The 144,179-nt window shown below is 43.6% G+C and overlaps 2 protein-coding genes across 8 annotated transcripts; both read left to right on the top strand.

The window, feature by feature from the left end:
- The first annotated feature begins 58,375 nt into the window (after window positions 1-58,375).
- On the top strand, window positions 58,376-135,341 carry Usp3 (ubiquitin specific peptidase 3). Of its 7 annotated transcripts, XM_038324430.2 has the most exons (20): window positions 58,376-58,556; window positions 58,949-59,222; window positions 61,949-62,009; window positions 62,144-62,260; window positions 62,374-62,447; window positions 62,757-63,345; window positions 84,287-84,347; window positions 88,901-89,032; window positions 105,041-105,124; window positions 106,616-106,697; window positions 108,344-108,426; window positions 109,821-109,934; window positions 112,342-112,455; window positions 119,309-119,455; window positions 122,118-122,224; window positions 122,366-122,446; window positions 132,254-132,372; window positions 132,691-132,804; window positions 132,903-132,970; window positions 134,648-135,341. In XM_038324430.2, the coding sequence occupies exons 6-20, from the start codon at window positions 63,255-63,257 to the stop codon at window positions 134,811-134,813; spliced, it is 1,563 nt and encodes a 520-aa protein (XP_038180358.1). In that variant the 5' UTR covers window positions 58,376-58,556; window positions 58,949-59,222; window positions 61,949-62,009; window positions 62,144-62,260; window positions 62,374-62,447; window positions 62,757-63,254; the 3' UTR covers window positions 134,814-135,341. The 7 variants fall into 7 exon arrangements, with proteins under 7 accessions (XP_038180358.1, XP_041910749.1, XP_038180359.1 ...); XM_042054815.1 differs by having other exon boundaries at window positions 62,374-63,345; XM_038324429.2 differs by lacking the exons at window positions 58,376-58,556; window positions 61,949-62,009 and having other exon boundaries at window positions 59,206-59,222; window positions 62,374-63,345.
- A 2,977-nt stretch (window positions 135,342-138,318) lies between these two features.
- On the top strand, window positions 138,319-141,217 carry Fbxl22 (F-box and leucine rich repeat protein 22). Its single transcript, XM_038322228.1, has 2 exons — window positions 138,319-138,671; window positions 140,824-141,217. The coding sequence occupies exons 1-2, from the start codon at window positions 138,319-138,321 to the stop codon at window positions 141,215-141,217; spliced, it is 747 nt and encodes a 248-aa protein (XP_038178156.1).
- The last annotated feature ends 2,962 nt before the right edge of the window (window positions 141,218-144,179 follow it).

The following is a 144,179-nucleotide window of genomic DNA, read 5'->3' as shown; positions in this document are numbered from 1 at the left end:
TATTCACATTAAAGAGATATATAGATATATACATAGATATATATGCCACTCCAAAAACGAGCTATCCAGTACATAACCTAGACATAACCTAGACATTGCCATGCCCAGATTATTCAAATGAGGCCCTGAGAAGAGTCCAGCGTGGACCTGGCTGCCAGAGAGTGTCCACGTGGGCTCCTGGAAACCTCTCCCTGACAGCACAGCATGTCCCAGGATGACAAGTCTCTGTCTAACCCCAGGTTAAACGCATAATGTGCTTATTATACATTTAAGTATATTGTTGACGTTTTGAGCAGGCAGCTTCAACAACATTTCAGCTCATCACTATGATTAAGGAGAGTTTTTAAAAACTACGATCCTTTGTGCTTGTGAAGAGGGTGGGGAGGGAGAGAGGACTGACATGATGCTATAATTTGACCATTTTAGCTTTCACATGATATCACGTGACAATTTGGACAGCTTGGGAGGAATCTGACATCTGTCTTGAAGCACCTTCTCGGTCCCTTGTTCCCAGATACAGGAGCTAATGGGACCTCTGGTTACCTTTGGAGAGATCGTGATGGCAAAGGGAGAGAAGGAAGGGAGAGCAGAAGTTAGGCTTGTTAGCTGATTGGACTCACCTGGGAGCTTTAAAAACTACTAAACCCCACCTCAGCAATTGTTCTCCTCCATCCATTCTTAGTTGGCCTGGGGGGAAGAGGATCCTGGAGTTGGGGACATGTTTCTTAAGTCCTCACATAATTCTATGGTATTTCCAGTGTTGAAATGGCTGCTGCCAGGTCCTCTCACCCCAGTGCTCAACCCTTACTTCTTCCTTCACCTCTCTAGCCCTGGTTCATTCCACAAGCCTTAACTCTGCATCTTCAAATAACACCCACGGGCTCAGGCAGGGGCTCGGTTGGTATAGGGTTTCTTAGCAAGCATGAGGCCCTGGGTGCAACACCCAGTACCACATAAGCCAGGAGAGATGGCATATGCCTGTTAACATGGCACAGCCTGGAACACACAGCCGTGAAGAGCTAATCAAAGTTACAGTCCACAGTAAGGGTGTCACATGCCTATGATGTAATGCATGAAGGACACCGATTCCTGCAGGATTTCTACTAAAAATTCATAGGCTAGGTATGATAGCAGTCAGATCCAAATTAAGAAACAGGCAATAAAACCATGCATGGTTTCGCAAACTTCTAAATGGTCAGCATTGGTAAAGACAAGGAAAGGATAAGGAAAGTCCCAAATCAGTTAAAGAGTCGTGAAAAGCATGGGGTGGGCGCAGTTTAGTGACAGCGCACATGCTGGGCGTTTATAAACCCTGGATTAAGTCTGGGAAGCTGCAAAGACAAACGTGAAAAGTAAAGGAAGCATGCCGTTTAGGATCAGACCCAAGATTACAAAACAAAACAACAAAGCAAAGTATTTAAAGAATGTTGTTGGAGTCCGTGGTGGCTTGATTTTTGCCGTTTTATTACATTACTATCACACTTGCTGGGTTGGATCACCAAATTGTGGTCATGCGGAAGAATATCCCTGGCCTAGCAATTCACATGCTGAAGTATTTAGAGCCGAAAAGTCCACTCAAGTGATTGAACAGAAAAAAAACTCTATGTCTGTATATCTACGTATGTACATACATAGGAACAGGCACACAGAATGTCAGGAAATGGTAACACTAGCGGAGCACACGAAGAAGTTATCTGAGCATCAGTTATATTCCCTTGCAGCGTCCCTGTACATTTTTAATTAGAAATGCTTTATTACATTTATTTTGTGGGAGGTATAGAATATTACTACTACGCATATGCGGACGTAAAGGACAACTTGCAGGAGTCACTTCACTCCGTTCACCTCGTGGGTTCTGGAGATCAAACTCAGCGTGCCAGGTTTGGCAGCGAGCACCCTCCCCACGGAGCTACCTTGCCAGTCATGCTGGGTAGTTTTATGTCAACCAATTGAGAGAGTGCCTCCATAAGACTGGGCTGTGGGCAAGCCTGTAGGGCACTTTCTTAACTACTGATTGATGAGAAGGGCCCAGCCCATTGTGGACAGTGCTACCCCTAAGCTGATGGACCTAGGTTCTATAAAAAAAAGTGCCCTGAGCAAGCCAGTAAGCAACACCCTTCTATGGCCTCTGCATCAGCTCCTGCCTCCTGTTCCTTCCCTGTTTGAGCTCCTGTTCTGAATGCTCTCAATGATGAACAGTAATGTGGAACTATAAGCCAAACAAACCCTTTTCCCCCTGAGTTACTTTTTGGTCATGGTGTTTCATCACAACAATAGTAACCCTGACTAAGACACCAGTCCTAAAATTTTTAATTAGATGTAAAACTTAAAAAAGTAAAGAAGTACAAGTAGCTTTTAGAAATACCCAAATCAAATTTAAGGTAAGCCTTGAAGCCCCTTCCTCCACCAAAATCCACCTTTATTCTGAAACATGGCTATTGTTCCTAAAAGCACAAAACCAGAAGGGACACTGTTATATGCTATGCCCAGCGATGCAGGTACGTGGCAGAAGTCATGTAAGGGAGCTGTCTGGTGGAAAGGTATTGAAAATGAAAACACAGATCAATACTTGGTGTTCCTGAATGCTGGAAGCAAGCACTGCAACATGCAAAGAAATAGGAACTTGGGTTGACATAGTATATTATCCTATAGACTTAGCAATCTGCTTAGACTTTGTAATTTGGCAGGATACATAATTTAATAAAAATAAAAATACATAGTCTACATTACTATATTATACATCCCTGTGGGGATTTCTACTACAGGATGTTGCTGTACACCCTATCATTTCATGCATGAGTGTTAGAAGTAGAAACCTTAGAAATATGCAGTTCCTTGGAAACTATCATAAGAAAAGGATTTCAAAAAATTAGAATATGACACATCTTATTACACTCCTCTTCTGGGGCTCTCAAAGGCTCAGTAAGTCAATGGAAGCCACTCTTTTTTCTTACATGGGCACTCACAGGCCCCACAACTGGCTGCAACCCAAATTCAAATTTCTCCTCCTTCCTGCGATGTGCTTTTGGTTGGTTGGATTTTGTTTTAGGCAGTGCTTGAGCTTAAACTCAGGACCTTGCCCATGCCTTACCCACTTAGCTATTGCTCCAACTCAAGCCAGCTCATTCTGACCTCCTAAGGTGGGAGGGGAGAGAGGGGCCATCCATGTCAGCCATAATACTTCCTGATGTGGGATTCCCCTCTGTATACTATGAATGTGTTTTGTTACCATTGGTTAATAAAGAAGCTGCTTCAGCCTATAGCAGGGCAGAATATAGCCAAGCTGGAAGAGAGAAAGAGTAGGCAGAGTCAGAGAGATGCCATGTAGCTGCTGAAGTAGAAAGACATTAAAAAAGAACCTTATATCAGATAAATCACAGCCTAGTGGCGATACATAGATTAATAAAAATGGGTCAATGTTTTAGTTTTTAATTTTTTTAAAAAAATTTTATTGTTTTTATTGAGCTATTATTTTTCTCCCCTTCCCTACCTTCCTCTCGCCTCCCCTTCTACCCTCTCCCATGGTCCCCATTATCCCAATTTACTCAGGATATCATGTATTTTTGTACTTCCCATGTAGAATAGATCTATGTATGTCTCTCTTAGGGTCCTCTTTATTGTCTAGATTCTTTGGGATTATGAAATTTAGGCTGTTTTTTCTTTGCTTTATGTCTAAAAGCCACTTGTGAGTGAGTACATATGTCTTTCTCGGTCTGGGTTACCTCACTCGATATGATGTTTCCTAGATCTATCCATTTATCTGAAAATTTTAAGGTATCATTATTTTTTCTGCTGTGTAGTACTCCACTGTATAAATGTACTACATTTTCCTTATTTATTCTTCAGTCAAGGGGCATTTAGATTGTTTCCAGGTTCTTGTTATGACAAGCAATGCTTCTATGAACATAGTTGAGCACATGTCCTTGTGGTATGATTGAGCATCCTTTGGGCATATACCCAAAAGTGGTATTGCTGGGTCTTGAGATAGGTTGTTTCCTAATTTTCTGAGAAATCTCCATACTGATATCCAAAGGGGCTGTACTAGTTTGCACTCCCACCAGCAATGGAGAAATATTCCCTCTTCCCCAAATTCTCTCCAGCATAAGCTGTCACAAGTGTCTTTGATCTTGGCAATTCTTACATGTGTAAGATAGAATCTCAAAGTTGTTTTGATTTGCATTTCTCTGATGGCTAAGTATGTTGAGCATTTTCTTAAGTGTCTTTCAACCATTTTAAATTCTTTGTTGAGAGTTCTCTGTTTAGGTCTGTACCCCATTTTTTTATTGCATTATTTGTTCTTTTGATGACCAAGTTCATGAGTTCTTTGCATATTTTGGAGATCAACCCTCTGTCCGATGTGGGGTTGGTAAAGATTTTTTTCCCATTATATAGGCTGCCGTTTTGTCTTGTTGACCGTGTCCTTTGCTTTATAGAAGCTTTTCAGTTTCAGGAGGTCCCATTTATTAATTGTTTCTTGTTGACTGCATTTTCTGTCCTGCCCAGTTTGTGATTCCTGATCATTTTCTCATAATCTCCATTTCTAAAATTCTCTCAATTTGTGTTTTCTTTATTGTCTTTATTTTGGTTTTCAAATCTTGGATAGTTTCTTTCATCTGTTTGCTTTTTTTTTGTTTTCTTTAAGGGATTTGTTGATTTCTTCCAATTTTTTGTTTATCTTTTCCTCCGTGGTTTTTTTGTTTTGTTTTGTTTTGGTTTTTTTTTGTTTTTTTTTTGGTTTTTCGAGACAGGGTTTCTCTGTGGCTTTTTTTAAAGCCTGTCCTGGAACCAGCTTTTGTAGACCAGGCTGGTCTCGAACTCACAGAGATCCGCCTGCCTCTGCCTCCTGATTTTCCTCCATTTCTTTGAGGGAATTTTTCATTTCCTCTTTAAGGGCCTCAAACATTCTCCTAAAGTTATTTTTTAGGTAATTTTCTTCTGCTTCATCTATGTTTGGGTGTTCAAGTCTTGTGTTGTAGGGCCACTAGTTCTTGTTGGTGTCATGTTGCTCTTTGTGGTGTCTACCCATCTTTTCCTCTGATTGGTATAGTTGGGGCTGTGTCTCTGGAGATCAATCTTCCAGGTGCCAGTGGGTCCAAGGCTCCAGATGGTTGTGCCTCATGGTGCAGTCAGGGCCACAGCTCCAGTCATCCAGGAGGACACTTAGTGTGCCTAGAGATTACTCAGAACTCCCAGGGGTTGCTCTGCAATCCTGGGTTCATTCGGGCCTGCTTCCATGGAGATTGCTTGCTTGGGGCTGCTCCCACTGAGAATGTTGTCTTGGACCTGCTCCGGCAGAGGTCGCTGGCTCAGGCCTGCTCCCTCGGAGGTTGCTGATTCACATCCAGTCCCACAGAGGTCTCCCTGCTCCCTCAGGGGTGGCTCCTTTGTACCTGATCCTGTAGAGGTCATTGCCTAGGGCCTGCTCTTGTGGAAGTCATGGCTCAAACCTGCTCCTGTGGAGACTTCTGCCTTGGGCCTGCTCCAGCAGAAGTTGCTGGTTCAGGCCTGCTCTGGCAGAGGTCACTGGCTCAGGCTTGTTCCCACAGATTTCCCTGGCTTGTGCCTGCTCCGACAGAAGTTCCTGGCTTGGGCCCACTCCCTCAGAGATCCCTAACTTGCACCCATTCCCTCAGAGGTCTCTGGGTTGACCCTGCTCCCTCAGTGGCTCCCTTTTACCTGCTCCAGTGGAAGTCACTCAGAAATGGGTTAAATTAAGATGTGAGTGTTAGTTAATAAGAAGCCTGAGCTAATAGGCCAAACAATGTCGTAATTAATATAGTTTTTGTGTGATTATTCGGGTCTGGGCAGCCAGAAAATGAAAGAGCAGCCTCCACCTACAGTTTCCAGCTACTAGGAACAGAAAACCCAACTCTAAACAGTCTAACAAATAATGAGTCTTACCACAATATGGAAGAGGGAAGAAAGATCAGCAGTGGCTGTTTGGTTCGGTGCTATAAAGATCTAATCTCCTTCAAGTCTCTGCTTAGGATAACTCTCTCTCCTACAGATACTGTACTGAGACACAGTCTTAGGGTTTCTATTGCTGCAATGAGACACCATGACCACAGCAACTCTTACAAAGGAAAACATTTGATGGGGTGGCTCACGGTTTCAGTTACAGTACATTTTCATGATGGGACATGGATGTGTGCAGGCAGACATGGTGCTGGAGAGGTAGCTGAGAGTTCTGCATCTTGCTCAGGCAACAGGAAGTAGCCTGACACTGGATGTAGCTGAAGCAAAGGAGACCTCAAAGTCCACCCTCACAGTGACACTTCCTCCAAGAAGGCCACACCTACTCCAACAAGGCCACACTCTCTAAGAGTGTCACTCTCTTTGGGGGCCATTTTCTTTCCAACCTCCACACAGTCCAACAGCGAAAGAGCATAACTATTTCAATAATCAGCAAGGAAAACAGTTCAACAATCCAACTGTTAGAATAACTCCAGAGACCTAAACTGGTGCCCAGTAAGAGGACTGAACTGCACAAAAGGCTCAGACCAAACACAACTCATTCCCAGGGCAGAGTTGGAAAGAGTACTCAATGGTTAAGAGCCCTTGTTGCTGCTCCAGAGGACTAGGCTCAATTTCCTGCAACCACATGGAGGCTCACAGCCCTCTGTAACTCGGGTTCCAGGAGATCGGTCACCCTCTGCAGTCCTCTTCTGGCCTCCTTAGGCACCAGGTTTGCCTGTGATGCACACACATATGCCGGAAAAACACCCATAAACATAAAATAAAATAGAACTTTTGTGTTTCATTTTTGTCTTTTTCAACACAGGGTTTCTCTGTGTAGTCCTGGCTGCCCTGGAACTCATTCTGTAGACCAGGCTGGCCCTGAACTTAGAGATCCACCTGCCTCTGCATCCCAAGTACTGGGATTAAAGACAAGCACCACCATGCCCGGCAAGAATTTTTTAACAGCAAATTAGGGCCTAATGTTTACAAGGAAAATTAGGTGAATGGGAGCTGGTGATGCGGGCCAGCAAGGAAAGGTGCTTTTCACAAAGTTGAAGCCAAGCTTCATCTCTGGAGCCCACACAGTGGAAGGAGACCAACTCCCACGAATTGTCCTCTTTCGACACACTCAAATAAATACATGTAAAAATGTAGTTTTAAAGAGATGGATGTGGAACAGCAGGAGTGTGTGAAACTGACCTACTTCTATGTTTTGATACAAAACTTAAACAAAATAATGTACTGCAAACTATTTGCAAACATTGAACTTTGGATATGTGCTAAATATTGAAAACACAAGGTATTGATTGAGCAAGCACAAAGGAAGGAATCGTTTTTGCACTGAGTCCACTCCTCTTGAGCTACTACTGGATTACAGAACGAGGTTGCCAAATAAAATGTGTTTTTCTTAAATTTGAATTTTCGTTTTAAAATACTTCAGTTTTAAATTTAAACATAAGTGAGATATATTTATATAAAATAATTTTATGTTCCATGCTTGCCTAAAATTCAAATTTAAGTGGATATCCTGTGAGTAGGGCATGAAGAATTGAGCTGAATGATGCTGTGCTTTCATCTGTCAGGGACTGGCCAGGTCTGAGTGGGCTTGGGAGTGGAGCGGATGCTTGGAATCACACTGATGACTTGTTAAATACTTCACTATCTTGGGAAATGTGTGGAAATGGGTAGAATCTAATGCGGTTGGCTGCGGTGCAATTCATTGGGGTGGGCAGAGTTAAGAGATGGATTCGAGCTCAGTGGTTAATCAACATTTATTTAAACCTTGATCTACCCCGGGCATTGTGCTAAGCCCCAGATCTGCATTACTCTCTTATACCCTCCAGAAGACTAGGGACCTTCTGAAGCAAAAGAGATGCTTGGAATGAGAAACTGAAGGAGACACTCGTGTTCAGTGTCACGTGTCACGTAAATGTGTCATCTTCAACAAGCCACTTAGTTATGTGTCCAGCATCACTCAGCTAACTGCATTTCTTTTTATATATTTTTAATTAAAAATTACATCATTTCCCCCCTGCATCTCTTTCATTCCTCCAATCCCATGAACCCCATGCATCATTCTCTATCTCAAAAGCATGGTCTCTTCACACACGCACACACACACACACACACATATGCTTAAGTACAGAAATACAACCTGTTCAGTCCATTTAATGTTACTTGTGTGGATATTATTTGGGGGCTGGCCACTTGGTATTGGACAACCAATTAGGGGGCTCATCCTGGGAGAGACTAATTCTCCCATTCTCAGCATCCATTGCCTGTAGTTCTTTGTCTGGGGGTGCGAACCCATGAGCTAGTTCCCCTCTGCATTAGCATGTCTGCTGGTGTCATCCTTGTTCAGGTCTTCTCTGGGCAACCCTACGAGGTAGCATGGGTGTAGCTTCTCTGTCATTTCTAAGACATGGTATCATAGCAGATGTCCTGGCCCTATGGCTGGTATCGTCTTTCTACTGTGCTTTTCCGGGGTGGTCTCTGAGCCTTAGATGCAGGAGCTGTGTTGTAGATGTATCCGTTGGGGCTGAGGATCCTACAATCACTTGTTCTCTGCTTTTTGATCAGATATGGTTTTCTGTAAAAATCTCTGTCTGTGACAAAAAGAAATTTCTTCTTTGGTTTGGTTTGGTTTTGTTTTTTCGAGACAGGGTTTCTCTGTGTAACAGCCCTTGCTGTCCTGGAACTCACTCTGTACACCAGGCTGGCCTCAAACTCACAGAGTTCCACCTGCCTCTGCCTCCCAAGTGCCGGGATTAAAGGTGTGCGCCACCACCGCCTGGCAAAAGAAGTTTCTTTGGTGATGGGGTAAGAACTACACTTATCTCTGGGTATGTGGGATAAATATTAAGAATGCAGTTAGGAATGATACTGGCCCAGTAAAGTGGTGGTAGCATTTCTCCTCTAAGATCCAAGACCTCACCAGCCCCAGGGAGTTAGCTAGGTTTACAGTACCAAGCATGCTTTCCCTCTTATTGAGTGGGCCTTGAGTCCAGGGAGAGAACTGCTGGGTATCACTAAGATATTAATTACTTTGTAATATTAATATTACTAAGATAATAGTGCTGCTATTATACTCTTAGTATTATCACACCTTGCTGGTTGTCATGGTTCATAAGGCATTCAGGTAGGTAGGACTGTGGGATGCTTTCCTAGGCTGGAAGCTTCCATAGCACTTTCCGGTACTTTAGAAGTTCGTTGTCAGGAGAAGTTTTCAAGTCACATTCTTCATGGGCCGGTCCTCCGGGTTTTCTGTCTGAAATACATGATATCTTCAGCAATAGAAACTCACCTTCTGTGTCTGGAAGACAGCCTAGGGCAACAGCAGTAGCCTATCCTGTTGTGGGTGGATTCTCTTCAACTTCCCCAAGAACAACTCAAAAGGGTTTTCTCATGCCTGCTATTGGGGTTTTGCCAGATAAGCTATGGTTCTTGCAGAGAGTATTGTCAGTCCAAGTGATATACGTCCCTTAAACTATATATGTATAGACATAAACTTACATGTATTCTATGTAACATTTATATGTATTCTGTGTAATTCTAGGTATTCCTTAGGATTTTTTTCAGGTAGCCCTGGTGTCCTTTTGGTCCTTCCTCACCTTCTGCGGTGACTCCCCTCTCCCTCCCCGTAAAAAGCACCGCCAGGTTTTACACATCGCCCCATCTAGATCACTCGTACCTGCCTGCCCGCCCCCAAGTGTCCCACCCTCTCTTCACTTTCCTGATTTCTACAGCACTTAGGTTATGGACTCGCTGAGATCTTGAGCCTGGAACAGCAGATGAGAGAGAGCATTCATTCAGGGTTTGTCTTTCTGGGTCTGCGTCACCTCACTCAGTGCAATTCTTTCTCATCTGTCCATTTACCTGCAGATTTTATGGTTTCCTTTTCCTTTACAACTGAATAGCATCTCATAGCATACGTACATATTTTCATCATCCATTCATCAACTATTGGGTTGTTTCCATTTCCTGACCACCGTACATAGAGCAATAGCGAGCATCGCTGAGCTTCTCTGTGGAGGAGAGCTTCAACTCCTTTGGGCAGACTTATTTTTAGCTTTTTGGCTTTTTTGAGAATTCTCCACACTGAATTTCAGAGTGATTGGACCAACTTGCAATCCCACCAACATCAAATGAGGGTTCCCTTTCCCCCAAAATTCTCTCGAGCATTGACATCTGGTTGTTTTGTTGATCTTAGCCATTCTGGCTGGGATAAGATGAAATTTCAGTTGTTTTAATTTGCATTTACCTCATTGTTAAGGACAAGGACTATTTCTTGAGTGATTTCTTAGCCTTCTGTTTCTTCTTTTGAGAATTCTCTTCAGATTTATAGCCCATTTTTAAATAAATTATTTGGTGCTTGTTTTGTTTGAGTCCTTGTTTTTGGAGTTCTTTTTTTGTTTGGCTGGTTTTGGTTTTGTCTTGTCTTGGTTTTTGAGACAAGGTTTCTCTGTATAGCCCTGACTGTCCTGGAACTGGCTCTGTAGACCTCTGCCTTCCAATTGCTGGGATTAAGAGCGAGTGTCACCACTGCCTACCTCTATTTGACTGTTTCTTTAGCTGAGTCAAAGCTTTTTAGTTTTATGAGGCCCACTTGTCAATTGTTGGCCTTAACTCCTGGGCAAGAGTCCTATCCAGAAAGTCCTCTCCTGCACCTGTATCCTATAGGTGCTGCCTATTTCATGGAGCAGTTTTCGATTTCACATTGGAGGGCCTCGGTCCATTTGGAGTTTGGTTTTGTGGAAGACCACAGACTCAGATCTCATGTCTTTCATCTTGCAGCTGCCTTTCTAATAGGAAGTGGCGGAACAAAGGGGCAAACCCATTTTCCAACCATGTCTTGCATATTTAGCTTGGTTCTGAAGAGCTAGACCTCATATGCTGTTTAGTTCAGAGTGAGGATCATCTCCATCAATGGGGCAGAGTGGATAGAAGAGCCCAGCGTGGGAACAGGGTGGAAGGTGGACTCTCTAAGTCCTCAGCCCAGCAGCCTGTAATCCAGGCTACCCATTGGAAAGCCTGGAAGCTCTGGAAAACTCCCAGCCATGCCGCACCCCGGTATTTGTGAACCTCCTTAGACTGAGCCCTCCAATGCTGAAAACCACATTAGACTCATGCCTAACAGACTCTGAAGAGGATTTCTCCTCTCTCCACCAGAGGCCTAGAGCTGTCAAGGGCCTCATTCCCATAGGACACAACATGTTGTGTGGAAGGAAGGCTAGCCAGGCACTAAAGGCCAGTGACCTTCACCCTTTCTGTTTCCTTATAAATAACAAGAGCAAGAAGATAGCAAATGGCTGTTTGGAGCCCAAACATACTTGCGTAGAGGTAGGCAGGACTGACATTTGTCAATTCGGGGGTGGGGGAAGAGAGTCAGGGTAGAAATACCGATGGCTTTGTGTCTCGTACATCTGAGGGTGCCCATTCCTGGAATTCTCCCCTCCGTATCCTAAAAGCTGCTTTCTTTACCTACCGAGGACCAGAATGAAGAGGTGAAGCGCCACCAAAAGGAAATTAACGCAGGCAGGGCTTCCAAGGGACAAGCAGAGACGATGTTTGGCTGCTCTGCCTGCTCCCTAGACTTAGTCTAAGGAAAGCAGAGAACTGTTAGAAACAATAACCATGCCTCTAATTGAATTTCATTTTAATGGCTTGAAACCAGATCTCTTACACACAGCCCTCATAGATGACCATAGATAATTCTGTGAATATAAAAGGGCTTTAAAATAACATTTGGGCAGAGAAAATGGCTCAATAGATTGAGGTGCTTGACACCAAGCCTGAAGATCTGAGTTCAGTCCCTGAGACCCGCATGTTAGGTGGAGAGGACAGACTCTCAAAGGTTGTCCCCTTCACATGTAGGTTGTGATATGCATACACACATTCCATGTATGTGTGAGTGTGTATGTGTGTGTGTGTAATAAAAATTCAAAATAACATGCATTGGTTTTATTTCAAGCCCTATCATCACAAGATATTTTAGTTATGAAACACATATTTATTTTAGCACTACACTAGAATTATCAAAAGACAGCTGCATTTCCAGCAGCTTAGCTATGCTTGCTGTTCGGGGATCTCCAGGGTCAGAAACAGCAGCCTCTCCTCTCTGTAGAAATGCAGGCTCTCTGACTCCATCTAAGACCTATGGATCAGAATTGCATTTCACCTTGGGGTGATTTGATGCACAGTCTAGTTTAATAGGCCTTGGCTGGGAACTGGGGAGATGGCTCAGTCTGTAAAAGAGCTTGCTACATAAACATGAGGGCCTTAGTTCAGATCCCCAGAACCCACATAACAAGCCAAGCAAGAGTGAGGTCACTTCCAGGTGAGTGACCAAGCTCAATACAGATGTGCACCTGTAACCCCAGCGCTGGGAGGCAGAGCTAGGAGAATCCTGGGAACTCACTGGCTATTCAGCCTAGCCAATTGGTGAGCTCCAGGCTCAGTGAGACACGTTGTGCTTGTCTATACATCAAATGTGCAGAGAACCAGGAAAGAAATAATCCCATACATGCTGTTGTTTGAGGAACACTCAGTCAGGAAAGGTTCCCAGCCCATATGGGGAAACATAAACACCCTAATATTGAAGGGATGGCCCCTGAGATTAGGGAAGAAATGAGACGTGAATGTCAAAGGTCTATGACTACATGCTTCCCAGTCTTCATGCCTCCATCTGTAAGAGCAACTCTATTGTACCATTTTATGGATGAGGAAACTGAGATTACCAGTAGTAAGTTTGACTGACTGGGTCATGTTCCTGGCTAGTTGAAGCTCTGAGACTCTAGTTTGTGCCTGAGTAGCTACTTTATAAGGCAGGCGCCTTTCCACCATTCTGCTTCTTGAGTAGGAGACCTGCTGAGACAGGCTCCTCTCAGGCCCAGGAACCCGGCAGCCTTCACCTTGCAACCCTCTCGTCATTGCAGCCTTCCTCCAGCTTCATCCCCCACCTTGGGTTCTAACCAGAGACCACCTTTCTAGAAGATATAATTTACACACCTTAAAACTCGCCTTTTCAAAGTGTACAATTTAATGCATTTTCGTATATTTGCAGTTATGCAATGATTACCACGATCTAATCCCAGAACATTTTCATCAGCCAAGGAAGAAACCCCCCGTCCATTACCTCCCGTCCCCCCAGCCTCTGGAAACCACTAATCTACTCCTGCCTGTGAACCTGCCTACTCTGGACATTTCAGATCAGCAGAGTCATGTGATGTGTGGTCTTTGTGGTGCGCATCTGGCGGCTGATAGGATGTTTTGGAGATTCGTCCATATTTCAAGCACCAGGACTTCATTCTTCTTGACTGCCAGGTAATTGTTCCGATGTATGCTTCCTGCGTGTTCATTCATGAACTGATGGGTATTTGGACCGTTCCCACCTTTTCCCTCTCACGAGGACGGTGAGCAAGCCTTTACGTGGACATCTGATTTTGTTTGGTCACTCCTAACTTGCTGGGGGAGATGCCAAGTTGTTTTTCAGAGAATATTCTCATCAATGTTCTGGTCTTTTCCTGGATTTGAACAAGAATACAGTGTAAGCAGAGAGCTATAGGAAGCCATGAAGCAGAAGAGGCAAGACACAGCTGATGTCACTGAGCATCAGCCTGTAACCACAGTGACTGTGAGGCCTGAGGCAGTCTCACAAGAGTGGCCAAAAGAGGAATTTGACAAGAATGCAGAGAAAGCAGGTGTCTGGGGGCTTGTGGCTGGAGACGGCACAGAGCACAGGACTCTGGAGCCCTGAGTTCAAATCCTTTCTTGTACTCACTGTGTGGCCTTGGAAAGGGTCTTTCTCCTTCTGGGTCTCCGGTTTCCCATCAGTGGGACCAGAAGCATCTTCATTCGGCTGTGACCCCCCTTACTATCCCCAAGGCTCTGACTTGAGCTATTCAGGTGTCAGAATGTGCTATGTGACTTGCCAGAGCTGCCTCAGGGAACTACAGGTATGCCTAAAGATGAGTGGGGGGGGGCTCCCAGCTATCTGCTCAGGGACTAACAAGCTTCCCAGGGATGGGGTGCTCAGCACTGCGGACCGTCAGGTGGGGACCCCAGTCTCAGACATCACACAAATGAGGAACACTTAACAGCAGCAACAGCCCCTGGGCCACATGCTACACGTTCAGACTTTTCTTCCAAAGAGTAACGTTTGCTTTACTAGGAGAGATGAGGCCATTTTACTCTGCTGTTTCCTCTTAATGGAGAAACCAGAAAACCACCTCTTCAGCTCTGTTAAATGGGACTGTTTGAGTTCTAACCAAGAAAACAGGCAGCAGTGGTGGGGCCTTTAAAAGACTGTGTGAGGCAGCTCTCTCTGCCTGTCTTTTACTGTGACAAGGATGGGATTACATGGAGGCCTGGGAAGGTGAAGGCACCTGGGTTCTGTCTCTACCGCCAACTGCTTGAATTATAGGTACCCACCCATGACGAGATCTGGCTTGGCTTTTTCTCCCCAAGTTATGCAACCAAAGTGCAGTTTACAACAGGGGTGTGAGTGGGCTGGAAAGCCTAAATGTCTGGCTCTTTACAGAGAGATCTCACTGACCCCTGGACTACCCTACACAGACTCCCTCAGCTTCCCACAGCACACAGCACAGGGCAAGACCTAATAACACCCTAACCTTCATAAATACGGCATTTCCTTAGAGTGTGAGGTCATTAACTCCATGCGTGCTCCAGTCCCCTCGTACTAAGGTGTGCCGGGAAGAACAGGACATCAAGAGCCAGGCACAGAAGAGCCTGGATGCCCCGCCAGAGAGCTCAACGTGTGGTGTAAAGGCGCCCCCTACGGGCCTGCTGGCGCTGCAGAGCCCAGGATACCACCCTCCCCCCAAGAACTCACGGAGGCACACGCAGGTCCAATGGAATGAAAACAATCTAGGATTTCTAAAACCCAAGAAAGACTTCAGGAACCCATAGGACAGGACAGTCCTAAGAAAGACATTTGATATTGTGAAGCTTAGGGAAGAAAATTCCGAGTTATCTCTAGAACCTCAGGCTTAGAAGAAAAACTCTAGCTGGGCCGTGGTGGCACACGCCTTTAGTCCCAGCACTCAGGAGGCAGAGGCAGGTGGATCTCTGTGAGTTCAAAGCCAGCCTGGTATACAGAGTGAGTTCCAGGACAGCCAGGACTGTTACACAGAGAAACCCTGTCTTGAAAAACCAAAAAAGAAAGAGAGGGGGGGGGAGGGAGAGGGAGAGGGAGAGGGAGAGAGAGATTTTGCTAAAATCAAGAACTTGTATCAACCAAAGCATTACACTGCAGATGAGGGGACAAGCCGGAGGCTGGGAGATAACTGTGACACAACAGCAAAGAATTGATGTGCAGACTCTACAAAGAGCAGCTACAAATCACAGCACAAAGACAGACACACTTAACTTGTCCAGTGGAGAGAAGAGGCTTGGTGAGTAGAGTGCCTGCCACTCGTGGCTAACGACCTGAGTTTTGATACACAGAACCTCTGTAAAACTGGACACCGAAGCTTCCACATCTGTAATTCCCAAACTTCTAGGATAAGATGGCAGACCAGAGACAAGAGAGCCCCCAGACGCTCTTGAGCCAGTTAGGCTGCCTCACACGGTGGCCAGGAGAACTTAGCTCAAGGGGGAAAGTGAGGACTGTCTCAACATTGGACTCTGTATTCCACAATACACCTGAGAACACAAGCTTGCACACCCACACACGCTCAAAAAGGAAAGCCAGGCTTGGTAGTACACACCTATAGTGTCAGCATTGATCAGGCTGAAACAGAAGATCTTGAGATAAAGGGCAAGCTGGGATATTGTCGCTTTAAAAATGCCAATAATAAAAACGAGGGCCTGTAGAGATGGCTGAGCAGTTCGGATTGCTTACTGCTCTTCCAGAGGACCTGCTTCCAGCTCCCAGTACCCACTGGTAACTGATGACCCTCTATAACTCCAGTTCCAGAGAATCTAACACCCTCTTCTTACCTCCTCCAGCACCAGGAACATACATGGTACACATACATGTATCAGGCAAGACTCATGCACATGAAATAAAAATAAATCATTTTTAAAATTAGGGAAAGGTCAAAACTAGAATTTCAAACATGCAAAAATATAAAAGAAACACAAGCATGAGAAGATGTTCAACCTCCTTAGTAACAAGGACAACACGAAGGGAAGCCAACAGGAGTTGCAGACCCACAACCACTGGGCAGAAGACTGCCCAGGCAAGGGCAGCAACTCAGAACAAGGAAAGTTCTTGTGTGCTGTTGGACAGTGTTAAGTGCTAATCCACTAGCAACAGCTTGGCCTTATCTGATAAAATTAAAGACAGGTGTGTCATATAACTGAGCAGCTTCACATCTAGATCAATACTAACACTTACATGCAGCCAGAGACATGAACAACCGTTGTTTAGAACAGCCCCAAACCATAAATAACTGAAACCTCCCTTCTCTGAAGGAGCAGAAGTCACAGCATATAACCACGCCAGAGCACTGTGCAACGCGTGAGCTACAGCTATACCCAGCAACAGGAGAATGAGGCAGGCAGGCAAGCTGTGGGAGAACATCTACACCTCGGTCCTCTTGGTGAAAGCCAGGGAGTGGAAAACTGAAATCATACAGTGCCTAGCGATACTGCACGTGATGGAGCTCCTTTGAAGAGCAAGGGGAGCTGTAGAGATGGCTCGGTGGGTGCGACTGCTGGCTCTGAAAGCCTGAGGACCTGAGGGCCTGAGTGTGAACCCACAGCACCAAAGTTAAAAGGCTTGTGTGCCTGTAACCCCAGCAACGGAGAGCCTAGATGTCTATTTCATGCCGTATATATTCTTTTACAAGTGAACTTCTCACCACAGCCCTTTTTCTAAGAGCAAGAACCAAAGTATTGTAACAAATCTCTATAATCATGGCACTCAACAGACTAAGGCAAGAGGATCACAAGTCCAAAGCCAGTCTGGGCTACATAGGTGACCGTGTCTCAAAGGAAAAAAAAAAGAAAGAAGACGAGAACTGGGATTTCCAAAAGGTAGGCAATCAAATGGTGACGTGCACATGCATGCATGTGTGTGTGCGTGCATGTGTGCGTGCGTGTGTTTGTGTAACTGAAACACACACGAGTTTATCTGAGGGTAGAGAACTATTAGAAAGTTAGTTAGGGATGTGGCACTAACAGGGAGGGCCTTCTCTGTGCCAGGTTCTAATTTTCAGAGTCTCAATGGGTAGTAAATGCTGCCTTGTCAATCAGACACAGCCAAGAATAAGCCAAGTGGCTGCAATTCTGGATGGCAGTGAATTAGGACTTACTGCTGTATCTAATAACCCCTCTGTGACATTTGTCTGACATTTCAGTTTGTAAGAGTACTCCCATGTGCCAGCTCCCACACTTCCCACAATCCTGCAGAGAGGTAGCCAAAGAAGGTTATTAGTATGCCAATTTCATCTTATTTTAAAACCAGGGTCTCATGTACCCCAGATTGGCCTCAAATTTAACTAGGTAGCCGAGGATGACCATGAACTGTTGATCCTCTTCCAGGACTAGAGTGCTGGTCTTATAAGCATGTAATATACCACCACACCCAGTCTATTCTGTGCTAAGGCTCTAACCCAGGACTTTGTGTACGCTAAGCAAGCACTCTACTAACTGAGCTACATTTCAATCCCTTATGCGATTATTTACTTCTTAAGATGATTCTTTTTATCTGATAAACTATTAAATTATAAATAATATCTGATGTTTTATTATTATTATTTAGTATCATGTGTGTAGATGTGCACCCGAGTGTGTGCCAATGGAGGCCCAGATAGGACATAAGTTTTGATATCCTGGGAGACCAGAAGGCAGTGTCAGATTCCCTGGTGCTGGAGTTACAGGCAGTTATGGACGTTGGGAACTGAAACATTGGTCCTCTGCAAAGAGCAGACAGCACTCTTGACCACTGAGCCATCCCTCCAGCCCCACCTGTATGGCTTTTTATTTTTTAAAGAAAAAGAAATCAAACCACAGAAAGCCAATAATAATCTTCTATTAGTCCCCCCCACACACACCTGGCCCCAACCTTGCAGCACCTCCTTCCCCTTCCTGGAAACAGGGCAGCCTGCCCTGGGCCATTCTCCTTGTACACCCCTACTCATAAACACCCTGTTTCTCTCACCTTGATTTATGCTTTTTGTGGTTTTGATATGTAGAGACCTTCTGTTTCTTCTTTAAGGAATTTTCCTTAGCTTTCTCAATGTCTGTATATATGGACTCCATTTTCCTTTTCTTGGTCTTCTTGTTTGGTTTTGATGAAGGTCTTATTGTGCTTCCCAGGCTGTCTTTAGATTCCTGGGCTCAAACAATCCTCCTGCCCCAGTATGCTAAACAAGGACCATGGGCTCCTGCCACCTTACCCAGCTCTAAGTGGAGTTCCAGTTCCTATCATGTGTTATCAGTGTTTTGACACTTGTCTCGACTAGTCTGCAAAACTCTCCAGAGCCAATGGCATAACGACATCGTAACTGGGAGAGGCCACTGAGTACTTATTCTGTCATGTCATGTGGTCTGGAGAACTTTAAATGAGATAGTGCCTACTATACCGTCTGTGTTAACTGAATGACTATCCCTCTTCATCCAGTGATTCCAGAGAGTAACAGTGAGGTATTAAACCAAAAGGCCATCACTGACGGTGAGCTCCTCCACCCTCCCGCAGGCTCGGTTTCAACACTTCCAGTCCATTTCAGGAGAAAGACTTCCAGGCTGCGAGTGTAGCTTGCCTAGCACACACAAAGCCCTGGGTTGTCAATTCCAAGTGCCACAGCTACAAGAAGTGGTGGTGGACACCTGTAATTCTAGCCCTTGGGCAGTGGAGACAGGAAGATAGAAAAGTTCAAGGTCATCCTTGGCCTGTAGCAAGTTTGAGGCTAGCCAGGGAAAAATGAGATCCTGATCCTGTCACACACACATTCTCATTCTCTCTCTGTCTCTCTCTCTCTCTCTCTCTCTCTCTCTCTGTGACTCTGTCTCTCTCTCTCTCCCTCTCCCTCTCCCCCTCCCCCTCCCCTTCCCCCTCCCCCCCCCTCTCCCTCTCCCTCTCCCTCTTCCTTTCCTTCTCTCTCTCCCTCTGTCTCCCTTTCTGTCTCTCCCCCCTCTCTCTTGTGTGTGTATGTGTGTGTGTGTGCATGCAGAGACGTTATGTACTGGCAAAATATCATAGCAACCAAAAAGACACTATGTGCTACAGTACTTTGGGCTCTCCAAGCAGAAAGATTCAGAAGTTTTGTTGGGGAGGGAGGGGAGGGACACAGGCAAAGGAAATTGACACCCGCCCCCAGTACTGAGCTTGCTCTGTATCATCCAGGCTTGGGGGACCCTGCAGATGGGCTCAGGGTAGGAGGGATAGGGAGAGAAGGCAGTCAGGAGATAACCCTGATTGTTGGCACTGAGATTGAGGGAGGCTGTAGCGCTAACCCTTATCTAAGCAGCTGTGCGAGCTTCGCTCTTCTCCTGGGAGGGCCCTTCCAGCTGAGCCTCTCAAGGACACACTCCCTCTTCTTCAGAGCTACCTGGAAAGGAATGAACTCTTCAATCACATGATCTTCATTTGCATGTTTATTACCTGGGCTGGTGTCCAACTCCTGTTTGCACGCCCTGGGAAGCCATGTCCTGTCCACTGGTGGGTTGATCAGGCCAAGGGTGTTTGGAAGTCACTTGTGGTTCTGGGCAGCAGACTAGACTTGTACTCTAGAGCCTGGAATGAGAAAGCTTCCTTGAGAGGATTCCAGAAGAAGGTGTCAATTGAATGAGTGATAAATGACCTTCTGACTCTCAGGGTGTCAGGAACACAGTTTTCAGATGCTCTTTTATCTATGAAGGAAAGACATCTGACAGGAACCCATTGACTTCTTTAACCACAGTGTAAGCAGACATTTTATTCCTGAGCAAATTGTAAATAGTGCATGAATAATTTTTTTTAAAAAAAGACCCTGCCTAGTGCTAGCCAAAGAAAGACAGACTGAAGAAAAATTGGGAGCCCAAGTTCAGATATTAACTCTCAGCAATGCTTCAAAGCAACAATCTTACATACCCCGCCCTGCAAGAGACAAATTCACTGGGGTAATGTCGGTGGCACTGTCAATTCTCGATGCTTCTGTTGGGAAGCAATATAACAGCGCATAGGCAGGACTGTATTATAATCCCTGAGAAAGAGGGCAATATAAAGTCAGCACTAAAACATTAGCATCAGCAATAGCTATTATAGTAAATGAAAACCCCCACAGTTCTAGGCTTAAGAGAATTGCTACATAGATTCTGATGACAGCCTCACATTCGTCCCTCCCGGAGCGATCTGGGTAATTAGGGAGATTAGCATCACTGAGAGATGTTTATAATGAGAGAACTATCCCAAGCTCCCGGATAACATATGTACTCCAATTGTAGCTCCGTAAAAATGTCCATTCCAGAGTCCTAGGCCAGAAGGTATTAAAATAAAACCGGCTGTAGTGCTTGGGAGGCAAGATGTTATGTTCCACATCATTTTTAATTTCTTCTTAGATGCCACTTTATCTTCAACTAACTAGAGAAAAGAAAGCACAACCGTTTAAAAAGGAATTCATCTTTCTGCCAAATTCCCCGCTAGACAGTAAGAAAGGCAGGAATCCTGCCTAGCTTGCTCAATAATATTTGCCAAAGTGTGTGGCTGGCACAGGCACGATGTTCTGTGAATGTCCGTGGACTAAGGACTGGGGACTGCCAGCCTCTCTGAAGGATCCAGTGAACAACCCATGAAGGTCCCCTGCTTTCGCGGAGATGTATCTTGCCAGTATCTCCACAGTCTCCAAAACCTAACACACTTCCTTCTACAAACAGCCTTTAGAGAGCCGCCGTCTCCCATCTTCCACAGTTTGATGGGCAAAAGGAAAACATGATCTTAAGACTTCCGTTTCTGGACCCTTCCTCTCTGGCTTCGCCTTGGGCCCGAAGAAAGCTCCCCAATCACCGGGACGCTAACGCTTCACACCAGCAGGTGGCAGTCTATGTCCCTCCTTCCCGTACAGAACCAGCACTTTCCATAAGGTCTGCCCAGCACTTTGATAGTCAACTGTTCAAATCCCGGTACCCAATCAACCTCCTACAGATCTTAGGTTTGCCTGATGTTGTAAGAAGCGATCCCTCCCCTCACTCTTCAGCTGGGGAAACCATTTCCACAGAGGCCAGGAGAGTGTCCATGACCAGCTCCTCAAAGAGCAGCCCTGGACAGAAGGGCAGCTGCCAGGAGCCAGCTCACCTTGCGTAATGCCCTCCAGGCTGTTGAGTTTATAGCAGTCTGGAAAAAATAAAAGCAAGCGAGATGTGTCTAAATCCAGAACAAAAACGCCTTCTACATTACCTCGTCAAATTACAAAATTGATCAGGCCTTGTGACCTCTGGATTTCCTTTAAAGAAGAAAATGCATTTTTAAAAAAACAGGATTTGTCTGTAAGTATTTTATAAAACTAGGGCTGAAGCTCAGTGGGCAGAGTGTTTTCCTGGCATGCATGAAGCTCTGTATAAACTGCATGTAGTGCACATATGGCACATGCCCGTAATCCCACACTCAGGAGGTGGAGGCAGGAAGATCAGAGGTTCAAGATCATCCTCAGCTGCCTAGCTAGGTTGAAGCCAGCCTGGGATACCTGAGACCCTGAGACCCTGTCTAAAATAAACACAACCTCTGTCTGTGTGTGTGTGTGTGTGTGTATTGTATGCGTGTAAAACAAAGATATATACAGAGATGCATATGACTGTGCTTACTGTAGCAGTTAAAGCCTAAGGTAGTTCAAATGACCTACTATGGGGCAGAAGCTGAGGAAATTGCGCTGTGGTCACAATGACACTGCCTGTGGTCTGCATAGAGAGCAGGGCTGGAGTCCAGCCCGCAGAAGGAATAATACTATGCTGGATGCTAAATCAATATTTCCTGACTTTGGGGTCAGGTTCTCTAGAAAGACAGCAGCTGCACAGGGACCTTGGAGTGAAAAGATCCCTTACTACCCAGATGACACCAAAGTTCAGGCCTACAATACTTATTTTTCTCCCATTACACAGAGACTCCACAGGGCAAGGAAGTGTAATTACATAAGCCATAAGTCACGAGAGAGGATCTAACCTCTCGGGAACTGGAGACACTCACAGAATTCCACCTGGGAGACATCCAGGCTCTTGCATTCATCTGCAGATCCTGAGAATGACTCCCAGAAATACCCCATCCATCTGTGATCTCCTGGGATGAGTCCTTTGGCTAAAGAGAGTATAACTAAGCACTTTTTGGTATTTGTTACTAAAAAGAAAAAATGGAGCCAGCATGAAGCTGAATGAGTCCATGCAGTAGTGACAGCTCTGAGAACAAGACCAAGGCTAGAGACACCAGTGATGAGCCATGTGCACAGAAGAAAACCATAGTCCCGCCCTGAAATAGAACTGCCCCACACAGGAAGACCTTCTGACCCTGCTATCAAAACTGAGACAAGAGAAACTGAGTAACCACAAGCACCTCAGAAAGCAAACAGGGCCTTCGACCTTGGAAATAATAACTACAAATTGAATAGCTCAGGCATCTTTACATTTCTGCAAAAGATCAAGGTCTACAAGGAAGCAGGCTGGTGCCCAAGACTATAACCCCTGCTATTGAAGTAGAAGGATATCAAAGTCGTCAGAGCCTGCCTGGGCTACAGTCCAAGTTCAAGGCCAACTGGGCAATTCAGTAAGACCTTCTTTCAAAGTAAAAAATTAAGAGAGTTGAGCTCAGGGGTAGAACACTTGCTTGGCAGCACAAAGCCAAATGTGCATTCTTCAGTGAGGCACATGAGCGTGCACACCCACGTGTGTGCGTGCACACAACATGTTTATACATGCATACATAGGCATGTGCACACATCTGTGAAGGACTTCTTGAACATTACCATGCTTTCTTCTTCCACAAACCAGCCACCAGAAGCAAAAAGTAGTTAAGAATTCCCTTCACTCTTTGCTACCACACACGTGTCTCCTCTCCTTAAAACAAACAAGAAAAAGGAACCCTTTCGGTTGACATACAGGCAGGCCTGGTCCTCTCCCAGCCTCCCTGACCTTCTCTTGCAACCCTCCAGGGCATTTCCTGATCCAGCAAAGACGTGGTAAGCGCCCGACCTAGAAGCCTCTACAAACCCATTTGGCCAGTACACACATTGGAACCAGTTATTAGATATTTTTTTAACATCTCCTGAGAAAGATTCTGTAAACACATGAAAAGAAGACCTTATGTCAGAAGGAAACAAAAGACAGAAGGATAGAAAAAGATTCTATGGTGTCACAGAAAAATGAGGCAGAACTTGACATACTAACTATAAGGAAGAGCAAAGGGAAAAGCTTATGTTTACATAAACCAAAAGTTTCTAAGAATTTAGAGTCTAATAGCTGAGTGGTGGTGCGCATGTTTTCAATCCCAGAACTCAGGAGGCAGAGGCAGGTGGATCTCTATGAGTTTGAGGCCAACCTGGTGTATAGAGTTAGTTCTAGGACAGGCTCCAAAGCCTGTCTTGAGAAGCCCTGGTTTGAAAAACAAACAAACAAACAACAAAGATTTCAGAGTCTAAGTATTTGGTAAATTTGTAGATAGGAAATTTGACCAAGATTGCCAGTTGACTGCTCTGCAGCCATTTCTCCTCTCTCTTAAAGGGAAGTAGCAATTCCATTCACACTCTTGCCCTCCCAATAACTGAATGCTTTGAGGAAGGTTAAGTCCAGGTTTGGCTGGGTGACGAGGGTGTGAATCTAGATTTCCTAAGCTGGGTGTGAAAGTCCCTTCTTCTTGCCACATAGTATGGCATTATCAGTGAGGCAGAAGGGGAGGTCAACAGGGAGAATTTAACAACCTTCTGTTTCTTCATAGAAAGGGACAGTGGTGGGGCTGGAGGGACGACTCAAGAATCAGAAGCAGTTCCTCTTCCAGGAGACCATGGTTCCATTCCCAGCACCCGTGTGGTGGCTCACAACCATCTGTAACTTCAATTCCAGGGAATCCAACACCCTCTGGCTTTCATGGGCACTGCATGATACGGTGCCCAGACATACATGAAGACAACACACCCAAACACATAAAAAAATAAAAGTTCAAAGAAGGAGGAGGAGGAGAAAGGGACAATGGCAGAAATAAATGTCTCTGTTTTCTTTGAGGAAATCTAGTCCCAAACTACAACAGACCAGAAGTGGTGGTGGCTCACATTTTAATCCCAGCACTCGGGAGGCAGATGTAGACAGATCCCTGAGTTTGAAGCCAGTCTGGCCTACACAGTGGATTTCAGGCCAGCAAGGGCTATATAGTGAGACCTCATCTCAATAAACAAAAACAAATCAAATAACAACAACAATAACAACAAACTAAAGCCAACATTTTCAGCCCCAAACGGAAAGCTAAGAGAATCTCAAAGAACTCAAACCTTAGTCGTGCTCTCTTCAGCCAGCCGGCCTTGGGTAGACGCAGCTGTCAGCCACCTCCTCCTTGCTTAACCCCTTTATTTAATAAGATCTTCTGGTATCTACAGCCACACTAACACCAACTGTGTGTTCCCGGTTTCAGTCACATCGTCTGATCACTGCAAGGTGCTATGTAAGCATTTGCAAGATGGGATGGCTGAATGGGAGACGTCCTTGTTCATATACCAGGGCACTAAGGTTCTTGGTGGTCTGTCTTGATGTTAGGTTTTTTCTGTTGTTTGTTTATTTATTTATTTATTTTTGGTTTATCAAGACAGGGTTTCTGTATGGTCTTGGCTGCCTTGGAACTAGCTCTGTAGGCCAGGCTGGCCTCAAACTCACTAAGATACGCCAGCATCTGCCTCCCCAGTACTGGGATTAAAGTCTTGTGCTGTTCCTGCCCCAACCACCACCAGGCTTTTGTGGGGTGAGAGGGGGTGGACTGTTGATTGTTTTAAACAACCATTCAAAGCAATAAGTGCTGTTTTAGGTGGTATGGCTCCAGGACATTAGTGTCATGAGAATTAGCTGTCAGGCTTGGGTTTCACTCTGGCTGTTATTGGCCAGTCAAGGGCCCTTAAGGCAAATTACTCACCTTCACTGAACATACCTGTAAAATGAGCCTAGCAACCACTAAATTATAGGGTTGCCATAAAACTTAAATGAGAAACCACAGAACCTGGCACAGGAAGGGTCCAGTCAGTGTTTGTTGGTTCCTCACCTCCTCAAATCCCTCCCACACGAGGATGCCAGAATGAATTAAGATGAGTTTCTGTGGGCCCGGGGAGGGGGGAGAGGGAGGGACACAGACTCAGATATGTCAACAAATCAACCCAGCATCCAGCATTAACATCACCAGAGATGAAACATATGGGCATCAAATGCCTCCCAGTACTATGATGTACCAGACGAACATAGCATCATCCTGGGACACTCCTGCCAAATTGCTACAACATGAACTTGTAAGGAAACATCAAACAAACCCCAGATGAGGCTTCCTATAAAACAACTAGCCCAGACCGTTTTAGAAATGTTGGTTGTCAGGAAAAACAAGAAAATAAAGGCCAAGGCACTGTTCCACATTAAAGGACATAAAACACACATGGCTGCTAACTGGGATGCACGGCCTACAGCTTTCTTTTGCTATGAAGGACTTTATTAGGACAGTTTATGAAGTCTAGTAAGATCTGTATCTAGGTGACATCAAAGTTAATTTTCTAGCTTTGACAGTTAACTGTAATTATATATGAACATGCTCTTGGAGGGGAATGAGGCTATGAACACAGCTATGAACACACCATCTGTAATTCCAGTTCCAGGGGATCCAACCCTGTCTTCTGACCTCCTCAAGCACCAGACGCACACATGAGGAACACACATAGCACCAGGCACACACAGGTAGTACACATACAATATAAGCACCAGGCACACACATGTGGTACACATACAATACAAGCACCCAAACTTATACACATTTTTTAAAAAGTATATAAATCTGAAAAAAAATTAAGTGAATATCTCCTGAGAAACCACACTTGGAGTTGACTTTTGGTTTCCACACATATGTATGCACAAGTACATCTACACATGCATGCACGTACACACATACACATAAAGAAAGGAAAGGAAACGTCTTTGATTTTAGAAAAAAATACACTGAGTGAAGAGGGAGGACAGTCTGGAAATCTCATAAACAGCTCAGGAAAAACTGAAGTTATATTTCTAGAGATGCAGATAGACAGACACAATGTTAAGTCAAACATGGAAAACCATCAGCGTTGGCCAGGTATAGTGGTGTTTGTAATAGAAATACTTGGGAGGCAGGGGCAGGAAGATGAGGAGAGGGAGGCCGAGCAAGACTACATGGCAATTTATAGGCCAGTCAGAGCTATGTGGTAAAAGCATATCTCAAAAATAGAATAATATAGTAGCAATAATAACAATTCTTAGGGAATCTAGGTGACAGGTATCTTGGGGTTCTTTGTGCTATTTTGCAATTTAAAATCTGAGATTATTTTAAAAGAGAAAATTCAAAGAAGAAAGTGAAGCCAAGTCCTAAAGGAGAGTAGGAATCTGGGGTAGGAGAAGGAGGACAGGAAATTCATCCCAGAGTGAGAAAAGTCTTCAGGAGGCCACCCGGTGCTGGCAGGCCCACTTTCTTCGCAGTGCACCACAGCTGAGCAGGTTCCAGGCCGAGGAGACACCATCCACTAGGCAGACTACAGAGAAGGACCCTTGGGGTAGTTGCTGTGAATTGTGAATGAGGGGGGCCAATGAGAGAGGAAGCTGCAGCAGGCTCGGGAAGTAAAACCGGACACATCGGTGGGGCCCAGTGTCCAAAGATTGTGAGTGCCTGCCAAGGCTGTGGGACTTTATCCTATAGGGTGGCAGGGGAGGGGCGATTCTAATTTGCTCTATTTGCATGGCAGAGGTCAAGGGTCAGCTAGCCAATCTGAAAGGGCAAACTATGATTTTAGAAGGTAGAGAAGTGAGCATGTGTAGCTGGACATAGTGACATACATGTTTAACCCCAGTCCTGGGGAGGCGGAGGTAGGAAGATCTCAAGTTTGAGGCCAGCTTAAACTATGTGACAAGAACCTGTCCCTGTAAACCCAAGAAGCCTACCTGCTAACTATCCCACCAACTTACTCTGATCTAACCACCCCCATGCCTGATTTCCAGAAATTTGGATGTGTCAGTCACGTGGGGACTATGGCCAAGCCTGCCATGACCTCTTCCACTAGCTGAAGGTGGGGGTGCTTGAGGCCTGTTCATCAGGCAGTTTGTACTACGCAACAGTGGGGCATTATAAAGCAAATAGAGCCAATCCATTCATGAGACACCCGGCAAATATTTGGCTGATGCAACTGTGTGCTTAAGAGTTGGAGTGAACGGAAAAGAGAAAGGGGGAGGGGTGGGAAACATGGAGCTTGTATCTCCACGAGAGCAGCTTTTCTCACTGGGGGGGTCTCACACTGTGCATCCCAATGGCAGACGGATGTGTTTCTCTTCCTATCTGAAACAGAAATGTTATCTTCACGTCTTCCTAGCCTACTGGGGATATACCCATGGCACGGAGTAGTGTTCAGAGCAACCTGTGAAATGCCCATAAAGCAAAGTGATCCCCACTTGTAGGGATGACTGTCCCCAACAGACCCTTGGTTCTTTCTCAGCTCCTTCACAGGCACGGAAGTAACGATGAAGACACAATGCACCTGTATGTGTAGTCACCCAGCAAAAGGCTTTCCTCGCTCGACACCTAACCACAACCCTGCAAGGTAGATTTCTTATGCTAAGGACAAGATTGCCGGCTAGTCCTTAGCCCCACAGCCACTGAGGGGCACAGTCAGAATCAGAATCCAGATCTTTCTAAGAAAGCTGTAGCCAGTTGGGCTTGGTGGAGCACGCCTTTAATCCCAGCACCTGGGAGGCAAAGGCAGGTGATCCCTGTGAGTCTGAGGTCAGCCTGGACTACAGTGCTAGTTCCAGGACAGCCAGGGCTGTTACACGGGGAAACCCTGTTTTGAGGAAGAAGAAGAAGGAGAAGGAAGAAGAAGAAGGAGGAGGAGGAGGAGGAGGAGAAAGAAGGAAGAAGAAAAAGGTGGAAGAGGAAGAAGGAAAAGGAGGAGGGAGGAGGAGGAGAAGGAGGAAAGAAAGAAAGCTGTAGCCAGGCCTGTACCACACCATCTCCCATTCAGATCAGGAAGGAAGACCCAGTTAAATAAGCAAAAGCATCTGTCCTGCCAGGAGTCTCAACATGAAGGGTGAACAGGAATCACCAGGGACCTCATTGGACCCACCAGCACCAGGCCCCAGGCCCAGTTTCTCATTCATGAGGCCTTAGATGGGGCTCACTCATCCACATTCCTAGTGAACCTGGGATTTGGTGCTGATGCTGTTGGTCTTGGATCCTCATTTCCTAGAAGGTGCTTTCTCTGCTCATTCTGTTCAGTTTGCCTCTCTAAATTCCAGTCCCTTCACCTCCCTGAAGAAGGAGCCTGCACAGGGACTGCCTTCCCTAGGTTGCATGGAGTCTGCGGAGAGCTTCAGGACATGATTGTAGACTCCATCCTAACAGAGCCCCGGGGTTGCCTGGCCATCTCTTCCTGACTCTTTGCAGAGGTGCCTCTCTTAGGTGCTGCTGTCCCTCTGGGGCTATGAGTCATCTCAAAGCCTTGAGGGTCACTCACTAGGACCTCTGAGACTGGTTTTCACACTCAAGCGTGGTCTGTGAACTCTGGTAGCCTTTGGACTTTGGACCGGAAATGAGAATCCTCTGTTCCAGGGAAATGTGACAGCAGAGTCTGTCCCTGTACCCTAGGACCCTGCTTCTTCTTGGGAAGATAAGCTTTCTAGCAGCCTGTTGACTTTGCCCAGTTACAGTTTGACTTGCGAGCATGCACTTTAAAGATGCGTGGGCGCTACTACTTAGATGAGGTCTGTGCAGAAGAAAGAAACTAGCAATGAGATAATGTATGTCTCCCACGTGTGAGGCACATACACAGAGACTGCATGCGTGCCATTATTTATTCTCCTCCATAATTCACAACTGTTGCCTTAGCAGGTGAAAAGTTGAGATTCAAGGCTCAGTGACATAGACATGAGCATATAGCTACGTAGAAGCTGAGCCGGGATTTGAACTATGTCTGCCCATGTTCATTTCTTTTTCCATCACAGCATATTAGCTCACAGAGTTGACGTTCTCTACATAAATCTGGCATCCAGTGGTTGAGTTTTGGACCAAATATCAGGCCTATCCCATGGCTTACTAATACAACCTGTGGGTCATCAAATGGTAGTCTGTGATGGGGAAGTCGTGGCAGGTCCAGTTGGGGAGTTTGGTAATGGGAATCAAGAAGGGAAGAAAGGAATCACCATCAAGTACCAGGTGAGCAGGTGAGAGGTGCTGAGTCCCCTGAATCAGTAGCCAGTGTGACTAAGAGCAGACCACAGAATCACGGAATCACACGAGTCTTGAAGAAAAGACAGGGTGAGACCAAGAGGCCTTACCTCAGGCAAAGTCAGACAGGAAATATTCTCAAGAGCCAGCTACCACCTTCCTGTTCAGGCTCAGCCTATGTGAAGGTCCCCTGCCTTTCATGTCTGTCAGGTGTCTGCTTTGCACCCAGCATTGTGCCAACTGTTAGCAATTTTTTTAAAAAAATAAAGCATCCTTCAGAGAGCTCACAGCTCAGGTGCTAAGCAACTAACTAAACCCAACCAGAAAAGCATCTTTTTTAAAATGGTGCTTTGTCAGTTAGAGCACCAATTCACGTGTGGATGCAACATCCAGTGACCCACTTAGGTGGCCACAGGGAAGAGAGAAGGACACAGGACTAAGTGAACGTTCTGCCCATCTACTCCTGACATCTCACAGGCCCTTGTTGTAACACTAGACAGGCCAGAGTGGGGATGGGGAACTCCCTAGAGGCCCAGAGAGGTCTTTCCACCAAAAGTGCCTTGCAGGCATGGTGGACACCCCATTCCACACCATGACTTCAGTGTTTTCTATCTCTTAGCTGTTGCTGGGAGAAGGCCAGAGTAGTTGAGACCAGCCTTTGTACCTTTCCTGCTGCTGTCTGCCAAGGACTACCTCTTCTATCCATTGCCTATAACAGATCCCTCCAGAAGAATCAGACTGCCCAAAGTGCGGGCATCTTAGGGCCTGATGGGTGATAAGGGCTAGATTAGTGGAAGGGGGGAATCCTCCTGTGACCTCCATTTTCTAGAAAGATTTTTTTTTCATGTGTCTGTATGTTTGTGGGGTGTATGTGTGTACCTTATGTATGAGGGTGCCATATTGATTTCAGAAAAAAATATCGATTCCCTTGGAGTTGGAGTTACAAGTGGTTGTGAGCTGCCTAATGTGGGTGCTGGGAACTGAACTCAGGACCTCTAGAAGAGCAGCAACTGCTGTTAATGGCCAGCTCCCCAGTCCCTCTCTATTCTTTTTACTAAACGACTGTTCTCCTAGAACATCAATCATGTAACAACCACAAGAGACAATGGACAAGGGAAGTGGGGGTCATAAACCACAAGTCTCTGTCCACTGAATAAAGGTGGGGGGGGGGGCACGAGAGTCAATGAAAAGTTAGCCAGGAGCCAGGAGGAGAGATTTCAATATGGCTCCTAACCACTGGCAAGTGCAAAAAGCACACTTTAAATTAGAACTCAGAACGGCTTTACCCTTTGAAGCCTAGGAACAGGGAAGACATGAGGAAGGATCCAAAAAGAAAGCTTAAATATTAGCTGGGTGATAGGGTGTGGGGTGAGAAACTTGGGGCTGCCTGGTTCCCACACATGCACATAACTCTCAACACCAACATATCTGGGTCCCTCAAAGCAGGTCCAGGACGATCTCTGCCTGAGGAAACCTGTACAGCACCCACAAGGACTCAGCCCTCTCTCCAGCATTAGAGGGATGAGGCCCTGGCCAGGAGCCAGGCGGTGATAACCCAGGCAGTAGAAGCCCCAGGGAAGTTACTGTGAACAAGTAATGCACCCTTCTCTGCCATCAGCATCATTTACCTCCCAGAAATCAAACACCCTGAACTCCTACACCCAAGCAGCCCAGCACAGGCTTACTGTCTGCTGAGGAGCCCGGACCAAGAAGAGGAAGGACAATGACATTAGCAGCTGCACAACACTTGGGATTTTCACAACCAACAGAACTGCAAGCCTCAAAAAACCTTAAAAGGAATCATGTTGTTTGCTGAGCACAGGCCCAGACCAAGAAGAGTTAATGCCACAGGGGGAATGAAACTAATTTCACATTGGCCCACATCAGAGTGATGGTTCAGACAAACCCACTAGACTGGATTAATGCACAAGACAACTCTTGGGGTGGTTTGGTTTTCCAAATGTGGTGAAATTCACGTAATGTAAGGTCGGGCATTTTGAAATATAGGATTGGGTGGCATTTCGAATATTCACAGTGACCTTTAACCACCATCTCTCCCGAGTTCTAGAACAAACAGTTTCACCCTCTGCTGCTGTGGGCTGAATTTGTAACTGAGGGACTATGAGGCTTTAGGAAAGAGAAATGACTGACTCCGGTGCGTTGAGATAAAACAGAACCTGAACCCAGACCCTCTAACTGCCGTGAGAGAAGAGGGAACGTTTGTCTTCAGACTTGAGGCTGCCCAGTTCTAAAGCTGATTTCTTGCCTCCCCCGCCCCATTCCTCCCTGGGCCCGAGTACCTGGCACACAAATGGGTAGGGCAAGACTCTGCCAGATTCCTTCGCTTCCTCAGGCTCCAAAGAGTCCTTATTAGCATCCAAGTGACAACCAAGGTCCTGTTATATAACGTATATCAATGGTGCAATCACCAAGCAACCTGTTCTGACTGTATAGACCACGGGAAGTGCTCTTCCACCCCTGGCTCTTGCAACCCTCAGTAAACTTGCAACCCAGCTCAAACTCTCCTTTATCTTCACCACCTTACATGTCTGCATGTCTGCAACACTTGAGGACCCAAGTCTGATCTCCAGACCCCGTGTAGAAAAAACAAAAAACCTAGGTGCGGTGTTTGGTGGGCAATTCACTTATAACACCAGAGCTACGGAGGCAGAGATAGGAAGAGAGGCAGATCCTTGCGGCTCACACTGCCCAGCCAGTCAGCCTAGCCTATTTGGTTAATTCCAGGCCAAGAAGTAAAAGAGAGAAGGCGGAACCTGAGGAACAGCACTCCAGGTTGTCCTCCAGTCTCTGCTGCAGATGCACACACAAGGACACACGCATGCACACACACGCACACACACAAACAAGTCTGAGAAGATGTATTATAAACAGGGGTGTGCTGCGGATGGTGATTTACAGCTATGATAAGGAATGTCGTTAATTTTTTTTCTTTTGCTCATTCGCATATCTGCTAAGCTTCTTTGTACACAAATATGTCCTATGTTTTACAAAAACAAAACATAAAAAAAGAATGGTGTAGAGGAAAAGAATTCTTGCAGGGATTTATTTCCTTTGCTTGGCCTCAGTGGAACTGATGAGTATCTGTGTCTGCTCTCCCTTGTGGACCTGGGTCACCTGTTCGTTGTGCCCTCCCCTAATGTCTCCATAATGTACTCAGGAATTAATTACCCAGCTCATGAGTGGCCTCCACCTCTGCTCTCTCTAACCCCCTCCTGAGTACAAGCCCCTGATGCCTCCCCCCTCCAGTCTTCAAGAAGCTAAGCTGGAACTTCCCGGCCTGAGGTCCCCGGCTTTCCTGCCAAGCAGTGGTATCAGAGTAACGGGCTTGGCTGCAGGCTTTCCCGGCTATCTAATCTGTTCCCTCCACTCACGAGGCCAGTGTCTGGGCACAGGCCTAGGAACCTTCTGTGAGTCTCATCCCGATATGATTTCATTACCGCCAAGCAGATGTTTGATTGCCAGGGCAACCAGGAGGGGGCTATTACTTAGTGCACCCTCCACTTGGAACTCAACTCTGTTTTGCTAAACTCCCCCCAGGCTCTGAGCTCACATCACATTTGTGGTTGTAGGAATGTAAACATTCCTCAGTTCTTCTGGGCTTTCCCTCCTCATCTTATTTTGTCTCTCTGGAAGGTCTGACTGACATGTCTCTCCTGTAATTTTCCAGCGTGACTTATTTTATTTTTTCCAGCTCACCTGGATATCTTTTTCTCTTCCTTACTGTCTTTGGATGAAACTGCTCACTGAAAATAGATGATTATTTTTTTTTCAGTGTATTAAAAACCAACCAGGATGTCAAAATTAAAAATTTCCAGTAGAGAAAGTGTTTAAGAGGGCAATTTTAACTACTGTTTATTTTCTCTCCTTGATTTGCCCCCCCACCCTTGATTTCCTGTTCCAGTTCCATGGCTGCGTGCACGCACACACAAACACACACACAGGTACATACCAGCACTCACACAGAAACACAGGCACACACACACATACATGCAGATGCACAGGCACACACATGCACAGGCACACGCACACACCAGCATGCACACAGGAGCACAGGCACACACACACATACACACAGATGCACAAGCACACACACCGACACACAAGCACACACATAGCCACACACCAGCACTCACACAGGAGCACAGGCACACACACACGTACACGCAGAGGCAAAGGCACACACAAGCACACACACTGACTCACAGACACACACACACACTTAGGTCGCCCACCTTCCCTGGGAGCAGCTGCCTGTGTCCTGGCCTGTCTGGTATGACTTCTCCCTCTCCTCTGATGCTTAGAGGTCTCAGCATGAGCGGCGGGGAGCTGGAACACTCAGTACTAACCAGACTCCCACAGTCCAAAGTGCTCTCTCGTTTCAGCTGCTGCCCCAGTTTATTTTTTTTAATCTTTTAATCTTTTGTTCCCACCAGCACCAAGAATGGAAGGTAGGGTTTGCACATGCTAAGCAGGCAATCTACCAGTGAACTATGTCCACAGCCCCTTAAAAACACTGTAAAGCATTCACTTATTTATCTTGTATGTACGTATGTATTTGGGCACACTCCTGTCATGGTGTACTTGTGGAATTCAGAGACGGTGTGGGGATCACTGCTCTCCTTCTGCTTTGTGAGTCTCAGGGATTGAATTCAGGGCTTAGCAACAAGGACCTTGATCCACTGAGCTGTCTCGCTGGCCCTCCCTTCCCAACCCCTTTGAAACTCTGTGAATGGACATGAATTCATTCTGGTGCACGGATGTATTATGCCTATGACCTAAAGCCAGCATTGGCTGTCTTCCTCAATTGCTCTCTGACTTACGTTTTGAGACAGGGTCTCTCACTGAACCTGGGACTCACAAATCCAGCTGTACTAACTGGTCAGTAAGTCCACGGATCTTCCTGTCTCCACCTACCCAGTGCTAGAATTACCGAAGTGTGACTCAGCCCCAGCTTTGGTACATGGATGCTGAGCATTGAAGTCAAACCTTCATGTTAACACGGCAGGCACCTTAATGATTAAGCCATCTCCCCATTTCCTATAGAGCCCTTTGAGTTTTGATTGTGAAACAGGATCTCAATAAGTTACCCAAGCTGGTATTGAAGTCATTCCGTAGGCCAAGATGGCCTTGAACTTGAAGTCCTGCCATCACAGCCTCCTGAGTAACTTGGATTGCAGGCCTGTGCAATTGTACAGGCCCAGTTTCTTGCCCCAATCTAAATACTGGTTAATTAGGTTCTATTTTTGGAGTTACGTTACTAAGAAACCTGTTTTCTGGGGAGTTGGCCATCAGCAGCCTTACCCAGCACCTGACCTCAGTTGTTAAATAAATCAAGTCTAATTGAACAGCACCAAGTCCTATCAAACAAGCAGAGGACTGAGCAGCTCTTCACCTAAGGGCCAAGGCTCCTCAGTGGCAGCCCAGAGAGTTCTCCCAGGTCTGAGAGGAGGAGCTCACAGTGCAGGGCCCCTTCTGGGGAACTGGGGTTTCCCTTCTTAACCTTTTTGTTTTGTTTTGAGACAGGGTTTCTCTGTCTAACCCTAGCTCTCCTGGAATTCACTCTGTAGACCAGACTGGCCTCAAACTCACAGAAATCCACCTGCCTCTACCTCCCGAGTGCTGGGATTAAAGACGTGCGCACCACCGCCCGGCTACTCTTGTAGCTCTTGTTCTGTGGGCCCATGTTGGTTTCTCACAGCCACAGTCTTGTCTGTGTGTGTGTGTGTGTGTGTGTGTGTGTATGCGTGTGTGCGTGTGTGTGTGTGTTAAACACCAGTCAATTGTTCTGTTTACAAAAGAAAGAAAAAAAATCAGAGTTTCTGCCCTTAAAATGTTCCCCATCTGCTGAAAGCCAATGGTCCCAACAGTCCTCTTGCCTCTGAGGTGGAACCAATGGAGAAACCGAAGAGAAGGAACCCAATAAGCTCCACGTATCAGTCCATTATTCATTCCGAAAGCTGGGTAGGAGGGTGTGGAGTCCAGAAGGTTCTCTTCTCCTTTCCTACCTAACACAGCTGATCTACGCAAAGCAGGGAATCCCCTGAGGAATTGCCCTGAAGTAACAAGGCTGAACTAGTGGAAGAGAGACAAGAGAAATTGCTGAAGGGTACAAGGAAAACTGGGACATCCTTCGTGGGGAGTGAAGAAAAAGTTCCCTGAATGAGGCCCATCCAGCCTGGCCTCCTGGGACTCTAAACAGGAGTCCCAGAACAGGACAGCAGCACACAGTACATTTGTACTAATGTGTGATGGCAGACCTGCCTGGGGAAACACGGCGAGCAGGAGGCGACGCTGAGTCGGGGCTTCTCTGAGACATCCTGGGGAGGCTTCAGCAGGTAGCAGGAGGGAGGCAGTGAAGGTGAAGCTTATGTAAGGGGTTAGGAATGGCCAGGACCACAGAGGTCACCTTTTTATGTGGTAAGGGTTTGGGGGTCTGTGGTATCCCCAAAAGCAGGAGGATTTCAGGCTGCGGATTCCTGGACAGGGTGACCCAAGGAGGCCTGGGATGAGAGAAGGAGACTGAGCTGGACGACCTGCCTGGGTTAGAGCCAGGGAGAGGAAGTCACATAGTCACATCCAGCCTGCAGCTGTTCCTGTGTGCCAGAAGCTTGTTCTGTACGTGGTTTGATTTGTAGTTAATCTTCACAGACCTGCAAAGTGGGCGTTGCGATGTCCAATTCACAGGTGAGGCGTTAGAGGGTCAGGAGGATAAGCAGTTACCCTAAATTATGCCAACATTAGAGGCTGCTGCCGGTAATAGATCTGCACCTGAGGCTGCAGCTCAGTTGGCAGAGTACTTGCCTAACACACAGGAAGACCTGATCACTTCCTGGAACTGCATACATGCAGTATGTAGTGTATACACCTGTAATCCTAGCACCCAGGAAGTAGAACCAGGAGACCCGGAAGTTCAAAGGTCATCTGCTAGCCTAGGGTATATGAGACTCCTATTTCAAAAATAAATAAATCAGATTTCTTCCAAAGGTCATAGTATTATACTGCCTTCTGGGCCTCAGTTTACCCTTCTGTGTAATTGGTATAACATCTGTGACACAGATTTTAATAACTAATCACAGCGGTTGATTTTTCTTGCTCCTTCCCTTTTTGCACCCCGAGGATGTCAAGATGCACCTCTCTGGGTTAGGCCACTCTCAGGTATTTTTCAGGACACAACTGTGACTTATGTGTCCCACATCAGACAGTCCATTTCAGATCATTGTCTGTCTCCTGCTTCCGACAGTTACATGTCTTTATCCTGTGAAAACCTGCTGGGGCTCATCATCTCTCTCTCAGAGGTGCACACTCTCCCTCCAAAGCCAGCTCTTTACACAGGCAGCAGAGCCGGCAGGGGCACTCACCCAGCCTACGAGGTGGCACTGGCACTGTGCCTTCTTCCCTTCAGACACACAGAATTGTTGGTTCCACTAGAGTTCAGCTGGGCTGAGGTGTGGTTGATGGCCCTGTATCAAGACGGCTGCCTCAGAGCACACCTGTCCAACTGGGGCTGAGTAATCAAATATAATTCCTTTTAGTGTTGAAATATCCATTGCCTAATTTGGTTGTTCTGGGTTAGAGAGCTGCACATCAATGGCGTCTTTCACATCCGTGAACTTTATCAGTGACTTGACTAATGCCATTGTTTTTGTTCGGTTGCTTAGTGTTTTCCAGATAGAAGGTTGGGCTAGGCGGACTGTGCAGCCCGGGCTGTCCTTGAACTCACAGAGCTGTTTGTCTCTGCCTTCTTAGTGCTGGGACTAAAAGCCTGTGCCAACCCCCTCAAGGCTGAGATAAAAATCACAAGTTCAAGGACAGCCTGAGCTGCACACTAAAACCACACCTGGAAAAAAAAAAAAAAAAAAGAGGCCCAAAGATCTTTTGCTCTGTTTGTTAAAAATGCAATCACACAGTTGCAGCAAGTTTGCAGATCTGATCTGACTTTTATTTGTGAGTCTACATTGGGGCAGCACTGCATTCCAACAAACACAACAAATCTTTCCTTAAGAGAGCCGAGGAGGAGCCGGGCGGTGGTGGCGCACGCCTTTAATCCCAGCACTCGGGAGGCAGAGGCAGGTGGATCTCTGTGAGTTCGAGGCCAGCCTGGTCTACAAGAGCTAGTTCCAGGACAGGCTCCAAAAAAGCTGCAGAGAAACCCTGTCTCGAAAAACCAAAAAAAAAAAAAAAAAAAAAGAGAGCCGAGGAGGCTGGCTTCCAGACAGGAAATGGCCCTGGGACAGAAAAGGGAACTGAAAGGACACTGGTCCTTTGAAAGTCACTTTCCCTGTGCAGGTTAAAGCCAGGGGACTTAAACGTAGACACTGACACTGCTCTTTGGGTAGAAACAGCCCTCTGCCCTATCTGAGGATACTCTTTTGCCTTGATAATATAACTTTGGCAGAAGTGACTCTGGTTTGTTAGGCATAGGTGAGAGCAACTCAAACAGACGAGCTTTGAAAACTTTAACTTATTGATAACATCTTAGGAATTAAAAATGGAGGGCTTCTGAGATGGCTCAGTCAGTGAAGTGTTCAGTCTTCAAAACCCACATTTTAAAAAGCCAAGTATGGCAGAATAAAGTAAAGTCTGTACTCCTAGTGCTAAGGAGGCAGAAGCTAGCGGACTCCTGGAGCTTGCTGACCAGGCAGCTTAGGTTATGCTGCAAGCTCCAGGCCAGGGAGAGACCCTGTCTCAAAAAGACTGCGGTGGGGAGTAGGGGGCAGCGAGGCAGCTTAGCAGGTAAAAGTGCTTGCCACACAAGTCTGATGACTTGAATTCAGTCTCTGGAATCCATCAAGGAAAGAGAGAGCTGATTTCCGAAAGTTGTTCTCAGACCTCCACATGTGTATTATGACACACATGCCTGCCTGCACTTCCTACACACATCATACACACACAGAAACATAACTAGAGAGCCTGCAAGATGGCTCACGGGTAGGGGTGCTTGCCACTGGAACTGATGACTTAGTTTGTTTCCCAGGTGGTGAGAGAGAACCAACTCCTCAGTTTGTCCTCTGACCTCCATACACCTGTGACGACCTGTGAATGCACACACACAGAGACACATACGGTAAATCAAAATAAAGAAATAAATGCATGCATTGGTTCTCCCAGGCCTTTTGGCTCAGCTCAAGGGCACTGTATGTTCCTTTCAGTCTAATAAACAAATGTACTTCAGATTTTTTTAAAGCGATAGTGCCCGAGGAATAACAGCTGAAGATGCACACTTGCACACACATGAGCAAAAGCATATACACACAAAGAGAACTGGAAAAAATAGCAGATATAAAAACATATTCACAACATATTTTATGAAAAAGAATTCTACTCTCTAAGTTGAGGGAAAGGAATGATATTGTCTTATATTTCATCAATCTCTATTGTCTGGCGTTAGAGAGAGATAGCTCAGCGGTTAAGAGTACATACTGCTTTTACAGAGGACCTGGGTTTTGTTCCCAGCAGTTTAAAACTGCCAGTAACTCCAGCTCCAGGAGATTTGATGGCTCTGGTCTCCTCAGGCACATGCAATCACATGCATGCACACACACACACGCACATACATAACTAAAAATAAAATAAATATCTTAAAATAACCTCAGTGATCTAGCTTACTAGAAGGCAGCTGGAATCTGTGCACCACGGTTTCCATATGTGGTTTGGCTGGGGTACACGGGGAAGAGGCAGCTTCCCACAGATCTGTAATTGAAGAGGAGGAATATCTTAATAGCCTCTTCAGGTAAGTGTGCATGTGTCATGCAGTCTCCTGAAAACTCCACAGCACACCGACAGGGTGAGAGGGAAGGCTATTATGAGAACAGTCTTAACCCCGGAGACTCCTTGAAAGGGCCTCAGAGACCCTGCAGTCCCCTGGATCACACTTTCAGAGCTACCGTCTTAGCAAAATTAACTGTGTCTAACGGGAAGAACTGCAAACTGCCCGACTACTGGCTGTTGTGGGTGGTGACTGAGGCCACACACAAACAGGTGCTTACCAGATGGGCAACTGGGAGCGGCGAAGCCGAGTCACCTAGCTTCCTGTTGTGACTTGTGTCACTTTAAGCCTTCCTCCAGCTGGAGCCTTCTCATTTTCTGAAACACTTGATTTCAGACCAAAGATTAAAAGCCTACTTCCTGTTCTGCCGTGATGTTTATACTGTTGCAAAATACCCTGCAAGCGCAGGATGTGACAAGCACAGAGGCTCCTCAGAGGATCCAGCAAAGGAGGTCTTCCCTTGAGAGATTTGCAAGCGCAAATCTAAAGTGTGTTTTATGTTCAAAGTTGAGCCTTTTTTACTGGAATTAGAAACCCTTCAGGGCAAGCCAAAATAACTAACAAAATAAAAAGTAAAATAAAAAAAAATCACTATCCTGATCTCTATCTACAAAGCTGGATGAAGAACTTTCCAGAAGTCAGATAGATCACTGAAATTATCCTCACCAGCACATAGTGCTGTGGGTTGTCGGGAAGTAGACCACGAGCCCTGTAAGGGGAACTGTTTCCCAGTGGGCTCCACCCACCGCCACCACCAGCCACCCACATATGGCACACTTACATGGCTTCTCTATTGTGTACGCTCTCAGCAGATGGGAACATGTGGCCAAAGAGGTCCGAGCTGGGGTCTGGAGAGATGGCTCAGCAGTTAAGAGCAGACTACTCTTTCAGAGAACCCCGATTCAATTCCCAACACCCACATGGTGGCTCACAACTGTCTGTAACTCGTGTTAATCCAGAAAGGATTAACACCCTCTCTGGCCCCCATGAGCACTGCACACACATGGTGCACATGCATACATGCAGGCAAACCACTTGTACACATAAAATAAAAATAAATATGAAGGCCGGGCGGTGGTGGCGCACGCCTTTAATCCCAGCACTCGGGAGGCAGAGGTAGGCGGATCTCTGTGAGTTCGAGACCAGCCTGGTCTACAAGAGCTAGTTCCAGGACAGGCTCTAAAGCCACAGAGAAACCCTGTCTCGAAAAACCAAAAAAAAAAAAAAATAATAAAATAAAATAAATAAATAAATATGAAGCAAAAAGTGTGAGCCAAGAAGAGAGTATCAAAGGTCCCTGCGTTACAATCCATACCCACAGTAGGAGAGTAATCAGTGTAGTGAGGCCTCACGTATCCTGGCTCTTACCTGGCACACTGACTAGTTTCTCACCTAGGCTGTCTGTCCACATGCTAGCATCAAGAAACATTTTCAAGGTGTCAAATATCAAGAATTTCCCTCCATGCCCTTGAACCCAGCACTCAAGGGATGTCTGTGAGTTCAAGACCAGCCTGGTCTACGGGGCGAGTTCCAGGACAGCCAGGACTATACTGGGAAACCCTGTCTTGAAAAACAAAGCAAAACAAAAAAGTTTCCTATGTTCCTATTGTGTGATGTCACCCAATGGCTTCCCTAGTTTAGTCCCTAAAGTCCAGGTAAGCAGATATAAACCTCCAAGGCCAGGAACTGATAATTTCTGCACAGAAGAAACTCACCCAAGGGAAAGAACTAGAGAGAGCAGGCTTAAGTAGCCACCTAGTAGGCAGCTAAGGGACTTTTTTCTCATTGTTTGAAGCTTTTAAATAAATAACCGTACATTCATTTGCTCTCCCTCTCCCTCTCTGTGTGTGATTTTTCCAGACGTTTTTTGGATATGTCACAACAAGTCTGGGGGTGTAGTTCAGTAGAACACTTGGCCCTCACAAGTTCAATCTCTAGCACCAAAAAATATATATATCTACTGTGTGTGTGTGTGTAAATGTGCGTGTGTGTAGACACCACTCTTGACTTAAGTGTGTACTTTAGCTTGATAATAAAACTTCTTCCTGATTCTTTTTAAAGAAACTGACGATTGTTCTGAGTAAACTATAAGGAGGAAAGAAAAGAGAATTGTGGATTATTGAGGAGGAGCTGAGGAACAAAAAGAATGCCTAAACCTAAACACAAGTATGCACACACTCATAGGTACAGTAATCTTGGAAAGGCAGGGAACAAACATAACATTTATTTTTGCCTCCAGGGAGGGAGTCTGGAAAAAGGAGAATGTACCCTTTATGTCTTTCTTTTGTTATAGTAAAAATACACACGACATAAAATGTATCCTGCTGTAACTATTTCCAAGGACCTAGCGCAGTGACTTTTGGTACATTCACAGCTGTGTGTGACCATAACTTCTGTCTAACACCAGGACATTGCCTCACTCCAAAGGAGACCCCTATATTCATGAAAAACCATTTCCTGTCCCATGCTACTCCTAGCCCCTGGCTACCACTAGCCTTGCTTTACATCTCTATGAACTCGCCTCTTCTCCATATTTCATAGAAAAATAACAATATAGCATACAGCCTTCACTTGGCATGTCCTCAAGGCCCATTTATATTTTAGACTGTATTCGTTCTTCGTTCTTTTCTAGGGCTACGTAATGCTCCATTGTGTGGAGAAAATCTGTTTGAGGAAGGAGGTGGGTAGTGGTGTCACTGTGTGCGTGTAGAGGTCAGGAGAGGATAACCCTCAGGGGTCAGGATGGAGCCTGGGTGCTCAGACTTGGCAGCAAGGTCCTTTCCTCACTGAGCCATCTCACTGATTGGTATAGCCACTCATCAGTGATGGCATCTGGGCTATTTCCAACTTTTGGGGATTGTGATTGGCACTATGAACACTGTGTACAGCCAAAACCCTTAGTGACTTTTCAGTGCTCGATCGCGTTGTAGATATTACCTAACAACACAGAAAATTGTTTTAATAAAATAACTAGAGGCTGGGCGGTGGTGGTGCACGGCTTTAATCCCAGCATTCTGGAGACAGAAGCAGGCGGATCTCTGAATTCTACAGAGCGAGTTTCAGGACAGTATCCAAAACTACAAAGAGAAACCCTGCCTCAAAAAACTAAAAAAAAAATAAAATAAAATAACTACAGACATATGGTATACTTTATAACCTCCACTTGTCAGCTCTTCAAGATGATTACTGGATCAACAAATGGGTCTCCTAGGACCTAAAAGAAACTGAGTGGTAGGGAGTATAAAATAGAATCCAATTTTAAAATAATTCAGTGGCTCTTCAAGCTGCAACTGCACCGTTTGTTAAGTGTTTCAGAAGCCATGCCCTGCGAGCGTGGGAAGGGCTGTGAGAACATGTTCTTGATCCATGATTTTCACAAAGGGAAAGTGGTAATTAAAGTTGGCTTTACCATGTGACTATGTTGACTTGGTCTGAGGCATCAATTCTCCCCGAAGAGCCTGGCCCCTGCAGCGCCACAGACGTCCTCTAGGGGGCGAGCCCAGGGGACGCCGAGTGCCCTGAGGAGCTCTGAGAGGTAGACAGAAAGAACTGGGCCAGTAGAGCCTCTGCACCGGGAAAACACCATGACGAAGCATCCAGTACATGGAGGACACTTGGGAGACGTTTCTCAAGCACTTTATTTTTATAAACAGGGAGATGGAAACCAGAATAGCTACTGCTGTCACAGACACTGGAGGCAGGAAGCCTGGAATTGTCAGCTATGATGCTACAAGGCAGTGCAGGGACAAAGGCTTCCCATAGCCCAGGGAACGAGTTTGAATGTCTCCTCCTTAGCTCGCTACCTTCCTCCTCCTGTTCCCACCACTTACTTACATGTGTGACCCGGGCCTGTAACCAAGTCTTTGTAGGTCATGTCCTTATCTGCTTTCTGGGTCGACTGTCTACAGCTGGCAGAGGAGAGACTGGAATTGTGTGTATTCAGACCTCTATGCTCTGTACACAGGAGGTTTTCACTATGTTTGGTTGGTGAACTGCGTTAGTCCTCTCAAAGGCCATGGTTCTGTTGAAGAAATGAATCTTTTTCCTTTCTCTTTTTCGCTTTCTTGTCTTTTGAGACAGGGTCTCACTACATAGCTCAGGCTGGGCCATATGTTCATGAACCTCTTGCCTTAGCCTTCTGGATTCTGGGGTTTGCAGCAACCTAGCTGCCCCCAGAAAGATCTTGAATTTTTATTTTCTGCATCATCATCGTCAGGGGCAGGAGGGTCACGTGCCATGAACCTGTAGCTATCAGATGACCGCTTAAGTCGGTCTCTCCTTCCATCATGTGTATTCCAGGAGCGCAGGTCATCCAACTTGTATAGCAAGCCCTTACCTGCTGCGACATCTCCCAGGCTCCCAAATACATGTCGATTGGTGACATCTTCTCATATGTAGAAGGTTTACCTGGGCTGTCGTAGCCTGTGTCCGGGCAACAATATCTGCCGCTGGGTCCCTCCTGGCTTGTTCATTCTTGCTTGGAGAGAGGCATGTGGATTGAGAAACTGCAGGTAGAAATAACAGAAATACGAAAGAAATAAATACATCTGGGGGCACAGTCGGTGGTTACTGCAGCCTCCGGTTTATTTTTCATAGCCCTTTTATACCCCAAGCCAAAGGGAGGGGCAAAAAGACTTTTTTAAATCCTGATACAAGGAGCAAACAAGAGCTCAAAACATTGGGGAGCAAAACATCCAGTAGCTACACCTTAGGTCACACGTCCTGTTGTCTCGGCAAGACACTTCACCTTAGCTGTGTTGTTGGACCTGGAAGGAGCAAAACAAGCTTGAACTCTCTAACCCTAAGTCAAGACAGAGTGGAGCCACTTCTATGGGCTCCCACAGCTCCTCTCTTTTTATTTGTTTTAATAAAGCCTGTGCTTCTGCTACAGGACAGATGATTATGTCTGTCTTAGGTTGTTCTTTTAAATATTTTAGCCTTATCCATCATTACACAAATTCCACCCAATGTCCTCTCTTAGATAAAACTGTAGGTAAAAAGACCGTACTGTCTTTGACTACCAGCCTCTGTTATAAAGGGCTAAGGGAGAGGGCATAGCTAAATGCTGTGCACCTCTGAACCAACTTTCCAATGAAAGTTCATAAGCTTGTATAGCAAGCTTTCACCTGCTGCGATATCTCCCAGGCTCTTGACTGGTAACATCCTCTCATATGTAGAAGGTTTACCGGACAGGGGAAGAGAACAGAGTATTGAGTATAACACCACAGTTGAGGCCAAAAGCTCCTCTGTGAAGCCTGCCCAGCCCTGCATAGGCTCTGCCGTCTGACAACTAGGAGTCCTTAGAGCCTCTCCAAGGCCAAGATGACCATATCCTCCCTGCCTCCCTGTCCTGCCTTTGGACACAGCTGAGTTTGCCTGTTTCAAATATCACAGACCCTCCTTACCCATGAGTATGACATGCACAGATTCGACCTATCCTGTCTGGGACCTGTGGATTTGTTTGTTTTAATTATATCTAGAATATCTTGGAGAATGTACAACTCAAGGGTCAGAGCACACATCTGTGGTGCTAGGGTAGGAAGAGAGGAAATTTTGATTGGTTGGTTTTTTTGAGACGGAATCTCACTATGTAGCCCTGGCTGTCCCAGAACTCACCATGTAGATCATGCTGACCTCGAACTCATAGAAACCTGTCAATTAAAGGCATGCACCACCACACCTGGTTGGGGAGAGGATTCTTAAGAGTAAAGAATGTTAGCAGGAGTGCAGGGGGGGGAGTTACAGGGGAAGGAAATTGCAGGGGGAGGGGAGTGACGGGAAGGGCGTGGCAAGGGATTGGTGCTTGCCTTTAAATCTTAGTACTCAAGAGGCAGAGGCAGAAGCAGGTAGACCTCTGTGAGTTTACAAAAAAACCAACCTGATGGAGGAGGGTCATCTGTCTATGTGTTACTTTCATTGGTTCATAAAGAAACTGCCTTGGCCCTTTAATAGGACAGAAAATTAGGTAGGCGGAGTAGACAGAACAGAATGCTGGGAGGAAGAAGGCAGTGAGGCAGACGCCTCAGTCAGTGGCCATGACTCTCCTCTCTGAGACGGATGTAGGTTAAGATCCTTCCCGGTAAGACACCACCTCATGGTGCTACACAGATTACTAAATATGGGTTAAAGCAAGATGTGAGAGTTAGCCAGTAAGAGGCTAGAGCTAATGGGCCAAGCAGTGTTTAAAAGAATACAGTCTCCGTGTAGTTATTTCGGGTAAAGCTAGCCGTGTGGCGGGAAGCAGCCCGCCGCTCCCATCACTACACCAACCAACAAAAAAGAGGACCATGTTCTGTCATTACTGTGGAAGCTACTCAACTGTATACATGAGTCCAAATGCGTGAACATGTGCAAGAAGGGAGTTTATTGTTGATGGGAGAATATGGATTACTGAATCCTACTGTCCAGCACAGAGGTAGCAAGTAGTCAATAAACTGAAGGTTTTTAAATTGGTCTTAAACTATATGTTCTCTCTTTATATAGCTTTTACCCTCTAATTCTTAAAAAAGGGGGGGTCACAAAAAAGATCTTATTTTGGGGCCTAGCAAGATGGCTCAGTGGTTAAGATCACTCACTGCTCTTGCAGATGACCTGGGTTTGGTTCCTAGCACCCATATGGAGAGGCTCAAAACTTCCTATAACTCTAATTCCAGGCCATTCCTTATCTTCTTCTAGACATGGAAGGCACTTGTACACACATGGTAAACACACATATATATGATCATGCCTACATACATACACATAACTTTTATTTAAGATTTTTATATTTTTATGTGTATATGTGAGAAACTGGATATCTTTGGAACTGGAGTTTTAGGAGGTTGTGAGCCACCTGTCATGGGTGCTGTGAATGAAACTGGGTCCTAAGCAAGGGTAGTATCTGCTCTCAACTGCTGAGCCATCTCTCTAGCCGCAAGTGTAGGATTTTTTGGTTTGGCTTGGGGGCTTGTTTTGAGAACCAGAGATTGAACCTAAGTCTTCATGTGTGCTCAGGAAGCATTCTTTACTAAGCTACAGGCCAGCCTTCTTACCTCCTAACTTTTATATGTATATAGATATGGGAACTGAATGTGTGTAAAGGTCAGAAACCTAAAAAGGGGCCACTTTTTTTTTTTTTTTTTTTTTTTTGGTTTTTCGAGACAGAGTTTCTCTGTGGCTTTTGGAACCTGTCCTGGAACTAGCTCTTGTAGACCAGGCTGGCCTCGAAAAAAGGGGCCACTTGAAGGAAGAGGGCTGGGGAGGGTGATGGGTCAGATGACAGAAAAGTAGGAAGGTGAATCTGGGGTCAGAAGGGTACAAGTGAGAAGACAGGCAAATGAGGGAGTGGGGAGGACTAACCAAAAGTGTGTGTGAAATGTAGTAAGGAAATTTGCATGCTGATTTTTTTTTTAAATGAGTCGGACATGTTGACTCACTCCTTTAGAATCCCAGCACTCAGGAGGTAGAAGCATGCTTATCTCTGTGAGTTAGAGGCCTGTCTGGTCCTACATGGTGAGTTCCAGGACAGCCAGAGCTACATAGTGAGACACTGTCTAAAAAAAAAAAAAAAAGAGGGGCTGGAGAGATGACTCAGTGGTTAAGAGCAGGCATCAATCTTCCAGAAGGTCAGTTTAGTTCCCAGCAGTCAAGCCGGGCAACTCATGACCACCTGTAACCCTAACTAGAGGGGATCTGATGTTGCTTCTTGACCTCCACCAGCAATCCCCCCAATATATATGTGTGTATAGATATTTTTAATTAAATCAGTAACTTATTCTTTAAATATCTTAGTAATTTAAATTATTTTTAAATATCTTAGTAATATAGGCAGTCTGGTAAGAAGACAGGGTGTAATGATCTGTTCTGTCCCTTTAAGAGACAAGTCACACCCCCCACCCCCCACCCCCTCCTGTCTGCTGAGGCAGGCAGATCTTCCTTCCTGCTTGCAGCCTGAGTCTCTTCCTTTTCTGTCTCCCTCTCGAAGAGGTAGCTTCTGCCTCTCCCCACTTCTCCCCTTCTGTCCCTGTCTGTCTGTCTGTCCTGCTCTCTCTGTGTGTGTGTGTCCTTTCCCCTCCATAACCTATTAAAGAAATATCCAACCTCACTCTGCAAGGCCTGCAGTTGTCTCACCCGCCATGTGTCTCCCTGCCCAGGACCAGTGCCTTTGGAGACCTGCAGCATCTCGTGGCGTGTGCATCTGTCTGTTTCTCCTCATAGGACTGGCTACCCCATCAAAGTCTTTCATCCACCACATGGCTCCCTGCCAGGTATCATGGCCTGCTGCCTGCCGCCACTCAGGAATCTGCAGCATTTTTGCTGCTGCAGCCACCGGAAATCCAGGGATCCACAGCATTTTTAATTAATCCATTATACAGGGGAGCTGGGCAGTGGTGGCAGAGGTAGGCGGGTCTCAGAGTTTGAGGCTAGCCTGGTCTATAGAACGAGTTTCAGGGCAGCCAGAGCTACACAGAGAAACACTGTCTCAAAGAAAAAGAAAAAAAGACAGGGGCAGTTGAGCAAGTTCACAATTTGGTCAGGTTCAGCATCAACCTCCTGGTCAGGGTAGCAAGCTTTGGCAGTGTGAAAAGCATCCTGTCTGGACTGCACATGTACAGGTTTTTCTCTTGTCATTATGCTTTTGTGCAACAGCCTTGGACATAGCATCTATATTGTTTTAGCCATCATAAATAATCCGAATGTCCAAGAGAATCGTGTAGGTCATATGCAAATTCTATAGCATATTCCATAAGGGATTTTAGCCTGTATGGATTTTTTTTTTTATTGGAGGGTTTCTGGAACCAATCTCCCACAGCCTGTGAGAATGACTTACTACCAACCGAAGTGTTTAATGAAAACTGTCATTCATGCCCAGTTGTTTAATGATTATGGAGATTGTCAAATATAGCTGCATAGTGCGATGGTAAATTTACTTTATTTCTTTGCATTATGAAAGTCAAGCTATCTTTTCTAAGTCTTCGTGATTTATACCGCCTATGTAACAAGACTTTAAAATTAGATTATAAGTCTTAATTCTTACAGTTTTCTTATTGGAAGTAGAATGGAGTGGTGCTGAATCATACACATTTTTCATCATGTAAAATGCTGCAGCGCTAGGGAGGTGGCTCAGTAGGTTGAGTGTTTGGTGTACAAGCATGAGAGCCTTCGGTCTGCCTCTCACCCCTGTAAAAGCCGGCTGTGGCAATGTGCATTTGTAGCCTCAGTGTTTGGGACAAGCAGATTCCAGGAACTCAAGGGCCAGTCAATCGAACCAAAATGGTGAGCTCGAGGGTTAGTGGCAGACCCTGTCTATAAATAACAAGGTAGAGGGGCCTGGAGAGATGGCTCAGTCGTTAAGAACACTTGCTGCTCTTGCAGAGGACCCAAGTTTGGTTCCCGGCATTCATATCAGGCAGTTTTTAGCCACCTATAACTCTAGTTCATGGGGACCTAACAGCCTTTCCTGGCCTTTAAGGGCACCTGCATCCCCATCTGGTAGACACGCAGAGGAGCCTGGCAAGTGCACAGACGAATAAATAGACTAAGGACGTGGAAGGTGATAGAGGACACACCTGAGTTTGACCTCAGGCTTTCACATGTGCCCGGGCAAGTGTGCTCCGCCCTCCACCATGCACATACACATAAATAAATAAAACAAACAAAATATTGCTTTTTTTGAAAAAAATCATTCTACAATCTACAAAATTTAGGGATGGGGTGGATAGAGAAAAGAAAGGGAACTTTCTCACAATCCCAGCAACCAAGGACCATTGGCCTTTCTTGGCAGACTTCAAAACATCTTAAATGGTGTCTTTTTACAAAGTTGAGATCATGACATTTCTCTTTAAAAATACGCTTCTCTCCTGCATAATGGCGATATTTATTCTTCCATCCAACATCTCTTAAGTGCTTATCACACATTTAGCCCTGGGGTGCAAAGATAAATTAGACGCTGTGTTAATACCTTTTTCCCCCTTCACAGTGTTTCAACTTTGTCAGTGCATCGGAAGGAGGGCGCCCTGACCTGGCAGATAAAAGCAGGGAGCAGGAGAGACTTGGGGTGCAGGAGGGGAGGAAGAGCAGAGAGCCCAGGAGGCTGAGGAGTCTGGGGAAAGAAGAGCAGCCAGGTAGTGTTTGCCAGGCAAGTGAATTGTGGCAGGTGTTGTGTGCAGATAGTTTGGCCATTAGAGTGCCTGGGTAGTTCTCAAATTTCATCTTTCCTTAACCCCTTTCTGCGAGATTAAAAAAAAAAAAAAGCAATTGGGGCTGGAGAGATGGCTCAGCGGGTAAGAGCATTGCCTGCTCTTCCAAAGGTCCTGAGTTCAATTCCCAGCAACCACATGGTGGCTCACAACCATCTGTAATGAGGCCTGCAGGAAGAATACTGTATACATAATAAACAAATAAATAAATATTTAAAAAAAAGCAAAACAAACAAGCGAACAAAAAACGCCTCATCTGTTCAGAGACTCTTCTTCTGCGATCGCTGACCAAGTTTTCAAGACCTCATTCTGCCTGCTGTCCTTGAACTTTACTTTCCACTTAGCTGAGAATCCACCGACTTTGAGCTTTCCTCTTCCTGGGTCACGTGCATGAAGCCTGCACCCTTCCTTGTGTGATTTCCTTGGGGCTGTTCCCTGGTACAGTTGAGTGCTCAGCTCGAGATCTAATGACTAAGTGAAAGGATTTCCTCTTGGGAATTTCGCCATTCCCCCCTCCCGCTCCCCCCCCTCCCCCCAATCCGCCCAGTTCCACAAGCTCCCTAGCACCTGTGCCAGGCTCATTGACTTCCTCTGCACTAGAGTCTCTGCCTTACCTTCCAGTTTCCACTCAGGTGGTGGCTTTTCCTGGCCAGGTGCCAGGTGCTGCCTCCGAGGGCGTTTCAGTGCGCACCAGCCTCCTTTGGTCTGGAGGAGGCCAGAGAGCTCTGGGGAAGGAGGAAGAGATAGATGTCTACACACCTGGCCAGAGCCCAAAAGAGCAGGCTGATCAAGTCAGCCCTCACACCTTGGACCAGCCCCAACTCCACCCAAAGATTCTATCAGCGTGTAAATCTGGACACTGTTTGCACAAGTCTTCCTTCTGCCTACCCTCCCCCCAGCAAGAAGGTACAGGCCAGGCCAGAGTTGAGGGTAGGACTCCAATCTGACGTTGGGCAAGCAGGACTCACACTTTCTAGTCAATTCTGGATTTATTTGCATAGCGCCACCTGCTTTATATTACTGAAAGCTGGCTTTCGTGAGATGTGACAGAGAACAGGATCGAAATGTGGTGTGGAATGAATAGCCCTGGGCTGGCCTCCCGGCTAGAGCGCTTTAGTCTCAATTTCCTTATTGGTCACAGGGTGGACTGAACTGCTTGGTCTCCAAAAGTCCCTCAAGGGACAAGATCCTAGTCCTGGAGAACGCCATGACAGTCCATTGAACTTTTCCCAGGGTGACCACTCTGGCCTCAGAGTCAGTCCCACAACACTGGCCCCCTCAAAGACCTAGATGTAGGATAGCCTGGCAAAGATGGCATGTAGAAGCAAGGGGATACGTTTACTCAAAGGAACCAAGCTCCTAGGAAAGCCCACATTCTCGAGATACTGAAAAGACCAAAGTGCCATGCGGTTATGTGCCCTGAGTGCACAGCTACCCACTGAAGTCAGTGCTACGATTCCCCTGGGCTTTCCCTTCCTCGTTGCCTCTCCCCACTTCCCAAAACGCTGTTCCTGGAAGCCAAGGTGAGGGCATTAGGTTTTTTGGCATGGAGTACCCCACAAGAGGAGTTGCTCCCTGCTCTTTACAGCCCTGCTCCCTGGGCCTTTGTCCCCCTCACCTCCAGAGCCAGAGGCACATTAGCCAAGTTCCTGTGAGGAAAAAAAATATTTATTTGTGCTTCAAGTTTTAGGCTCTCAACAAGCTGAGGCTCCTTCTACAGCATTGCCGTGATCCATGAGGGGGGAGGGCTCTAGCAAGCACGAGTCTGTAGCCTGCCTTCATGGAGGTAAGAGGAATGGCTCCTCAGGCGTTATCTTCCTAGTCTAGTCAGGAAGAAAGGGTCCACCACTTCAGGTCTGGAGCCCCAACATGGTGATACCACCTCTTCAGAATTCTTTTTAGTCTTTGTGATATAATGGTAAGAGAAAGAAGGAGAGCGCTCAAAACCTCCTCTAAGGAAGACCTCTCTTCTCCTTCAAGATACTGGTCCCTCCCTCCCTCCCTCCCTCCCTCCCCCTCCCTCCTCTCCTCTCTCTCTCTCTCTCTCTCTCTCTCTCTCTCTCTCTCTCTCTCTCTCTCTCCCTCTCTCTCTGTATGTGTGTGTGTGGGGAGCAAACCCAGGGCCTTGTGCATGCTGGGCTAGCACTAACCTATGTCTTGCCCACAACTTTATCTTCCAGTGTGAATATACTGGCAATCTTTTCTCCAAATGACCCATTATAAGGAGGCTAGGGCAAAAGATAAAGCTCTAAAATATGTGTGATGAAGCTGGTGGCTCATGTTTATCAGGAGCCTACTGTATGAGTGTCGAATGTTACATGTTTCCGCATGATTACATACATTCTTTAACACCTCATGGGGGAGGGATTGTTTTAACCCTCCATTTTATAGGTTTGGGATCTCAGAGGCTCAGCGATAGTATGTCTCTTATCCAAGGTTACATTGTTACCATGAGGTAAAGGGACACACAGACCCAGCTCTGTCCATCAAGCTGCTATACTCAAATGACAAACATTTACTAAGAACCTACTTCAGTGATAAACTGCAGGGCCAGCATTATAATAACCATTCTAGTTGCTGTGATAAAACACTTAGGGAGCCAGGTGGTGATGGTGCATGCCTTTAATCCCAGCACTCAGGAGGCAGAAGCAAGCAGTTCGAGGCCAGCCTGGTCTATAGAGTGAGTTCCATGACAGTCAGGGCTACACAAAGAAACCCTGTCTTAAAAAAAAAAAAAAAACAAATAGGGGCTGGAGAGATAGCTCAGAGGTTAAGAGCATTGCCTGCTCTTCCAAAGGTCTTGAGTTCAATTCCCAGTCAACTACATGGTGGCTCACAACCGTCTGTAATGGGGTCTGGTGCCCTCTTCTGGTCTGTGGTCATACACACAGACAGAATATTGTATATGTAATAAATAAATAAATATTTTAAAAAAACAAATAAACAAACAAAGCAACTTAGGGAAGGAATGGATTTATCTGGCTTCTATTTCCAGATAACAGTCCATCAGTGAGGGAATCCAGGGCAGGCACCTAAGCAAGAACGTGAGGCTGAAACCGTGGAGAAACACTGCTTCCTGGCTGGTTCCTAGGCTTTTGCTTGATTCCCAGGACCTCCCACCCAGTGAGTGGTACCAAGCACAGTGGGCTGGGTCCTCCTACATCAGTTAATTAATAATGAAGACAATCCCTCAACAGAGACTGTAGGACAATATGCGTAGGCACGAGTGGAGGCCAAGAAGCTGGTGCACTCCAGGGTGCAGTGTCTAACAAGGGGTGGCGTGAGCGTGCAGAATGCCAAAAGAGATGGGCACAAGGGCTACCTCAGACAGTCCTGTACTGTGGGGGTATGATCTAAGAAACGAGTCATTTGATGATTTCATTGTTATACGTACATTCAAAGAGAGAAATTGCACAAACCTAGATTGTATAGCCTGCTCCACACCTAGCTATATGGTATGGAGCCTGTTGCTCCTAGGACCATTATGAACAAAACACAAGATTACATCAAACACAAGAGACGATGATGCAATCCTGAGGTGTGGTAACCTCCAGATGTGTGCAAGGTTGCTGCCAGCACAACGTATCATTCTACAGTAAACATTTTTTTATAAGAAGTATACTCCAGAACACCAGTAAGAAGCCTAATAAAATAAATACATAAACTGACAACAGTCATTTCGTATCAAGCGTTTACTGAACATCGTTACATGTGTCATAGTCCAGGTGTGTTTACATCAGCATCACCACAAACACTCTGATAGGCTGCATTTCACCCTTGGAGAAGCTACAGGGTCACCGGGTAATGGGGACCTTTTAACGCCATTGCAGTCTTTCAGGACTATTGTGACCTGCCATGGACTGATGTCTAACTACAAGGCTCATGACTACAGAAGCAGAGGATTATGGGAAAGTGCTGCATGGAAGAGGAAGGAGATGGAGGGAAAAAAGAGTTGAAGGAGTCGGAGGAGGAGGAAAGATGGGAAGAAGAGAGAAAGGGAAGAGGGAGGGAAGGAGAAACGTGAGTAAGATGGGTGGCAGGAAGTTTTTTGGAAGATGGGCTTTGTGCCTAGACCTGAATATATGGGAGAACTTCTCTAGAATGAGTAGAGGAGGCAGAGAAATGACCTTCAGGGTCTGCTCAACCATCAGGCCCTTTGGAGGTGTGGAGGGAAGAGAGGCTGGCCCATTGGTGGGATCAGGTGCAGGGAAGGCTCTATACCAGGGAGGGGCCTAGGCTTGCTTCTTGGAAGAGCAGAAGCTTTTGGGACCTTCTGATAGTGCACAAGCCATGAGCTGGAGGTGAGACCTGGAGATGAGAAGCCAGGCTGTGCCTCTTTCCTTCTGTAGACAGCCTCAGAGGCCACGTGAGGAAGAGCCTCGGTACAGGTGTTGGGAATGCCTAAGTGAGCACAGACTGAGCATGAGGCCAGAGGGGTGTGGCCTGATGGGGGACTATGGGAAACATGAGGGTCCTGTGACAGCATTGGGTGACAGGTAGTAGCGATGGAAAGGAAAGGCATTATTCTGGGTTTTCAGTCCAATCAAAGGATCAAGATGTCCTCAGTCTTCAGAAATTCAGGCTCACTTTGTGGGGGTGGGGTATGAAGATGGGTAAGGTGTTTTGGATGGGGTCTTGCTACATAGCCCAATCTGGCCTTGCAATCCTCCTGCCGTTACCTCCCAAGTTCTGGGATTGCGGCTGTACATCACTGTGCCCAGCTCTCTCTCTTTCTCACTCTCTCTCTCTCTCTTAAGAAAATGTAGACAATGATCCTATAGCCATACTGATGAATATCTTGCATATCACCATAGAACCTTCATCTGGCGATGGATGGAGATAGAGATAGAGCCTCACATTGGAGCACCAGACTGAGCTCCCAAGGTCCAAATGAGGAGCAGAAGGAGGGAGAACATGAGAAAGAAAGTCAGGACTGTGAGGGAACCTTCATCTGGCGGTGGATGGAGATAGAGACAGAGCCACACATTGGTGCACCGGACTGAGCTCCCAAGGTCCAAATGAGGAGCAGAAGGAGGGAAAACATGAGCAAGGAAGTCTGGACTGCGAGGAGTGCTCCCACCCACTGAGATGGTGGGGCTGATCTATTCGAAGTTTACCAAGCCCAGCTGGACTGGGACTGAAAAAGCATGGGATAAAACCGGATTCCCTGAACATGGCGAACAATGAGGGCTGCTGGATTTGGATCCTACTACGCATACTGGCTTTGGGGGGGCCTGGCCTGTTTGGATGCTCACCTTCCTGGACCTGGATGGAGGGGGGAGGAACTTGGACTTCCCACAGGGCAGGGAACCCTGACTGCTCTCTGGACAGGAGAGGGAGGAGGAGTGGAGGGGGGGGGGAGGGAGGTAAATGGAAGGCGGGGAGGAGGCGGAAATTTTTAATAAAAATAAATAAATAAAATTAAAAAAAGAAAATGTAGACAAAATTTTCCCTAATTGCCCTAGAAGCTTGATGAACTTGTGAAACGGTTGTCTTCAATTCAGTTTCCTGTTTCAGTTATAAGAAAAGGAGACCAATGGCCACAGCCAAGCTAATAATATCAGGTTGTCAAACACAAACATTTCTACCATTAATAACTTCATACAGGGTGTAAATATTGGGCATTCAGTCTGGGGCTTGTTGTCAGAGCACGGAAATACAGCACTGCCCGGAACGCAGCGCTGTTCGAGATTTTCCCAGCCCAATTTATGCTGTTAGAGGCCTCAACTCCTAAAGAACTCTATATTTTTCAATATAGAATTCAAAATTTCTAAGAATTAGTTCCCCCACCCCATTGCAGGGTGAGGAATGACATTAGGCTTTAATTAGTAAATTATTCGGTGATTGTGGAGGTCAGAGGCTAACTTGCAGGAGTTGGGTCTCTCCTACTCCTGCCATGTGGGTCCTAGGGATTAAAGCTCAGACCACAGCAGCTTGACACCCTTTACCTTCTGAGTCATCTTCTCCAAGAAGGAACTAACAGGTATCTAGTGAAAAGTCATTTTCCTTCCTCTCCTCTCTTCTTTTCCCACCAAGCCTTCCTCTGCGGAACCAGCAGCTGTTATATTTCTTTTTGGCTCTACTTCTGGTCTTCTGGGACCAGCTTTATAGTAAGCTTTTCAACATGACAGTACATTTGCCAGAGTAATGTAATTCCCTGAGTGCCTCCTAGTGCCAGGCTGTGTGTTCTGGGCTACCACTGCCTTCAGCAGGCTCATTGTTTTGAGCCTAGGGCATGTATTCTGTGCTTTCCCCTCTATTAGAAATAAGTGCACATTAGGCACCAAGTGTATACCCAGTGCTATTTATTCCAAGTGCTGAGAGAGGTCTTAAGGCTTTTTTCTTGCCTAGCATAATTTTTATTGTATTGATTTTTTTTAATCTAAGCAGCTATCTTGCTTCCCAGTAGAAGTAGTATGTTCATTCTGCACACAGAAAAAGGTCAAGGCAAGTGCACTAAACTCTTCTATAGTGTGGGTCTGCGCAGAACCCAGCAAGCAAGGGTTGATATAACACCAAGAGCTGGGCCTAAGTGTTTTCTGGGACTAGTTGCCTTCTCTGAAGCTTCTTAACCTGTTAGATCTCTAAGCCCAAAGGGTGCTTAGCCATCTCCCATGAAGCCTTGCTGTTTCTGAGCTCCTTCTCTAGCCTGGAAACTCCAGTTACTCAACAGGGAACTGATAATGAATGGCCAAAGGGCTTTAGCCCTTCCTGCTTTTCCGCCATTGTTCTTTGGGAGGTTCTTGCCTGCTGCCAGAAAATATTTACAACCAGACCCTTAACTGCAGAGCAGGATTAGTGGTGTGGCTATAAAGTGAGTTTATATTAGTGGTACGGCTACTCAAAGGAGTAAATCATGGATGCTCACACCTTCAGAAAAGCAGTTCTGATCAGAACTCTGATTCCCTGTTTTCTCTTTCCAAACATTACTTATTTGGGTAAAGGAAGCAGAGGAAGGAAGTCCTCATTTAGAAGCATCTGTCATTATTCCCATCTCAAAGATGGAAGATCAAGAGGAGGCCATGGAATCCCACAGCAGGTGGGACCACAGCCTGCTGGACTCCCACAGCATGTATCTGGTGCATTGTGGATGTCACTGACTGGTCTAGAATCATGACATCTGTGCTCTGAATAATTGAGACGTTCATTTTCAGGTTAGCTGACTGTTCTGATGAACTTCTGAATCTGACTTAGGCTAGGGAAGAAGATGGGGGAGGCAGAAATAGGGAGGGTTCTCTCCACCTGGGATTCTCTTCCTTCTCGGTGGGCTCTGAGCCCTTGGGGACATAACTGTTAAGTCATGGGGGCTGTGGTGAAGTGGCTCTTAATTGAACGTTCAGCTTTGCTTCTTCTGGCTACTACGTCCTGAGGTTTAATTTGCACTTCCCAGATGGCTAATGCACTTGAACATCTTATAGATATTTAATCATTGCTCATTTCTTTCATCTTCCTGTATCTTTTTGTTCCCTTCTGCAGCTCCTAGAACCAAGAGAAAGTAACGCCTAGAATGACGCCAGAGTCCCCAGGGACTAGACTTCTCAGTGTTGACAGTTGTTCAAGATGTTCCCTGGCTCCTCTGCCTCTGTTGCCGGCCTCCTGGTTCAGCCTTCCATCTTCGGGTACCTGACTCTCCAGCCAAACCTCTACCTTTGCAGAGAAGTCTCTCGAAGCTTTGTGGACAGACACTCTTCCCTCTCTACCCTGGGCACTATACCCTCTTCCTTCTTCCAACCTTGCACATTTTACCTGAGTATCTAGGGTCACGTGCTGTTTCCTCCAGGAAGCCTTACTTGACACGTCCCCCTCCCCCACACATCAGACTGAGTTAGTAGTCCCTTGTTTGTGGCTTAGTAACATCCTGTACTTGCCCTCCCAGCACTTCTCACAGGCTGTTGCAATCGCCTGTTTGCTAGCTTCTCATAACTACCCTCCTGTCTGCAGATATAGTACTGTGCAATCCTCACTTTTATATCACAGAGTTTAGGGCAACAACGATGTTTGTTTAATGATCTGGTCCAGAACCCTTTAAAAGACGGGAAAAAAAAAAAAAAAAAACCTATAAAACCGGGCTTGGTACTCTCTGGAGGTCTGGAGGTGGAGGCGGGCGGGTCATAAATTCAAGGTCATTCTCAGCTACGTAATAAGTTTGAGACTGTCGCAAAAACTGCTAAAGAGATGGCTCAGTGGTTAAGAGCGCTGGCTACTCTTCCAGGTGACCCCAGGTTCGATACCTAGCACTCACAAGCAACTCCAGTCCCAAGCATCCAACTCCTGGCTTGCAAAAGCACTGCATACACGTGGTGTATAAATACATTTGGGCAAAATACCCATACAAAATAAAAGCAAAACTAATAAGATCTCCAATAAGGAACAAAAATAAAAATTTAATCTTCTGTGCCAGCTATAGAGAAATCAGTGATTTCAGGCCACTGTCCCCACCCTCCCACATAATCCTCCTGACAAGGGCTGCGGGAAACAGACTTCTACAGCTACACTACCCACCACACAGGTGCCAGTTCACAGTCAGAAGCTCAAAGTTCCCAGCCTAGATGGCACTTTGAAACTCAGGGGCTCTCATGCACAGCCGGGCAATTAATGCTTGGGCTGGGGGCGGGGGAGGTGAGCGGTATCACAGCGCCTACATGTTTACCCTGGCAGAGCGATGGCGGTGGCCCACACAGCCCTGCCTTCTGTGTCTCGACGATCACTGAGGTGACCCAGGGGTCCTTAACCCGGGGTCCTTTCAGGGCCTAACCTAAGGTATCCTTGTGTCCCACCCCCACCTGATAGGCTTCACTGGACAATGAAGTATTTGTGTCGTGAGCAGCTGTCCACAGTGCCAGGTACAGCAGCTGGCTGTGATTTCTACTTAAATTCCACAGATTTAAAAAAAAAAACTGATCATACTTCGGCACGTGAGAAAACTGAAGTAGCTGTGAACGGGGAGTGGGGGCAGATCTGAAGTGAAAACTTAGCACTTACCGTCTGAGTGGACAAGGGTGAGCCTGCCTGAAAAGTGAGTGCCCTGGTGGCCCTGTGCCAACAGTGGGGGGAGGGGCCTCGGGCGTGCACTAAGCTCAACACACAAATTTTACAAATGAAAAGACTGTTGGGTGCTGGAGTCCCACTGCTCGGCTTTCTCAGTCAGCACTTTTATCTGCAAAGTGGGTCTTTGGGAAGAAAAAAAGTCTCATCTGCTTCATAAAAGGAGCTCTCAGAGATAAAGAAAAAGAGATTATCCCAGTTTGGGGTTGGGGCGACTCTGAGGCCAGAGGAACCAGAGCTCAAGGTCAGCCTGGGTTATAGTGAGATTCTGTCTAAACAAACAAATGGCTACAGAAACTGTGAGGTGGGTGGAAGCCGGTGACGACGCTGGCTCTGAGGATGAATGATCCTCCAGCTACTCACAAACCTCCCTTGGTGACTTCTCCTCAGAGGCAATGTCAGGTTCCTCAAACAGTACTGCAAAAATCATTTAAGCAATCATCTGTGGGAGGGGTGAGACAGTGGTCTTCTTCGATACTTGCACATTTATGGTGTAAATTTGTACAATTATCTAACCTTTAAGCTGTCTTTTTCTTGACAACAGTGGAGATAGTAATGTGTAGTTCAGACATTCAAGACGAAATAAGAACCCTCCATGTAGACTCTGGCACTTACGTAGGTTTCTGTTCTGAGCAGGTCCAGGCCCTTTCTCTGACTAGCTACACATTACGTGTAATTGTTGATGTGATCACTCTCCAAGGGGACAACGCTATCAGCATTCCATCAGCAGATATAGTCAGCTTTAATATCTGCTATTGCTAACTCGGTGCGGAGACTCCACAGACGAAAATAAATACACTTGCTCCCGCGGGAGACCGAAGTGTGAACAGAAAATAACAGCGCCATGTGACAAGCTGCAGGGACAGAATGGCGGCGGTGGGAGTGGAAGAAGAGTTGGAAGGTGGCTTGGGTAAGTGATGGAAGGCTGTCCTGAGAAGCTCTGGGCCTCACAGGGAAGGAGGGGAGGCGGCAGGTGGAAGAGGATGAGGTGGGGGAGGATACAGGAGTGAGGAAACACATTTTGTATAATGAGGGGCTATTTTTGGAACTGTTGGAACAATAATTTTAAAAAAAAAGATCTTAAGGAACAGAGAGAGGACAGGTGATGCTGTCAATAAGAGTTAGGACTTTGCTCCTGAAGATGTGGAAGCCAGGGAAGAATTCTGAGCAGAAAGGATGAATGGAAAGAAGTGGAGACAGTAACCCCACCAGTATTCCCTACTGGTAAAGTGAGGGTAGGCTAACCAGAGCCAGCCCAGCCCACTCTATTCCACTCTATTTTGGGAAGTGGTCTGAACATGGCAGACTCTACCCGATACAGGCTGTTCTCATTACTCTTCCTGTAGTCAGTCATTTAACAGGTAGGGAAGGCCTGCTGTGTCCCGAGGGTCAGCTGTATTCCAACAAGTAAGAATTGGGCAACACACAAAGACTGGCAAGGTCTGTGTTTTCAGAAGGGGGTTACAGATAGACAAGCAGGGACGTCAAATAAGGGCTAAGGAGAATGGGGCTCTGTGCTGGAAGAGTTCTCACACGCTGCCCTCTCCCAGCTTGACAATACTTCCTAGTCTCCAGTGGTCTGACTTTGCTTTTCCAAGGAGGCTTTGCTTCTACAAAGATTACTAGGGTAAATAATTAAACCAGTGTGTTGTGTATTTCCAGGGAGCCTTGCCTGAGCAGGGATAGGATAGTTAAACCTAGTTTTCCCCAGGACCCAATCAATCTTGATACTTGATAAGTGAGGGCCATACATTCAAGATGTCACAAATCTAATGTTTTAGGGAGGTCTCAGACCTCTTCCTGACCATAGTTTCCATGAAGCTAGATCCTCCACCTCCCCCATTTCCTCTCTTCCCAATGCATACACACAGTCTTTATAAAGATAGCCTATTGAAACTGTGAGGGGCGCACTTTAAAAACGGGCCCGCCCCTTCTGGTGGGTATTAAACTGAAACCCTTCCTCCCCATCCCCCTTCCTACCCCCCTCCCCCGCTTTGCGTGCACCTTTTCAGGCAGTGGGGTAGTACATCCTGGCAGCTGCCAAGCATAGCAGAGCCGGGGTGGGGGGTTGTGAGGGGAGCTGGAGACTGGCACATCACCTTCAGGGGTGTTGGCATGTAAGCCCTTTGGTGTTCTTTGGTGCCAAAGGGATGCCAGCCAAGAAGAAGAAGCGAACATTGTATTAAAAGCAGCTGCCGAAGCCAGTGGCTTGAAAAGGCAGATTTCTCAGTGCGCCCCGTGGTCTCCCTGAATTCAACACTTCATTCACTCACTGTGGTTTTGTTTCGGTTTTCGTGATAACTTGCACAGGAAAATCCAGTTTTAGGTGAAAGCTCCTCTCCCCAGTTTCTTTGGATTACCTGTTAGAATCTGTCCTGTGAGGGACAACTGTTTTTAGTGGTGACTAAATTGGGGATTCAGCTCCACGAGTGATCTTTTTTTTAAAATTCTGATGAGAGAAACACTAATAAAAATTCTAACATTGTTTCTTAAGCAGTTTACACCTTATAAGCTACTTTTCACATTCCTTTGAAAATTATAAACAGGACTGAATGCTAATTTAGTTATCGTTTTCTGAGATTCGTAATATCTCCTCTACATTGATTGGGCCCACAGATCTTGCAGGCCCATCCCTTCCATTCATCCATGGAAACTTATGTACTGGATACGCTCCAGGCTCTACATATTTTGTTAGAAATAAAGCAGGAAACCAGACAGACTTGTTTGCTACTCTTATGGACCTCCAAGGGGAAGACAGACATTAAACAAATAATTACATACAAGAAGCGTGTTTTTAAAAGGCACTGTAGGGGCAGTCAAGGGTATGACACCCTGGGAGGTAACCTGCGGCTGGGGCAGGGTCAGGAAAGGCCTCTCTGGTAGGAGGTAGGAAGTGACATTAAAACTGAGGTCTAGGGGATTAGCAAACAATTTCTCCCAGGTTGAAAAGAACATGGAATGACATGCTGGTATGAAAGGCAGCATGGGAAAGGCGCATGCTCCATACTAAATGAGGGGCTGTGGATGGTGTATGAGGGCGAATGCCCAGAAGGACACAGAGAGCATTGCTAGAGCCAGACTTTTCAGATAAACAGGTGGAGGAGATTGAATAGGGGTCAGATTTTGTTTATTCTCCTCTCTTCCCAAGGAAGCAGCCTTCACCTGCTGTTTAAAAAAAGAAAAGCAAACCTTTTCTGGTAATTACTACAGGGTAGGAATTTGCACAGATAAGTATTGTTTTTCCAGAGGATAGGAGAGGAAAAAGACTTGAGAGGACTAGCTCAGGTTCACCATCAAGTAGCCAGCGGAGCTAACCTCTGAATACACAGTAGGCACCTCACTTTCCGTAACTCCTCATTGTCAAAGCCGTCCGAGCCTTGTTTTTAACAGCAATATTTATTCAGCTTGGGAAAATGGCAAAGGAGCGTTGACTGAGGAATCTGAAATACCTCCGTGGGCAGAATGCCCTAGAGGAATGGACACCATCAGGCAGAAGGCTGCAGTGTGGAGTAGCGAGTACGAAGTGGCTTTGGGGGTCCTAGAGGCATGTTCTTCGGCGAGATGCCTTGAGCTAACTAACCACTATCCGGCCCAGCCGGTTAATCATTTCCTGACCTTTGTTTTTCCTGCTTGAAGAATTGCTTCATCGGCCTTCCCTCTCCCTTGCTTGCCTTCCGTCACGCGGCTCCTTCACCAGGTAAAACAAACAAAAAACCAACCCCCCAACTTTAGAGGCTAGGTTTCTGAGAGCCCCTGACATCCTCAAAGCCCAGACAGTGAAAGTCACAGGCTTTCTCCCTAAAGAAGCTTGTCTTCTCTATCTTTCTAAAGAGAGATCTGGAGCTGGGGTCCAATCCTCCCAGAGTAGGTCATACTCTCCATTTCACTGGCAGTAAAAACGGGGGACCGTAGCAGCGTCGTGGGAGGGTGTTTTGAAGCTTAAACAAGGTATGGTATGCAAAGTGACTGCCTGGGAGACGGTGGTGGGAGTCTAACGAATATTACACTGTCTCCTTTTTTTTTTTTTTTTTTAATCACCTGGTAACCCGGACCTTGTACAGCAAACCAGATTGTTACTTCTCTCAACTTCGAGAGGGGCAGGTATGAGAAGTCTCACAATGGACACGAGATAACAGTGAGTCATAATGGCAGTGCTACACCCAGGTACACCGGCAGTCCTGCGGGCCCAGCCAGGCAGCAGCCAGGTGATGCGCTCAGGCTAGAGTTAAGAACCCAGAATGGTTCTGAACCGCAACCTGCTACAGGGAGAACACGAAAATCAGGACGGTTCTGGACCCCCTGCAGTCGGCTGGGCCACCGAGGGCCACTCCACAAATCCCCTCGCCTGTTTCTTCCTGTGTAAAATGGGGCTTCAATGCTTGTCGGTTGGAGGGGTTGTTCATTTTCCGCACTTTGCAGTATGGCTACATCTTCTCTCTCTAAGCCTCCCAGATTCACTGCAGTAGACGCAGCGGTCCCGACTGGTCTTCCCAGGCGGAGAACCCACACTGGCTGGGGTCCCAAGAAGCTGCCGCCGCACCTCGGAGCAGTTGGGAAAGTCACTTCACAGCCCGGTGGGACACTCCTCCCGCGGACTGTGAGAGCCAAGGCCCCGCCCACCGGCTAACACGGAGGCGGGGCGGGGCCGGGTTTGGGGGCGTGACCAGTCTGGTGGGCGGGGCCACTCGGAGAAGGCGGAAGCTTGCAGTAGCCGGGCGGCGGCAGAACCAGGAGTCCGGATTTCCACGTTCTCTGGAGCGGGGCGCCGGGAGACGGCGGGTGGCAAAACCCGGCGCCCGGAAGCCTTGCTTTCTTTGACGCAAAGGCTCGGGACGAAACAGCCACCGTCTGCCCAGCGTCGGGCTAGGAGCGACCCCAGACGGAGCCTCCGAAGTCCCTCCGCCCCACAGCTTCGGCCGTCCCCGCCGCCGTCCTCGTGGCTATGGAGTGTCCGCACCTCAGCTCCAGCGTCTGCATCGCCCCGGACTCAGCCAAGTTCCCCAACGGCTCCCCGTCGTCCTGGTGCTGCAGCGGTGAGTGTGGCTCCGGGGCTGGCCGGCCGCGCACCCGAGGTCCCGGCTCTGGTCCGGGCCTTGCCGTCGAAGGGCCGCGGGCGGGTGGCGCGCGGCCTCGGGGGAGGCTGCGGGGAGCGGGCCGGGCGCGCGGGGTTGAGGGGACTCGGCGCGGCGGGCGCGGCGGCGGCTCCTTTGTTTCGCGCGGCCCGACGGCCGGGCAGGCAGAGGAAAGGCCCGTGGGGGCCCGAGGCGAGCGCGCAGCGGTGGGGATGACGCGGCGGCCCGCACCGCAAGCCTCCGCGAACATAAGGGCTGGTCCCGCGTGTGGCGGGTCCGGGCTCGCGGTCCCCCGTGGGCCGGACGGGAAAAGCGCCGCTCTGTGGGCGCAGCTTTGTCTGGACTGCCGGGCGCGCGGGCCCCTTCGGGCTGCGTCTCCCCCGCCCTCCCCCCAGTTCCCACAGGCTCCTGCCCCCCCCCCCCGCACTCCCTGAGTCGACCGCGCTGGGGGAGGCTGATCTCTGAGTCTTGCCTCAGCTTGGGAGGGTGAAGTTTGAGAACAGGCTGAGGGCTCCGAAAGCTCGGGGGAGAAGGCAGCCACCAGCTGCTGGGCAAGGGGCGGCTCGAGTTTTTTTGCCTTTCGAAGATTGTTCCGAGACGGACTTTCATGTTTGTCAGGAGTGCGTTGGGAACAAGCACACGGTTGTGTGTGCTGTAAAACACTTAGGTTTATGCTACGATTTTGGGTTGCTTAAGTGTTAACTCTTTCTGGTTCCTCGGAAGCCCCGGTGCCCTCTCATTGTCTGCCGGGACTTAAGGTCGGACCGGCCACCCTGCTTTGATTACTTCCTGGTATGGCCCTGGTGCCGTCGCTGGTCTTTGTTTATGAGCTTTAAGATCGTCCCTGGCAGCGTGAGCTGTAGTTTAAAATGTGGATAGTGAACATCAGAAATCAAGTTTGTTTTCAATGCCCGAAGACGGTGGTACGGTTCAGCTGAGTGAGTGGTTTCTTCTGGGTTGGCCTGGAACTCGGGAGTTAGAGAGACTGCTTTAATACTTTTGACAGGTTACTTCGATTGTGATTGTTTTTGAAGCAAAACATACGGGGTGGCACAAAGAAAGCTGTCTTCTAGGATTAGGAATAGAAGTAACTGTAGTTTTCCGGAGCTCCAAGACTTGGTGACTTGCTTACCTTTGTAAAGTCAGGTGCCTTTTCCTGCATGAAGACTTTAAAAATTAACCAGTTGATTGGTTTCACCGGGCAGTAGTAGCAGTTCCTTTGGTTTGCAAGGCTGGGTCTCTATTATGGCCTGGGGCAACCTAGAATTCGTAATTTTTCTGCCTCAGCCCTTGGAGTGCTGGGATTATATAGCATGTGCTACCAGGTGGGCCAGTATTGCAGTTCTTTGTGGGAATGCAGGAACTTGTGTAAATGGATTCTTATCTGTAAATGCATTTTTAACAGTGAGTCTTGAGCTTGGAACATAACAAAAATGTATCACACATGGACTGGTGGTGTGTTAGCTAATTAGTTATAGCTGAGTTTTACTTGAGAGATTTTACACACACACACACACACACACACACACACACACACACACACGCACGACCACTAAGAAAAGCATACACCTCACAAGGAATGGCGCACTTCCTCTTGTTCATCTGTGGTCAGCGACAGGGATTCAGAGGTGGCCATGTCAGAACAACCCGATTCTCTTTTTTTCCTCTAATGTAAGATCACATCAAACTTAGAAATGGCTTCATTGTGCACATGCGTCTAAAAAAAGACAAGAATTATGCAAGTGGCAGATATCCTGTCGTGAGTCAGTCTTGCCTCTGTCAGGGAGTCCATTTGACTGGGGAAAAGAGATGCAGCAAAGCAGGCCTCTCCCGAGGAATTCAGTGCACTGAAATGAAGCACAACTGGGAGGTTCATTCTGACAACAGGAAAGAATTAGTAATGGAAGGGTGATCTCTGTCCCGGGCAGAGGGTGGCATCTTTACAGCGTGCGGCAAATGGTTGCCTCTGACCCTGCTTTGGAAGGGTGGGTCTAATCTCTTGCATTTGTAGGACCAATAAAGCTAGTTTCACAACTCTGTGGGTGTTTTCTTCTGTCCAACCCCATTTCATGTGGGCCTCCCATTTTAACCTTTTGGCATCCCTTCATTGGTACATCCAAGTATTATTTCTGTATTAAGCTTGATCTTGTTCTTGCTTGCCTGTAGTTTCAGTAATTAAACGATTGGTAAATCTGTGATTCCCTTAACTAACTCATCTTCTTGGAGTGTTATGTGTTCTGAGTTTTTTTCTTCAACACTCCAGAATTTTTTTGCTTTCAGTAGGCGATTAGAAAGGTAGCTCTGACTGGTAGTGAGTCTGATTACACTTTTACTGAGGAGGGAGAAAATTCCTGTTTTGGCACCTGGACAATAAAAGTAATGCCCGTGCCTTATTTTCATTGGGAGCTTGCAGTTATACCCCAGTGATACAGCCAAGCTGATTGCAAAAGATCAACAGCTTGGACTCTAGTGGGCAGTATCTCCTTGAACCAGCACTTCTGTTTCCTTGAGTGTCAGTTTCATTATGTCATCTGGAAAAAGGGCAGTGCTTTGCCATTACTTCTCACGTCTCTGTTAGGATGAGCAAGATTGTGTGTGTGTGTGTGTGTGTGTGTGTGTGTGTGTGTGTGTGTGTGTGTGAGAGAGAGAGAGAGAGAGAGAGAGAGAGAGAGAGAGAGAGACAGGCAGAGGAGAGAGACAGAGGAGAGAGACAGAGAAGCTTGAGAAACTGATGCTATGTAATATATGGCATCACAGACTCAAGCATTTTTATAAATAGGACTCTGAGAATTAAATGTCTAAAGTCACTAAATGGAACCATACAGATTGGCTTTATGATGAATTGTGTTACAAGGAGATAAGAATGCAGCAAGATTAGGGGTTAAGGAGTAGTGATACTAAAGAACTAAGCTGAGCTTCTTAGCCACGGAAGGCACTGTGGTATGTAACAACTGTATGCTCCAATACTTCATACAACTTTTGTTTGCAAGATCCCTTTATAGCTCAACATTTTTCAGAACCCAGATTATTTTGTGGCTTTTATCTATTAATATCACCATATTAGAAATTGAATTAGAACTATAAATATTTACTGATTTAATTACAAGTAACAATAACAGACCTAATACTTAACAGAAATGAAAGTTTATGCAAAACTTTCTCAGAGCAAAAATTGAATGGAAAGAGTAGTTTCTTAAGCATTTATGTTTTTGCAACCTTATCTTACTGGAAGACAGCTGAACTCTCATATCTGCTTCTGTATGGAGTCTCTTGAGCTATCATACCTCATGTATTATAGAGAAAACTTCACTTTGTGCTCTTGAGAGATTGAAAGGAAACATTCGAAGTAATATAGCAACATCTCTTCCTTTTTTTTCTGCCGTCCATCCATCTACCTATCTACCTATCTGTCTGTCTATCTTAATATCCACAAAAATACCTTTGACCTTCTGGATCCCTTGAAAAGGGACCCCTGAGATCTTAAGGTTCAAGAGCCTACTTTGAGATCTCGTAAGTAAAATGGTTAGGGACACCTGTTCTTATCAAACTTGGCATTACAAAATTAGGTAAATTCATGAAGCTGGCAATAGGGATCTATTTGTAGAGACTTAAGTTTCAAGTACGTGGGGTCTGGTGGTCCCTTACACTCAAAAGAGGTTAGTTTAATCTACATGGAAAGTCAGGAAATTCTCTGGTGTTAGAAGATAAATCCATTTAGTAGTTGAAGATAAGTGTTGAAAATAGCAAATCTCCTAATAAGGTAAAACCTGATTTATGCCTAATTGTGGCTAAGGGCATTCTGGTTTTAAATTACTAAAGTTTAAATGAAAACTGGGCCAGTGTCTCAAGCCTTGTGTTATGTGCCCATACCAGATGTTGTTTTCGGAAGCTAGAGGCTTGGGCATTCCTTATTTTTTTTTTTTTAAGTGGAAAGTTTAACCAGTGACAAAAGACAGGGCTGAAACATGAAGTACTTGTAATAGTAAGATTTTACAACGTTCTACTTTTTCCTCATTGAAATTTAGTGTGTGTGTGTGTGTGTGTGTGTGTTTGAAGCACTGGAGATTAGAAAATAACTTTTTTTTTTTTTTTGGTTTTTCGAGACAGAGTTTCCCTGTAGTTTCTAGAGCCTGTCCTGGAACTAGCTCTTGTAGACCAGGCTGGCCTCGAACTCAGAGATCCGCCTGCCTCTGCCTCCCGAGTGCTGGGATTAAAGGCGTGCGCCACCACCGCCCGGCCTAGAAAATAACTTTCAAGAGTTTCTCTCTTCAGTGATCTAAGGCCATAAGGCTTGGTAGCATGTGCCTTATACCTGCTGAACCATATTGCAGGCTTCCTCATTGGAATTTATGCACTTTATTTCTGTGCTGGAATATGAAAGATTTGTTTGTGCTCTTTCAAACTAGATTTAGAGATGCTAACAACTTTATAGTATTTGTAGGACAGTTAGCAAAAAATGAATAGTTAGTGGCTAAGTGAGTAATTTAAATTCTTATTTTAAAATTTGAGTCCTCTTCTCTCAGGTGATCATTTATATTTGGATTTTCCCCTTAATATTTTTTTTCTTTCCTTTTTGAGCAATTCTTCAACATACATCTCTATTGAAAAAAACACAGTCTTTAGTTAAGCTGTACTTTCAAACCTCTGTAAATGTTTTTGTTCAGCCCTGGCTTGAGAAGAGATTTGGTCGGCAGCTTTACGGTGGAGAATATGTAGTGTACAGTCTGTCAGTGTTTGCTTTATTCACATCCTTTTCAGATAGGAGCGCAAATGCTCTAGGTGTTTTCATAGCACTTTCCTGGACAGATGGCTGAGGAGGAAGTACTTTGATAGATTCTCAGTGGGGGCTGGTACTGGGAGGGTGTGCTTGTGATGAATCTTACCTTGATTGACAGTTGAGAATGCTGAGAATAGTATTAACTACAGTAACAGCTTGTTCATCTTACCTGGATTTGTCTTGTGCCAAGACCTCTCAAGATGCTCTGAGATTTTTATATAACAGTCTGTTTTGGGAATGTAGGTAAGAATAGATACCATTGGGCCTCAAAAGGAATCAGCCAAAACACTGTTCATTGCAGTCTTATCTTGAAATCTATGGCAATTGTTGAATGAACTTCTTACTTAGAAACTTATAAATATAAACTAGTTTTTAACTACTAAGAGTCTGTAGATGTTATTATCTATAGTAATTCCAGATGTTTTCTCACCTATTAGCTTTTCTGAGTAGGAGGAGAACTGAGAATGGCATAAAGTAACTTCAAAGCAGCTTGCTGGTATTTAGTCCTGACTAATTTAATTAACTACCCATCCTTGTAGTTTCCCCTGATTTGTAGATTGTGAAACGAAGACAAAGCTTAGGAGTTGTTTCAGGTGCTCTGGGGTGTTAAAGGTAGTGCAAAACTTAAACTCAACCATGCAGACTTTTAACTTGTCTGTGGGAGAGTGAGGTCTTCACTTTGTCATTTAGAAACTTAATGCTTAGTAACTTAAGGGACTTAAAGGGCTCTGGAGACATGCTTGAAATGAGTTCCTTAGAGTTTTGATATGAGTATATTTTAAATTCCACTTTTTTTTTCGAGACAGTGTTTCTCTGTGTAGCTTTGGTGCTTGTCCTGGAATTCGCTCTGTCGACCAGGCTGGCCTTAAACTCACAGAGATCCACCTGCCTCCACCTCCTGAGTGCTGGGCTTAAAGGTGTGGTCCACCACTGCCTTGCTTAAAATCTGCATCTTAAAAGTCACTCATTTAAAAATTTGATATGTCACTTCCATGATCCAATTTATTGATCAAAGTGCTAGCAAATGTGCGCGCACGCATACACACACAGATGCATAAAACCAGGTGAGCTCAGGAGGGCAGTTTCAGATTTTGAAAACTACTGTTGAAACTGAACGTGGACATTCCAAAATTGAATTTGCACTTGTCCTAAGCGGCTGCTCTACTGGATTCTGCACAATAAATTGTAGCTAACTGAATTTTACAAGGTCTTTGAGAAGGGAATTGGGTATTTGTTTTTAAGATAAAGCAGTGTTTATCATTTAAAAAGATAATATAGCCAACTGGATTTTATCTGCTTTAGGATGGAGTAGCTGTCGACGTGTTTTCCATTCTTGAGTAGATACCGTATCTTGTTTTTTTTCTTTGTTCCAGCTGGGTTGAAGATAGCCTTCCTTGTAGAAATCTGCTTCCCTGTTTATCTTTGACCTGCCCTCAAGACTTACTTTTGAGAATGTTCTTTTACTGTTTTATCCTCAAGAAGAGACTGCTATATTCTTGTAGATTTACTAGAACTAATTGTAAGATAGTATACTGTTTAGCGTTCTTGCTGACTACCTGAAGTTTCCTTTTTGACTTATTTATTGATTTTTGAGATAGTATTTCAATCTGGCCCTGATCTGTGACAGTACTCCTGCCTCAGTCTTCCAAGTAGCTAGAATTACAGGTATGAGCCATCATACCCGGCTGGAATGTTAATACTTGGATAATGTTAATACTTTGATAGGTATTGAAGAGCAAAGTAAATTTTCAAGAAAACAAATTTCCCTGATGAAATGTTTCCCAGTGACCATAGGCATGTTACAAAAATGTTTCAATATACTAAGTCTAAATAGGGAGCAGGAGAGATGGCTCTGTGGTTGAGAGTACTGGCTGCTCTTCCAGAGGACCTGGGTTTTATTCCAGCACCCATCTGGCATTTTACAACTCTCTGTAACTCTTTCCAGGGAATGTGACCCCCTCTTTTGACCTCCCCAGGCACCAGGCATGTACATGGTGCACAGACATACATACAGGCAAAATACCTAAACACATGAAATGAACAGAGACTTTTTAAAAAAAAAACAAACAAACCCTATATTACATGGAGACCATAGATAAACCTTATTATCGATAAAAAAATTTTAAATTTCATTTTCACGTCATAAAATTTCAATTTAGTTAAAATTTGATGTAATTCAAATTAAGTCTTCATGTGGGTTATTCTGGCTGCTAACATACATCAGCAGTCTTTTGTTTTTTGTTTTTGTTTTTTTGGTATTTCTAGGCAAGGTGTAGATTTGGAGCCTGTCCTGGCATTCACTCTGTAGACCAGGTTGGTCTAGAACTCACAGATATCTACCTGCCTCTGCCTCCCTAGTGCTGGGAATATAGGTGTGCTCCACCACGCCTGGCTGACCATCAGCAATTTTTTTTTTTTTTTTTTTTTTTTTTTTGTTTTTCGAGACAGGGTTTCTCTGCAGCTTTTTTTAGAGCCTGTCCTGGAACTAGCTCTTGTAGACCAGGCTGGTCTCGAGCTCACAGAGATCCGCCTGCCTCTGCCTCCCGAGTGCTGGGATTAAAGGCGTGCGCCACCACCGCCCGGCCCCATCAGCAATTTTTTAAAAAAGGAAATTATAATATAACTAACAGCTCAAGCCTCACCTGATGTGTGTAAAGTAGCTACCCAAGTTCAACATTTGTTATGAGAAGTTAGTCCTAAGGGCTTAAATTCATTGTTTTCACTTACTGATTTTTCAGTAATTTAGTTTGGTTGTTTTAGAGTCTCATTTAAAAGTAGTTTTTTTAGGTCTTAAAAGTATTTAATAAGTATATATTTTGGAAGATGGTCAGATTTGAAATTATATCAATCATTATATTAAGAAAAAAATCCAAGCGTGGCAGTGGTGGCACACTGATCCCAGCAGTTGGGAGGCAGAGGCAGGCAGATCTCTGAATTCAAGGCTAGCCTGGTCTACAGAGTGAGTTCCAGGACAGTCTCCAAAGCTACACAGAGAAACCCTGTATTCAAAAACTGGAGGAAAAAAAAAAGTAAATCCAACTTCTGGCTGGACTGTGGTTAATTCCAGAACTTGGGAGGCAGAGGCAGATGGATTTCTATGATTTGGAGGCCAGCCTGATTTACAGAGTGAGTTCCAGGACAGGCTACACAGAGAAACTCTAAAGCTACACAGAGTAACTCTTGTCTCAACAAACAAACAAAATCAACTTTTGGTTTTTGTTAAGTAATAATAGCTATTTCAAAAATTAGTTAATACTTGAAGAGTTTACATGTGATTGTTTAATAGATTATTGGGGGGCTGGAGAGGTGGCTCAGAGGACCATCCTGTTCTCAGCCCACATTGCAGGATTCACAACAGCCTGCAACTCCAGCCCCAGGGATCTAATGCCCTCTTCTGGACTCTGAGGACATCTGACTTCCTAAGGGCACAGACACATGTACATAATAAAAAATACAAATTTTTATATAAATTGGAATGTTGTGACTCTTATTTGGGATCATTCAAATAAATATATGCCCAATTTGTATTTTTTCTCTTCCTTTATAAATGGTCTCATTAGTTTTAAAAGAATAAAATTTCCCAGCCTAGCAGTAAATGTATGGGAAATTTTTCCCACTTTGTGCTTTTGCAATAATCTTTATTACAAAACCAAAAGAAACTACTAAGAAATGTAAAATGCAGGTTGTTCTCTGAAGAAAGTCTCATACTAAAAGGTCTGTAAATTTCAGGAGCTGGGTAGATGGGTCAGAGGCTAAGAGTACTCGCCGTTCTTCCAGAGGCCTGGGTTCCAATCCTAAAACCCACATGTGGCTCACAACCATCTTACAGTTCCAAGGGATCCAATACCTTCTGGCCTCTGAGGATACTTAATGCACGTGGTACACTGACATACATGCAGGCAAAAACACCTACACATAAAATATTTTTAAAATGGGGTCTGTAAATACCATAATTATTTTGCATACTTATAGGAAGGAGTGCTTCCTAAATATATGTTTTTTCTTACAATCTGTGTATTTTATGTTGTTTTGAAACAATAATTGTACAGTGCTTACACTGACTTGATTCATTTCTCTTAAAGTATCATTACTATTTAACTATTTTCTTGCTTAGATTGTTGGCAGAGGCATAGAATTTTTGTAGCAGATCTTGCTATATTAAATACATAGAAATAGATATTTATGCCAGATTTTCTTAAGTGATTCATGGCTTTTGTTTTCATTATATATAATCAGCTTCTTAGGGGAAGTTATTTTTGAAACAATTTTAAACTCTTAGTAATTTTTATGTAGCTATTTGAGTCTGGATTCCCAGATAGGAAAGTGTCCAATTTGGACTCTTGATTTAATAATCCGCTGTGGCTTTAATGGTTTCAACCCCCACTCTCTATTACTGGTTCCCACTTAGGTGGAGACACATGCAGGATTTAAGCTGAAGACTGGCAGAGTAGATACAATCTTACAGATTTTACCCCCCAGAATAGGTCTGAACAGCTCTGCGTTGTGATAGAAGGAATGATAATAATTAGTTTAATATGTTACAGTTTTGAGAATGTGGTTTTATACAAATTGTTTCGTTCTACATGGTGTTGAAAACTGATTTTAGAAGTCCCTTTAAAAAATAGAGTAAAATACTTGAGCCATTTGGGCAGTGGGCCTTCTGGATCAGTTTGCCTCGATGTGGAAGTCAGCAGGACCAGATGCCCTGTCTTTCCTAGCTCTGTAGGTATCTGGGTTTGTTAGAATATAGATGACAAATTTTGGCCAGCTTTGAAATTATATTTGCTATAGTAGAAAAGGATAAATTAGTGCAAAAGTAATAGGAATTGAGTAAGTGGCTTTGTTCTAAATGATGGACTGCTATTTGAGATTTTATGCTTTGTAATAGATTTAAGCCTCCTCCCCCCCCCCCCCCCCCCCCCCCCGCCCCATACCCTTGGTACAGTGCTTGGGATCTGATCCAGGCTCTTGTACACACTGGGCAGGCATTCTACCCCATTTTGGACAGTTTTAAAATTAAAATATGATTTGGGCAAGTTCATGAATTGATATGTCTCTTATACCCTTTAAAAATAATTGTTTTCAGAAAAATAATGCATATATACACAGTTGTTGATTAATAAAATCAAAGGGTTTTGAATTAGAAAAGCAGTTTCTTTATTCTCAGGCCTGCTGTTTACAGCCATCTTTCAGCTCTGCTCAGTGTGTGTGTTCTGTTACCCGAGTACTTGTCAGAACTCATAGTTATTTATCGATTTGAGGCCTTATTCTTGGCCCACTTTCTGTAGTAAATGAGAACTTTATTGTTTACTATGCTGTTACCTATCTTCACTTCTTAATGTAATTAGATAACACATTTTGGTTAATGTAGTGACTAATTTTTTTTCTTTTTCAACACTTTATTTTTTAGTCATTGTCTGTTTTAAAATTATTTAACTTTAGACATGTTTTCTCCCAAATGTTTTTATAACTCGGCCAAGGGTGGTGGATGATACTGTGTCTCTGCCTCTGTAGCAGGCTAGCTAATCGCCCTTTTCCTGAGACCTCTCCAGAACCTTCTGTCTTGTGCTCCCATCTGGGATAATTGGATTCTAGGGTCACTGGGCAGCTTTGCTGTGGTTCCCTTTGTTCTCTTTATGTTAAGTCTCCTGTTGCCCAGATCCCAGATTCTTTCTTGGTTTATTCCTTTTTTTTTTTTTCCTCCAGTATGTTACTTAGGTCCCTTCCCATGGGTGGTTAGTTTTTGACAAATTGCAAGTCTGGCATTTTCGTCCTATCTTTAAAGTGAAAACTTTGCTACATGTGGATTATTAGAGAAGAATTCTCCAATTAAAAAAAAGCATTGTTTTATTTATTTATTTATTTATTTATTTATTTATCGAAAAGCGTTGTTCCTTTCTTTAAGTTTACTTTTTGCTGTTGGAAATCTGATACCTTTTTAGTTACATCTTTCAAATACATCCTTTTATTTTTTGCCTAAGTGTTCTGAAAGTTCAGAATGTTACATCTCTGGATACTTCTCTTTCATTTCTGTTAAATACTGAAGAGACTTTAAAAATTTTTGTTATTACTGTGTGTGTGTGATATGTGGGAGGTGCCTGTGTGGAGATCAGAGGACACCTTTGTGGAAATGGTTTTCCTCATTCACATATATGTAGATTCCAGGGGTGGAACGCAGGTTCCCAGGCTTGCACAAGTGCTTTCACCCTTTGAACCATTTTGCTGGCACTCAGTAGGCTTCAAATTTCATACCCTTAAGTTAAAAGTGTTGCATTGTGTATGTGCGTGTGAGTGTATGTGTGTGTGTGTGAGAGAGAGTATGTGTGTGTTTTAAATGTGATCCATTTCTTTACTGAAACTTAGTCCTGTTAGTTTTTTGTCTTTCTGGAAACCTATTAACTGAACATTAGATAAATTAGATAGAGCTTCTAATTTTCTTAGAGGTTTTTTTGTTGTTGTTTTGTTTCTGGATGTTTTCTTGAATTTTTTCTTCTACTGTTTCTGTTGAATTTTGATAATACTTTTTAATTTTCAAGAGTCCTTTCTTGGGCTGGAGAGATGGCTCAGAGGTTAAGAGCATTGATTGCTCTTCCAGAGGTCCTGAGTTCAATTCCCAGCATCCACATGGTGACTCACAATCATCTAGAATGAGATCTGATGCTTTCTTCTGGCATTCTGGCATACATGCAGGCAGAACACTGTGTACATAATAAGTAAATAAATCTTTTTTTTTTTTAAAGAGTCCTTTCTTATTCCCTGACAATTCCTTTTAGAAAATCCTGTTTCCATTTTGTAGTATCTTTATCCTTCTAGGGCTTAGATTTTGTTTTGATGGTTTTCTGTGTTCCCTAAATGGTTTTATTTTGGGGGGGGGTTCCCTTTCTCTTTTTTTCCTGTTGTTGGAGATCAAATTTATGGCCTTGTGCATACTAGAGACTCTTGTTGTCAGCTACATACTTAGTAAGAAGTGTACCTGATGCCCTTGGGTGTCAGAAAGGGCATCAGATACCCTAGCTATAACTCATGGGTGCTGGGAAACGGATGCAGGCCTCCGGTAAGAGCAGTGCTGCTCTTCCCGCTGAGCTGCACCTTTGTCTTTTTTAAAAATGATGGCCAGTGAGATGCCTCAGTAGTTAAAAGCAACTGGCCATGCAAGTTTGATGACCTGAATATGATCCTTGGAACCTATAGACAAACACCTGAGCTGTGACACATGCCTTTCCATATACATCACATTCCATTAATAATAACATAATTCTTTTGGATTGGAGATTTTCTTTAAAGATCTGTTTTACCCTTGTCTTTTTATGTAAGAGTACCATTGTACGACTCTGTCAATGGATAGACCATCTACACTAGCTTCCGTAAGGAACAGGAAGCAAGTCACCTTCTTTCCTGGAAGCAGACTCAGCATTCCGTATAGAGAGGACCATTGATTCCTGTCTTTCCTGGGGTCTGTCTAGTGTTTTGCCTTTGCATATAGGATGTCTCTCCTGACTCAGCTGTCCTTGACCGCTCACGGACTCCTTATTTTTAGCTCCAACCTTACCCTCTCTATCCAAGCAGTCCTAGTGTGCTGAGCCCCTGTTCCCATCTTCACTCTGTTGGTGTGAAGCTTTAGCAGCCTCCTTGGGATTACTAGACTCTATTGAGATTTCTTCTTGATTTAGAGACTCTTTTGTCCCCTTTGTGGCCTCATGAGTTCTCATTATCTTGAAGGCTGTATTTATTTTCAGGTGAGTAGGGTTTTAATTAGGGGAGAAGGCAAGAGCTGATCTGCTACTTTAGTTGGTTATCCTTTTAGTTGTTTGTTTTTTGGACTTTTGAGGCAGTGTCCCTCTGTGTAGCCCTGGCTCTCCTGGAACTCTGTAGACCAGACTGGCCTCAAACTCACAGAGATCTGCCTGCCTATGCCTCCTGAGTGCTGGGATTAAAGGTGTGCTCAACCACTTCCTGGCTCCTCCTCCTCCTCCTCCTCCTGTCCATCTGTCTGTTGATTTATTGTTTTCTAGTGTATTCCCTTTGTGGGTGTGTCACGGTGAAATTCAGCTGGTCTTCCATGTATGAGACTGTAGGTTGTTTTAGAGTATTTTGCAGTTAACAATGATGCTACAACTAACAGCTTTGTACACATGTTATTATTATTATTAATTATTATTTGGTTCCTTTGAGGATGAATAAACATTTAACATTTTGATTGTGTGATCAGTAATGTGTAAGTGACTTTATAATAATATATGGATATTTGCCTACCTTGTTATTTTCATCTCCTGTGGTTTGGCTAAAATAGTCAAGGCTGTTGAAGTGAAATAATTAAATAAAATTATTTTTCTGACTAGAAAACCTTGATATCAGTTGGAACTTTTCTTGGGAAATTTCTTAGTTATGCAGTAATTTCTCATATGGTTTGGGTCAAGGTTCATATTGAGCAGTGGACTGTTGCTAATGCATGTTCTTGCAAGTGCTGTTACCCCCAGACTGCTGAGAGCCAGCCCTTTCTGAGACTTCTTTTAATTTACATTCGGTTCCTCTGGTGCTTCTTCAGGATTACAGAGTGACTTAGACAAGACAGTTTTGCGTAGGCTAGAAAGAAGGATTTCACCCAGCCCTCTGAGGTGATGGATGACTTCTAATCTCATTCTGATTCATGCAGTGAAACGGGGAAGCCTGCTGCTTTGCTAGTTACCCATATGAAAGATGGGGTAGTTTAGTTCCCCACCACAGCTGACTCGAGTGGGTTATGTATATGCTGAGGGAAATGATCTCAGTATATACTGAGCTCCAACAGCAGATTACCTCTACCTCTGAGAAGGCTTCAGTTTATGTGTATGAACCATACAGTCTTACAGTTTTCTGTGCATGCCCTGACATAGAATAAAGGCGGAAGGAGACTCAGGTGATAAGATGGCGGAGGAAGAACTCATCTAGACAGGTTAACCATATCTTAAATCTTGTGAATTAAAATCACGCTTATTCACTCCTTTGCTAAAATAAAAGTTAGAAATTTAAAACATTTTGAAATGAACTAACGTGTAGCCCCTAACATGTTGAAATATAGGGCAGATCATATGAAAAAGCTAGGTGTGGTTGCACATGCTTCCAGTTTGAGCACGCACTGAGGCTGATACAGCAGGATTGAGTTAAGAAGCCCACTGGAAGACCCTGTCTCAGACAAGGAAAAACATACTTTATTATATTTTCTATCTGAACGTCGACATTTTCATTTGTTGCTATACTGATATGTGTTCTGACAGTGCCTTAAGAGGAGACATCAGGCTGGAGAAATGGCCCAGGAGGTAAGGTGCATGACACACAACCACGAGGCTCTGAGTTCAGCACCTCAGCACCCACATTAAAAGTCTGATGTGGCAGTGCTGATCTGTAGTCCCAGTATTGGGGTCTGGTGTGGGCCTGAGGCAGAACAAGTCCATGGTGCTCATTGGCCATGGCTCACCTTAACCAAATTGCTGCAGGCTCAATGGAGACCTTATATAAAAAATGCGGTGGAGGGGCTGGTGGTGTGGCTCAGTGGTGAAGAGTGCTTGCTGCTCTTCCAAAGAACTGGGATTTGTTTTCCAGCAATAATGTTAGGAGTACACAAGCACCCGTAACTTCAGCTCTAGACTGTGTGAACCTTTTCTGGCCACTGTGGGCGCCTTCACACATGTGGAGTACATGTGCATGTCTGCACACACAGGCTCACACAAATCTTTAAAAAATTGGGCTGGAGAGGTGGCTCAGAGGTTAAGAGCACTGAATTCAATTCCCAGCACTCACATGGTGGCTCCCAAGCACCCTTAATGAGATCTGGTGCCCTCTTCTGGCCTGCAGGGACATATACAGGCAAAACAGTGTATAGATAATAAATAAATCCTTAAAAAATCTTTAAAAAATCATAGAGACCCACGTGTTGCACATACACTTAAAAAAAGAATAGATACCAAGGTATATTTCACTGAATTATATTGGTTAACCAAGATCTAGTATCGGTCCCAAATGCCTCTGAGTTTGCTATATTTCAGTAGTCTTGGTGTTTGTTTTTCTCCAGTCTTTTAAATGTTCTTACATTTTTTCTTTTGTATTTATTTATATGTATGAATGTTTTGCCTGCATGTATGTACACCACATACATGTCTGGTGCCCATAGAGGTCAGAAGAGGATATTGGATTTCCTGGAACTGGAGAATAGGGATGGTTATGAACCACCATGTGGATATTGGGAACCAAACCCAGTCCTCTGCAAGAACAGCAAGTGCTCTCACTAGCTGAGCCATCTCTCCAGCCATGTACTTAAATGTTTGAGCTGATTACTATCTTACTAAGGTGTTTGAACCTTTTTATGTTGTCTTTCATTACGTGCTTCTAGGTATATTTTATTTCCTAAATATTACAATAGACATGCCTGATTTTAATTATTCTAGTACTAAGATAATTGTAACAATTTTGAAATAAACTTAATAAAGTCAGGTTATTTTATTTCATTTAATGTAGCTTTGACTATTTAAGTCAGGCATAATGATTTCTGAGAGACTTTTGCTGGCCAATGCTGTCTATATATTAGAGATTCCTCTGAAAAATATCTGAAAATATGTTTTTAGGGTTTTTTTTGTTGGTTTGTTTGTTTGTTTTAGGCAGGACAGGGTTTTTCTGTGTAGCTCTGGCTGTCCTGAAACTCATTTTGTAGATCAGGAGGGTGGCCTTGAACTCACAGATCTATCTACCTGCTGCCTCCTGAGTGCTGGGATTAAAGGCATGTGCCATCACCGCCTGGCTTGTTCCATAGCCATGTCCCATCTGGTGGTGAGCAAGCAGGCTCTGGAATCAACTGTTGTTGTGTTAAAGCAGCAGGATTAAAAATTATTTTTTTGTCAGCTTCAAAATCAATGCTTGGATCATTAGATACAAGACTCTAGTCTGTTTGCTTGGAGTCTACAAAGAAATAGTTAAGTTCCTGTAAAGGTAATTGGTCTGTTCCAGATAGGAAGGGTTCTTTGTTAGGGTTGGGGGTCATTGATCAAGGCCCAATTCAATCAGTGCAAGCAGAAGTTCTGATCACTGTGTTTTCTGCTAAGAATTCTAAGAGAAAATTTCTTATCTGCCCTCTGCCACGTGACTTGGTACCTTTTCTCAGTATGGCATGTCCATGTTGCTTCTCCCTGCTTCTGCTTGCGACTCCTCAGACTTTGCCCTTCTCCCAGCATTCTCACTTTGGCTCACCTGCCTAACCATACCCTGTTCAGCTGTTGGCCAGTCAGCTTCTTTATTAACCAATGAGAGTAGTACATATTCACAGTGTACAGAGGATTATCACACAGCACTTAGGGTTTTTTTTTTTTAATGTAATATAGGGAGACATTAGGAGTGATGTGTTGGTAGCTGCTTGTTCATTTCCCGGCTTCCGAGACCAGAAATAATCACACACAGAAACTATATTAATTGTAATACTGTTGGGCCAATAGCTTAAGTGGATTGCTAGCTAGCACTTTATCATAAACGAACCATGTCCATTAATCTGTACATCACCAGCCTGGTGATGGTGGTGCATGCCTTTAATCCCAGGAGGCAGAGGCAGGTGGATCTCTTTGAGTTCGAGGCCAACCTGTCTCGAAAAACCAAAAAAAAAATGTGCATAATCATGAGGTTGTGGCCTATCAGCAAAGTTTCAGTGGGCTCTGGCAGAGGCATCTATCTCCTGTGGCAGCTATATAGCTTCTCTCTCTCTCTCTCTCTCTCTCTCTCTCTCTCTCTCTCTCTCTCTCTCTCTCTCTCTCATCCAGCTATATTCTGTTAAGCCATTGGCCGAAAGCAGCTTCTTTATTAACCAGTGGCAGTAAAACATAGCATACAGAGGGGAATCCTACATCAGTAATGTTTATACTTATTAAGAATTAATCACACTTAGGGCTGGGAACACATGTGACACTGAGCTTTTGAGTATAATACTGTTCAGTACAGAAAGATCCCCAATGGAAAGCAAGTTAGTTCAAGATAGTCTGCAATGCCTTAACCTTCACTTCCTTGTCATGCCTTTGGACAGCTTCAATTCCTGTTGGTGGAATTCCTTAAAGCTCCCTTTCTCTTAACTAATAGTGCCAGGAATGCTGTTGACCTGATTGGCAAATGGAAGATACTGCTTGCTGGGTGGTCATACATCACTGTATCCTTGTAATTCTAAAAAGCTGTGTGCTTTGCTTACAGTTGTGAGTCAGAAGACACTTGTCTAGGTTTTCATCAGGCAGAATATCTGTAGTCAGAACATCTTAACTCAACGTGTTTCTGGGGAAATGATTGCTCCTCTGTGCTCCCATAATGTCATTTCCTCTGACCCCTTCAGTGTAGGCTTACAGTATGTCTCTTTCAGTAGTAAGACTTCTCACATGGTGGCCAATCTCCTCTTGAGCTAGCATTCCAAACAATAGCAAGGGGAAGTGATGAATTTCTTAAGACTGGATTTGCATGGAATCACTTTGTCATTTTCAGGTGCCCAGGGCAGTCCCAGAATCAGGGAATGAGAAGCAAGAACTCTTAATGGGAACAACCACAGAATAATTAATCAGAAAGGGAAAACTGTTATAACAAATGCTTAAGCGGCTTTACCAATGGGTAATTTACTTATAAATAATTCAAGAGAGACCGATTGCTGGCCTGGAAGAAGAAAAGGACAAAGGTAAAAGGAGAAGCATGGGGAAGGTTTTCAAGGAGAAGACTGAGCTGTGCTTCCTGTCTTTCTCGCCTCAGCCCTGAGTGCTTGGTTCTGCAGTCTTCCCTTGAATCCTTTGCCTGGCATGTCTGCGTGCTTGCTCTTCTCCCTGGTTTGATCTCCACTCAGTCCTCTCCAGTCCTCCCTGGCTCACTATCCTGGCCCTGGCTGCCTCCTGGTGCTCTGTCTAAGAACTTCATGTTGTGTTGTTCTCTGGAAACGTAATAGAGCATTATGTGCCTGGCTCTTAATTTCCAGGAAAGTGGGTTAGTCTGCATCATAATTCTGCTTATATTTGTAGACCCTTTATGATGAATGATGCTCCTTATCCTTAAATTTTAAGAGGATAGTACTTGTGCTTTGGATTTTATATGGAATGTGTGCACATGCTTCAATATTAAGTACTTTGATTATATTTTTACAAATCCATAGTTAAAATATTCAGGTTTTTATTTACTACTAATGTTTAAAAATTATGTCTGCTAGTGTAAATTTAGAGTGTCAATATTTTTAAATTTAGAGCATTAAATTTGTTATGAGAGAAGAAATGTAATTTTGAAACACTGCAGACAGTATAGTTGTGAGAGCAGGTTCCAATGTCTCCATTCCTCACACTGTGCTTTTTTGGGTGGGGAGGATGGGGTTTTTTTGAGACAGGGTTTTTTTTATAGCCTTAGCTGTTCTTGAGCTCCCTCTGTAGATTAGACTGGTCTCAAACACAGAGATTCATCTGCCTCTGTCTCTCCAGTGCTGGGATGAAAGACGTGTGCCACTGCCTATATTATATAACTGTTTTTAACATTACTGTCTATGTGTCCAGACTTTAAAATGATTTCTTTGCAGGTGCAGACACAGAAGCATATAGTTTTTAAAATTATTTTTATTTTATGTGTATTGGTGTTTTTCAGCAGGAAATGGGAAGTTACAGAGAGTTATAAGCAACCATGTGGGTGCTGGGGATAGAACTTGGGACCTCTGGAAGAACAGCCAGCCAGTGCTCTCTTAACCACTGAGCCCTCTCCCCAGCCCCAGAAGTTAAGCCCCATATAGTTAAGGTGTCTTTTAAAAACAGAAGTGAAGCCAAATGGTGATACTTAGGTGCATAGTTCCAGCTATTCTGGAGGCTGAGCAGGAGAATAAGCCCAGGGAGGGATTCTAGCCTAATTTGGACAGCACAATGAGACACTATCTACAAACACAAAATAAGGGTCAGCAACCAAAAACATGGCTTTCCTACTGTGGTGACTTAAGCCTGTAGTCAGATACTTTGGAAGATGCGTCAAGAGGATTGAGAATTTGGGGCCAGCATGAGCGAATAACTAAGTAGCAAGACATGAAAAATAGTAGGTTTTAGACCTACTTCTCAGTACCAGTCTGTTCCTTCAAACACCGTATGAACCCAAGTTCCTGCTGGCTCCACAAATTAACAAAACGTGTAACTTCTTCATGCCTCTTTTTTGAGTATAGTTCCTACCTCCTGGGATTGTAAAGGGTTAAATGAGGTGATAGTCATGAAAGTTGTAATAGTTTCTGGCAACATAATAACAATGGGTGCTATAGAAACATTAGATCACTATAAATGAACTTTATTTTGAAGAAGGGTATTGTTTTGGTTACTAAAACTTTTAGAATGTTTCAGGTTTAAGATTGTGTAAGGGGGTAAAGCTCTGTGTTTCCCTGTTGCATCAGTATTTGTGGTAGTTTGAATAGCGATTTTTAAGTACTTCTCACCCCTTACAGCCCTCCTGCTGTAGTGAGATGCTGTTACTTATAGGCAGTGTGGTAGAATGCTTGCCTCAGATGATGGAAGGTGGGAAAAAACATCTGAAAATCATTGGGCTTCGAAAATGATACTATAGTAGCACTTATTCTTTGGTTAAGCCTCTTGTTTCCCCTTAGATTAACAATAATTTCTCTTTTAAAAAGAGGTTGGCAGACCCATGAAACAAATACAACTATTGCTTTATGAAATTTTGTGTTTTCATGCTGCATAAAATAATCATATTTTAATAAGAAAATCTTCGGAAAAGGTTTATTTATGTTTATGTAATGTGTTTGCTATGCACCCATGTGTGTGCCTGGTGCTCTTGGAAGCCAGAAGAGAGTGTTGGATCCCTTAGAACTAGTTACAGATCACTATGAGATGCCATGTGGGTGCTGGGAACTGAGTCCTCTGCAAGAGCTTACCTACTGAGCCATCTCTCCAGTCCTTGTTTAAGCCTTTTAAGATTAGGTAGAAAGTAAAATTGGAAGGTTTTTATTTATGAAGGAGGTGATGTGAGTGCCTTTCCCCCTAGTTCTAGCCCACTTTGAAAATGTTAGGTTTTAGAGGGCATGTTAGTTACTCTCTGCTCTCCATCTCACAGTGAAGACTTTCATAGTGTTCTCCTCGTCTCTGGTCATGATGGGAGAGCCAAAACTTGAATCTAAGTATCTAGGGCTCACCTTTATGATTTTTTTTTTTATGAGACAGGGTTTCTCTGTATAGCCCTGACTGTCCTGGAACTTGATCTGTAGACCAGGCTGTCCTCAAACTCACAGAGATCTGCCTGCCTCTGCCTTTGAGTACTGGAATTAAAGGCATGCACCACTACTGTCCAACTGGTAAGATCTTAACATGAAGTAAACTTTCATGTTATGACCTGTTCTATTCTTAAATTGATTGAGAGTTAAATTTTTATTATTACATGTTGGACTTTTGGGTATTTGAATGAAGAAGTGAAAAACATGTTTTTGAAATGAGTTGCTGGGAATCAAACACAGGACTCCAGCATGTTAGGCAAATGGCCTAACAGCCCACCAAAAAATTGTAATCAACACTTCAAAACTGTAACACTGTTAAACTTGAACTTTAAATTTAAAATTCTAACTTCATAGCTGTAACACTTCAATGAAAATAATTGCCTTACATACACCATCATCAAGAACATTTCATTTGTCATGTTTTCTGCAAAATACTTTTAGAAAACTAGGATTAGTCTTAACTGTGACTTAAGGTTATTCCTTTAATTAAATAAAGGAAGAGTTGCTATTTACAGCTGTATATGACCTAAATGGCAAAGATATGTGATTAAAAGAGACTTAAAAAGAAAAAAAGTACCAAATGCTTTTAATGGGAAACCTGTTGCGAGACTGCAAAAGAGAATAAGTAATAAAGGGAACATGTGTTCGTATGTTTAATTTGTGGCTAGGCCATTTTAATTGAATCAGTTAAAATGTACAACACCATGGGTGTGCATTTAAATTCTTTTTGATACAATTTTAGGTAGACAGTTATCTGTGTAAGCTCACTCCTCAGGTATGATTCCTGACCTCAAAACACCTGCGCAGCGGTGGAATTTATAATCACAGGATACCACTAGAAATTGGGGAACAATGGGAAATAACACAATCCAAATGCTGTGTTGTGTTTTTCTTTTTATTAGTGTGCAGGTCCAACAAAAGCCCCTGGGTCTGTTTGACTTGTTCAAGTGTCCACTGTGGAAGGTACGTAACATATATATTATTTATTACCCTACTTGCCTTAAAAAATTTGCCTGAAAGCTTTATATTAAAGTGTATTTAATACTTTTGTTAATCATAGCATGCCATTTTGTAGTGCTCTCAGGTTGAACACTTTGTTGTCTGATACAGAAAGGGAAAATCTACGAGGATTTTATGCTTTTATGCAGAATTAATATTTGGTGATTTAGACAACCTTCTAGTAATGTTTGCTTGAGAAAATCAAATAAGGATACTTAAATATTGAAACAAAAGTTTAGCAAATGATTTTTTTTAAATCTTTTTAGTAGGGTAAGATTTAAGCCCACTTCAAAGTAGTCACTTGGTTCCCATGTTTTCATTATGTCAGTGCAATCAGCACGAAGCCAGTCTTGTTCCACTTGTTATCTGCCTGTCTACTCTCTTCATTTACTTGAATCAAATTCCAGATAGATTTTTCTGGGGAAGAAAATCCTAAGAAAAATGAAATATTTACAGATAATGGAATTACCTTCGGAAGTGGCCCATGTATTACTTACTCCTGCCTGAGATATACCAAATATTTCACTTAAAATAGTTTGCCTTTCAGCCAGGTGGTGGTGGCGCACGCCTTTAATCCCAGCACTCGGGAGGCAGAGGCAGGCGGATCTCTGTGAGTTCGAGGCCAGCCTGGTCTACAAGAGCTAGTTCCAGGACAGGCTCTAGAAACTACAGGGAAACAAACCCTGTCTCGAAAAACCAAAAAAAAAAAAAAAAATAGTTTGCCTTTGAGATGGGGTGTGGCTCAGTTAGTAGAGCACTTTATTGGTATGAATGAAACCCTGGGTTCTCTTCTCAGCACTGCACAACACTTAGTGTGGTAGTTATTTCTGTGCTCCAGCTCTCATGAGGAAGAGGCAGGAGGATCAAAAGTTTAAGATTATCCTTGGTCATGATCAGTCTGGATTATAGTTACATAAGACCCTGTTTAAAAATCAGACCAAACTGAAAACAACATTTTGCTTTCATGTAGATTCAGTAGCTCCCATTTCAGTCCTAAGCATGTCTTTCCAATTGTTGGCTTCAAAATGCCATTACTTCTAACTGTAACACAGGACATTTCTACTGCCATTTAGCTTTAGAAATCATCTAGTCTGAGAGGTGGGCATGATAGTTCATGCCTGTAATTCTAACAACATGGGAGGAGGATTGCTGTGAGTTTGAGGCCCGCTTGTGTGCGTTCTAAGACAGTCTAAAGTAAAGGGTGAGATTTTTAAAAATATTTATTTATTTATTATGTATACAATATTCTGTATATGTGTGTATGTCTGTAGGCCAGAAGGGGGCACCAGACCCCATTACAGATGGTTGTGAGCCACCATGTGGTTGCTGGGAATTGAACTCAGGACCTTTGGAAGAGCAGGCAATGCTCTTAATCTCTGAGCCATCTCTCCAGCCCAAAGGGTGAGATTTTTGAGCCTGACAGTGGTGGCGCACACCTTTAATCCCAGCATTTGGGAGGCAGAGGCAGGTGGATCTCTGTGAGTTTGAGGCCAGCCTGGTCTACAGAGCGAGTTCCAAGGACAGCCTGGACTACCAAAAGAAACCCTGTCTTGAAAAACCAAAACCAAAACCAACCAAACAAAAAGAAGTCCTCTTTCAAAAAATAAAGCAAACAAAATCCAACTAACCACCCCTCCCAATAAGGAAAGAAAAAGGTGTGTGGGGAGGGAAGGTCTACTTTGAATAGCTTTCAGCAGTCGCAGTCAGCTAAATCATAGGGGTTTAAGTTGTGTTTATTTAGGATATTTCCCTATTGTTACTTTAAATCCTCATTGCATGAAGAAAACATTTTTTTTGTTCAAATATCTTGATTTTTCTCATTGTATCTTAATTGTGGCTGCTGTGGTTTCAAAATCTCCAGGCTCTAGGGAGCCTGAAAATGCTTTGGACAGATAATTTTTTAAAAAGATAAGTAGAAGCACTTAGATTCTGCACTGAAGAGGTATACTCCTCTCCTAGCTCTGAGAAGTGAGGATGATAATTCGGTAGATACGATGCCTCCAGATGGAGCAGAGTGCCATGTCTAAATGTGGACAGTTGTATGCCAGTGGAAAGAGCAGGACATTTTGAGGGGAAAAAGGGGGGGAAAATTAATGTTCTTGACAAATAGGAAGCAACAAACAGTTCTCTGGGCTTTGGAAAAGTAAGGTGAAATTTTCTAGACTCTGCATGGTGGGTTATTTATAATCAAAGGCAATTTCAAATTTAGATTTTTTTTTTTTTTGAAGTTTTGAAGGTTTCTCTGTGTGTAGTCCTGGCTGTCCTGGAACTCACTCTGTAGACCAGGCTGGCCTCAGACTCACAGAGATCCACCTGCTTCTGCCTTCTGAGTGCTGGGATTAAAGGTGTGCACCACCACCACCCACCTTGGAAGTACTTACTTTTATGTAATCTAGCTTTATGCTGTTAACTTCTGACTAGTGTGTTTCAGTAATTGCCAAAACATTGCTATTTTAATGTCATCCCTCAATAATTATACTTTTATTACTGACCTTTATAGGGACATTGAATTTTACTTCTTTTATCAAAATTCCTAGTTAGTATATTGGGTTTCACCATGACATCTTCATGCACAGATGTCAGTCTCCTTTGTTTTCAGTCACACAGGAACAGTTTAAATATAGAGGACATTAGGAAACTGCAGCATTATAACCGAAGATCTTCTCTGTGTGTACTGTGTAAAGAGGATCAGTTTCCAAAGCCCTGAAGTGCTTATGCCATTCATTATTGTTGTGAAGGAATTCTTCATTCCTGTTCTTCATGGTGTGCGCTAAAAAGATAGCATATGAAGGAGGTTACTGAGCTCACACAGGCAGAGTTTACCTTTCCAGTTAAACAGCAAGTGCTCCAGCACGCAACACACTGCTATCAGTAGTGCTTCATGGGCCTACTCTTTAAGCTATTGGTTTATTATTTGGATTCTGAGTAAACAGTAGTTAAATGTGTAAGGGAACTGCTAATGAAGTAACCACACACACTCCTTTTGAGTCAGGATTATTTAATATAATTGCCCAATACTCCGTATGATACATATACTGTAACCTCCATGCACAGGTGAGAAAACAAAGTGTAGAAAGGTTACTTTCTTACTTCTTTGGCTAGTGTGTGAAAGGCCTGACTTTGAAAGGCTAGTTTCCAAGCATGTACCCTTAATTGTTATTTTATTTTAAAACTAAATCTACTTCTGGAGACAGAGGATGTATGGTTTTAAAGTCTAGGGGGAAAAGGTATAAAAAAAGAATGATAGAATTCTGAGTTGAAGTTAAGGGTATAAGCTTTCCTTGGAATGTAGCGAAGGCTGTACTTGAGCCTACTACATGCTACCACTCTCCGTCCCCAAGGTAAGTGCAGTTCCCTGAGCAACTGTGGCACCTCACAGTGAAACTGCCAGCTTGCTTAGTCCGTTTATTTTGGTGCCGGTGATCCAACATTTGATTCACCACTTGAGGTTTTAAGTAATTCCTGTCTTCTGCAGACTGGTTGTTTTCAAAGAACTGGGATGTTTTGTGTCCTAAGGGTTTTCTAGTAGAGGCCAGGGACAGTATTCCACAGTCTTTAGGAAAAGTGTAGATGCATTTGGGTGCAGCATGCAAATGGATGTTTACTTTGTTACAGTTCTCCTGCTGTAATAAAATGATTTATTAGGGCTGGCGAGATGGCTTAGTTGGTAAAGGCACTTGCCACCAAGCCTGATTCCCCCTGGGTAGACCCACTTGGTAAGAAGGGAACCTTCTCCCAGGGATCGTGGCATGGAACCTCCCCCACCAATAAACATAATCAAACATGGTTTATTAAGCTTGAGTTGACTGAGTGATGATGGCGCACACCTTTAATCCCAGCACTCGGGAGGCAGAGGAATATGGATCTCTGTGAGTTTGAGACCAACCTCATCTACAGAATGAGTTTTAGGGCAGCCAGGGGTACACAGAGAAACCCTGTTATCAAAAAACAAAAACAAACACAAACAAACAAAACACTTGGAAAGCTGTAAAACTGGTAGGAATACAACCAACTGTGGGCTGTTTGTTCACATGGAGAAATTTGTTTTTCTGAACGTAAGTTGATTTTTCTTTTGTTTGGATTGTTCTAAACAAATGTGTTTCCATGAGTGTCGCTGATGAGGCCTTCAGAGGAAAGGTCCCATATCCAGGAGAGCAGAAACTGTCTTACTGACTTTCACATTGTAGGCGCAACTCCAGCATATGGTCCTGCGAAAGGAGGTTGATTAATTTTGTCTACAGAGTTTATTTACTTTTTTTTTTTTTATAATAACTCAAGCTGGGTGTTAGGATTTTTTTTTTTTTTAAAAAAAAACCTTAATAAGAAAAAAAGCTATAGGGAAAGCGTCAACATAGAAGTTAATCGTGGTAATGTAAATAGTAGTGAAATAAATAATTCACTACATGACTCATTTCTTCAAGAGTTGTTATTTTAATTTGGTTAACAATTTCATCATCTTTTACAACTTTTAAAAGCAATATTTAAATTAAAATAAAAATTTCATTTGGCTTTGTAAGGTATGTGAACGGCCATGCAAAGAAACATTATGAAGATGCGCAGATAACCTTGCCCAACCATAAGAGGTCAGAAAAGCAAGAGAAAGCTCAGCATACAGTGTGTATGGATTGCAGTAGCTACAGCACATACTGGTAAGTTGATATTTTCTGGAGATGGTATTGTCTTAACAAATGTGTTCTTATAAGTTAAGTTTCTTTGTTTGAAAGATTGTTTTGATAGTCTTCCTTATCTCATTGTGGTTCTATTCTCTTCTACTTCCCAAGAGGTAAATGTCAAGAATTTAGTGTTACCAACTCAGCATTTCAGGCTATTTTCACCTGTAAAGTATATTACACTTTCAGAGGAGGTTGGAGATACCCATGCCAGGTGGTGTATGCCAGTATTCCTAGCTTTCTGCAGGCTGAGCAAGACCCTGAGCTACAAAGCTAGATCCTGTGTCCAAAAAGTATAATATGGAAGCCTTGCTGTGTCCTTGTAATGTAATGTACATGTCCATTTCATGTAAATGGTAATAAAGTCATATCAGTTTTTTGTGGCTACTTAGGAGTGAATTAGTTATTCAGGCTGCAAGTAATGTTCAGCAATTTCCTTCCCATGCAGTACATGCAGAGGAATTGGAATTTGCAGTTTTAACTTGTGTGTGAAGCAGTTTCTTTTACCTGATCATAAATTATGATGAACAGTTTTTTAGTTGCTTTACTTTCAATTCTTAGAGTTGCTGACTTTGGGGGGGGGGGCATTTAGAAGACCCTTCTTGCCTTATTTGTATTTACTAAATATTCCTTGAATGTTACATGAAGGCAGTATTGATCAGAAATGGATATTTAAAGTCCAAATATCCTCGTTTGTTGACTTGCTTTTGGTGAGGGGTTGTGCTGTGTGACCCAGGCTGGCTCTTCCCTCAGCCTCCTGAGTGCTGAGTTTCTGTCACTACACTTGTTTCCAGGGTTTCTCCGAGACCCACACTTTCTGTTGAAGGGCATGCTGTCTGTAGCTAACTGTAGGAAGATGTCCAGCAAAAGGAAGAAAATTAGATCAGTGCTTTTCCATGCCTTTTAATGTTTTACAGGTTTAGCATAGTTAAAATTTGACTATTAAACATGTCTGTTCAAGGTTTAACAAGTACTCTTTGATACTTGAACAATAGAGCAGTGGGGAGAAGAAGCTTAGAGATGGGTGTAGATTCAGTAATAGTGTTTTCTGAAACCCAGGGCAGTGTGGAATACTCCTTCCTACCACAACTATGCATTAGCCAGGTTGCTGCTGGTGCTTGAACCTGGCCAGGCCTTATAGAAGACTCTACCCCAATTCATATCCTACCCCTCCATTAATCCCTGCCCCCTTTTATATATCAGAATGGTATATTCTTGGCTTATAGAATCATGCTTTCTGTGTTTATAACCACTTCTGCTTTAGTGACAGCAGAAATTCAGGTCATTCTTGAATGTCTTATCTCCCCATCACAGTCATAGGTCATATCAACCAGTGTGGTGAAGGTGCTGACAGCATTCACTCTTGATTCCAGTTAGCAGTGTGCATGGGATGCTCAAAAGGGAGCTTTGTCAATACAGTTGGATCTGTATGCTGTAAAAAGCTTGCTGGTGATTTTCTTGCTATTGGTAAAATTCTGAGGAAATAGCAAATCTTTGAGGAAATTTCAAGGATCAGCTTAATGGGTTGAAATTATTTTCATAGGCCTCTATAAGAACATCTATTATATATTTTATTGGCTTTGCATTTTTGTTAGCTTGACATTGGAGTTTAATTTCTTTTACATTGCCGTAGCATGCAAAGGTAGTAGGCATCATTTCATGGCTGAATTAAATTAGAAAATCTTGAACCTCGGTGGAGAATGCACCCGGGAGTGGCAGAAGCTTTTTGGCCAATCGCCAGTCTTTTGTGTGCGGTTGAACAGAGCTCTAAGTGTGTAGATACCCAGAGCTTCAGAAATGCAGGAAGGAAGCTGCAGCTGGAGGGGTCACATTAGCTGCATTTGTAGGCTTGAGAACAAAATGCCAGGGAACCACACTGCAAATTACACTGACATGTAAATCCATCCCCCAAAGGAATTGGTGATTGATGTGAGTTCATGAAGCTTTGGTTGGAATTAGTTTTTTCCCCATACCTTAACTCTTAGAGAGAAACAGATTCTCTGAGTAAGGGTATTGTGTCACTTCTCAGTGTTGTTGAGGAAGTTCCTTGTACATCAGGTTTCCAATGGCTAGACTGAATGATAATGTTCAAAGGTAAAAATACTTGAATATTTGATTGTTAAGCATTTTGACTTCAGCTCTTCTTCCACTTCCCCTAGTAGCTTACCCAGATTGAACCTAGCTCAGGATTGCACATGCTCAGCAAACACTACTGATTTGTATCCCAGTCTCTTTTTATATTTTTATTAATTTGAGACAAAGTTTTGCTAAAATATGCAGGCTGTCCTTGATCTTGGTCAATTAGGAGCCCAGGATTTATCCTCTCAAATGCTGGAATTACAGGTGTGAGTCACTACACCCAATTTTGTGAAGCCCTCCCCACCCCTTTATGGTTGGTGTTATAAGGTATTCTGAGGCTAACAGTTGTTATTGCCTGTGTGTGTTCATGTGTGTGCACTTACATGTCATACCATAGTTGTTGAGATGTCATTGCCTGAGTGCCATAGCCTTGTTGTTTGGAGACAGGATCTCTGGTATTTAGGTTAGACAGCACTGTCTGCCCAAAGGTCCAAGAGGTCTCCTGTCTGCTTCCCCAGGGCTGGGGTTACAGATATCCCAGCTTTTACATGGGTATTGGAGATAACACAGGTCCTTGGAATATGTTCTTTGCCAACTGCACTATTTTCCCAACCTCTACTTACAGTCTTTGTTTTCTTTTTCCAAGAGTCTTGCTCTGCCCCTTCCTTGCATATAAAGTTATCACTGAAAATTCCTTTCTCCTAACTCCAGTTACAGGGGATAATCTCTGCTGAACTCTAGTTTCCAGAACACTAGTCATTTCCTGTTCCATGTCAGTCGTTTATAAATCTCCTTGGAGACAACAGAAGCCACCTCTTATATCTTTGTTTTCCTCTTTGTCTTATGTTTGAATGACGGAGGACTGGGGCAGGAGCTCAGTACTGAAACACTTGCCAAGTGTGGAAAGCCTAGTTCAGTCTCTAGTACTGAGGTGGAGAATATTTGGTTAGTTGTCTTTTAACAGGGGAAAGGATGTACCAAATCTGCAATATTGTGTCCTTTGGTCCTCATAAAGGTCTGAAGGCGCATGACAGAAGGCAAACACTTTCCCTTCTGCAGATAGGCAGGGAGCCCCTTTTAATTCTGATGTTAGCAGAGCCTCCAGAGAGAAGGCATATACGGTAATCCTGACATAAGCAGAGGAGAGAAAGCATATCCATTAATTCTGATAGAAGAGAGCCTCCAAAGAGAGGGCAAATATGGTAAAAGTTGTGGTTTGGCACAAGCCCACTCCCTGAGAAAATCCAACTGACATGAAACAGATAAAGGATGATTGCAATAGTTAAAATCTCCCCAAAAATTTTAAATAAAGACCAATTTTAAGTTTATTGTTTCAGTTTATTGTTCATCCTGTTCCCTTCCCAATACAAATGGAATTATATGTGGTATACATTATTGCAGTTGAAAAGAAGCACAAATTAAAATTAGTTTTATGTAAAAAGACTTATGATGGCAATAGATTAAAAATACCAAATAATTCATTGATATCTGACTTAGTCAGCTTTAATCCTTGTGAGCAGCAGCCGAATGAGAATGAAGGATTACGAAAAAAATATTAAAATTACTAGAATGTCTTTTTCCCAAAAGCATCCCTTCAAACTAATATGAGATATGAGCTCATTCATGTCTAAAACTGCTTGTATTTCAGATTAATTTTATTTTTATTATTTTTAACAGTTATTATTAAAAAATAAAAAAATTATTGTCACATAAACTCTTTAAAAAAGATTTGATTACCCCCCCTTTTCTTTTCTTTTTCTTTTCTTTTTTTTTTTTTTTTTTTTTTGGTATTTTGAAACGGTTTCTCTGTGTAGCCCTGGCTATCCTGGAACTCACTCAGTAAACCTTGAACTCAAAGAGATCCACCTGCCTCTGTCTCCTGAGTGATGGGGATTAAAGGCGTGTGCCATTACTGCCCAGTAATGCTGGTTTCTCCACCCCCTATCCCTCCCCTCCCCTTGAAGGTAGGGTCTAGCTTTGTGGTCAAGGCTGGCCCAAAACCCATGCTTTGTTCCTGAGTATTGGGATTGCTTCTCCTCTCCTGCCTCAGATTCCCTCCTTTTCCCTGAGGGATGGGGAGGGGTGGCAGGAGGTCTCTTCACTGTGTTGTCTAAGCTGGCCCGGACTCCTGGGCTCATGCCATCCTTCTGAGTAATGGAGATCACAGGCATAGACACAAGCTGTCAGTGTTTTAAAGAATGGAAAGCAGGGAGAGATTTACTTAAAAATTGTGTTTTGAAGTATAAAAAAAACCTTTGTAATAGAAGTGACCTCAAATCATGAAAGACTTCTTTAATAAGCCAGTGCTTATCTGATTTTAGCAGAGGACGGGTATTTTATCTGAGTGTACTCTCTTCGTTTTCATAATTGGAAATTTGAGGCTAAGACAGTAGAATTTAATAAAAGAATTTAAATATACTCTTGATTTCTAAAGACTTTCTTTTGGATTTTAACTTCAAGTTTGAAATATGAAGTTAGTAGAATGTCAGCTTGCATTTTCTTCAGTATCTGTCATTTATAATAAAGTGTTTGCTTCTACTTGTAAACATCAAAATGTTATGTATTTGAATGAAAAAGAGGTGCTTTCTGAATCCTAGCTACTTTCTTTTGTGATACTTAACATGTTTTTTATGAAGTGTTTGCTCCTTCACCATTGGTTAACAAAGTTGCTTCCTTTGCATAATGGTTTCTTCTTGTTTCAGATGAATAAAGAATCGTTTCATTAGGTATATTTACTTAGTTAATCAAGAATTTGATGTGAAACCTTATGGCATTAGTAACTTCCAAAATATCAACAGCAGTGGTGAAACAAGCAAATGCTGTATGGAGAACATTAAAGTTAAGAAAGATGTGGACATTGTCTCTGGTTTTAGGCATGACATGTGTGTTATTCAGTATAGTAGCAATTGGGAAGTTAAATGTCATGAGTATAATTGAGAAATTCAGTATTTTGTTTTAATTTATTTTACTGAGAAGAATTTAAGTAGCCCCATGTGGCTAGGTTAGTACTGGATAATTTAGTCTCAGCATATCTGAATTTAACACTAGCTAAATTAATTTTATGAAACTCAAAAAACTTTAAGGAAGAAATCTGATAGAAGGTCCAGAAAGAAACCAATTTCAAAGTAATCTTTGTTAATTAAAATAATTGCAAATAGAGCTGGGCAGTGGTGGTGTACATCTTTAATCCCAGCACTCAAGAGGCAGACACAGGTGGATCTCTGTGAGTTCGAGACCAGCCTGGTCTACAGAATAATTCTGTCTCAAAAAAACAGAAAACAAAGCAAAACAAAATAATGGCAAATAACTGTGCCTTAAAAACAGAACTCATTAGTATATTTTAATAGTTAAATACTTAGTAAGTTAACTGCACTTGTTAGCCAACATTCATTTTCAAAGAAGCCTCAGATTATTTTATCTTAAAAGCAAAAAAATGTATTTTATAAGTATTGTAAATCAACCCTCATTTTAATAAAACTGCTGTTAATATGTTCTCTAATTTAAAAAATTCAGTTTTAATTCATACACATATGTATGTGTCTGAGTGTATGTCAAGTGTGTGCAGATGCCTGTGGAGATCAGAAGAGGGAGGGCATTGGATTCCCCTAGAGTTGGAGTTAGAAGTGGTTTGTGAGCCCATCTATCATGGGTGCTGAGAACTGAGTTTGCTTCCGCAGGAAGAGCTGTCCTTCCAGCTCTCCAAATATGATTTGTAAATGTTATTTTTCATTTTAATATTCATTTACCTAATTTTTCTTGTTTTGCTTTTGTTGTTGTTGTTTTCCTTTTTCTACTAAATAATGAGCCTTTCTCCTTACTAAAAGATAGTCTGTTAACAAGTAGAGCTCACATTTGCTTGAAGAGTCACTGAAAACCGCTAAGGAAAAGATCACATGATAGCTTAACAGTTGGTTCAGGGATACAGACAGTCTGTGGCTTCTGGGAATGTTAAGATTTTCTGAATTTTGATTTTCTTGTGCTGTCCTAGTTTCTCCTACCACAGTTTTTCAATACAAGTCACAGAGAATCCAGGAGAGGAGCTTTCTGGTGCATTTCAGCTAAACTTTGCTTAGCACTTGCATCTTCATGTGCTGGAGTATGCACATGTGCAATTTTGTTCTTGGGCCAGGGAAGATAATAAATCAAGATTATTTAAATCAAGAAGTAGGAGGCTGGAGAGGAATAAAGGAAGAAAACCAACATTGCCAGGTGGTGGTGGCGGTGGTGCATGCCTTTAATCCCAGCACTTGGGAGGCAGAGGCAGGGGGAATCTCTTTGAGTTCAAGGCCAGCCTGGTCTACAGGGTAAGTTCTAGGACAGCCAGGGCTACACAGAGAAGCCCTGTCTTGAAAAGCACCACCCCTCCTCCCACCCCCCCAAAAAGGAGAAAGAAAACCAACATTTATTGATGCTCCCTTTGCCTTCAGTGTAGTGTGGTAAAAATCAAATACATAAAAATTATATCCCAATAAGTGTTCTTACTAGTGACATTGAGAGTGTTGAGCTGCAGGGCAGTTGTGAACACTTTTAAAAAATTCTCTCTCTCTCTCTCTCTCTCTCTCTCTCTCTGTGTGTGTGTGTGTGTGTGTGTGTGTGTGTGTGTGTTGCCTACATGTAATACTTTAAAAAATTCTGTGTTTGGTGTGTGTGTGTGTGTGTGTGTGTGTGTTTTGCCTGTATGTGTGTCTGGTGCCCTCAGAAGCCAGAAAGAGGGCATTGGATTCCCTGGAACTGTAGTTACAGACTATTGTGCACTGCCATTTGGGTGCTGGAATTTGAATCTGAGTCCCCTGGAAGAGCAGCCATATTTCCAGTCCACTGTGGAGACTTTAAAAAGAAAAAAAAATGTTTTAAAGATCATGGAAGGAAGTAAAAATGTAGTTCTTTCTTAAAGAATTAAGCCTTTTAAAAACATTTATTTATTCTGGGTGTGGTCCCCTTGGCTGTAAGGGAGTCAGAGGCTCTGAGTTTCAGGCCAGCTAGGGCTAGATAGAGAAACCCTGTCTCACAAAACAAAACAAAATATTTACTTATAATTGTGTGTATATGCTGTGGGACAATGGTCTTCTACTCTGTAAAGATTTGTCACTTGTATTGCTTTAATAAAATGCTGATTGGCCACTAGCCAGGCCAGTATAGGCGAGACAACCAGAACAGGAGAATTCTGGGAAGAAGAAAGACTCAACCTGCAGTTGTAACCTAGATGCAGAGGAATGAAGATGAGATTGCCTCGCTGATAAAGGATATCAAGCCATGTGGCTAACACAGACAAAAATTATGGGTTATAAGAGTTAATAAGATGCCTGAGCTAACTGGGCCAACCAGTTTATAATTAATGTAGACCTCTGTGTGATTCTTTGGGGCTGAACAGCTGTGGGATCAGGCAGGACAGAAACCTCTGTCAACAAATAGTGCCCAACGTGGGTCACAAACCCACACCCCTGGCATTAAGAGTCGTGTGAGATATATATACATATATATATATGGTTGTTTACAAGCCACGGTACATGTGGAGGTCAGGGGACAACTTGCAGGAACTGGTTCTCTGCATCCGTCATGGATCAAATACCCTAACCACTGATTCCTCTTGCTTTTCAGAATTTAGTTATTCTTTTATAGTTTAGTAAAATTGTATTAGTTAATGATATGGTGTAATATTAAATAATTTTAGAACAGGTAGCATCTTAGATGCCTTAAATAATCAGTGCTTATTACAGAGAAATCATGTAGCCCTCTTACATACAGATGGACTGAGAAAGAAATCAGGGAAACAATACATTTCATAATAGCCTCAAATAATATCAAATATCTTGGGGTAACTCTAACCAAGCAAGTAAAAGTATTGTATGGCAAAATCCTTAAGACACTGAGGAAAGAAATTTGAGAAGATATCAGAAGATGGAAAGCTCTCCCATTCTCTTTGATCAGTAATATTAATATAGTTAAAATGGCCATCCTACAAAAAACAATATACATATTCAGTACAATCCCCATCAAATTCCAACATAGTTCTTCACACATTTTGAAAGGACATTCTTCAACTTCATATGGAAACACAAAAAACCCCAAGATAACTAAAACAGTTTTGAATAATATAAGAACTGCTGGAGGTCTCACCATCCCTGATTTTAAGTTGTTCTACTGAACTATATTAATAAAAACAGCATGGTATTGGTATAAAAACAGACATATTGATCAATGGACTCTTAATTGAAAATCCAGTCATAAATGCATATACCTGTGGACACCTGATTTTTTTTTTAATAAAGAAGCCAGAAATGTAAACTGGGAAACAAAGCATCTTCAACAAATGATGCTGGTCAAACTGGATGGTTGCATGTAGAAGAATTTAAATAGAATCATACTTGTCACCCTGCACAAAACTCAAGCCCAAGTGGATCAAAGAGCTCAGCATAAAACCAGATACCCTGAGCCTGAAAGAGGAGAAAGTGAGAAATAGCCTTGAACTCATTGGAAGACTTTCTGAATAGAACCCTATTAGCACAGCACTAAGACCAACAATTAACAAATGGGAACTCATGAAACTGAGAATTTTTTCTTCATGGAACACGGTACCATCATTCAGACAAAGCAGCAGACTACAGAATGGGAAAAGACTTTTAACAGCTACACATCTGATAAGAGGGCTAAAATAAAAAATATATTAAGAACTCAAAAATACTAGATATTAAGAAAATATAATCCGATTTAAAAATAGGGTATAGATCTAAATAGAATTATCAAAAGAGGAAACTCAAAATGGCTGAGAAACACTTAAAAAATGTTCAACACTCTTAGTAATCAGGAAAATGCAAATCAAAACTACTTTGAGATTATATATTTTACACCTATCAGAATAGCTAAGATCACTATCAAAAGTGACAGCTCATGCCAGTGAAGATATGGAGGATGGGGAAAACTCCTCCTTTGCTGGTAGGAGTGCAAACTTGCACAGTTACTTTGGTAATCAGTGTGGCAATTCCTCAAGTAGATGGGAATCTATCTCAAGATCCAGTTATACCACTCTTGGGCATATATACTTGAAGGTTGTTTTATCCTAACACAGAGACACTTGTTTGGCTGTGTTCACTGCAGCTCCATTCATAATAGCCAGAAATTGGAATCACTGTCCCTCAACAGAATGGATAAAGAAAATGTGGTATACCTACACAGTGAAGTATTAGCCATCTGTTAAATCATGAAATTCACAGGCATAAGGATGGAACGAGAAGAAAAAAATCATCCTCAATAAGTTGATACAGCCCCAGAGAGGCAAATATGGTATGTATTTGCTTGTATGTGGATATTAGCTGTTAACTCAATGATAAACAAACTACTTTCCATAGAACCACAGAAGTGAATTACAGAGTAACGGACTGGGGAGGACAGATAACTCTCCTTTTGTGGAATATTAGTTTAAGATGTGTTACATTCTCTTACGTGCTGGAACATTTGTTTAATGATGCAAAGATGTGTTGCATTCTTTATGTTGCATTTGTTTAACTGTGTTTAAGCAGGCAAAGCTGTGCTACTTTGCCTGCCTAAAACACCCGATTGGTCTAATAAAGAACTGCATGGTCAATAGCAGGGCAGGAGAAAATATAGGCAGGGCTGGAATGCAGAAAGAAGAAATAGGAGGAGAAATCTAGGCAAGAGAAGGAGGAGTGAGAAAAGGAGGAGGAGAGGAGGATGCCACAGAGTAAGAAGGAAAGAAAGATACATAGAATAAAAAAAGCTGGTGCTGGAAAGATGGCTCAGAGGTTAAGCGCACAACCTGCTCTTCCAAAGGTTCTGAGTTCAATTCTCAGCAACCAAAATCTGGTGCCCTATTCTGGTCTGCAAGCATACATGGAGGCAGAGTACTGTATATTAATAAAAAATAAATAAATCTTTAAATAAAAAAAGAGAAACAGGATAATTAGTTAGAAAAGCTGACTAGAAACAACCCAAGCTAAAGCCAGGCATTTATAAATAAGAATAAGTCTCCAGACGGAGAAATTGGGAGCTGGGTAATGGGCACCCAAAGAGTAAAAACAAATTTGGGAGCTGGGTGATGGGCACCCAAAGAGTAAAAACAAAACAAACCAAAACAAAAACCAACCACACTCTTCCTAAGCAAGAGAAGTAGGATGGCTATATTAGGGTGAGGGGGCTTGTAAATGAAAATTTAGTTTCCTCCAAGGGGCAAACTACTCTTAATGGCAGGCTGCATGCCCAGCAATAGATGCCCATAGAAAATGCACTCAACAGCGTCTTTGGAGGGTCCTTTCTCACAGTGTTGTGTTGGAGTTTTTCATTTTTGTTTTTAAAAAAATACTTTTAAATATACTATATATATGTATATATGTATATGTATATATTTATCCTTTTTTAACCCTACATGTCTTTTGCATATGAATTAAATGGCTTCCAATTTAGTGTTTTATGTGATTCCAGAGTGTGCAAATGTGGGTCTCTGATTTTTGTGCATTATCTTGGGCTCTTTTCCTTTTGTTTGTTCTGTCGATTCCAGTGTGATAGTTTTTGCTTTATTATATCTTATTATTATCCTTCAGAAATCTGTTTTCTACTGAAAGGGAGAAAGGAAGCAGATCTAATGGGAGGGGTGGTGGAAAAGAACTGGAAGCTATAGAGGGAGGGGAAACAATCATAATATGTGAGAAGAAAATCTATTTTCTGTTTGTTTTTTTTTTTTTTTTTTTTTCTCCCCTCCTCCAGACAGGGTTTCTCTGTAGCTTTGGAGCCTGTCCTGGAACTAGCTCTTGTAGACCAGGCTGGTCTCGAACTCACAGAGATCCACCTGCCTCTGCCTCCCGAGTGCTGGGATTAAAGGCGTGCGCCACCACCACCTGGCCTGAAAATTTATTTTTAATTAAAGGGGAAGTAGAGTCAGAGCCAGCAGGATGGCTCAATGGGTAAGGGTCCTTACTACCAACGCTGACACCTGAGTTTGATCCCAAGGACTTGCATGGTGGGAAGAGAGAGTCTGTTTGCCTGTTGTTCTACTACATGGGTGTGGCATACATTCATACAGACAGAAACACAGTAAATGAGTAAGCGAAAGTCAAATAAAAAAATTTAACTTGTAGATTCATACTATTTCATATATTATCAAAATAAGTGGGGTGCCAAATTTTTTCTCTTAATTGCATTTATATTGATGAGAAAACTGACTCATGAGAGCAATTGATTTTATTTAGATTTGAAATTTTCTAAATTACAGATACATCTGTTCAAGTAATCCATGAACTCTCGTAATAACTTGTATTATCTCAAATGGTACACTGCAAACTAAAACTCACCTCAGTTTATCTGCATGAACATAGTCATCCTTCACATTTTTCTCAAGTTCTGCAAATTTACATAATGCTGATACAGTTAAAGCCTATGCTTTATTATTATTATTGTTACTTGATACCGGGTCTTGATGTGTAGCTTAGGCCGGCCTCCAAGTCATGTTTCTCCTGCTTTAGCCTCTTGACTGCTGGCCTTACATGTGGGTGGGTGTCAACACTCCTTGTCTGACTGACATCAGGATAAGCATTGGTAAACTCTTCCGCAACACAAACAGCCAATGTTGGCAGAAAAATGTGGTCATTAACTCAATATTTTCTATTTATTTTGATAATTCTGTAAACTGTGATGAGTCACATTTGTGTATTTATCCTAAACACTTTTAATCACTGCCACCATGATATGCAAGTGATTGGAGATCACAGATATTTGCAGTAAGTACATCATGGTGGAACAAATTAAAAAGGGAAACAGTAGTAAGAAATCCAAATTTCTGATAGAACATTGTCTTGATAGAAAGTTTTCTTACCTATCTGAAAGTGACAATCGTGAAAACAAATCTTAAAATGTTGATAGCATGATTTTGATTTGTCTCACTTTGAAGTGCTGGGACCACATAGAGGCACTGCACTGCTAGGCTAAGAGCTCTTACCTGTGATCAATTTTTTTGTTAAGGTTGCTGATAAATGAAGGTATTTTTTATATAAAATTGTGCATAATATGAGACACAGCATACCCAAGTATCAACTGAGTAGTGCCTCTTACCCTGCATCCATCCATCCATCCATCCATCCATCCATCCATCCATCCATCCATGGCTATGTAACCCTGACTGGACTGACCTGGAACTCAGTATGTAGATCATGCTGGTCTCATTCTGATCCAGTCTGCCTGCTTCTGCCTCCAAGGGCTGGGATTAAAGATATACACCACTAATGCCCAACCTCAGTACCTCTTACTGTTTTTTTTTAAATAAAGATTTATATATTTTGTATACAGTGTTCTGCCTGCCTGCATACCTGCATGCCAGAAAAAGGCACCAGATCTCATCATAGGTACCTGGGAGGCACCATGTGGTTGCTGGGAATTGAACTCAGGACAGCTGTAAGAATTGCCAGTACTTTTAACCTCTGAGCCATCTCTCCATCCCCCCTTTCTTGTTTTTAATACTAACTTTATTTTTTTGAAATTATACTCCTATTATTTTCCGCATTTCCCTTTTCTCCCTCCAACTCGTTCCGTGCAGTCTCTTTGTTTTCTCTCAAATTCATGGCCTCTTTTTCTTTAATTGTTGCATATATACATATGTGCATATATATGTGTATTCCTAAATACATAAATATGGATTGCTCAGTATGTATATGATCTCAGGGCTTATCACTTGGTATTGGATAACTAATTGGTTATCCATGCCCTCTGAAAATCATCCTATTTTCTGAAGTCATTGGTTGTGGCTAATTTCTTCAGTTATTTATTTTTTACCTAAGGGCAACTTTTTATGTTAAAATGCATTTTCTGAAAAATTCTTATTTGTGTGATTTATTATTTCAAAAAGTTTTTTTTTTTTTTTGAGACAGGGTTTTTCTGTGTAACATACCTGGCTGTCCTGGAATTTGCTCTGTAGACCAGGCTGATTTGAACTCACAGAGATCCACCTATCTCTGCCTTCCAAATGCTGGGATTAAAGGCGTGAGCCACCACTGCCTGGCTCAAGAAGTTTTTTATACATTTTATACATTTTTATACATTTTATACATTTTTTTGTAGCAAATTGTAATTACTGTTCTTTACTTTGTGATAAGCCACCTTTAATATTTTTATTTTTCTAATCTCTACTTGATTTATGTCTCAATAGTGTATCTTTATCTGAATATTAAAATTTCCCCCCATTCTGAAAAAAATTTAAGTAGGTTTAGCATAGTGACATACACCCTTAATCCAGCACTTGGGAGGTAGAGGCAGGTAGAGCTCTTGAGTTCAAGGCCAGCCTGGTCTACAAAGCTGTTACCAGGACAGCCAAGGCTACACAGAGAATCCCTGTTTTGAAAAAACAAATTTCTTTTTGTGTGTTTAGTGTATGCATAAACACACATATATCTATGATTGAGCTTGCCTTTGTGTGCATCAGTATTAGAAGTCCTCCTTTGTTGCTCTTCATCATGTAGGTTTTTTGAACCTACAGCTTGCTGTACCTAGTCTAGGGAAGCCCTCAATATTCTCTCATCTCTGTGCCCACCCCTCTCAGTCCACAGTACTGGGATCATAGTCTCATGCTACCATGCAATTTTTTTTGTTTGTTTTTGTTTTTCGAGACAGGGTTTCTCTGTGGCTTTGGAGCCTGTACTGGAACTAGCTCTTGTAGACTAGGCTGGCTTCAAACTCCCAGAGATCCGTCTACCTCTGCCTCCTGAGTGCTGGGTTTAAAGGCGTGTGCCACCACCGCCTGGACTACCATGCTATTTTTATATGGATTCTGTCTATGAACATAGGGTCTCACACTTGAACAGCAAATTTCCACAGCCTCTCGATTCTTAATCTTGAAAATGATTATATTTGATATTTCAGTTTGCTTATCAATCATAATTTACTTAGGTATTCCTGTAACTGGTGTTATCTGCACAACATGCTGATGTAAACATACTACATTTCTCCATTGTTTCCTCGGAATGTCATTAGACTCTGTTGGCATGATAGGTGATGTTCTGTGTAAGGCTAGAAATGATGCAAACACTTGGCCTGTACACTGTCATTTCCTCCATTCTAAGGATGAAATCAAAATACAGTTCAACAGACTGAAGCCGTGGCTAATAGGGAAAGGTTTGACATTGCACCAGTTGTAAGTTAAACGCACTAATGAAACTGTGAAAGGGAGTCCAGTTCTGTGGGTGTTTAGCCACGGTAGCGCAGCTCCATCTACAATTTAGCAGAGTGCCTCATTCAGAGAGAGGAAGCAACTTGACCTACTTGAGCCAGGCTGGCTAAGAACAAGGCAAGATTATAAAACTGTATATTTCAATATGTAAAAATATTACTTTAACCAATGTAATTTTATATCCTAGGCTGAGTCCTTGTCATAACAAAAACCATACTTTAAGAAGAAAGTTACTTAATTTGAAACCATTTGTTTCTTTGAACAAAGCAACAACCTTCAAGAAGCAGTTAGAGGCTTACTTCTCAGTTACATGTGTGGCAGCATCTTGTGGTCTGAAGATGCTCTCAGACTGAATCTCCTGGTGAATGTTGGCAGTTGGAGTGATTTTTGTTTTGAACACTTTTGTACTATTTTATCTAAAAGATAAACATTTATTTATGGAAACATAAAATAAAAATGTAATTCATTCTTCAGGGAATGCTTAATGTTCACTGAGGTACCAAGTGCTTGAAGCACAGATTTTTCAAAGATAAGGCCACCTTAATACATATTCTGAGAGGAGGGATAATTAAACCTCTTGTAGTCATCTTGAATCTAGAAAGAACGATAGTCCCAGGGTGTGAAAGTTTGCTCTGAGTGTTTGTGGGAAAGTTAGGAGTTGACCCTGAGAACGTGTGGGCTGTCTTAGAGAACTCCTGATTGACAAGGGTGTGTGCTCAGGAGTCTTCACACACTCACCTAAGTCCTCACTGGTTTGAATAGCTGTCATGCCATATGCTTGTGAGTAATTGTTTTCTTAAGTTATTTTCCCATCACTTCCATTTCTTACCAATTAATTTCATACATATGAGACATATTTTGGGATTCTGTTATAGATGACCTACTTTTTTATTAATTGTTAAGCTTTCAAAATTTTGTTTGCTCAGAATGCTATTTTTATTATTTTTTGGTGTTTAATAAACAAGTGGTTTTATACAAAGCTGCATATTAAAAACAAAGCAAAAAATTAAAAAAAAACCATAGTCCTAGTCTACAAGTAGTTTTTGTTAAAACTGACCTCCAGGAAAAAACTAAATGTTAATGCTCAAGTCTAAGTTTATTCTATGTAATTCCCCGTATTATTTACTTCCTGACTTGAGGCCACATAAACTATCCATTTTTAAAAATACAGCAAACATTTTTTTTTTCTTGAAGCCTTATCACTGCACTGAAAGGTTTAGGGAGGACTGGAGGATCTTTCCAATTCACCAGAGTTCTCTTTCTAGTAGTTAAATGTTTAATATGATTTTTTAAGTTTTTGTCAGCAGATATCCCTACAAGTTGATTACCTTTTCTCTACTTTTCACTTTGGTTTTCCCTCCCCCAAATTCCTCATGAATTTGGGTTGAGAAGTATCATTGTAAGCTGTGGTTTAATGCTACCAGGGAAAATGGACACTTCTTGTTTCCCTTTCTGTATAGCTCTACTAACAAAAGTGTAGCCCACGAAGCAGCTTATTTCAAAAGAAGCACTGTAGAGCTTTTTAAATAAAACCGTAAAAAAGTATGCTAGTGTTCATTGCCTATGTGGCTTTAAGGAAAGGCTCTTAAAAACATTCCATGAGGAGTCCAAATCCTCGTTAAGCTTAGCTGGCACAGTGGCCTGCAGAGCCTGTGACTGCTGGCAGTAGTCAGGCATCTCAGTGCTTGCTCGTGTGCTTTCCTCAAGCTTTTTACACACACTGATTAGTATTTTCTTTGCAGTTATCGTTGTGACGATTTTGTGGTCAATGACACCAAGCTTGGCCTGGTGCAGAAAGTGAGAGAACACTTACAGAACTTGGAAAAGTGAGTAGTGGGTCCTGGAAAGGGGAGGGACCACTCGGTTACCAGCATGATATATGAATGCAGTTGAAATGTTAATAAACAAAGCCTTGGGTTTATATTTCTGAAACTCTGCCCATATTTCATTCAGTACTTTCCGTAAACCATATCCAAGGTCCAAGAGCCTGTTTTTAAATTACTACCCACAAAGCTACAAGCTGTTCAGTTCACTCACAAGAAAGAATTTGGTAGTTGCAAGGAAGAGTCATGAAAGGACATTAAGATAACTGTAGAAATATTTGGCATTAAAAAGTTTATGCTTAATATACTGAAGATCAGCTTTGAGAAACAGATTTCTGTATTTAAAGAGAAGTTAGGTTCGAGTGTCTTGAGTGTGCACTTCACAAATAAACCACAACATAGGACCTCAATTTCTTCTTCTTCTTCTTGGTAGAAAAGTACATAGAAGTTGAAATTACAAAGAGCTTTGTGACCTAAGGAAATCTAAGAATTTACTTGAAAACTTGTCTTGCTGTAGCCAAATTGCTTATTCAGATAAAACTCCCAGGACCCAGAACTGAAATGATTAATAGAAATCCACATAGCAATGCCTTTGAAGCTGTATGATATGACAGCTGACTGAAATGGAATCTGGGTGGCTCCTTACAGGTCCCCACATTGTTGTGTCCATCTGATTTATGTTGGCAGTTGGTGTATTGGAAGTATTGTGAAAACATATCATCTGCGTGTCTCTTTATTTCATAAGCGTAAACTAGTAGAATATTTCAGAATAAGAAAGGAAAAAATATCTTCTGTTTCAACATGTTTATTCCTTCAGATACTTCTCCTGCTGACTCTAAGGAGATACCGCGAGGATGGGAGTAACTGGATTTTAAGCAAAGATTTCCTAGTGCAGTAAGGATTTATTTTGAAATGTCCTTTGCTGTATAACTAAATCAGCTGAGTGAGGTTATCCATGCCTGTGTCCTTGTGCTGCTTCATGCCTCACAGTGGACAGAAGGCAGTCCACTGAGGCAAACTGAGATTCAACACCTTTTCCAGATCAAGAAAGAACGAAAAATGAAAGAAAGAAAGAAAGAAAGAAAGAAAGAAATAAGAAAGAAGCAGCATATTATTTGAGAATAACTGTTAAGTTTCCTATCCATTGTGTAAGATCAGGGTTTTCCTTTTGTCACAAGCAACAGATCTGAATTTTGAAGCTTCATAGTCTCTTGTCAGGGGGGAACTCGTATCTTACAGACCACAACTCCTAACCATTGTTGGGAGTAGCATCGGCTCTCCCCCTGCTGTGGAGGAGCAGTGGGGATTTCCAGGGAGTGAAAAGTCTCAGATCGCTTCAGATACTAGTGGGCCTGACTGGTCACTTGATGACCTCACAAAGCAGCCAGGCTGGACTCTACCTTAGATGTTGAGGGCAATCTGGGTTTGTCCTTTAGCTTGCTGCATATCATGTATTCATTAGTGTCTTTTAACTGTCTGTTTATATTTTAATAGCTCAGCTTTTACAGCTGACAGGCATAGAAAAAGAAAATTATTGGAAAACTCATCACTAAACAGCAAGTTATTAAAAGTAAATGTAAGTAATGAAAAATTGTTCCTACGCAAGAATTAAGATCTCATCACTGTTAGAGCTCTAACAACTGCGCTTTGACCTGTTATAAATTTTTATTAATGTGTCTTGAAGTGTTTTGCAAAAATGTTTGCCACTTATAAAACACCCCTCCCCTCCTTTGGAGATGGTCTATGTAGCCCTGGCTATCCTAGATCTCTCTTTGTAGGCAAGACTGGCCTCACTTAGAGCTTTGCCTGCCTCTGCTTCCCCAGTGTTGGGATTAAAGGCGTTTACCACTCTGCAAGCAGTTCACGGTTTTTTGTTTGTTTGAGATAGGGTTTCACTATGTAGTCCTGGCCAGCCTGGAACTTTCTAGACCAGGCTGGCTTTGAACTAAAATACCAGTTTGCCTTTGCCTCTGAGTGCTGGGATTAAAGGCGTGGCTCACCACACCCTGCACACCCTGCCCAAGCAGTTCACTCTTAGTCCTTATTCAGGCCTTCTGTGATGCTGAAAGCCTGCTTCCTTCTGGTAGTGTTCCCGTTTTAGGGTTCCTATTGTCCTGATGAGACACCACGACAAAAGCAACCACAGGAGGAAAGGGTTTGTTCTGCTTACACTTCCACACCACAGTTCTTCATCGAAGGAAGCCAGGGCAGGAACCTGGAGATGAGCTGATGCAGAGGCCATGGAGGATGCTGTTTACTGGCTTACTCTCTGGCTTGCTCAGCCTGCTTTCTTATAGACACCAGGATCACCTGCCCATGGCCTTCCGCATCAATCACCACTTAAGAAAATGCCCTATAGGCTTACCTACCGTCTCAAGAAGGCATTTTCTTGAGGTTCACTTCTCTGATGACTCTAGCTTGTGTTAAGTTGACACAAAACTCTTTTGAGTATAGTTCCCTAGATTCTATTGGTCCGAACTTTTTTTTGTGTGTGTGGGTTTTTTTTTTTGTTTGTTTGTTTGTTTGTTTGCCTCGGGGCTTCTTCATTAATGTAATTTCACCATGGAAGTATTCATCCACATTTTGGAAACCACTCAAATTAACAGAGTCACTACATATTTTTTAATGACCCAGCAGTATTTTTGCCTTGAATTTAATTAACCCTTTGCTGTCACTGGACCTATGCCTAAAGTTTTAAATGGCAAAGGTGCTGTATTAGCCATCTGAATTACAGGCAGAGATGTTTGGGTTGGACTGGAGGATTTACCTCCTGGTATAGTATTCATATATCTTGGGGCATTTGTAGAACTTTAGAGAACCAAGCTTCTGTCTTTAAGAATTTCAGGTTGTGTTTTATGGTTCATACTCATTGCTAAGAACACATCTGTCACTTAAGTATGCTTTTCAGCTAAAAGTTGAGGTTTGCATGTTTGTGATTTTCAATTTATATTTTTAGTAGAATCTTGTAAATAAATGTATCAACTTAAAATGTATTTCCCCATTTTCTTGCATCTGTGGTACTTGTTGATGCTTATTTTCTCTGAAACAGATACTAAAATATCCATGCCCTCACATTACCTAGAGAGGCTGTCTGGAGATACGCACTGGGCTTCCATATAGGCATGGCACTAGAGTTTCAAGCAGAGACCTTGGCTTAGCGTTGGTGTTTGAAACCGTGAACCATCCTCGGCAGTGCTTATGGCTTCTTTTTCCATGTTACAGGGAAGTGCGACTGCCATCTGTGCCACAGGTCTCCGGAATTTGGGCAACACATGTTTCATGAATGCTATCCTCCAGTCACTCAGGTAATGAATGCTACAGACGTTTACATATCTGACATTACAGACCAAGTGTTCAGAGACTGTCTTCTGCCTCAAACACTACTTCCTCATCAGTAAAATTGAGAAAATGGTTCTTACTGCACATAGTAGGAGGGAAGAGTAAATCATGTTATCTGTCTAAATGCCTTCAAGCATTTTTTTTTTTTTTTTGTTAGAAAATCATCGTTAGCTCTTTTTCTGTTTGCTTTTTGAATGGCTACAGTGAGGGATCAGGACACGTCTGTTTGAAAGATGGGATAGAAACTATTTTAGGCCATGTGTACATGTTTCTCTCCTATTTTATTTCCCTCAACTATTTCCTAGCTTTTTTTTTTTTTTTTTTTAAAAAAAAATAGGTTTTAAACATGTAAAACTCAAGGCAGATGTTAATGGTAGATGCATTACCATCTCAGCTTCTCAGGAAGCTAAGGCAAAGGAGATTGCCAGCTCAAGCCTGGATAACATAGTCAAACTCCGGTTAGAGAAGGAAAAGACAAGTTTAAAACAAACAAACAAAAAAACTTAGTTGAAAATATAAAACTTCCCTGGCTTGAGGGACGTATCTGGCCAATAGGCTTGTAATCTGTAGACCCTAGGCTGCGGGAACCTGGTTCAGAGCCTCTTTCAGCCACTAGTTAAGTCTCCATGAGAACATCACAGAGTAAGAGAGGGGTAAAAGAAGTGGCCATAGGGCTGGCCTCAGCGGAAGAACTGCTTTAAAATTTTACACTTTTAGACTTTAATGAGGCAACAAGGGGAAGTCAGTTATCTTCCCAGTCAGAGCAGAGCCACACTGAATCTGCCTTAGAGGTTTTGTCTTCCCTCTCGCCTATTTTTCCTCAGAGAAATTAGTTACTTCTAATTTTTCCTTATGATTATATAGCACATCTAAATAATGTGATTGTTTCCATGGTTTGTTTTCTTTGGTGGAATTATTTTATTGAATACCTGGAAACAAGCACCCTGAAAGAGACTAGTAGAAGATGGGGTGTAGCTCAGTTGATAGGGAGCACCCCAAGCAGACATCAGGCCATGGCAGTCCCCAGCAAACATACTGGCTGTGCTGGTGCATGCCTGAGAAGAGTGAAGAAGAAGGAATGAAGAGGAAGGGGAGGGGAAGGAAGAAGGGACAAGGGAGTTTTAAAGAGAGGTTTACTTTTGAGTCGTTTGTTCATTCCCATGGAGTTGTATATCTGCTGTTTCTTAGAGTGAGGGGCAGCAGTGAAGCTTAGTGAACTAGAACTGCCCCGAGTACTGTATAATGAGGCAAGTGAAAGATTATATTTTGAAAATTCTTGTGTAGATTTTGTAGAACCTTTTTTTAACCATCCTTTAAATTTTTTTTAAAAAATAATTTTCTTCACTTCCTTTTAAAATAGTAACATTGAGCAGTTCTGCTGTTATTTCAAAGAACTGCCTGCTGTGGAATTAAGGAATGGAAAAACAGCAGGAAGGCGAACATACCACACCAGGAGCCAAGGGGACAACAATGTGTGAGTTATCAGAAATGTCCTTTCTAGCTTTGAGCCGCAAACATGAATTTCTCGGGTGATTTTTAGATTATTTGAGCTAATGAGTAGATTTTATAAAGCTCTTCTAATATTGTGTTAATCTAGCTCATAATCTTGTTTCCTTACATTTCTGCTTATTATAATGGGAAGCATAGCTAGTGCTGCACTTGAGCCTTTGCAGACGTGTGTGTGCACAGGCTTCCAGGTATGGACATCGATAAATATTGCAAGTTCGTCTTAATCTGTGGATCTGTTACTGATGTGTTAGTTAAGCCTGTTTGGGATGATAAAGTTAATAGCCAATTTGAGTTAATCTGGAGAGGTTAAAAACAGAAGTGGTTATCAAGGACCATTTTATATGTAGATTCACTGCAGCTTTGCCCATCTGGGGCTCAGAAGATCTGCTATGTTACATTAGTAGAATAGTGTATCTTTTTTTTTTAAGTGTATCTTTTCCATACCATTACTGAATAAGATATACCTTACCCATGTGTGTAATGTTTTTCCTGCCAGCCTGTTTCACTCCCACACACACTTCTTTCCTACTAATTTTGAAAGGCCATTTATGAGGCACTGCCCTCAGTGAGGGGGGGAGGAGAGAGAGAGAGAGAGAGAGAGAGAGAGAGAGAGAGAGAGAAAAGAGAGAGAGAGGAGAGAGAGAGAGGAGAGAGGAGAGAGAATATGTTAGAATATTGTGTAATGCAGATAGAGCCCCATCATAGAGAAGGGGTCATGTGGTGTGTAAAGGGAGTTTCCTTTGGTGACAACATATAGGATGAGTAGGAAAGTGCCTGCATTTAGGGAACTTGCGTTGTGTCAAAGGAAACAGCAGGGGGAATAAAGGGGAAATACATGTATGCAGAAGTTAAGAGAAGCACTAACAGTACCGGGTGTATTGGTGTTATTTAGAATTTGTCTGGCTGATTAAGTCAAAAAGAGAATTTACTGAAGAACTGTTGGTGAGTCTGCATTACTGGATGTCTTGAAAATCAGGTCAAAGCTAGCACCACAGCCACAGTCATGCACAGAACTGCCCTCTAAGGACATTGCAGCTGTTGCTTCTGCCCCTGGATTTGGGGTGGTGCTTCTCTTCTGCCACCTCCATAAAGGATTTGGTGCTGTCTCTTCTTTTTTGTGTCACCTAACTCCTGCTTCAAATGTCCAGAACCCAGGCCATGTACTTTGTTCCAGCTGCAAGGAAGGCTAAGAGGGCACCTTCTGGCTGTTCCAGTGTCTCTTGGGAGATAGGCCAGTGTATATGGTTTGCTGTCAGAGAAACCTTCAGTCAAGTACCCAGGAGTGGTTGACTATACTGCCAGATTTAGTAGTTGAATTCAGAGTTTATCAGTTTAACTAATTGCACAGAAGAATCAAAATTAACTGTAACTTATGTATCTATGGTTTTGTTTTCTCCTATAAATTTAGGAGATTATCTGTCAAGAACTATTTTGCAAAGTCATTAGGCTCCTTCTTATTCAGGGGAGTGGCTTTTGTCCACATAGTCCCAGATCCTAGCTATGGGGAAAAGAAGGGGCTGCTAAGGACTACTCTTTTTCCTGAGGAAATTCCCCCAGAAGTGGCATACTCCCAGGTTTTTATTCTAGGAGTTCATCTGATTAATTAAAAAAGTGAAGAATGACTGTTGGGGGGAGAGCTAGGAGAGCACGGAGTAGTAGGAACTGGAGCAGCTTTGCACATAGTCACTGTGAAGTGACCAGAAGATGCCCAGTAGGAAGTTCCTGTCAGAAATGAGAAAACCTGAATAAAAAGTCATAAAGGCTGGGCATGGTGGGCACACCTGTAATCCCATCAGAAGCAGAGGTGTTTGAGTCTGAGGGCAGCCTTGACTATGTAGCAAGTCCAAGATAGCCAGGAGTACATAGTGAGATCCTGACACAAACACCAAAAATCGTCAAAGTCTCTTCTACATTTGGGTTTAAGGGTCAGTGTGTAGAGTTAAAGCCTGAAGTCCTGTGACCACGTGTTACTGTCTGAGGCAGAGATGAATCAGTCCAATCTGGAAGGCCCCTTCAAGGAAGAAGGAAACATGCAGGAGATGGGGACATTCTGTTGCTTGTTTACGTTTTTAAGTGAACATGTTTAAGTAATTTGCAAGTTAACCACTGCTTAACTGTTTTATATGTTTCCTTTGAATTCAGTGAACAAAATGATAGTACATTTATATACTCAGAGATAATGTAGTTAAAATTAGTTTTGTCAACAATACTACTATTGTTTTAAAAATGCTCTTACATAGATATCAGGCTGAGTTCAGAAGATTAAGTCCTTGAAAAGTCCTTATGTTTTACTGCATTTATACAGTTGAGCCATATGTGTTGAAATAATGGCCTTTCGTGGATGCTAAAGCTATCACCCCCCTCTTTTCCAGGTCTCTAGTAGAAGAGTTTAGGAAGACACTGTGTGCTTTATGGCAAGGCAGCCAGACTGCATTTAGTCCTGAGTCCTTGTTTTATGTTGTCTGGAAGATCATGCCTAACTTCAGGTAGGTACTGAAGGGCGCGTAAGACATCTGTGTCCTTTCTGCTGTTCCTCGGCTTCTTATAAACTGGTGCTACTACGGGTGCTTCTAGCAGTGCCTTTATTAGATAAGCATATAGCACAGAGTAAACCTCATTTAAAGTCCCCTATAAGTAGTCCATGTGTGCTAGGAAAATGTAACAGACCACAAACGTTCCTTGATTCTTTCAAGTCTTTTTTTCTTTTTTAAAAATTTTATTTCTGTGTTCATTGTTTTGCCTGCATGTATGTCTCTGAGGGTTGAGGGTGTTGAATCCCCTGGAACTAGAGTAAGCTGTCATATGGGTGCTGGGAATTGAACCTGGGTCCTCTAGAAGACCAGCCAGTGCTCTGAGCCATGCATATCTCCAGCCCTGATTCTTTCAAGTCTCACAGAGAAATAATTGTCATCACGTGCTTTCTTATCATCAGCTTAAAGAATGAAGTGAGGGTGGGGCTCATTTGGTAGAACACTAGCCTGATGTGTGTGAGGCCACAGGTTCAGTCTGTAATACCACTTAGGTACCGTGCTGTCCAGGTTGACTGTGAGTCACACTCTGGGAGACAGCAGGGCCAATCCTACTTAAGCCACCTGTTCATTCTCTCTGGTAGCTGTCCTGACTCTCTTGGTTTAGTCATCCCTGAGAGAATTTGGATTATTACCGATGTATGGTATGCCAGTGTTTGCCACATTTGGCTATTTCTTTGAAGCAATTTATAGCTCTTAGAAGTCATTTGGTACTTTGCATATATCCTTTGTTTAAAAACCACACATTGTAGTGAAATTTAACAATATATAATAGAGATGTGTAAAAGGTATAAAAATCAAAGCCTTGTAATTCACTGCTTACCAAATGAGCTAGCCTTTGAGTGTCTGATTTAACTGCTGTTGATCCTGGTCTTTAAGTCTCCTCTCAGAAGAGACTCCTAAGAAATCTCCTGACTCTAAGCAGGAAAAGCAGAAATGACAGCTCAGATGCCACTCACCAGGCTTGAACTTTAAATATCATTGTAGTTCCCATTTATTGAATGTTTACTATGTGGAGAACCCTAATTACTTTATCCTTATTAAAAACCAAGCAACAAAGCATTTTAGCCAAGTCAGGACATGTTTTCCCTAAGTTTAGAGAAGTCAAAGTAGAGAAGCAGCTTGCTTGGTCTTCTACATCTACCCTGATAGTCTGACCAAATTAGAAGTGTTAGGAGCTGGTTCTTAGTGGATGTGACTTGAGTGACGTGTGGTGCATTTCCTTCATCTTTTCATCTTGACTGTTTGACACACCCCTTTTTTGATACAGTGCAATCTGCTTTTCTCCAAACATTACCTCACCACTGCCCTTTCTGGGTTCTATAGCCCAACTGTGAGCATGGTTTAATTTAACTGTTGAATTTACTGATTTTAGTATTTCTACTGATAAATGAAAACTTCAGAAGAGATAACCAGGTTGAGAAATTTACTCAATCTCTGGGGTGATTTCTGATACATAAGAATACTGATGTTTCCCTATTTACTGTTGAGCATCAGCTGGGCTTTCTGGTTCTACAGTAATTGAGATTGTTCCCTACTTTTGTATACTCAAAGAACTTCCCTTTGTTGAAAGATAGAGATCATCACCTTACAGCACTGAGTTATAAACCTGGAGGTGTGCTTTCAGTGATAATCTCTGTACATGCTCAAGTGTACTTAACTTTAAAAATAAGTGATTCTATAAATAACCCCTTTCCTGATTTGTTTCTAAATATGTGCATGTGTTTTGCTGAGGTGAACAGCTTGTGTACATGTATGTATAACTATCTGACTGCAGACTTGCTGGGTCAATGTTTGGACTCTTGTAATTTAGATGGTCTTTCACTTAGCCTCTGTCACTCATGCTTCCATCAGCGTGGGTTTACCTTGTGCTCTTGCTGTCTATTTGTCCTTTGGTCCAGACTTTTCTTTAGGATCTAGCTTATTTACTCCATGGAAGTCTTTTTAGAAATTAAATCAGGTCATGTGGTATTCACTTGCATCTCATATTTACTTCGATTTCTGCTTTCATGAACAACCTGATTGCCTCAACTTCCTAAAACATAACTTTTTTTGAAAAAAATTCAGTTCTTGTTATAACTTACATAAGGAATGGGAAAATGTAGTGTGAATTCTAATTGGTCTTAATAATAAAAACCCAGAGTCAAATATGAAGGGGTGAAAACTGAAAGATAGAGATGCAGAGCAGCTAACCACTAGAATTCTTACTACTATGAAATTTTTGGACTGAATGGGGTATCCTGTCTCCACAAGTTCTCAGACTGAATGCCTTGAGCTCCTATCTCCTCCCGTCTTATATTCCTCTCTCTGCCTAGACACATCCCATCTTGCCTCCACCTCCCTAGTGTTGGGATTAAAGGCATGTGAGTTCCAAATACTAGGATTAAAGGTGTGAACCACCACCACTTGGCTCTGTTTCTCTTTTATACTGGATCAATTTTGTGTAGTCCAGTGTGGCCTTGAGCTCACAGAGAGTCATTTGCCTCTGCCTCCCCAGTGCTGTGATTAAAGGTGTGTGCCACCACTGCCTGGCCTCTATGGCTAACTGGTGTGGCTTAACTCTGCACTTTGATCTTCAGGCAAGCTTTATTTGTTAGAGCACAAACAAATATTACCACAGAAGAATGATTTCACCTTATATGTCAGTGATTTTTAGGTTTCTGGACAGTATAAAAGATCATTTATAATTTTTAATCTTTTGAGATAAATTTGTGAAAGAAGACTTTAAAATACTGTGCTGTTCTTTTTAAACAGCATTAGTTCTAGTAGGAAGTGTGCTATTGCACACATACGTCTGCATTTGTTGGTAAACATTCATTTCTATTGTTTCCATGTTCTATATGAAAGTACCAACACTGGGCAAAAGATAGCTTAATATACTTCAGTTTTGCAAGTGTTTTGGCCAAAAGAATAACATAATTCTTTTATGAATGTTAAAATACTTTAAATATGAATAGAACTTAACATTCTACCAGGTATGCAAACAGCATAATAAGTCATCCAGTCAAGAGCCATTAATGCAACAGGAGTGATGGCACACATCTGCATCCGTGCTCTCAGGACTCAGTCAGGATTGCAGGTTTGACGTGGGCTACACAAAGTAAGACTTTGTTCCATCCCCATACCCAAAGAAAAAGAAAACTTTTAATATGTTTTAGGTATTTGAGAGGCTGTTTATCCTAGACTAATTGACTTTGCAGAGGCATGCCTTAACTTTTTTTTTTTTCTGGACAAGGTTTCTCCATGTAGCCCTGGTTGTCCTGGAACAGACTTGTAGACCATGCTAGCCTTGAGCTCAGAGAAATCCTCCTCCTGCCTCCGCTTCCTGAGTGCTGGGATTAAAGGTGTGCACCACTACACACAGCTATCTTACTCCTGTTTTCACGTGTGGTATTAGGGATTGAAACTGGGGCCCTGCACATAAGCAAGTGCTCTATGTCCTTAGTCTTTTTAGTTTGAGACAGGATCTCATTAGGTTGCCCTGAGCCTCCTGCCTCAGTTTCCTGTGAGATGAGGTCATACTCAGTTTTCTCAGCAGGTCTGGATTTGGTGATCCACCTGCTCAGGAATGCAAGTGTCCACCACACCACACCTGGCTGCTCTTATCCTCTGACTCCTCATTATTGTAGATTATTCTTTGTTTAGGCAGTGCTAATATATAGTAACACAATATTTAGAATGTTTACTCTCATACCTGACCAGGCACCCCAGAGATGACTGTTCGTCTGGTTATTCTTTATCAGAACAGTGATTTGTCTTTAACATGTGTGTCTTCATGTGTCACAAGTTGTTGCTCCTTTGTCCCCAGTGCTTGCTCCCATCAGCATGTCTCAGGACACTTCTAGGTTCTTTAGGAGTTTCCAGTATTTGCAGTGTGATTTCTCACATCATTTTGACAAATTTTCTGTTAGTCTTTCTGAATGCATCAAGGAAGAGGATACTCTTAGGTCTAACAATTGTAAAGAACCTCATTACTATTGAAACCTTTGTTACTTTCTTTAGTCTTTTAATCCTGGTCTGTCACAGAGACTAAATTTGGGTCTTTATAACCCATTTCTTCCTTAGTTCACAAGCAATTACTGGTGACACCTCTGAAACATACAATGTGCATGTCATTTACCCAATTACAAAGCAAGAGAAATCTAATTAGCTAAAGAGGATTTTGAAGCCTGGATTGTATAACTGGGAAACAACTGAGAAAATAAGATGCTAAATAATACTTAACAGACTCATTGACTTATCTGAAAGTCTTTAAAATAAAATTAATTATTGAGTACTTTAGAATGCTCATTGGTTAAGAACACTTGTTCTTGCAGAGGATCTGGCTTTATTCCCAGCACCTACATGGTGGCTCACACAGCTGGTAAATTCAGTTCCAGGGGATTAATCAACTATTTCTGACTTTCATGGGCACCGGACATTCACTTGGTGCACAGACATGCATGTGACCATTCATATACATGGAATAAAATAAATCTTTTTATTTTTACTTTTCTGGGGCAGGGTCTCTCTGTGTAGCCCTGGCTATCCTGGAATTTGCTGGCCTCAAACTCAAAGAGATCTGCCTTTGCCTCCCAAGTGCTTGGATTAAATGTATACACCATTACCACCCAGCCATATTTCTTTTTTTAATTTTTACTTTCTTTTTTTCACTTATTTGAGACAGGGTATCACTATGTGACCATGACTGTCCTGGATTTCACTATGTAGAATAGGCTGTCCTTGAGCTTGAGGGCTCCCTGCCTCTACCTCCTAGTGCTGGGTTATCCATGTACTTCTGAAGGGATGTAGTGTAAATGCATTTTAAAATTCAGGATCAGAAAAAAAAGCAATGATTTTGATTTTGCTAAATTTCAAATTTTTAAACAAACTCTCAATTTACCTTTCCAGAACAGTTGATTGTGCACTGAAATCATAGTATAATTAGAAATCATAGTATAATTGGGAATTCCTTAACATACACCAGGCAGATTGTTTTGTAAAGGAATATGTGTTTACCTGGTGAAAATAGAAATTATTGTAAGGTATTGACTTGGGATGTATATTTTAGAAAGAAAGTAATTTAAATTATTTTGGGAAGAGTGAAATTTTTGTAGACTTGCAGATAATACTGATCTTACCTTCCAGTCATGAAAATAAGTGGGTGTTGTGTTGAACTGGTTTAAAGCCCAGCCTTTTTATGTAGATGAACTACCAGCTTTGGATATACACTTGATGGTTTATTTTGATTTTTGTTTTTTGAAACAGTGTTTCTATATAGCCCTGGTTTTCTTGGGACTGTAGACCACGCTAACCTTGAATTTACAGAGACCCTCCTGCTTATGCCTTCTGAGTGCTGGGATCAAAGCGAGCACTTCCACCTCCTAGCTAACTTGACAGTTTGAATCATACTAACTTTAGAAGTATTTGAACATACGTTGATAGTTGCTAATTTTATATTTTATGTTTAAGGCAAACTGCAGTGAATAAAGTGACTTCTAATTTTGAAGTTCCATTAATTAATGAGACTGCCCTTAGTTTGTAATTTCTAGGAAAGGGCAACAATATATCTTAAGGGAAACTATGATGGAAAGAGAATTTGTCTCAGTGACTCTTTAAACGTCACCAGAACAGATTTACCATTTAAGGAGGACCTTAATTGTGAAAGGTGTATAGGATACTTTTCTGTCATAGTTTTAGAACACATTTTATATATCATTGTTTTGGTTTTTTTGTTTGCTTTTGGATCTCTTCATTGTTGTTCACTAGTCATTGATCTGGATTAGTGGATTAGTGTAAGAATTCCATGAAGTCTCCTCTCCCAAATACAATGTAAGAAGTATGTAAGAACATGTTGCTATGTGTATTCAAGTTTAGGGTGGTGCATAGTTGTGTTCAGTGAGTCAATGCATTTTTAAGAAAACATACTCTTCTAGCCCAAAAGATGGAAGTTACAGAATATTATATATCTTGAACTCATTTTGTGTGTACACACTTGTGGAGACCAAGGATTGATATCTGGTCGTTTTTGTTGTTGTTTGTTTTTTGAGACAGGGTTTCTGTCCTGGAACTCTCTCTGTAGTTCAGGCTGGCCTCGCACTCACCGAGAATCCACCTTGCCTTCTGCATACTGGGATTAAAGGCATGTGTCGCCATCTTCCAGCTTGGTATTAATTTTTAAAATTAGTTTAAAAATTTAAACTTTTTAAAAATTAACTTCCTCCTTCCTTCCTTTTTCTGTTTGAGATGAGACAGCCTGCTTGAGCTAGACTGGTTGACCTGGCCAGGGAGCCCTAGGAGCTTCAGGAGGTTCTTATGTCCCCCACCCTCATGTTGTGAGGTGATGTTTCTCACATGGTTCTGGGGACTGCACTCAGGCCCTCATGCAGAGACTGACAGGGAGCTTTCTCCCTACCAGGCCCAAATAACTTTAATTCTTGGATTGAAGAGTTTTGAAACATGTATAAGTATTCTAAATTTTTTACTTCTTTTAGTGAAACTTAGTCATGGCTTTCAGGTTAGATTAAAGATTTAGGTCCTTTCTGGAGAGAACCCATGGAGGGTGGGTCCATATAAGAGGTGAAAATTTGTGTGTTGTCTCTTGTAGGACTGTAGGTGAGTCTCATGCCATCCCTCTCCTAATTAGTTCCTTAATTTATGCTGAAGTGGAGAGGTCAGTGGAAATCACTACAGCTCCATTTAGCTCTGTTTGAAATTCAGAGACATCTGTGTCACGTGTGGGGATCGGAGGCATGCTTGTGAGCACGGGGCTGCAGTCATTCATGTTTATGGGCAGGGGAGCCTCCCACACACTCTTTTTGTTTACTTCAAGGGGTTATCAGCAGCAAGATGCTCACGAATTCATGCGCTACCTTTTGGATCACCTACACTTGGAACTTCAGGGTGGCTTCAATGGTGTTTCCCGATCAGCGATTCTACAGGAGAATTCTGCTCTGTCTGCAAATAACAAATGCTGCATGTAAGACTTAGTTTACTTTTGCTTTCAGAAATGTCTGCTGGTGTGTGTGTGTGCGTGCTATGTGCTTTTACATTTTCATTTAAATAAGCATTTATACTTATATCTTGCTGTGGTTCTCATTATTTTTGGTGATATTTAATTAGTATTTAAAAGATTTTCAACCAGATATACTGAATAATGTACACATGTAATACTCTTGAGATCAGGGACCAAAATCTGTAATCCTAGAACATTGGATTATGAGAAAGGATAATCATTATGAGTCCAATTCCAGGCTGAGTTAGTAGTGAGATTCTTTCCCATGCATACACAGTAATGTTAGCTAAAAGCATTTTTTTCTTTAGTGAAACTGAGAAATTTGTAAATTTGCAGAACTTTTTCTTGTCCCTTACTATTAACAAAACCTTTTGTCTTGTTTCCTTTATATTAACAGCCTGAAACATACTCAGGTATCAGAACAGTTATTTTGCTGAGAAGGAAGTATTTCAGTCTGGATTCTAGGCATTTGCATTTTTTTAAAGAAAGGGCTGTCTACTGTGTAGCCCTGATTAGCCTGGAACTTACAGAGTGTGCCTGCTTTCTGAGACCTGCACCATGCTCAACTCTTTTCAGTTGTTTGTACTCTCTGTTTAGGATTCTTTATGTAGGAGAGGGATTTATTAGACATCTTCCCACAGAAAGAAAGAAGTGGGTGACTGGTACTTTCTGGTGGTTGGCGCTCACCCTCAAATCCTGCAGCATCGAAAGAAAACAGACTGGGATGAATTGCCAGGTTCCTCCAGGACCCTGAAGTTCCAGTCAGCACACTATAGAAAGGGAAGCTCTAAGATCCAGTTAAGCTGTTTGTTCTCCTAGCACCAAGTTAAAAATAATGTTAAATAAAAAAATGTATATTACAACATATACACACACACACACACACATATATGCATACATACATACATACACATACATATATATATATATGTATGTATAGGCTCTATCAAAGATAATTTGTATGAAATGAGATTGTATGTATCCTCAGTAGCTTAGAAATTCTGGGCCTTCCAGTGGCATTGCATTGTATAGTCTTCATGGGATAATCGTTCAGAACCAATTTTAGTATTAGTCTATTTAAAGAATAGTAATTGCACGGCAGAAGAAAAATACATCATCAAATACTAAAAGCTTTCCCTTTCCTTCTGTTCATGGGAGGAGATGTTTCAAGACCTAGGGATACTTGTTAAAAGCACTTCTTGAAGCTGGGAGTGGGTGGTGATGATAGAAATTCCCTGACAGTCGTTAGTGCTAATACAACAGAACGGAAAGCACTCTGGAAATTATGCCGGTCAGAAGGCTGAAGCTGATCTCCAGGAAATGACAGTGAGTTTAATGCAGCAGGGTCCTTTCACTTAGAGGCAACTCTGCACATGTGCACTGATGTGCAGGGTCAATCGTAGCCCTTCGTTTTCCGTACAATTTGTGTGTTCTTTGGTTATGACACAGGTATAAATGGAAATCCAGAAATAGTTTAATGTCCTGTACGTCCTAATGTCCCTTCAGGCTTTTAAAATCCATTTCTTTTGCATGTAGTAGAGAAGTTGCTTGGGTAGGTTTTTGTCTACATCATGGCAGTAGGTTTACTTGGTGTGTTCAGTGTAAGAGAAACTGGTTGCTATGGGCAAAGTGGTACTTTCTGGGCTCAGAAACAAGTATTCATTTGTTGTAATATTATTATTACTACAGACAGGGTACTTGCTATGTAGATCAGGTTGGTTTTGAACACTTGGAGATCTGCCTGCCCCTGTCTCTTGAGTGCTGGAATTCAAGGTGTGAAGACTGACCCTTGGCCGTTACAGCACTATTAATGAGAGCAGACACTGAGCCACCTCAATATCCATTGTTGGCGTCTTGGTTAAAGAAAGGGCTTAGTGTGGAGAATAACTGCATGGCCTACACGCTGGGTCCTGACCCTGTCTCAGCATCCTGGTCTGCAAAGCAGGAACAGCATTAAACACGCGGCTCTGAGTGCTCACTTCACTAACAGGTGCTCAGAATGGAGCCCACATACAGGACACTTGCTACTCCAGTGCCCTTTCTTCCACCTGAGCCCATGGTGGGTCTGAAACTGGGGAAAAAATACCAGCATGGGTAGGTGCTGCCTGATGTTTTGCTGATAAAATAATGGTGAATGCTAGATGTGCAGTTTGGTGTGAGGATTTCATGTCCAGCAAGTTGTGGAGTCAGGTGATCCTCCTGTTGCTCTCTGTCCTCACATTTCTGGTGTGTGAGGTGTAACCATCACAGCATTAGATTGCATACTTTCTCCTTGTTGATAAGGTGGTGTGTTTTTACTTACACTGTTGTATGAAATTGCAGTGCTGTTTACAAGGGGGCACTAATACACAGCACCTTTTCTTGCTGATGACGTCGTCCCTCAAGCTGTATTAAATGCCTTTACTCCTAAGGTTGAGGATATGCCATCAGGTAGTTTGGCGCATTCTGTATCCCCATCAAAGCCTTACAAGTGAAAGATTAAAGCATACGGCAGCACTTATGGGCGTGTTCTGATGGTGAAGTCATCATTTTACCCCATATACATGAGATTTGTTTGCCCAGTGTTAATGCTTTAAAAATTCAAAGAATGATTTTATGAGCTGTTTTCCTTGTGGTGTTTCTTTAGAAATGGAGCCTCAACTGTTGTCACAGCAATATTTGGAGGAATTCTCCAGAATGAGGTCAACTGCCTCATATGTGGGACAGAGTCAAGAAAGTTTGATCCATTCCTAGGTAAGGGATACTGGCCAGGGTATGTGGTGCTGTGGTTTGGTGGGGTTTTTTTTGTTATTTTTTGGTTTTTTGTTTTTTTTTTTTTGGTAAATCTGTAGTGAAGTCAAATGTCTTTAACAGCTTGAGTTCTCTTCTTTTAAGATCTCTCCTTAGATATTCCAAGTCAATTCAGAAGCAAGCGCTCTAAGAACCAGGAAAGTGGGCCGGTTTGCTCATTACGAGGTAAGGGCATTTTAATGTTGCTTTCCTGTTAGAGCTCACAGTTGCTGCAGCCTTTTATCTGTATGCAGTTCACACTGTGTTGTACTTACAGTACAGATCCGATAGTAGGAACACATGGTATGTCAGCGAAGGGTGAAATACTTAGGTTTCTCCTATTTTTATCTTTCTATGTTGTTGCACCCCCACCACCACCCCCAAGTCAAGGTTTTTCTGTGTAGCCCCATTTATTCTGGAACTTGCTCTGTAGACTAGGCTGGCCTCAAACTCACAGGAATTGACCTCTGCCTTCCAAGTGCTGGATTAAAGGTATGCACCACCACACCTGGCCACCTCTTTTTAATGTTGACTTTTTATAGTTAAATGAAACAGAATTTAGCTTATCCCACACATATCTACAAAGGGAAGAATACTAACTGGAGTTTAGTCAGTTACAATAATAGTTTCAAAAACAACTGATACAATATCTAGGTAAGTCCCAAAGCTGGCTTTTAATGGCAAGACCATCTACTGTGAGAGATGTTTGAATTAATTTTTTTCTTAATGAGTATTAACAAACAAAAAGACCTAGTTGAAAATTATGGCGAAAAGATCCAGATGGCTATATGGAAGGGCCTTGTATACAGTTGGGTACATAAGGAAACTGTGCAGCCTTGGCTGTTCTTGAAACCTGCCCTAGCCTTACAAGGGCTGGGATTCAAGGCCACACAGTCAGTAGAAAAAGTGTATTTTGAGGAATGATGTGTGAGGGGCAGGAGAACTCTAGAAATCATCAAGAGTCAGAAAGGCAGCAGAGGCGAGGACAGAGCAAACGGTAGCACTCCAGCAGTCCTTGCAGGGCCCTCCACTGCAAGGGAGAGGGTAGGCAGGAAAGTGCCAGCAGCCCCTCTGCAGCAGACCACAGGAGCAACTCACTGCCACCCTAGAACCCAGGCTGCTAGGCCACCATCCCACCTCAGAGAGTAGGCAGCAGCTCTTCTGAGTCCCACTTACACCTGCTGGTGCCCAAACCCCAGTGTTATTACTGCTGTCTCCCAGGAAAACAGAAGTTCCAGCTTCAGACCCAGAACACAGCCTGGTATCACTTGGATTTACCATGTAGGAACCAGAGAAGCTCTCACCTTAGTTTTAGGACCACAGCTAGAAAGCTGTGGAACCCACAGCTGTCCCTCAGATCAGAACAGTCGTCATCCATGTCCTAGAGTTCCAGAACTGCAGACAAAGCCACACACTCTGGCACTCGTGCTTGCCCCGCACACACTGTGGGTGAACACTGTACAAGAAAGCGTGTGAGACTTAAAGGACACTCGGAAGTGAACATGTGTTTGTTAAAGCTCCATAAAGAGGGCTTCCAGCAAGCAAAGGAAAGATGAAAGGCACTCAGAACTTTCCAAATTTCCAAACAGACACTAGACTCCCACACATACTAGAAGCTCAGAACAGCCAAGTTCAGCAGAAAAAAGACCATACCAAAGGTGTGTTCTAGTGACCATGTTAGAAGTACAAAATACTTCTGAAGACAGCAGGAGAAAGTCACGTGGAGCTTTAGAGTAGTTCTTACAGCAGAAGCTAACAGACCAAAATGGAGTCAGAATGTATCCCAACAACAGTGTTAGCTGAATCATGAACTCACATTTGCAGGACAGACAACTACCAAATTAAAAAGAGAAAGATGAAACAAAAAGACACAAAACAAGCAGAAAACCACCAATGACCGAAGGAAATTTACCTATCAGTAGTAATCTTAAATGGAAATGGGTCAAGTTAGTTCAGAGACAACATACAAAGTAGATCTAAAAATCTAATTAACTCACAAACATATCACATCACTGTTTTTAAGAATCCATTCAAACACTTGCTCATTCTCCAGTCTATCCACCTCAATAAATTTCTGTAGTTAGAATGTCCCGAGTTTCTGAAGCCATGGAGCTTCACGTAGAGGTCTAAACGGCCACTGCCACTGTAACTTACTCTTTTTCTCAATGCTTCTTAAAGCTTAAACACCCAGGAAGGCGAATTCGTGTGTATACCATGAAAGAAACAGAACCAAAAACTACAGAGTACAACTACAAAACATGGTTGAAATGGGGATGGCTTTGTAAACTCCTTTGTGACAAATATGTCCTTTTGCCGACTTTGCGATGTAGCATTTTTCAAGTTCTAACTTGGTTGCCTACAAGTAATACACTTCATTGGTAAAGATGCATGTAGATCTAAAAGACATCAGTTGTTGGGAAAACTGGGAAAAGACATCAGTCCTTATATCTTAAGGAATAGATCAACTCAGAAGATTTAACAGTTACACATACCTCAGATGAAACCACCAAATATTTAAGGCAAATATTATTTCTAAAGGGAGAATATACTCCAGTATAATGATACCTGGAACCTCAGACTGACGGGAAATCTGATTGGAGCCATACTATGAAGCAGATGAGCATTTACAGAATATTTGTTGCAGCTTCAGAGTACACATTCTTTTCAGTTCATGCAACATTCTTAGGAAAGATCAGATGCTAGACCAGAAATACAAGTCTCAGTGTGGTGGCCCATGCCTGTAATCCCAGCAAGGAAAGTCAGGAAACTTTCACATTCTCACATTCACTGAGGCCTGCCTGGGCTATGTGGGTGAGACCCTGTCTTAAACAAAACAAAGAAGTCACAACAGAGTGAAACTATAAATTAAGAAAGAAGACGATACAAGGGAAACAACTTACTCTTAAATGACCTTGAAGATAGAGAAAACATTGACACCAATGACAACACATTAGAAGTAATACTGAGTCTATGCAACAAATACACGCATAAAACGACAGAATAAAGGTCAAATCAGAAATAAAACTGAAACCACAAAGAATGTGTAAAAGATCAGCTGGCTTTTTGAAAGAATAAAAAAAACCTGACAAACCTATAAAGAGACGAACCAAGAAAGTGAAGACCCAAATAAAACCAGAGAGGATAGATACCATAAAAATACAAAGAAATTATGTGCCAGTCTTTCAGATTCTGAAGACCTATATAAGACATGGGTAAATTCCTGAACACAGAAAACCTACTAAAATTTAGCCAAAAAACAAAGTATAAACAGATTGCTAATGGGCTTGAGACAGTAATTGAAGGCCCACACCTACTTGATTTGTCTCCATCTCTATAGACACCACTGCATTGGCCTGGTAGATCCTATCCTTTATGGGGAAATGGGTGGAACCACAAGATGTCATGTTAAGTGAATAAGCTAGACACAGATACATGATTACATGTTCCTATTCACACTTGTTGAAAATGAGCACATCCACCAACAACTTGAAAGTAGAAGTGATATGTTAGTGAGGAGTGAGGGGCTAGGGGAGGAAAGAAGTACAGTGGGCATGATGTGCATCTGCCCCAGTGACCACTAACCTGTCCAGTTAGTGTGTGTGTGTTAGCTACAGCAAATAGAGATGGAAGGAACTGTGCCCAGCTCCTTCTATAAGGCATCACTCAGTATCTAACCTGCGGCAGTATAAAGGAGCCGGAATACCAAAGTTTCTCCAATATAAAAAAATCCACACCCATAACCAAGTGGGAGTCATCCTAGGGATGCAAGGACGGATCAACATACTCAAACCAATAAATGTGATACACAATAGCAACAAAATGAAGGACAGTATCCCTGCAGTCATCACAAAAATGTAGAGAAAGCATTTGATAAATTCTCAACACGTTAGAAATAGTCACAGTACCAAAGGCTGAATAGTAATAAAAAGGTATATGACTGACATACAAAGACAAGTGGAAGAGCTTAAGAAATTGTCCATGATGATACAGCTAACTACTTTTTGACAAAGATGCAAAAAATTTAGAAGATAAAAGACAGCCTTTTTGATAATGGCAAAATTGTATCCATATACAGAAGATAGGGAAGAATGAAACTAAAAGTCTTCTCACTGGATAAAACTGTCAACTCAAAATGATCACCTCCCCCTCTTAAACCACTTTCATCAGTTAAATGCAATTTCTAGATGACTAGAGCCATGTTGAATTTTATTACACAGAGATTACTAGATTCTCTAATCTTGGACTTGCAAGCCCTCTCCTTTCAAATGAATTTGTATTTTATGCCCTGGAGTCTTCTGTCAGTGAAGTCCTGCCCTCGAGTTACCAATCCTATTGTCCTGACACAAAGTGTATTACATTTGTGGAGGTCAGAGGACAACTTGGAGGAATTTGTTCTCTCCTCCTCCTGCCATGGGGTCCCTAGCATTCATACTCAGGTATTAGCCTTGGCAGCAGGCACCTTTACCCACTGAGCCATCTCACTGGCTCTAGATCATAAGATTTATCCTTAATGGCACTAATCTTTCTAACAGCACAGTCTCTTTGTTCAGTTCACTTCAGAGTTTCAAATCTGCTCACATACCCCCTCACCAAATTGCACATGTTTTTGTGTTTTCTCTCCATCTCTGTAGATCTGGCCAAAGCAGTGAGCCATAGCTGTGTGCTACCTACAACCCGTATACTACACTGTTTTGAAATGTGCTCCACCAAATAAACTAGTCCTCAACATAGTTCAGCTTCACTCAGGGTAGCAGGACAAAAGCAGATGTTGCAGTTTGTAACCTGTGTGCCCATTTCCAGGAGGGCCCTTGAAGCCTCATAAGCCCACTGTACCGTCTGCATTTCTGTTGGTGTTCTGATCTATACTCCTGCCAGAATAATTCTAGGGCTTCTCTACCTTATGCTTGTATATTCTTTCTACAAACCAATTCCAAAGCCCCACAAATCAAAAGATCAGATTTATCACAACAAAGACAACATTTCTTGGTAACACTTTTTTCTGTCTTAACTTTTCTCATTGCTGTGGTAGCAGCGCAGAGGAGAAGGGCTTTATTTTGACTCATGGTGTAGGAAGTTACAGTCCATTCTGGTGGGGAGGGCACAAAAGCAGTGGCAGCTTCTCTCTGTGGCAAAACTTAATATGTAACCTAATAGTTCATGGACAGAGCTCATGGCAGGTCCTGCAAGGCCAATTCCCCAGTAGCCCACCTCTTCCTGCCAGGTTGCACAGCCTGCCCAAACAGTGCCATGGTCAGTTAGGGGCCAGGTGTTCAAATCATTGTCTCATGGTGGAGCATTTCACATTTAAGCCATAACAACCTGGGAAACCTGATAAAAGTTTCAGCCTCTTCTCGGGATGAAGCCACCTGGCAGACCTGAACAAACCACAGAAGAGGAAAGAGTGGACTTGTCACCATTTGCAGATGAAGAGATTATATACCTAAGACATTCTGAGCATTCTCGCTTGCTCACTCGCTCACTCTCAGTCCCACACACAGAACCAGATGTCTTGCACGTTACATATGCACTCGACCACTGAGCTCCCCATCCTGAGCTCATCCTTCGGTACTCAGGATTGAACCTAGGGTCTCGGGCATGCTAGGCAAGATCTCTACCATGAGCTGCATCTCCAGCCCGATAACTAAATCCTAAACACAGAGATCGAAAAGTTTAGTGAGGTGGTCACATAGGATATGGAGGAAGACCTGGATTCAATCCCCAGAACCCACATGGTAGCTCACGACTGTAGGCCATCCAGTACTCTCTTCTGGCTTCTTGGGGTACTACAAATTCATGATACACATACATGAAGACAAATACCTATACACACAAAATAAAAAAAAGAGGGAAAAAATCAATTTTAAACACAACAAAAGACTCCCTATATCATAGCATCAGCAAAAACTCAACAGTATTCAACAATAAGCAAAAATATGCAAGACCACTGGGCATGGCCAAGAGTCCTGATAATCCCATCACTTGTAGCTAGAGTTTGAGGGTAGCCTGGGTTACATAAAAGGAACAAATGACCTAGGAAAGAAATAAAAGCCTCAACCATGCTATGTGTGTGAATACCCAGCATGGTAATAGCACAAAATTAAACCCTAATTTTGTTCTGAAGTTTTCTGTAGGTAGACATTCCTTACAAGAAGCTAAATAAATCAAATGGAGGCAAGATAGAATGTCCTAAAAGTGCTAAAACTGCAGTTGTTAGTACAGAATTGTATGCAGAACCAAATTAGACAACAGGCCGTTTCTAGAAACAGCAGCATCCTAAGGCACAGCCCTGGGAGTCACCTGGCTCTAGAACTTGCTAGAGCAGTTCCTTCACATCCAGGGCTGTGATTCGTACAGGGCACATCACAACAAGTTGGAAGTTCCAACTTCAGACAGCAGGTGGGAGGTGGCTCTTGAGGACATCTGCCCAGTTTGTCATGGTGGATGCTCGGCCAGAGCTCTTCTGTTAAATCAGTGCTTGTTGCCCAACATTGTTAACAAAACTTGGCATAGATTTAACCCCAATGACCTCCAGGAGGTTAGGGCTGAACGATTTGTTTTGATGTGGTGAATACAGAGCCCAACATCAATAGTTGCACCAAAGGAACAGTCAAAGAGTTATAAAAATTGCTAATGAGAGTATGTATATGCATGTATATGTAGAATGATGAGATTTATGTATGGTAAAGAAGTGTGTGTGCCTTCATTTTTCATGTGTGGGACTAGAGGTTGAATCCAGACAATTGCACATAGGTAGGCAAGCACACCACTGAACTATGTTTTATATTGGAATATTAAGTTCCCCACTCCTTCACAGTGCCGAGCCCAAGTAGGCCTTGAACTTCTTACCCTCTTGTCATACTTAGTCTCTTAAGCAGCCAGGTTAAAGCCTGCACCATCAGGTATGGTTCGTGTGTATTAAAATTATTTCTAACAGGAAGTGTGATCCAAGAAGAGATGGAACTGTGATCCCCCCTTGAAACATATTTATAATTACATAATTTTTAAAGGCAATAAAATGTGTACCCTGTATACTTTTCAACTGCTGGTTTGCTAAATTAACTTTGCAGAGTACATAAAAGGTGATCTAATGACTAAAACAAACCAGTGTTATTTCCTTCTCTCTATGAAGATGCTGTCTGACAGTTTCATACGGAAAACTGCCAGTTGTGAAACATAGGCCCTCAAATGTGAGAATCCTGAGTTTCTAAACGTGGTGTGGCTTTCACCCTAGAAATGCAACGGAGCACTGTTAGCACCTTCCTCATCCTTAACTGAAGATGAGCAGACAGCAAGGAAGCTCTACCAAGATGCAGGTGTTGCCAGGCAGTGGACGGATGCTCATTGGCCATGCAGTTGGCTTCACATACAGGCCCCCACAGAACAAAATACCAGTGCATTTCAGGCCCACTCAGGGACAGCACTCACTTCTTTGGACAGAGATATGTCTCTGGGTATGCAGTCTCTTAAAGTGTCTGTGTGTAGCCTTCCTTAGTGTAGAAAAGAATGTTCTGAGCTGGCACAGTGGTTTAGCTGACAAAGTACAAGGCTCTAAAGGGTTTGCTTCACAGGCAGCACCCAGAAGCCATATAAAAATGCCAGGCATGCCTGCAATCTCAACACTGGGGAGGAAGACAGAGGAGGGTCTTCAGAACTTGGTGGCCAGTCAGTTTATTTAGTTTAGTGAGCCAAAGAGTGAACCTTTCTCAAAGGAAGTGGATGACATTCCTGAGAAGAACATCTTAGATGGTACTCCCACCTCTGTATACACTAGTGCATGTATGCACAGGCAGACACAGACATTTTTTTTTTTAAAGAAACACGCTAAGTCTAGAATTGGGAAAACTGACCAAACAACAACAAAAACCCCAGAAGAACACAAACAGTCTCTAGCCTATCGCCCCATTTTATCTTAGTTAAAGATTTGGGTATTAAATGGCTGTCTACATGTAGCAGTACTGCTTGTCCCAAACTCTGTCCCTTCTGCCTTTGCTCTCTGTCAAGTGTGAACACTGGGACTGTTCCTGGTCTCCCTAGGCAGTCAGGTGAGGTCAGCTCTCCTCTGCTGCTGGAATCTGTTGGAACTGCATTGACTATGGTTTTGGAAGGAGGGAGCAGCCTGGCAATGTTGTACTTTAACTTCTCTATTAGTCTTGTAGGATTTTCTACATATTAGATCATCTTATTTGCAGATTTTAATTTTTCCTTTCCACTTTAGATTGTTTCCTATTTTTCTTGTCTCTTTGCTCTGGCTAAAACCCTAAGGGCCATGTTGAATAGATGTGGCAAACATGGGGGTCCTTGTCTTGTTTATTTTTACTAGGGTGGGATTTCACCCTGAAGTTTTTCATATGTGGCTTTTATCATGAGGTCTCATCTAGTCTGAGTGTTAGACAGTGATTCTGAATATGGGAAATTGTTTTCTTTCCTCATTCCACATCCTTTCTCCCATATCCCGGAACCCTGCCACAGCCAGCTTTTTACATGATGCAGCACACACTGGTTGATAAAAACATCCATGGTTAGCTTCAAAACTCAAGAGCACCATAGAGATCAGTCTAAAGGGAGGCATAGTGCAGCCAGTCTGCATTGCAGCCACTGATCTCTATAGCTACATGACGATACAGCACCCTATTATTTATTTATAAATTCTGGGAAGGGTAAAACTGAAACAGTATGTCTTCCCTTAGGATCACTGAGGTAATGGGAGGGGATCAAGCCGAGGAAGGTTTAAAGGAGGAAGTTGAGAGGGAGCCTAGATATGTCTAGATATGTCTAGAAGGTATTGGGATCTTGGAACAAAAGCATAGTCACGGATACATGGGCCTCACGACTCAGTGGCCCATCAAGTACAGGCTACACCTAGGTTCCTTCTAGACTTTGCCCTGTCCAGTTTTTCCAATGGGGCTCTTACTGGCATTAGAGGCCAAGGCTGATTCTGACCTTTAACTTTTGAGAATAGTGACATCATTGCCTTCCCTTGCCCATCTAGATTTCTGCTTGCTACCCACTTTACCAAACTAATCCAGTATTTTAAGAATACAGTCTAAGCTGGGTGGTAGTGGCGCACGCCTTTAATCCCAGCACTCGGGAGGCAGAGGCAGGAGAATCTCTGAGATCAAGACCAGCCTGGTCTACAAGAGCTAGTTTCCAGGACAGGCTCCAAAGCTACAGAGAAACCTTGCCTGAAAGAGAAGAAGAATACAGTCTATAATATAGAGACAAGAGATGAGCAAAGAAATTAACACCACAGCCGGGGGTCACGGACAGGCCGAGGAAATATCTGGCCTGGTGGTGGCCCACAGCTGCACAGGTATCCACCCCATGGCTCTACCAGATGCTGTGTGCACAGACTCTGGCTTCTCCCTACTAGACAGAGTCAATTTCTTGCTCTGAGAATTGGGTACACAGGCATTTGTATTTTTCCACTAAGTAACATGTATCTTCTGCAGACTTCTAAGTTACTAACTCCAGCAGGAGTCCAGAAAGTTTCCTGCACAGGCCCAGTGAGCACAGAGGCCTTGCATCTGCTCTTGCAACATAAAAGCAGCCAGACCACGTGTAAACAGAGCCAGGTGGCTTGATGATCTGGCTTAGGATCACAATTTACCAACCCCAGATTAAACAATTAAAACCTTTTAATGCCTTATCTAGGGGCTCTGAATGATAGGTAAGTTGAATAGCTGTAAGATTGGAACGTTTGATTTAAATCTGTTTCTATGTGCTTGGGACACCCATTGAGAGGAAATAGCTATTGAAGTGTTGATTTCACTAGGGATTTACAGATGAACTCTGAAAAGTGTAAAGCTAGGTATTTTAAACATGGTCTTTCTTCCCAGCAAGTTTCCAGTCTCGAGTTTGTTCCCAGGGATGGCTGATTTTTAAAGTTATATAGCTGAAAGCCATGAGCTGGAAACTTGGGTCCTTTCTTTAAAAGCACTGCTGCTTTTAAAGTCACCCCATTTTAATACGCCCTCAAAACCGCTCTTACTGCAGACTGTCTGCGGAGCTTCACTGACCTGGAGGAGCTTGACGAGACGGAGCTGTACATGTGCCACAAGTGCAGGCAGAAGCAGAAGTCCACAAAGAAGTTCTGGATCCAGAAGCTTCCCAAGGTCAGCGACACATTTCACTAGGGCGCATTATGGAGACGATGCCTGGGGGGGAGAGTGACATCATTAGCTGCCACCAGTCCGGCTGGTCTGTGAGGTTTGCAGTCACCTGGGAGGAGAGTGACATCATTAGCTGCCACCAGTCCGGCTGGTCTGTGAGGTTTGCAGTCAGAGCTGAAACCTGTTTATTTATAAGGTACGCCTGAAGAGAGCAGTGTCGGGATCAGAAGGAAAATTGGGCATCTAATTCACTGAGCCGACAGCTGGGCATACTGAAAGGCGAGCTCGGGGTCCTCAGTCTCTGTCCTGATCTGTCTCCAGGTGCTGTGCTTGCACTTGAAAAGGTTCCACTGGACAGCGTATTTAAGAAACAAAGTTGATACGTATGTAGAATTCCCGCTGAGAGGCCTGGACATGAAGTGCTACCTACTAGAGGTAAGGCAGCCAGGAGAGAATTCTTCACAGCAGGCACTGGGCTGTCCTTGACAACTGCTGCTAACTCAGCTCCTGGTGTCCTCTGCTTTGTTCTGTAGCCAGAGAACAGTGGCCCGGAGAGTTGCCTGTATGACCTCGCTGCTGTGGTAGTGCACCATGGCTCTGGGTAAGTTGTCAGCTCCTTGGAGTTGGGAGTCCTTAGAAGCCACACAGGATGGCCTGCAATTTCTAGTCACTCACTGAGTGTCCCTGCACTCCCTAAAAGTGGGTGCGGAGTCATTAACTGGATGAAGTGTTCGCTGTGGAGCACTCCTGAGAGGAAGCCGTGAGGCATGAAGGCAGAATTGGGAGAAAACTGGCTCCTTATGCTAGTTCAAATTTAAGTAACAATGTCATCTAAAGATTCATATTTAGTTTTGTAGAATAAGGTTTTTTTTTTGTGTGTGTGTGTTGTTTTTTTGTTTTGGTTTTTCAAGACAGGGTTTCTCTGTAGCTTTGGAGCCTGCCCTAGAACTAGCTCTTGTAGATCAGGCTGGTCTCAAACTCACAGAGATCTGCCTGCCTCTGCTTCTCAAGTGTTGGGATTAAAGGTGTGCGCCACAACCACCCAGCATAAGTTTTTTTTCTTTTTTTCTCTGTGCTGGAAGCTTGGTTTACCTTTCTGATTTCTAATCTGATAAAGAATAGTTACTTTCAAACTTGGATCAGTGTATTTGGGCATCACCCATATCACAAACCCTTTCCCTCTCTCTGTGTGGCCACTCTCCCACTGATCTGTCAGCGGTGAGTCTGAGGGAGCCCGAGTCCCACTGCTTTCTATAAGCATCCTGTTGTGTCTAAGTTGGTAGGCCTCTCTTAGACATAAGAAAATCAGGTGGATCCTGAATTAGTAGGTAACAGGGACACTTGTAGTGTCTTTACTAATGGAAGTATTTTTATATTCAACCTTACTAGTTCCTGGAATCCTTCTGTGATCCCCTCTACCACCGGCCTGCACTGCCAATCTGCAGTCACATGTTTTTGTATTTGGCAGTTGTACTTTTTTCTTAATGTCCTGTCCTTGTTTTATGGTTGCAGTGTCTTCCTGACACTGTTAGCCTTGCGAGTCTTGTGTTCTCTCTGACCTTCTGCAGGGGATCCCTGGGTGTGTCTCATGCTTCCCTTTTTGTTTTCATCTCTAGAGCTGTGTCTTTCCCCGTGTGTGGGGAAGCCAGACTCTGCCAGGAGTCTCTGTGGCAGCTGTCAGTCTTCACGAGCTCCTCTCACCCGGCAGTGCTGACAGGGCAGAGCCCTTTGTGACCGTGTCATAGGGGAGACGTCAAGGCACACTGATTTCCCCAGTGGCATCAGGTCTGCATGTTTTCCAGAGCCTTCCATGCATCCTTAAGAGGCTGTCTGCAGCTCTCGCTTCCGCACTGCCGCAGTGCCATCTGCTGTGCATTCTAGAAACTCAGTTTTGATGTGCTCTGTGGTTCTCAGTGTCAGTATATTCCTTGTCAGTGGGCTTAGATGGAGATAAACACAAGAACTCACCTAACCATCTCAAACCAGAGGTCTCAAGGATTCATTCTTTAATTACTGTTCTTATTAACCTCTAATACTGCACAGTTGTAAAGATCCATTAGTGATTTCTGTAATCTTTTATCATTATTGAGACTGGTCTCACTGTGTAGTTCTGGAACTCACTCTGTAGACCAGGCTGGCCTCAAACCCACAGAGATCACCTACCTTTGTCCCCCAAGTTCTGGGATTAAAGGTGTGAGCCACCACCCAGCCCTTTTTATATTTACTCATTTATTTCCTTCTGTAGTCTTTTCCTTTATCTTTTGCCTTTTCTTTACAGGGTTGGTTCTGGACATTACACAGCATATGCAACTCATGAAGGCCGCTGGTTCCATTTCAATGACAGTACTGTGACCATGACTGACGAGGAGACCGTTGGGAAGGCGAAGGCCTACATTCTGTTCTATGTGGAGCGTCAGGCCAGAGCTGGATCAGACAAACTTTAATACTTCCTCTGACCACAGTTCAATTGTACCGGACAAACATTTCCAATTTTCCATAAATACTTGATCCAAGAGTTAATTTCGTTATGCACTTTTTCAATTTCCAGTTTGGGGTTTAGTTTGGTCAGTGGTAGTGACTTACTCAATATGGGCACCAACTAATCTTTGTTGTTCTACCAGAAAACCTCAGCAGGCATCTTGATTGGCTGCTTTAGTTGTAATAACTCGAGTTTTCTATGTAGTTTCCAGGACTTAGTTCTGTTTGACTTTTTATATTACTGTTTTCAGTTCTCACCAAGGCACATGTGCGCTGCCCTCACATTCTGGGAGCCATGCCATTTGCTGCCTTTCATAGCAGTCAGGATTGTGTGCGCAGGACCTGGGGCCACGGGTCTCACAGTGACTGCTCAGGAATTCCTTCTGACTGTAGGCCGTAGCCGAAGAGAGGAGACCAGGTTGTTGCTACTGCCTGTGTCTCTGGGCTGCTGTTTTCAGCGTCAAATAAACCTGTCCGTTGTGTTGCATCCATGATGAAGTCCCAGAATCACTTGCTTTCTTGTTTCTGTTCTACTGTTAGTTGTTAGTATTTTCTTGGAGCAGACTGGCTAAGAACTGAGACTCAGCTTCGTGGTAGAGGTACATTCCATGAAGCGGGTTCTGTTTGCCCATCAGAGGTGAGGTGTTGCCGCCCAAAGTGGACAGTCACCTGCCTTCAGGTGCTGCTGTGGTGCCTTCCAGACACAAGTGGAGTCAGCATTAGCCTGAGAGCAGAGCCAGGAGAAAGTATTTTTGTCTCTGAACAAGAAATAGCTTCTATTCTTGAATTCAGTAGCTTAAAAAAAAATTACTGTTCGCAAAAATAGGTAGAAGCACTATTTGGATTCAACCCAAATTGAAATTTGGCCCATTTAAAGAAGGCAGCTAATGGCAAGTGCTGAAGGCCAGTGATTGGATTTGGGGATGGAGGTAATGCAGCCTGCAAGTCAAGAGTACAGAGCTTCAACACAGCTTGTTCCATGGTCATCTCCGAAAGGGACAAAATGTACTTGATGCAGACTTTTTAGCAATCTTATTTTTCTATTTAGAGAAGAGTTTGGTAGCTTTCCTTGGCTACTGTGAAGCTGATGGAGCACACATTCCCTCCGAGCAGAAATGACATACTGGATCAGCACTTCAGTACAAACCTAACTTGAACCCATCAGGACAGTGGCCACATGCCTCAGTCACAGTAGTCATGGTCCCAGTGCTGGATGCAGTGCAGGCCAGTGCGTTTTCTACAGGGCATGGGTTCTCTTGATGACAAAAAATATGGCGTTGTGTTTCCGTGAGAAGCCGTGGAGCTGTGCTGAGTTACATGAGGTAGAGGCACGTGCAGTTATCTCTGTCCTGCTGGTTTGACCCACAGACACACGTGATACGATTAACACAGCTAAGCCTGACTGTGAGTCTCATCTGACCTTGAACAAGCTCATGCAGATCCAGGCCCTTCTGCCGAGAAGGGAGACTCTAGACTCTGAACAATGGTATTTGTATCTTGGCCTCTCAATGGGCCAAGACTCAGATGGAGCAGCCGCTGTCGCCCCGGGTGGAATGCAGTGGCAGATTGGACTGCTGTGTTGGCATAAAAGGGAAATGCATCATCTCTGGGAATTTTTGTAGGTTTTTTTTTTTTTTTTTTGCTTGATTTTACTTAAGCAACAATGTCTGAGTGGCGCCAGGAACTGCACCCATTTGCATTGTGCATCTGAACATCCATGATGTAAATGTGCCTGTATTTTAAATCTGTGTAGCCTTATCACACCTGGTATACAAGCTCATCTTTCTGTGCTGTTTACGGCTTTCCCTGTACCATGCATTCCAGCCTGCATGCAGCTTTTTGCTCAAAGCTTATGTTGAGGCAGGACCTCACACATACCCTGTCCCATCAGCCCCTGGGAACAGGAAACTCCAAGTCCTCCCACACAGGTGGGGATAGAAACAGTTTGTGGCAACACAACTCTCTCCATGGTGGAGAAACCTATGCTTATCCACTGTATTCTACTCAGTGTGTAGTGACGACAGATGATCAATTAAACCAGTCACATGTGCTGGCCCTGGTTGAGTGTCGTGTGTCTCACCTGTAGAACCCATTCAGCGTTATCCCTTAAAGCCAAACTTCCCTTTTTCTTTGGTTTAATATACATAACCGGTCACCCATTGTTACCTCCTGGTCCCGAGCTCTCTCATGTCCCTCCTACTGCTTGAAGTCACCTCTCGATCAAGTTCTGGAAAGGCTCAGGTAAGAACTGTTTCCACAGCCAGAGCATGAGTCCCCTGAGAAAATGCAACATGTGTCTGTGACTCACTCCTGGGCAGTACCCACAGGTGAATGGTGGCTATGCCAGGATCATGTGCATTAAAACTAGTAGTTCATATGATGCCTGGAGATCACTGTGCTCAGGACTCATTTGTTCTCACCGAAATCCCATCCTGGTCCCGCCTCAGCATCTGGGCTGTTAGGTGGAAAGTGGCATTAAAGGAATCTCCTCTTTCCTGTGTTACCCCTGGGTTGTTCCCAGTGGAGCTAAGCAGTGTCAGAGCAGCAGGCAGTAGGGGTTGTCCTGTAGCCTACAAGGGCAGGAGGAAAGGTGGGTGGTCATAAGGGGAGGGGTTCTGTACAGTCTTTTTAGGGAAAGCCGCTGCTGTTTCTCGTGGTGTTGTCAAGTCATTTACAATTAAGTATTCAAAAATAGAAACTGAAAAAGAGTTGCCTATGTTCATCCTCACATTTTGTGAAATACCTTCTGGGACAGATAATGAAACCATGCAGATGTGTGCACGCATGGGCAGGCCCACATAGAGAACATTCCAGCTGAATCTTCTAGGAAACAGTTTAGGGTAAAAATAGAGGCCTTTGGGCCAAGAAAAGCCTTTGTCCAGAAAGGGCACTGGGATCTGAAGATAGCTCAGCCTCGCCTGGAAGCCATCGATCTCCTGATCTTAAGTAACAGAAAAGAAACCTGACCCTGGGCTTCCACTCACAGCTTAGAATGTGTCGCCTCCCTTAGCTCAGTGAATAGAACTGGCCTCTTCAGAGCAAGAGTGAGCAGAGGAGCCGCACAGACACACTCTGAGGTCTGACAGTTAACCATCTTGCCAGAGAAAGACTGAAAGAAAGCCTAGAAGGGCTGTTGTGACCAATCACCTCCAATGAAAACACCTTGAAAAGCCAAGAGCCCTGTGCTCAACAGGACTGTCAGCTCAGAGGGGGAAAAAACCTTTTAAGGAAACTTAAACTTCAGTGGGCTGCTCTTCTGCCAGGACTTTCAGGCCCTCTGAACACAAGGCGGACCACAGATGGCTGTGCGTAAGTCTGGATCCTGACACCCGCCCTCCCCACCCCGACCCTCAGCACCAGTTGTTGGCCAAAAATAAACACCATTCCTCAACCATATATGTCCACCAGTCCTGATCTCGGAGGAAGCAGGAGGCACTGCAGGTCAGACCCTTGCCGGGCGGGCACACTCACATGAAGCAGCCGCTCAGCATGCACATAACCCAGCTCAATCGGGAGTGCCTGCTGTGCCTCTTCTCCTTCCTGGACAAGGACAGCAGGAAGAACCTCTCCAGGACCTGCTCCCAGCTCCGAGATGTGTTTGAGGATCCCACCCTCTGGCCCCTGCTGCACTTCCATTCCCTCACAGAGCTCAAGAAGGACAACTTCCGGCTGGGCCCTGCACTGCGCAGCCTGTCCATCTGTTGGCATTCCAGCCGCGTGCAGGTGTGCAGCATCGAGGACTGGCTCAAGAGTGCCTTCCAGAGGAGCATCTGCAGCCAGCATGACAGCCTGGTCAACGAGTTCCTCCTGCAGGTGTGCGACAGGTAGGCCCCCTCGCCCCTGAGCAGTGTGGCCTTGCTGGCCTTGGCTTCAGGGGGACAGGGAAGCACACATTCCAAGAGCAATGTGGCTCTGACTCAGTCAAACAACCAGTGCCCAAGAGGGGTAAAATCAGCTCCCTCTCAGTCTCAGCTCCTGAAGCTGGTGCTGAGGTTCAGCTGGCCTGTCCTTGGAGCAGCTGTCTTCACTGGCAGCCATGAAGGGCTGGTTGGGTCCAGCTGAGCCTGAAATTTTAAGGTCAAGCCCTGGGAAAAGACTCTAGAGGCATCGGTGGAGCCAGGCCTCTCATTTGGCCCAAGCAGCTCCCCAGGGCCTGAGAATTGCTGATGAGGAAGGAGAGCCAAGTGCTCAGGTGAGCTGGGCTAAGCCTGTTGCAGAGTAGTGGTGGGCGACTCTGACGAACACACTCGTCTTGCACAGCACCCAGGGAAAGTGTTTCAGATGTCAGAGGGGCAAAAGGGATGCTCCAAGACATAGCACCCACTACAGGGCCACCAGATTTTTAGCAAATAATATACCACCCGGTTAAATTCGAATTTGAGATGAAGCAACTCATGCCTTGCAAACATTCCCTATTTGATCTTTTGACATCCCTGCCCCCCATCCCTTGCACAGGCAGGGCCACCAAATGGGTTGGTCACACTTTCCTGCGTAGGCAGCTCTGGCCAACATGGCTTTGCCAGCAGTTGAAGGGAAAGCACTCCCTGCTAGTAAACCAGTTCCAATGGCTGCCAGCTGCTGCCACACAAGGTTAATAGCCGCTGTTGGCTGGCCTCAGCACAGGTACAGGAAATAATTGCAGTGGCCTGCCTCTCGTGTTCTTTTCCTCAAGTTGGGTTTGGGCTTGGCTCTGACTACACCAGGCCAGGCCATTTTGATAGGTTTCTCAAAAAAAGACTGCAAGGTGATGACTGAAAAGGGGGGAGCATCACAACCCCAACCCGGTTCACTCTCGCTTGAAGGTAACCAGTTTAATCCTCCAAACCAGCAAAATTTGACTTAACAGAATCTGCCAAGCACTGGTCCCCGGTGTCAGAGAAGGTGCAAAGGGAGCTGGGTTTCCCCTTCTGATACTGTGCAACTGACCCCAGACCAAGTGCATAAACTTTAATCTCACCTCATACCTTTTTTTTCTGCAAAATGAGAGAATTCTCTTATGTCACAGGTTGGAGGGTGAAGTGGCAAAGCAATACCTAGTCCACAGGAGAAGGGTAAAGTCAGACGGGCTGAAAGTCATCTGTTCTGGGTTCTCCTGCCTTAGTTACTCTCAATCAGGCAACTTGCCCAGGGCTTAAATGCACCTTAACAACAGTATCTGGCCCAAAGTATCTACTTGTCAAGTCACCTGAGCCACTATCTTCAGCTACAAAACTGGGGTAGCACCCTGGGGTGATTAGTGCTGAAGGGGCACGGACTTTGAGGGAGGCATGGGCTCAGTGTGTGCAGCGGTGCCACGCCCAGGGTGTTTGAAGTTACTTTTATCTTCCCAGGCACGAGGGGGGTGAGCTGACAAGGGGCTATGGGAGGATGGTGTGGAAAGGAACCTGGCCCTCCGGTCCAGATTCCGCTCCTTGACAGCAGGGTCCAGGCCCACTGGAGGGAGGCTCTGCCCGGGAGGAAGCAGGGTGACCCTCCTGGTCTCCAGGAACGTGGGTATTGTTTGCCTGCAGTGGGGCTCTGCTCACTCAGACCTCAGTGCTCACAAGCGCAGGGTACACACGCCCCCCACACCAACCACCCAGAAGCAAACTTTGGTTCAGTGATTGTCGGCCACACTACAAATAAGTCCTCGGGAGTGTCCCAACTTCAGGGCCTGGCTCCAGCTGCCTTAGGTTCCAGGCAACCGAGCTGAAAGCTAGACACAACACTGTGCCTTTTTAGTCGTTAGCCATTACTCCAGGAGACTCCTCCGCCTCCACAGTCTCCGCCGCGCATGGCTTCCAGCCCCAGGGAGGATCAAAGGCACACAGCTGTCCCTCCCAGAGACTCAAGATACCGGCTCCAGCAGACACGGGACCCTGGCCGCAGTCCTAGCCTTTCGGACTCGCGGCCGCCATCTCCAGGGTAGGACTCCTGGGTCCTGCTGCGCCTCGGCCCCCCCCCCCCCCCCCCCGTGTCACCGCGCTTTCCCCGCAGGTGCCCCAACCTGGCGTCCCTCACGCTTTCGGGATGCGGCCACGTCACCGACGACTGTCTGACTCGCCTGTTGCTCAGCTGCCCGCGCCTGCGCGCGCTGCGCCTCGAGAACTGCGCGCGCGTTACCAACCGCACTCTGGCGGCCGTGGCCGCGCACGGGCGCTCGCTGCAGACTCTGCACGTGGACTTTTGCCGCAACGTGAGCGCTGCTGGCCTGCTTCGCCTGCGCGCCGCCTGCCCGAGCCTGACCCTGAGCGCGGAGCACAGCGCGGCCATGATCCCCGACCAGCCGCCGCGCGCTCGCGGGTGCGCCGCCTCGCTTTTCTCGGCCGCACCTGGGGGACGGTGCCTACCTCACCCGATGAGTTCCTGTGGAGGACGCGCGCGCGATTAAACGAGCGGATGTTTGTAAAGCACTCGGTGTTTCTTTTTATAGGTCCCTCCCGACCCCGTGGCTGAGCTGCGCACTAGGCTGGCGAGCAGCCTCTGAAGGGCGGGAGAAAGAATCCGAGCCTGGTGCCTCCCTAGCCGCGTATGCCCACATCGAAGCAGGATGAACAAGCCATTCTAGAAAACTCTCCCCATCACCGCATGACTGATAGTTACCAATTAGTTCTCCTATGGTTCTCACAAGGGAAAAATGAATCACTTTTAAAAAAGCCAACATTTAAAGATAAAAGTAGTAGTAGCCCTGGTTAAGCGCTTGGATATGGAACCATTATTAGCTGATGGGAAAAACAAAACCAAAACAAAACAGAAAAACAAAAGAACGAGACTTTCATTTCCTAAATTTCTGGCCGTGGGCCTGAACTTCAGGTCAATTTCACTTCAGTTGTCCCGTCCCTATGGTCAGGGCCTAGATAGGGACCGGACAAGCAGGATAAATGGACTCAGTCACGAGGTTGGCGTTCCACCGCCAGCTGTACCAAGATCAGTCATTTATCTGCAGCCAGGTTTTTCAGTTTTCTGTGAAAGTTTCCCGATTGCGACCTACAGGTTCCTTAATTTGTTCCCAAACGAGAAACAGCATGAAAAAGACAAATTCTGTTCTGTACCCACAGAGTCTCTATTCTAGTTGAGGCAAATTGGTCCAAAAAGTGGCTTGTGGGGCAGGATGGGGATGACTCGGATTGGGTTCACTCAGAAGGGGTCGACAGTTATATCTCAAGGAGATATAGCTGTGAGCCATGAAAAGAGCCAGGGGAGCCCAGCAAGCCATTTGGAAAGTTTATAGGCCAAGAAACTGCAGGGTGCCAGGAACATGAGTGAGGTGTTAGCAACAGCAATGAGATCAGCATGGCTGGGGTAGGGAGGGATATGAAGGACAGATAACGGGGAGGGTTAAATGAGCCCTGGAGGCCGCCTCCTGCCAGCAGGAACCAGTGCACCAAGCACAGGAGTCCGTGGACTGAACTGATGCGGCAGGCAAAGCCTCCACGTCCCTGTGGACTGCTGAGGGGCTTTCCTGCTGCTGCCAGGTTCTGAGCAGTGGCAGCACCTAGCCCAGAATCAGGGCACACACACACTAGCCCTGGCCTTTTAATCTGTGGGAAAGTGTTAGAAGTATACTTCATTCTGTTGGTCCCCGGACCAGGCTTTCTTTGACCGCCTGTTCCCGAAGCCACTTATGAAATAACCACTCTGAGACTTACTATTAATTACATACTCTTTGCCTATTAGCTCAGGATTCTTATTAACTAACTTTTACAACTTAAATTAACCCGTAATTCTTATCTATGTTTAGCCATGTGGCTTGGCATCTTTTCTCAGTCATGCTCATCTTGCTTCCTCTGCGTCTGGCTGGTGACTGCATCTCTGCCTTTCCTCTTCCCAGAATTCTCTTAGTCTGGTCATTCCTGCCTAGCTACTGGGCCAGCCAGCGTTTTATTAAACTAATACGAGTGACAGATCTTGACAGTGTACAGGAGCATCGTCCCACAGCAGGAAAGCCAGTGTGTCACCAAGGTAAGTGTTCCAACTATGATGACCTTCCCATTAGCAGGCAGATCTCAGGAAGCACATGGTCACTTCAGGGAAGGTGGGTGAGCCAGGGCAGATGTGGCTACCAGAACTGCTGGAAATGGCCTTGGGAGCGATCTGTGCCTTCACAGGTTTTATCAGACCACATCTTTCACCAGCTCCTGGAATGCCTGTCTTCTTAATCTCCTTTTGGCAAGATCACATACTAGGAAGCTGAGGTGAGTGCACAAGGGTTAGGGTTAGAACCTGCACAAGGCAGACCACCTTCTTGACTGAAAACTGCCCCAAGAGCCTGGGGTCAGTAGAGACCAGGGCCAGGAATGCTTAGGTGGTGGGTCACAGAGTCCTTGAAAAGTCAGTGACTTTTTTTATGGGGGCACATGCCAGTTACTCACTAGTTAAGCCTCCTGGATTCTACCACAGCAGCGCTGTGACCCAGTGCTTTTCCTGAGGACACAAAGGGAGACCACCTGACCCAGAGACCAACACATGCCTTTTGATAGATACTGAGCTAACCAGACACTGCTTCATCTAGCAAAGGTCACAATCTAGGAGAAGTGGAACAAACCCGTGTTGCATGAACATCTGGGAAAAGCTAGACTTTAAAAGGTCTATGCCTTCTTGAGTTTGATTAAGGACTTAAATACACAAGTATTTTTTAATGAGACCAGCAATTAAACTATCCAAACCTCTACAGGAGGTTAATGTAACCAAGGTAAACCAAATCCCTGTCCCTAGACCTAACTGCTGCTCCACAGATAGGAACCCTAGCCTTCAAGAATCCAGAGAAAAAAATAACAAAGCAAGTAGGTTTCCAGCCAAGAGACAGCATCTGCATCTACGTGGACTCTTCCCCAAGGGCTGGGTCTGACAGGTAGGTTTGGGCACCATCTCCCACCCCTCCAGGCAGGGTAAATCTGCTGTTAAAGGTCTAAGCCCACAGGATTAAGGCATTTTTTTTTTCATTAAAATGAGCGGAAGCCTGCAGTGCACACCCTCAGCTCAGCAAGAGGGAAAGCCCTGCTTGTCACTAGGCTGAACCCAGGAGTCAAAGGGACTTTAATCTCTTTAGCAGAGCCCTACTCTCTTAGTGACACCATCCTGGCCCAGAGGCCCAGGTGGTGCCTTCCAACGTCAAGCTCAGAATTAAGGGCTTGCTTTGTCCAAGAGCCCCAGGTGTCCTCCAGAAACTTCTTTCTCTAAGGCCCAATCCCCTATGAAAACTTCAGTAAAACGATGCCAGGATTCTCAGCTTTACCAGGGATTTCCCCGCAGATTCATGCACTGCTTACGGCTGGCAGGATCTCATTTTCTTTCATGTTCTCTATAGACACTTGCCTTTCTACTGATAAATGGCTGCTTTCCCATTCCTCTGC

This window comes from Arvicola amphibius, chromosome 3 (assembly GCF_903992535.2).
Source record: "Arvicola amphibius chromosome 3, mArvAmp1.2, whole genome shotgun sequence".
NCBI classification, from domain to species: Eukaryota; Metazoa; Chordata; class Mammalia; order Rodentia; family Cricetidae; genus Arvicola; species Arvicola amphibius.
Note: the sequence above shows the minus strand (reverse complement) of the source record. Positions and strands in the feature narration are given on the sequence as shown.

What these genes read in the sequence shown, in the direction of transcription:
- Usp3 (XM_038324430.2), top strand. Translation starts at nt 63,255, where the DNA reads ATGGAGTGTCCGCACCTCAGCTCCAGCGTCTGCATCGCCCCGGACTCA. An exon ending in TCAAGTGTCCACTGTGGAAG is followed by an intron (nt 84,348 to 88,900) that starts GTACGTAACATA and finishes TGGCTTTGTAAG; the next exon opens with GTATGTGAACGGCCATGCAA. An exon ending in AAGATCATGCCTAACTTCAG is followed by an intron (nt 112,456 to 119,308) that starts GTAGGTACTGAA and finishes GTTTACTTCAAG; the next exon opens with GGGTTATCAGCAGCAAGATG.
- Fbxl22 (XM_038322228.1), top strand. Translation starts at nt 138,319, where the DNA reads ATGAAGCAGCCGCTCAGCATGCACATAACCCAGCTCAATCGGGAGTGC. An exon ending in CTCCTGCAGGTGTGCGACAG is followed by an intron (nt 138,672 to 140,823) that starts GTAGGCCCCCTC and finishes CTTTCCCCGCAG; the next exon opens with GTGCCCCAACCTGGCGTCCC.